Raw genomic sequence first — 105,229 nt, forward strand, 5'->3', positions numbered from 1 at the left:
TCTTTGATGTATGCGACCTTTTTCCTAGATAGCTATGATCAGTCAAATCCTGCATCGGTATAATCTTTATGAAACCACAAATAAACACGTCCCTTGTCAGTTCTAGCTTGCTCTTGCACTTGATCGATCTGAATTCTAAAGTAGGACGAAAGAAACGAGCGTGGGTTTGGTATACGCTTTCTTGGCATGACCGAGCTAGCTAGACGGCTGGAGAGCTACTGTAGTACTAGTCCAGCAGCCTAGATATCCGGCTTTTTGTATAAATTTGATTAAAGTTGATCCAGTTTAACTTAGAACAAATTTAATACTATATGTAAATAAAAATAGACGGAGTATTTGGCAATTAAGATAGGATATAGAACGAGGACAAGCGCGCGGCAAGTGTATGTAAATCAATCAATGCGGTGCTTCCCACGAAGCTTCGTGCTTTCAGTTGGTTCTCACATTTTCTTTTAATTTTGCCGAGAAATTTTTCCTCCCGATGCGTCAGCATGTCTTCCACGAGCTGCATGCCTGTATATGTTCTCTTGATCCAATCACGCGCCGAACTGATTACATAGAATCGATTTGGTGAGCCTTCTTGCTGATGCATTTATCGTTCCTTATTGTGCCCCCAGCTAGGCTGCAATGCTGCATCGAACCCGGTAGAGATCTGGGGATTCTCAAGGAAATTTCAGCAAACAAATCTATATAGTAGCATCGTTTATTACATTTCATTGCTCTTGATAATAATTTCATGATAACAAGGCAGTATTTTCGGATATAAATCCAGTGTAACTAAACTTATATAACAAATCATACAAATTGTTGGGTTAGTTACTCCTGTGTTTCTTCGAAAAATAGTTACTCCTCCTGTTCGTTCTCACTGAGTGCAGTTGGATAGTCCACAAGTACTTCTTGGCAGACAATTAGTCCAATACTATGTGCCACAAAATTGATACCAATACCATTGGATACGTATTTAAAACCACTTTCTTGTTATGATTACATAACTATTAATAAATTATTATAAAAAAGTGACCAGTTTCGTAAAGTTTGAATCTTAAAATTCATGAGGTGTTATAAATAGAAAATGGAGAAAGAGAGCATACGACAGTTAATGCTTCGGTTAAGCGGTCCGACAGACCGCAGACAAGAGATATCTTTTTAAAAAATAACTGAAGTCAGACAGTTAATGCTCTCTCTATTTAGTTTAATGGCTAGGTTAAAAAGAAACTCTATTTCCTCAATGGCGATGTCGTTGATCTCGAGCTGGATATGAATGTACGCGTTTGCAATCGTCGCCATCATTTGGCTCGCCTTGTCTCGTCTGTGTTCGGTGTCAGGCACGAGCGCGAGTCCGCGAGATTTTCTTTGTTTGATTTTCATGGTGATTCAGAAAAGTCGGCCTGCGTGCCTGCGCTAGTCCTCCTAGGCCTTGCCTGCCGGTCAAAAGCAAAAGCAGGCGCTGCTCAGGCACAGGGCAGAGTGACAGTACTATGCGTTTCAGCTTTGCGTCTGGTTCTCACCTCCACCCCCACCCGGCTGGAGGCTCGTCCAAACGGGCTTCGGTCTACTACACGCCTACGAGTACGAGTGTGCCTACTCCGTATCGAATAAAAGTGAGATCCGTATGGTCTAGAAGGGCTGGACTTTACCTCCATGGCATTAAATTATTTTAAAATATTAAATAAAATATGTTTACAAGTTTTTTCACTAGGTGCTAATTCCTGAGATGAATTTAATAAGTCTAATTAATCCATATTTTTCAACCGTGGTGCTACAGTAACCATTCACTAATTATATATTACATAGATTCGTCTCGCGAATTAACCTAGAAATTCTACAATTAGTTTTATAATTAGATTTTATTTAATACTTCTAAATAATAAATTTTTTTGATATGACAGAATTAAAGTTTAATTGTTTGAAACCAAACATCCCTGAACAGTGAGCGATCCCGTATAGGTAGCAGCTCTATACGCATCAGTTAAAAAAAAATCACAGAAGCACCAATTCAGCGGTAAAATCAGGCCAGCAGTCCCTACTAGTGAACACAAATACATACCTATGCACACTGCCTACCAGTACAAATCAACACAAGTAAATTACACTGCTTCAGATCAGGGGGGTGTAGCCGTTCTTCAGGCTTCGTCTGTTGTCTTGCTGCAAAATCAGGCTAGGCCAGCAGGATAAGACGCCTATTTGCATCGTGCAGGCCCAGATTGCTTTAGCTTCCTGAGCCTGTCGCCGTCCAGTAACCCGATTGGGCCTGAGTTTCGAACTGGGCTCAGTTTGGTGCGGCAAGTTTTCGCTGGGCCGCATGAACTGTAAGTGGGCCTTGATGGTTCCTCTGGCCACCTCATCGCTGGCTGGAGGCCCACTTGACCGGCGCGACTCGGCCCGTCTGTGCTGCTTGCTAGACGGCTAGACCTGGATAAGATGACTATCGAAGTCGTGGCAAGGCATTACGATGACAGGATAGCCATCCTCCAGGATAAGATGAGGCGTGAGGTCGAGACCAAAGGCTACATCACCTACGAGGCCACTGATGATGAAGCAGAGGATGACATTGTCAGTGCAATGGCATTGCAGCAGGGTCCTCGAGGAGGAGGCAGAAGGCACCGCGCTGGAGTCATGAAGCAGCGGTGCTAAAGGGGTCAAGAAAGCGAACTAAAAGCCTGTAATAAGGGTTCAAAACAGCAATAAAAACCAGGCCATGATTTTTTTTCTTTGAAGATTCTCATAACAGATGGTAGAGGAGGGTAATGAAAAATCATTGTAGTTAAAATTTAGATTTGAGGTGCATTTGTAAGATATTGAGAAATCAGCATTCTACTGATGCAAAATAATCTATCATGTCTTTCAAATGCCAGAGCTGCAGTTATTACAATAGAACTTTTCAAACGCCCGGGCGGTTCTGCAGTTCATGCGTTTTCCCAGCTTTGTTCTTGATCAAATGCCAGAGACTCGCCGAGTCGCCACGCGCGAGAGTTTTTTTGTCTCTAGACGATCGAAAAGCAGCTCTGTCTCCCTGCTTTGCCTAGCGTTTGGGCATCCAATTTGGGCACCAATAACATGTGTTTGATTTGTTAGCCACTGCATCTGCCTTCTCTCCTGAGACGTTGCAACTCAGTTGTCTGAAGCCTGAACTCTGTTCGTGAACGCATGTCACTTTCTGAATAATAAAGTCACGTTGCAGGATTACAGCTTACTTTGACGCGCTGCGGCCAGCATGGGCATAGCATAGTTCATGTGTTTGATTGATAAATGCTAGCTACTAACGAGTGGTGTAAATTTTCTGTCATGCACTTGAAAGGCGTTTTCCGAACAACACTACCATTTGTTGTTTATATATAGCATAGTTCATGCACTTGAAAGGCGTTCTCCGAACAACACTACCATTTGTTGTTTATATATAGCCCCTGAGAATAGATACAGACTGATGAAATTGCAAGTCTAGCCACTGGAGTACACCTTGAGTCCTTGTTGAGGTACAGGCACAACAGTGGCACAAGTACTAAGGTTGATCATGGGTGACATGCAACCAGTGCCAAACCATAAACAAGAATAACAGAAATTGATAAACAAGAATACCAAAAAATGAGCCTATCATAGCATGCTTGCAACAAATTAGGCACAAGCACCACGCTAACATCAGCACACCTACAAATATAGGTTACTTAAGGATGCATGTAATAAAACTAAACACTTATTAGGAAGTGTTGCCATAAAACCAACTGAACTACTAGTCTAAGAAGGTGTTTCGATCCAAGTGCTAATGTCCAGAAGTGCTAAACTTTAGCACTAACTCCTCCAAATAGGAGTGCTAATTGAGTGGGCTAAACATTAGCCAAGACTCAAAAACTTTAGCATGGCATGGAGTATAAGTGCTAATACTCCCTCTGTTTCTATAGAAAACTATAGCAACAACTATAATACCCAACATATGCACTATCAGCATACATTTCATAGTGGATTCAATAAAATAAATTTGGTACTGTAAATATTATTATTTTTCTCTATAAATTTGGTTAACTTTGATTTAGGACAAACCTAATACGACATGTAAATAAAAATAGAGCGAGTAGGTGCTAAAGTTTAGCATCCAACTTTAGCTCATTCAAACGGGCCTAAATTTTACGGCAAGTTGAGAACCTATTAATGCCTTGTTGCCGTAAAGATTTAACCAAAAAGTAAGCACTCTAAAATCTTTTTCTTCTGGTACTCAGTGAACTCCAATTATTTTCTTGCTCTCTTTTAAATTATGCCATAATGTTTTCGGGTTACACTGAATTTTTTTGGGACTAAACAGGACAATGGCGCACCAAGATCATGCAAGTACAATAATAAAAATCTGCATAAGAAGGGAAAAATAGATAATGATTCCAGGTTTAATATTTTGAATCTTGGCACCTGAAATCGTCCCAACATTATGTACAATTAACAATTAACATCAGAGTAGCTCCTCACTTCAATTAATAATCAATGTAACTAGTTATCACATCAGAACGATCTACAAGAATCTACCACTACAAGGGGCTCGCTCTGAACTCTGAACATTTGGCTGTTTTCTATTATAATTATGGCATTGTGTTTTCTCATTATATCGGAAATTCTGAACGAAGCTAAGCAAAACAATTCCCGCCATGATCATGTAAGTGGGTATGCACAGCAGAGCACCACTGATTGCAGGAACGAACAATCGAACATTAGTACAGTTCGTCCACTAGCATTTTCCTTTCTGTGAAGCTAACATGACAGTACGCAGTAGGAGTTTGTTTGGCGTGTGGTATGACTGTATTAATTTCAAGGCGTCCTGAAGGGTACAGCTGAATATTTTTTCAGAAGAACAGTTCGTGTAACTAGGCAGAAACGTTTCAGCAACGGCAGCAGACAGCACTCTATCTGAGTCTGATGGATTCAGGAGGTTGACAGCAACGTACCGGGCGTGCTTGACAGAATGGCAAGTCGAGGCGTCGAGTGCCATGTCGGCTCAGAAGTCGGAACGCCCGGCGTCGAAGGACTCCAGCCTCCGCAGCGGCTTGTCGGTGCGGCTGCGGCGGACGGCCTCGGGGAGGTGCGGCGGCGGCCGTCCCACCGCTGGGCTCCGTTGCAGCTGAACCATCGTTGCGTCCCCAGCGCGGGCGACGCATCGATTCCGAGCGCCTCGCCGTCGTGAGCGCCATCCGAGGGTGTCCCAGTCAACTGGAGCAGAGGTCGGGGCTTGGCGATGAGGGAAACAAGCTGGGCGGCGGGGACGGACGCGCTCGGTCGCAGGGATGTGCGGCGACGGGATCAGCGGCGAGCCGGCGGTGGCGGCACGGCCTCTTCGGCTGCCATGCCGCCGTCCTGAGGATTTTACAATTTGTCCCTAAAATTTGCAAAAGAACCCCTATTTTGGATCGCAATTAATAATCGCAATCCGATAGTTTTACAAATACCCCCTTGTCTCGGATCGTGAATATTAATCGCAATTTGATATTTTGCAAAAACACCCTTTTTTGGGATCAATATTTTGCAAAATACGCCACTGTTGTTTTTGACAAATAACCACGTGGCTTCTTGCTCTTCCGACGATCCCTGCCGACGCCGACGGCCGCCGGCCCGCCGCAGCTGGGTAGGCTTCCGCACTGAAGTCCTCAACCACTCCACGGAAGCACGCAGAGGATGCGCTACGCTGCTTCGCATGCCCGGGAGGGAAGGGCGCGGCGGCTAACGTCCGCCATGGCACGCCAGCGCTTCGTCGCCGGCCGATCCCCCGACCGGATCCGCGTGGGTTTCGGCGGCTCTGAACCTCGCCGCGCTGTTGTTTTTGGGGGGCCACCATGGCGATTCTCGTGGGCCGGATGAGCCGCGCACTTTCCTCTTTCCTGGGCTGGGAGTTCGTGGTCGTCGGCAAGGTTCCCTACGGCTGCAGCTTTGGCTTTCGACCAGGTTATGCTGAACGAGAATTTCGCCAGCACCAACAAGCATACGAGATATGGATTATGATCTTAATTTTTGGCTGAACATCGCACATTTCAGTAGTTGAGCATTCTGGAACTGATAATTCTAGGTCAGATTTGGGAACAGATGAAATGGCAACTAAGTCATCCAATGTGCTGTGCTGATTGCTGAACTGCTTACAAGCTCAGTCACTGAATGCAACCGCGCCGCAAATGAACTGTACAAGCTCATTCGTTTTTTCGCATCAACTGAACCATAACATGCAACGGATTCTACTACCAAACACTGAGACATCTTTTTGTTTGTTATGAATTCATTTCTGAATATTTTTTTCTGAAAGAATAATTCATTTCTGAATATTACTGACATTGTTTCTGAATATAAGTCAAGCACAAAAAAGGCAGCCGAAAGGACGATCTTGCATGAAGAACAGGTGAAAGAGAAATTCATCACTTTAATATACTTGTCAGGTACTTCGGAGGATCAGCCAGCAATTGAGCAAACCACGAATCCTACAGAACTGATGAGTGATGAGAGACCTCTTCGTCCAACCAGTGGTGCCTGGTGGTGATGGCCAGCGCGGCATCGTGCATGGCAGCGAAGAGCCCACCGTTGAGTAAGCCCTCCACACTAGGGAGAGCTTGGAGCCTTGGACGGCGAGCAGGTTGACGGCCGTCCGCAGGTGGCTGCAGCACCACTCCACGTAATTGAAAGGTTTTTTTTTCCTGAAGATTCACGTAATTGATCATGTACCTAAGTTGATCATGGCTAACATGCAACCAGTGCCAAACCATAAAACAAGAATAACAGAAGTTGAGCTTCTCAAAGCATGCTTGCAACAAATGTACATTACTTAAGGATGCATGTACTTTAAAACTAAACACTCATTAGAAATTTTGGTGTTGCAATATCACCAGCTGAACTACTAGTCCAAATTCTACAAGTCGAGAACATAATGCCTTGCTGCCGTAAAGATTTAACCAAAAATCTACGCTCCTCTGAAATCAAATTTTTTTTTACTCTCTGAACTCGAATAATTTCGTCGTTCTCCACTAAATTATGCCATAATGTTTTCGCGTTACATTGGAACTAAACAGGACAATGGCGCACCATGATCACGCAAGCACAATTAAAAAAATCTGCATAAGAAGGGAAAAATAGATAACGATTCCAGGTTTAATATTTTGAATCTTGGCACCTGAAATCATGGGAACATTTTGTACAATTAACAATTAACATGAGAGTAGCTCCTCACTTCAATTAATCAATGTAACTAGTTATCACATCAGAACGATCTACAAGAATCTACCACTACATGGGGCTCGCTCTGAACTCTGAAGATTTGGCTGTCTTCTATTATAGTTATGGCATTACGTTTTTCATCAACAAGGCAGAGTATCTCGCGCGATGACCTCCGCTTCTCAGCAACATTATCCGATTCACAATGACGGCCGGGGAGATTCGCCTGGGCGCGCTGAGGCCGAACGCCAGGCCGGCGGCGCCGTGGAGGCCGCGCGATCTCGCGGCGAGAGGGCACCATCATATCCACGACCTGGAGCTGCGACTCGTTCTCACCAAGCTCCCCGATATGATGCCAGAGCGTGCGCGCCGAGAACGGGTGGCGCGGCCGCATGCCCACATCGGCGGCGGCAAGGTGCTGCGTCAACGGCGGAGCCGTACAGGAGGTCGAAAGCTCGACGCGCAGGTCGCCGTCGGCGCTGCCCTCGAATCCTCGTCGGTCTTTCTTCTTCTCGTTCTCGTCTGCCTCCAGTTGGTTGTGGCGCCGCAGCGCCGCGGCCGCCGCGAGGCTGCATCCAGCCATCCAGGTGAAGCCGGAGGAAGCGAAACTCTCGTAGAAGGCATTTCCGGCGGCGCGTGCGGGAGATTCGTGGCGGCTGGGTTGGCGGACGGGGCGCCGGCGGTGCTGCGAGGCCGTCAGGTCGCCGGCTTCGATATGTTATCGATTAGCCCCTAATTCAATAAAATATCAGATTTACGAAAACCCTCTAATTTGAATCGCGATCCGATATTTTGCATATAGGCCCTTGTCTGCCTTCTTATCGTCGAAGCCACGCCGGGGCTCCCACGTACGCGGCGTCGCCCAACGGACGGCTCCTTGCCGTGGTCCTGGAGGATGCCCGCAGGCACCAGCGATCTCTCCGCCCTCCAAGCTTGATCCAGTACGCCAATGGTGGCCGCGTCTTCGTCCTAGATCTGCGGCACGCGCCTCGTGGCCTCCAGGCGACCCGCCGTGGCGGACCGGGCACCTGGGAAGGCCACCGAGCCGCCGCCCTCAACCACGGCGCCGCCGAGGCCCTGCAAAAGCTCCTCCGGATCCGGAGGGTGTTCATCGGATCACCTCGGCAGTTAAGAACTTAAGATCGCACCAGTCGGATGCTGCGTGCTGCTAATTGCTACGATTGCCGTTACATGTACTTTGTGATAGCCTCGTTTGATCGATTTGGTGCTGCACACTTATCTTTGCTCTTCTGAATATTGGTTCTGGGCTTCTGGCAGATTGGATAAGTTGGCGCTGAACAAGAATCTACATCTACAGCTCTATGCGTGGCTGACTTGAACATGATTTGAGCAACTTAAGACGGTGGCTGCTATTTTGTGACGCTTCAAGTAGTTTGCTGCATCGTGGAAGCTGGAAGGAAATCATCTCTGGAATAGGTCGAAGCTCTCTGTGTTTGGAGTCCACTGAATCTAGTTCGCATGGCTCGTACGGAACGCGGGAACTGAGTGGTTTATCTTTCTTCTGCTTTGATCGAGTTGGCCGTTTGCCATGTCTTGTACTGCAGTACTAGTTTGTACGTGAAGAAATGTACCAACGCCTAATTTACCAGTACCTGCATACGTACTACGGTGTTTTTCTTTTTTTTGAAAAAAAATCTGCTTGGCTCCTCGGAATTAAACTTTAGTCCTGTCACATCAGATGTAAAAATATTAAAGATAATTTAATTATAAAACTAATTGCATAAATAAGGCTAATTCGCGAGACAAAACCACTAAGTCTAATTAATTCATGATTTGACCATGTTATGCTACAGTATACTAATGATGGATTAATTAGACTTAATAGATTCATCTCGTGTGTTAGCACCAGCTTATGCAATTATTTTTATAATTAATTTATGTTTAATCCTTTTATTTAGTATTGACGCGGAAATTAATGCTGGATTAACACCCCAAAACCGTATACCTACTACAGTGTAGTATTCCATGGGGGGCAGCAGAAGCAGGCTAGCTCTTCCAATGCTTGCAGTTGCAGAACCAATCATGACATCACTGCTACATGTCGCTCCTGCTGCAGGAGCCCAGCAGCACCGTGGCACCATAGATCTGCAGGCCTACGTACAACAGGTGCAATCGCAGCAGCTTCCTCCTCCCGCTCACAGCAGCATCCTGATCAGTGCTCCGCGGCTCCCCATCAACCCCATCACCTTTGCGCGGTAGGCCGGATCCTTGGCATCCAAGCTCGCCTGACTACATGCACTGTTTGCACAATCAAACCTCTTGTCAGTCCCTAAGTACGCACGAGCAATGGCCGGTGGGCACTGCACCCACGTTGTCAGTGCAAGCAATCAAAGCTTGTCTCCCCTTCCCACGTCCTGACATCATCGTCCACATCATGTTTCCGTTGTTCGGTCCCAAGTCGTCTAGACCCAAAGTGCCTCTCCGCGTGGTTAGTTCCTCCTTGTCTCCTTGATGGGAAGAGAACGGAGAGTGAGCCGTCAACGGATCACACTTTGCACCCGCGTCTTTTTAGGGTATTTAGTTTCCTGAAGCTTATTTTAAATCCAATCACATCAAATATTTCAAGCTAATTATAAAACTAACTGTATAAGCTTAGAGCTTATTCATAAATCAAATCTATTAAATCTAATTAATTCATGATTAGCTTAGGTGTACTGTAGCATCATATGAGCTAATCATAGATTAATTAGGTTTAATAGATTCCTCTCGTAAATAAGTCTAGAGATTATAAAATTTATTTTATCGTTAGTCTATACTTAATAATTCTAATTAGCATCAAATATCCGATGTGAGGAGTTTAAAATAAGCTCTATGAACCAAACACCCCCTCGTGTAAAAGAAAATTACTTGAGTTTACTCGCTGCATAGTTCTTCCTCTGATCACAATTCGCAAGTCGTAATATTTCTAACAACGAGACAAGCAGGCTTCGAATTCTCAAAATAAAAGAAGAAGGGACACCACAAGCCATATAGTCTTGCCTCCAAGCGTGCTGCGGGGAGAGAGCCAGCGGGGCACTTCCTGCTCCCACTGCTCATCGTCTACTGCCCCCTCGCCGGACGGCATGCGCGTTCTCTCCATCAATCAGTCCACTCAGCAGCAACCTGCTCCAGAGAACCGCAGCACAGGCGCGCAAGGCGCCACGGCAAATTGACCATGCGCGATCTCCTGCCCCCTCGCCGGACGGCATGGGCTTCCCAAAATTCTCTTTTTTCTGGAGTCGGGATTGGTGAGTTTCAGGGTTCGTTTCAACTCCGGAGCCTGCGCGCACGTCTGTCGACTGTTGCTCCGTGCAGCGCAGGAAGCGCGACTCTCCGCGGCGCCAATGCAAGAACCAAGAAGACAGAAGGCCTGGTCCTTTTCTTGCATGACACGATGATACCTGAAGAACCAGCCCCTAACCTGCTAGAGCTCTATAGTGCAGCCGTGCAGGCGCTCGCGAGCGACACGGACAGGACAAACAATGCACCTGCTCCATCTCGCGCCCCCTCGCCGGACGTACGGTACGGCACGGGCTTTCCCATAAATCTCTTGCTTGGGTTGGGATGTTGACTGTTGAGTAGTTCCTCTCCTCCAAGACCCTGTTCGTTTCCTACCCTCTAAACTTTAGACACATCACATCAAAGAGAATCTTGCTATTTAGAAATATTAAATAAAATCTGTTTATAAAACCTTTTGCACAGTTGGATGCTAATTCGCAAGACAAATTTAATGAGCCTAATTAATCCATAATTTGCTACAGTGATGCTACAATAATCATCCGCTAATCATGAGCTAATATACCTCATTAGATTCGTCTCGCGAATTAGCACTGGAGTTCTGCAATTAGTTTTGTAATTAGACTTTATTTAATACTTTTAAATAACAAGATTCTCTTTGATGTGACCCCTCTAAACTTTAGGTCCCAGGAAACGAACACACCCCAAGCCGTCGATGAAGTCAAGGCCTGGTCCCTTCACTCTTTCTTCTCTTGCTTGACTTGCGATCGGCGGGCCGCGGGCAGGACTTGAACTTGAATCTCCGACGCAGGACTAGAGCTAGACAAATTGTGAGTTTGTTTGGAGGGGGAAGAAAGATCCAATACCAACCACTGCAAAATTGACCACTCCGGCATTGCCACCGTAGCCGACAGCTGCGTGTAACCATGGCCTCGCAGGTTCTGCAGTGCTGCTGCTCCCATCCCATCACGTGGACGCGTCCAACAGCTCAACAGGCTACGCCTGCAGCCCTACACTAGACTGTGTAGTGCTGCAAATAAACCGTGTCCGACATGGAGTGAAAGAACCACAAGCTTCCTGTTTGAAGTTTGAACCTTCGGCTCCAAGCTTTGACCTCTGACCTCTAGTGTATCTGATCGCTGCTTGATTAGAAATGTGCAGACCGAAATCTTTTGCTTGCGCTGTTAAAGACCAGAGACCATCTGGCCCAGCTTTACATAGAAAGCATAATAATGTGCTGGGATTACCAGTTTACTGGCAGAGGAGTTTCAGAAAACTCGCACAAAAAGAAGGACCTTCTAACAAGGAGCAACATGCTCGTAAGTTTTCCAGAAAGACACACTCTAGTAACTCCCTCTATTACAGAAACAAAAACGATAGAAGAAGGCCTAAAGGACAACTTTTTGAGATGGCATTCCACCCGCTGGGACAGTAAAAGATCATCCGTCTCCATCATCAGGTCGCAAGCAGGATAGGCGGAGCTTCATTCGTTGGACCACCTCGGACGCCTGGAGCCGATCCTCCCCCCTGCTCAGCACCCCCATCGCTGCATAAACGAAACAGCACGATATACACTCACCTCAGGAGGGGAAATCACAATGTCATTAAAAAACAAAGTCATTTCTAGTAAGCTAAAGACACCAAGCAACACAGGCAAAGAAAAACATGAGGATTCGTCTGGGTTTTGGCCCTGCCGGATCCAGAAAATCGTCCTGGAAGTTAGACACCCCGCTAGGTATCGCATTCCAGCCAAACACATCTCTACCAAGACTCCAAAGAAAAATCGCCACAGAGCAGCCAAAAATGATATGGTCTGTTGTTTCATCTCTCCCACACATCTTACATGCTATCGAACCAGGCCAATTTCTTTTGATCAGTTGCTCGGCTGATTGGATCCTGTCATTGCATACCTGCCAAAGGAAAATTCTGATTTTGAGAGGAAGTTTGGCCTCCCAGATTTCCATCATCCATCTATTTTTTACTCCTGGAAACAAGAGCTCTCTATATAGAGAAGCCGTGGAAAATTGACCATTGCTTTCCAGCGCCCATCTGATCGTATCAGGTTCATGTGTGAGAATTGTTCCTTCCAGCAATTACTCCTCTGTACCCTCCCTGCACTTGGGTCGGTGATGAATGGGCTCGGCGTGCGTGAAGTGAAGCCGTGCAGGTCCACGCTCTTTATATACCCGTGCAGCGGCGCGTCCGTTCGAGACAAGGGGAAGGAAGACGAAGATAGTGGGCACGAGCACAGTCCATGGCGGCCGCCAACACCACCACCGAGCTCACCATGAAGCTCCTCATCAACGCCAGGGAGCGGCGGGTGCTGTACGCGGAGGCCAGCCTCGTCGTCGCCTTCCTCTACTCCCTCCTCGTCTCGCCCGACAACTCGATCACGCTCGACGACATGACCTGGCACGGCTGCACCGACAGCATCTACGACAGCCTCGAGGAGCTCGACGACCTCGCGGCCGCCGCGGCCACCCGCGGCGGGGCGCCGTCGCCTGGTGGGCGGCCGCCGCCGCCGCCGCCGCCAGCAGCAGCCCCGGCGCTTCTTCGTGTGCAGTGACAGGCGCGGCGCCCGCTGCGGTGAGTACGTGGCGGGCAGAAGCGGCGCGACGTGCCCGTCCTGCGGGGGGCGGATGGACGCGGAGGCGCCGCGCGGCGCGTCTATAGTTGGGCAAACGGGCCAGGCCCGCTGGGCCGGCACTGGCACGGCACTAGAAAGCACGGCCCTAGAACGGCCCGGCACGTGGCCCATCGTGCCAGTGCCGTGCTAGTGACTGGCCCAGTGCAGAGTATGGAGATTCTTGAGGCGTCGCTGCACTCGAGTTGCGTCCTCACCAATGGCTTCCTCCGAGGGGACGGGAAGGCCCCTGCGCTCGAACTCGAGCCGAGCTCGCTCTCGTTGGACCTTGGATTGCTTGGGAATGCGCACGAGTGTACGCGCATGCACTAGATGCATACTAGCGCGTGGGCGTGGCCATCTTTTGCTGAGGACGCTTCTGCCTGTCCACTGTTTAGGTATAGTAGCATGTGCCACGGTAGCACCTGTTCATGGCTGCCTGCCGACTACTGAGTCGCTTTAAGCCACGCTCCTTTAACTGGAATAATATGTCGCATGATTTGTTCGGTCCATGAACGCTTGCCCTCTGATCTCGACGAGTACGGAGGCGCTACTCAGATGTAGATCGGGTGCCGTCCTCGTCGCCGGAGACGCGCGGCCTCTTCCTCTTGGGCAGAAACGCATCCGTCAGCACGGTCTTGGAGCGCAACGCCGCATTGAGAATCCCAAGAGCCTGCAAAAAGTTTTTTTTAAAAAAAACACAAGACAACGGATCAAGCCGATGATTAGCACAACGAAGTGAAGCTAGCACGCGAGCGCGGATCAATCTTCACCTCTTCTTGTCCGATGCTGACGGTCCTCTCCTCGAGCGCGTCGAGATCCTTGACGCCGAGCCTCTTCAGCAGCGCAAGGGTCGAGGCGCTGGACATGGTGGGCGTCACGGTGAGGTCGTCCGTGACGGTGTACGGCGTCGCCAGGTCCTTGACGAACCCTCCGCTACCCTTGGATAAGCGCGCGGCGCGGCAGGCGTCGCAGAGGTTGAGGTAGAGCGGCAGCGCACGGTTCGGACCTGGTCGCGACAGCTTGATGCTGGTGGTGCTGGGCGCCGGCGGTTGGGGTGGTTCCGGCATGCCGGCGAAAGGGAACCCGGCGGTAGCAGCGGAGAACAGAGGCGCCGTCGGATTGTCCTCGAACAAGGGTGGTACAGCGGGAGCGAAGGGGGAGGACAGCGCCGGCTCGCTGAGAGATAACTCGGCGGCAGCGGAGGGGGCGTGGGAATGGCGCGGCGGCGCGGCGGGGTCCACCATGAGCAGCAGCGCGTCCCGCGCGGCCGCGCTCTGCACGCACGCGGCGGCGTCCATCCTCTCGGCGCTGGCGATGCTGCCGAGCTCGCCGCCCCGGCCGACGAGCAGCCTGTCGGCGGCGCCCAGCGGCATGGCGAGGACGCCGAAGATGAAGTCGACGACGTCCTTGCCGGCCTCCGCGAAGAGGACGCGCTCGGCTCCCGCGTCCACGACCAGCTTCATGGTTGGTGGCGGCGCGGACGCCGCCGGCGTGGCTGCGGTGCCGCTGCTCATGTGTGTGGCTGATCGACTCTGGGCGCGTGCTCCCGGAGATCGATCGCGGTAGCGGTTATATGTAGACGTGGCGTGACAGTCTGGTGGATGGAACCGACCGATCGAGTCCGGCCAGCCGAACACATGACGAGACGAGAGTTCACAAAGGAAACCACCGGATACGTTTGAAAGCGTGGTCTTTGGTCTTCGCGGTCTCTTGATTTCTACTCCCCTTTCCTATCACCTTTTTCTTTCCTTTTGTTTTGACAAATTCCCACTTTTTTTCCCCTTTGGGATTCAACTGCAGAGTCGATAGAATCCCTAAAACTGGCCTGAAAGCCCACCAATTGAAAAGTCCGCCCATTGGCCCATGAGGCCATGATTGCATTGCAGGCTTTCTTTTCTTTTGTTTCTTTAATTTTCAGTTACTGATCGTGTAAACCTAATTTCAAATTCAGGTGTATCAAAAGTTGAAAAAAAATCTAGCATCTGTTAAATATAAGTTATTTGGACTCATTTTTTTTCGAAATCTTGATCCAACAGAATATGGAACGTAATACCCGAAAAAAAAAAGAATATATGTGGCTAAAGATTAGACAACTTAATAGCTCAATCCATAATGGCTATTTATCTCCAGTCTCTACGACTTGGAGGCCCCACTCAGATTTGGTGGTGACAGCGTCGTCGTCGTTCTTGTCGCCGGCAGTGCGCGCCCTCTTGTTCGTCGTCTTTGCCAGGAAGACATCAGTCAGAACGGTCTTGGACTGCAAGGACACCTTGAGGATCTCCAAACACTGCAAAATTAAGGCCGTACGCACGAATTTAGCAGACATGTGCACATGCGATTAATCGGGTAAGCTAGCTAGCATAACGTCACCTCTTTGCGGCCGACGGTGACCGTCCTCTCCTCGATCGCGTCGAGGTCCTTGACGCCGAGCCTGCCGAGCAGCGCCACGGTGGACACATTGGACGCGGGCGAGACGGTGAGGTCGTCCATGACGGTGTAGCTCGCCACGCCCTGGACGAACCCCCTGCTCTCCTGGGGCGACCCCAGCGCGTAGCAGGCGTGGCAGCGGAACAGCCACGCCGGCAGCAGGGCGACGCCGCTCTCGGGCACCGGCGCCTGTGTTGGAGGGTATGGCGGATAGTAGTAGGTTGGGCCGGCAGGAGGAGGCATGGGCATCCCCGGCGGCGGCCCCCACATGCAGCAGTAGCTCGGGGCCGCGGTGCTAATAGATGTGGCGAAGGCGGCGCTAGTGGTGGTGGTGGCGGGGAGGAGCCGGGTGGAGGGACCCGACGGCAAGCTGTCGTTGACGAGCAGCGCGTCCCGGGCCTCGGGGCCCTGCATGTACGCAGCGTCCATCTTCTCCACGCTGGCGTAGACGTTCGCGACGCTGCCGAGAGCGCCGGCGGCGGCGCCCTCGGCGCGGAGCAGGCTCGCGGCGGCGCCGAGCGGCATGGCGAGGAGGCCGAAGATGAAGTCGACGACGTCCTTGCCGGCCTCCGCGAAGAGGACGCGCTGGGACGCCCTGTCGACGAGCAGCTTCATGGTGGAGGTCCCGGAGGACGGCATGGCGGCGGCGGCGGCGCTCATATCGAGACGGACGGGCGATGGAAGGGACTCCTGGATGCTAGTTGCTAGGGTACACGCGGTACGCCCTTCTCTGGGAGGTCGACCGGTAGTTTTTAGGGCTTTATATCATTACGATTATCGTACTTTAGAGATATGCCATTAAACGTGTCATCATAATTTCATAATTTTGGAGATATACTATTACGTACCTTTTTAGTGTGTTCATAAAAAAGTTAGACCAAAATACCCTCATTTCCTTCCTCGTATATCATATCCTATTTTATTTCTCCCCCTATTCTCTCTCCATCACCGCTGTCATGTCCGCAGCCCGGCTCGGCAGCCTCGCCGGCTGCGCGTGCGACGCCTGCCTCCTCTCGGCCTACCGCGCTGGCACGGTGCTCCGCCCCGGCCTCGCGCGCTGCTACAGTCCGGCTTGGCCGTCCGTCCTCGGTCTTGCTCTCACTCCATTCGTCGCGCTTCTGCGGCGGCGCGGTGGCCGCCAGCGGCGCCGCGACGTCTCGTCGGGGAGGTCGTCTCCCTCTCTCCCTCGGTCGTTGCTCGTTGCCTGTTGGTCCCTCTCTCCCTCGGTCCACTCACCCGGTAGACCCCCACACCAGGCCGCTGCCGGCCGCCACCATCGACGCGCCCCCAGGCAGCTCGGCGTTGAGGCAGGAGAGTAAAGGGAAAGATGGACGAGTCCTTCACAGTGTGAGCGGCCTCTGTGCTAGTGGGCGGCGGTTGGCAGCTGAACCGTGGCGAGACGTGGCGCATCAGCATGCCTACCGGCACGACGGCGGCCGTGCACATCCGGCTGCGCATGGGGTGCCCATGCAGCCGGCCGCTGGAGCTGCAGCACGGGGGACTGTGGCGGTGTGCTGCGCTGCACGGGATACGGCCGAACGCCCAACACGTTGGCAAAATTCGCGCTGAACCAGTTCAATTTTGCCATTCAAAGGAGGAGACGAGCGAGGAGGTGGTGAGCATGGCAGAGGAATAGCCGGATGCCATGGAAGAGCGGAGAGAGGGGATTAGAGAAAAAAAGAAGATTGGAGATATTTTCATCTATAAATTTATAAAAGGATAAGTATCTCCGAACTACGATAACCGTAATGGTATAAATTTAATTAATTCTAATTTTTATAGATGGAGAGACGGCTGGTTGTTGCCTTGTTGGAGGAGACGAGTCAGCGTATGTTCAAGGAACCTCCAGAGTGTTCGTGTCCTACTCCGACTCACCGTGTTGCATTGCACTCCTCATCATGATCAAATTGAAAGGAATTTTTTTAATACATATGGGTTTCCCGTTGTAAGATATTTTTCCGATAAATCCATGTGGTTTTCCTTCACCCGTGCGCAATGTACATGCTATCTTTGCGGCTCGTCTATAGAATTATGGTTTTCTTCCGACGATATTGCATGGTTCGTTGGCAGTTGACCAGTCTGTGATATAGCCAGTTCAGAAAAGAAAAGAATCATTACAATATACTCCTTTCATCCTGAAATACAAGACACTTTAATTTGTTCTAAATCAAATTAGTCTAAGTTTGATCAATTTTTCATAGAAAAGAGTAATAAAATTTTAAATGCCAAATGTGAATAATTAGATTTATTATTATAAAATATATTTTTATAATTTACTTATTTGATGTGTTAGATGTTAAAATTCTTCTCTATAAACTTGATCAAACTTAAAACAGTTTAACTTAGGATAAAATAAAATATCTTATATTTCAGAACAGAGTGGATACTTTACAGACACAACAATATGCCATGATATTAACCTCTATATGAACAAAATTACCTGAAATGAAATGACTGATCTTCCTAGCTCCCGGATCTCATGACAAAGCCAAGCAATGATGATCTGTAGCTATCTCTTGAATTTCGGCACAATCCATTGTGTGTATACATTACAACTTCCTCCACATATATTGTTAGGCTAAATACATTGATGTTGTCTAATATGAGTCATGTCCATTGCCACGTAACATTAAATAATTAATTGACAAATAACTTCTGTAGTAAGTTACTTTTAAGTTGTCTCGTAGTGATTGTTGAGCTCGGTGAGTCCAGTGGGCTAGAAGATATATAGCTTAACCATCTTGTAAAAGATGGTTAGGCAGTCCCTAGTAGAAGCCATATATGAGCTCTCCCCCTCCGTTCTAAATTATTAGTCTCGTTAGTTTTATCCAACTCTTTTTATTTCTATCAAGTTTATAAAAAAAATATACAAATATTTGGAACACTAAACTAGTTACACTTCATAGGTTATGAAATATATTTTTACAGTGCATTTATTTAATGTTGTAGATGTTAATATATTTTTTATAAATTTGATAAAGGTTAGATAAGTTTGATCTATGACAAGCTTAAAAACGACTTGGAATTTTCCAAGGAAGTTAATAGAATCCAACATATCCGCTAAATGGCATTAAAGAAAAAATGAGTTATTTTTCTTTCTCAGTAGTAAAGAAACGGGCGTGTGTGTGTGGTGGGGCGCTAAATCCTGTTCAATGATGTACGTGTTAAACAAACTTCAAAAACCCAATGATAAAAATATCACTCCTTTCAGGCCATCAGTAATCTAAATCAAATACTAGTTCACAGCCGACTTATAGCTCATAAAATAAACTATCTATTCAATAGCCAACTCTTTTCCCGCCGCTCATCATTGCGCGCTCTCTTCTCTTGTTGTTGTTGACTAGTACCAGCGTTCTTGTCGCCGGATGTCCGCGCCCCCTTCTTCTTCTTGGCCAGGAAAACGTCGGTCAGCACAGTCTTGGACTTGTTCAACGACGCCTTCAGAATCTCCAAACCCTGCAATTGCCTGCGTGCACGCGTTTAGATTCCACTTGCATGGTAGAAATTTACAAAGAAATTTAAAGTTCGATATACTTCCACTGGATTTGCAAGGTAATAATTTTTTTTGAAAGTGTTTAGCCAAGCTGCATAGATTACCTCTTGGTAGCCAATCTTGACGGTCCTCTTCTCGAGCGTGCCGAGGTCCTCGACGCCGAGCCTGCGGAGCAGACCGATGCTCGAGATGTTGGACATGGGCTCGACGGCGAGCTCGTCCGTGACGGTGTACGTCACCAGGCCCCGCAAGAACCCTTTGCTCTCCTGCGCCCGCGCGGCGAGGCAGTCCTGGCGGTGCTAGCTGCAAGCGCCGGCGACGACGCTGAAAGGCGGGAGCGCCAGCCCCTTCAGCGCCAGGCACGGCGACGACGATGCCTTGCTGGGACCGGGCGGCGGCGCCGGCGCTGGAGGCGGGGCCGGGGGCTGAACTAGGGAGGGGAAGCCCCCTGCGGCGGCCACGAGGGCCGGGTGCGCCGGCGCGGGGTTGAGCAGCGCGTCCCGCGTCTCCGGGCTCTGCATGTACCCGGGGTCCATCCGCTGCACGCTGGCGTGGAGGTTGGCGAGCGCGCCGAGCGGGCTGTCCTTCTCCTTGGCGGTCAGCTTGCCCGCCTCGGCGAGGACCACGACCCCGGCGTCCTTGGCGATGAGCAGCTTGATGGTCGGGGTCGCCGCCGACGGCGCGGCCACCAAGATCAGATGTAGCACGACGACGACAGCTTCCCTCAAGACCTCGATGACGACGACGATTACTTCTTCACAATGAAGACGTCTGTGAGCACCGTCGTGGACTGCAGCGGCGCCTTGAGAATCTTCAAGCCCTGCAAGCACACGAATCACACCGGCTATTACGATGTGCTACTTCATTTCAAAACCCATAAAAGTTCGAGTTCGACGGAAACACATTATGAGCATCTGTGTTGTTACCTCTGCATAGCCCAGCTGCACTGTCTTCTCCTGGAGCGTGCCGATGTCGGTGACGCCGAAGGTGTTGAGCAGGGTGATGCCGGAAATGGTGGACATGGGCGCCACCTTCAGGTCGTCCATCACCGTGTACGTCACCACGCCCTGCACGAACCCCTTGCCTGCATGACCCGACAGGGCTGCCGCCGCCGTCGCCTCTCCACCAGAAGCACGGCTCGAATCCCCGGCAACGACGACCATCTTCAAGGTCATCGTGCCGCGGCAGCTGCTATGCTGACAACGCGTGCCGCTCACCTTATACATGTATGTCATGCACTCAGTATAGTTGTTATTGTAGGAGCACCGGTAAAATTCAGTAGAGGACTCCACTGCCTCTGGCAGCTGCAGCAGCTTGCCGCCTTCGGCACAAGCTCCGGCCGGCGCGAGCAGCGCGCCCTTCGAGCCGGCGGAGCGGACGTAGGGCTCGTCCAGCGTCTCGACGCTGCCGTAGAGGTTGCCGATGGAGCCGACCATGGCGTCCTGGTTCAGGATCTTGACGACCGTGGCGACGGGCAGGGTGAGGAGGGAGAAGAGGAAGTCGGCGACGTCCTTGCCGGCCTCCGCGTACAGCACGCGCCCGGCCTTGGTGTCCACCAGCAGCTTCATGCTGAGCGCAGAAGCAGAGGGGGTTGGGGCCATGTTGTTCTGGTGCCACTACTACTGTCACTTGTTTTTTGAACTATGGAGTGTGCTGCTGATTCGTGATGGTGACCTTATATAGTGAACTTTCAATGATCAAGAATTCAAGACCGTATTTTCATCGAGTCCCGAAATCCCGATGCAGGAAAGGAGGGGAGGCGTGCATCGCCGCTCAAGAACCCATGCTTGGCATGCCGTTCCAATGCAGAATGCAGCTGGCCGGCCGGCCGGAGGTCGAATCGGTTTGCGCACTGCTCTCGATGTGCTTCGCCCGATGCGTCCAGGTCAGTTGAAGTAACATCACTAGACTTTATGATCGCCGATCTCCCAACTACTCGAGTCTGGAGTATTACTTTAAGTTTGAACGGACCGCTCCTTGCACTAGGAATTTTGAAATTTTTGGCTACTTCCAATTAGAGAATTTCATTCTGATTAATCATAGTGCCATGCCAATATTTGCAATGATATAGCAAAAGATAATACAATTGGAAAGGATACAAAGTTGAATTATTGCCGGGCCCAATCTTGGTTTAACAAGCTGTGTTCTACATGTTCTTGAGGTACCCGGGTGGTTTCTAATTCAGTAATTTGGAGTAGAAATCCTCCAGAAGCAATGAAAATCGTTTCCACGTCCGCCAGGCTTTGCTTGTTAAAATTTAAAAAAAAAGATAGTGGGAATTCAACGACGCAGAGCGTCCTTTCAAAAAAGAGAGGAAAAACCGACGCAGATCTAAACCTGACGTTTAACTGAACAGGTCGAACTCGTGTCACACATCACTGGGAACAGTAGCAATGGCAATCTAGGATAGATAAGCACAGGCACCTGTAACAAGTTGCATGCCATACATGCATGGCGGTACTAACTACTACACTCTAATGGCAGCATGTAATCCATCCAACGGTGGATCGAATACACAAGTCATCAAGATTCAAGCCTTCCCTTTCTTCTTCTTCGACGGGGTCGCGTCCGATTATTTCTTCTCCTTCTTTGACGGGGTAGCAGCCTTCGGTTCCTTCTTGTTATCCGAAGGCGCAGCAGCGGCAGCGGCCTCCGTGTTCTTCTTCTTCTGCAGAGGTGCGGCGGCTGCCTCCCGTACCTTCTTCCCGAGGAAGATGTCCGTCAGCACGGTCTTGGACTGCAGCGACGCTCTCAGAATCTCCAAACCCTGCACAACAAAATTACCATATGAATAACCTAACATGGAAATTAGTTGAAATAATCCACAGAATTTTATTACAAAAATCGATCGCGAAATTAAACTTACCTCGTCGTACCCCACTCGAACTGACTTCTCCTGGAGCGAGCTGATGTCCGTGATGCCCAGGGCGTTGAGGGCGGCGATGCTGGAGATGGTGGACATGGGCGCGACCTGGAGGTCGTCCGTGACCGTGTACATCACGACCTCCTTAACGAACCCCGTGCCGGCAACATCGGAGAGCGAAGCCGCCCCCGCCGCCTCTGCCCCGCCACCACCGGGCGCGCCGCCGGAGCAGCCCACGAGCTCGATGGGCACGTTCATCGCGCCACGACAGTGGCGGCACGGCGTGCTCCTCAACGCGGCCACGTAACTGTAGCAGTCGCCCGTGCCGCCCTTGCTACACTGGTAGACTTCCACGGCGGCCGCGGCCGGCGCGGCGGCTTGCAGCTGGAGGAGTCTCCCGCTCTCGTACCCGCCGGCCGGCGCGAGCAGCGCGGCCCTGGCGTCGGCGGAGCGGACGTAGGCCGCGTCCAGCCGCTCGACGCTGCCGTAGAGGCTGGCGACGCAGCCGGCCATGGCGTCCTTGCGCAGGAGCTTGACGACCGTAGCGACGGGCAGGGTGAGGAGGGCGAAGAGGAAGTCGACGACGTCCTTGCCGGCCTCGGCGTACAGCACGCGCCCGCCCTTGACGTCGACCAGCAGCTTCATGCTCGGGCAGGTCAGAGCCATCCTACCATGAGCGGCAGTACTGGTAAGTTGGTGGTGTGACCGTGCTATATATATCGAAATCTGAATGTTTCGAAGGGGAGGAGGAGGAGGAGGTTGGGCGGGCCATGGCCAGCCTCGAGCTCGAGTTAATGCGATCAAGCGCCTCGGTACAGGCAACAGGCAAGCATTGGGACTGCAACCGCACGCGAAGGCAGGTTCCGATCATGGAGCGTTCAGTCGTTCACACAGGCATTTTCTCTGCTCTGCTGCCTCTCTGCGCGCGCCTCTGCCCTCTGCCGCCGGCCGGCCCAGAAACTTTCTAGGCCGTAGCGGGCCGGGCCGTGGTGCCGACGAACAGCCTGTCACATTCGGCAGCAGGCTGCAGCTCGGCTCTGCCCACTAAGGCGGCCTAGCTAGCCCGCAACCAGCGGTGGAGGATGTATCGTAATGTGTGGTCTTCAAGTTCTACATTTTGGTAAACTGGGGTATGAATTTCTATCTTGTAATTGCCTAATTGGCAGTCAAGATAGAGATAAAAGAAAGTAATGCATGCCCGTCTGAGCGTTTGTTTGTGCCTAATAACAGGTACATAAGTTAAGCAACCATTTTTTCGATTAAAATAAATCAGTGTTTCACATATGACATATAGCGCTTTTTCCTAAAGACATGTCCTCGCAACTTATAAGATTCAGCTGAGGGCATCCAAACACATGATTGCATTTTCAAACTCGCCCATTGCAAACTTCTAACACGCAATTTATAGCAGTGGCGCAGCTAGCAGTCAATCCAAGGGAGACCGAGTATATCGTACCTATTGCTTAGTATTAGCATCTGCTTTAAATAAAAATTATACAAACTATGAAATAGATGTTTTTTAGGAAGCAACTCTTGAGGTTTAAACTTTAGAAGCAAGGAAAAAAATAAAGAAGCAGATTTGAACTACGGTAAGTAAGCAAATAAAACTGATAGATAACTAACTGATACTGGTATGACTGCGCTCGTATGCAGCAGTACTAGTATCCAAACTAGCAAATGAACTACTCCATGAAAGTCAAAATGCATAGGAGAATATGCATGCATGTAGCCATGCACATGCGCAAGAGTAGTGCACATGTAATAAATATAGACTTCCATCCTTTATGCATGATCTGCTGCAGATGCATATGTCAAACACAAATTGTTGGTCTACAAATGTTTTATAGCCGGAGCCCACTGTAGCCCTAAAAAGGCTCCGCCAGTGAACACGAGTAGGATCCGAAGAAACAGACCACAATTCAACAACCAAGCAACCAGATCACATCAGCCCTTAAAGCCTTCGGTCGGTGACCAGCTCAACTATAGCGCACATCACGGGCAAGGCCAAAATGCCACAAAACAACTTGGAACCGCCTAACTTGCTAAGCAAACCACACTTCGGCGACTTCTTCTTCCCAATGAAGACGTCGGTGAGCACCGTCTTGGACTGCAGCGACGCCTTTAACATCTCCAAACCCTGCACAGGTAAAACATTTTTTTTACAAATTCTCTAGCAACTTTCAACGGATCATTATTCTTACATTGGCTTTATTTGTGCTACTAACCTCAGCGTAGCCGAACTGCACGGTCTTCTCCTGGAGTGCGCCGATGTCCTTGACGCCCAACGCGCTCAGCAGAGCGATGGCAGAGACGGTTGACATCGGCGCGATCTTGAGGTCGTCCATGACCGTGAACATGGCGGCAGGTGCTGGCGGCGGCGCAGCTGCAGCTGCTGCCTCGTGACCACCGTGCCCGCCGCTCGAAGCCATGCCAGCAAGCTTCTTGGTGGCGGCGCCGATTTACAGGTTGAGGATGGAGAATTCAGCTCGAGATCGATAGTAAATACTTGGGGTCTGTTTAGATTGCAATTTTTTGCAACCGGAGATACTGCAGCGCTTTCGTTTGTATTTGACAAATTTTATCTAATTATGGACTAACTTGGCTAAAAAGATTCGTCTCGTGATGTACAATTAAACTGTACAATTAGTTATTTTTTTACATACATTTACTGCTCCATGCATGTGTCCCAAAATTGATGTGATGGAGAGAGAGCGTAAAAAGTTGGAATTTGAATGGGAGCTAAACGAGGCCCGGGTTAATTCCCAACGCAGAGTAGGCGTGCGTTTAGGGCTCAAGAACCGAGACATGCGTATGCCAGTCCCAACGCGCAGAATTCAGCTGGAGATCCAATAACTTCGCGCGCTGCTTAGGGCGGTCTCAACGAGATTTTGGATAGAGTTTTATGATATTAAATTATATGTTATATTATTAATTTATTAATTTTGTTAATATAGCGAGAAAATGTAGGAGTTTAATGTAATATGAGAGGAGTTTTATCACTATAAAACTCATCTAACATATTTAACTAGTTTCCAGTCTTAGTAACTGTGCCGTAAAACTGTGCACTGATAATAGCCTTAATGTACTGCTACGGGGTGTTTGGTTACAGGACTAAAGTTTAGTCTTTGTCACATCAAATCTTCGAGTGCTAATTAGAAGAACTGAATAAGACGTAATTATAAACTAATTATATAGATGGAAGCTAATTCGTGAGACAAATCTATTAAGCCTAATGAATTCATCATTAATATATGTTTACTGTAGCACCATATTATCAAATCATAAACTAACTATACTTAGTAGATTCGTCTAGTAAATTAGTCTCCGTCTGTACAATTAGTTTTGGAATCAGTCTATATAAATATTTATAGTTAGTAAATACAATTAGTATTAGAATCAGTCTATATAAATATTTATAGTTAGTAACTACATATGACAGGAAAAAGTACCAAACGCCCGGATCGTAACTACTCCTGCTAATATTCGACTTGCATTGAATAATAGCCAACGAACGAGCTTGTTATTTAGCCACCTGCTAGTGGTCATTTTTTTTTTGCAACTACTTCCACATTTTTCCTCTTTTTTTTAAGGATATTCTTTCCCTTTTTTCTTTTTTTAATGATCAACTTTTTTAATTACAGAATTTGTTGATTCAAGATTTTCGCAAGAAATGTTGATTTAACGTTTTCTCAATGATTCAACTTTTTTAAACAATTTATTGGCTCAACTTTTTAGTAATTCAACTTTGTGTTTATGGGCCTTGTTGATCAACAAACTTTATACTCGTGGCTATTAACTAGCTAAAACTGTCGAAGGAGGCCTTATTAGCTCCAACAAAACAAAGTTGTGGCAGCACGCTGAACCATTCGGTGCAGCCATACAGTCAACCAACACAAGAAGGAAAGATCGTACCCTTTCAAAAAAAATGAAACAAAGGTTGTATATGATCTTGTACCGGCGGCAACCAAACACGGTCAAAACTCAAACGAACCGTTCCATCCAAGATCATTCCAATCAAGTGAACACCACCCCATTCACGTTCTGCTTGGTTCGAGGCTTCAAGCATCCAAGCACAGCCCAAGTAACGCACACGAAACCATTAGCATATGCCAAGTTCAACGATTTCTGAAACAGATGTACATCTACTTCAGGCGTGCTTTGGGAGCCCCTAAACTAAAAGGTTTCCCTGACGAACAAATACGGATTCCGAGACCCCAATCCAGCAGCTCCTGCACCACCACTACTCCCTTTCGCGCCGAGGAAGACGTCGGTGAGCACCGTCTGCGACTGCAACGACGCCTTCAGCAACGCCAAACCCTGCCCATGGATCGAAAGTCAAAACGCATGCATGGAAACGTCAGAATGCAACGGATCAGTTACACACTAATCTCAATGCAATCCAATAATTATACATGACCTCAATCAAGATAATTACCTCTTGGTAGCCGATCTCCACTGTCTTGGCCTGGAGCCCGGTGATGTCGGTGACGCCGAGGGCGGCGAGGGCGGTGACGGCGCAGATGGTGGACATGGGCGCCACTGAGAGATCGTCCATCACGGTGTACGTCACCATGTCCCGCACGTACCCCGCGCTGCTCCCCTCGCCCGCCGCCGCCGCCGGGGGCTTCGCGTCACCGTCGGGCTCCACGAGCTGCACCTCCGTCGTCATCTCGACCTTGCACACGGGGCACGGCGTGCCGCTGACCCTGGTGGCGTAGTCGTAGCAGCGAGGGGAGCAAGGGCAGCCCTTGCACCTGAAGAGGCGCCCGTTCGGCGCCGGCGCCGGAGCCGCCGCGGTGACCACCAGCTGCAGGACGGCGGGCTCGAGCAGAGCTTTGGTGGCCTCGCGGCGGCAGACGTGGCTGGCGTCGAGCGCCTCCACGCTGCGGTGGAGGTTGCCGACGGAGCCGACCATGGCGCCCGCGGCCGGGAGGAGCTTGGCCACCGCGCTGGTGGGGGCGGCAGGGCCGTCGAGCTGTGGGACGACCGAGCCGGCCCCGGCGCCTGCGGTGAGGAGCTGCGCGACCGCGCCGAGGGGGAGCGTGAGGAGGGAGAAGAGGAAGTCGACGACGTCCTTGCCGGTCTCCGCGTACAGCACGCGCCCGGCCTTGGTGTCTACGAGCAGCTTCATCTTCATGGTCAGAGGAGCGGCGGGTCTCTCTGCCATCTCAAGAGTCTTGGAAAGTCCGAGAAGACGAGCAGTTTGTGGGGGGAGCTCGAGCGTGAGGCAGACGGTGAGAGGGAGACGAAGCTAGTGGTCGAATTGCATCGGTTGCAGTAGCATGAGCCATGAGCACCAGATTTAATGGCCTCCTGGGAGACGAAAAGATCGCCGTGCTTGCATCGATGGCCGCGCGAACGCGACCGTGTCGCTTCCACCCCCTGGGCCGCATGAGTACAGGAAGCATGTGAGTGTGCACCTGAAACAAGAACAAAAATATGATGCAGTTCAACCATGCGACGCAGTCATCCTATGGGTTCGTATTCACAGGAATATGCAGCGCAACAACACAAGAGGCTTTGGCAATAGAAAATTCTAAATTTTAGTGTCGTATAAATAAGTTATCTTGGACAAACATAGATGCCGTTGAACAAATAGAATCATGACAGAGACATGTAAAGTTGTGAAAATGATAATTGCTAAGCACAAGGATAGGGATGTGTATGTTATCCTTTTAATCGTACAGATCTTTACTAGATGGCATAACATATTAATATTATTGCAGACATTACCATCAGAGAATATGACACTGATACCCAACAAGACAAAAGTTTTGCATGCTGACTGTGCATTTAAACTTTTTGCCATCAACTTTTTTCTTGTTCCAAACCAAAAAAATTCATAGTTTAAACAGAATCGGGAGACAGCAATTTGAAGAAAGATTCATAACTCACAGGTGGCCTGCAGTTATCTTTCAAAAAATAGTTGGCCTGCAGTTGTAAGCAACTTCAAAGGATGTAGAAACTATTAACTGAAAATTGACAAGTACGAGAAATCAACTGCCTGCCATAAATTGTTTCGTCATGAATTCAGTTACTCTTCAAGCACTGCTACACGAGACAAACTCACAAGTCCATATATTTTTGCCACATAGCATAGCACACGAAAAGGCAAAGGACGTTGTTCCATGCATGCAAATTAACAGGGGCTCAAGTGGCAGTTCTTCATCTTACCACAGGGATTCATAGAATATTGTCTCCAGCACAGCTCTGACAAAACCATTTCCTGCAGTAGTTTAACTTCTAAGTTGTAACTATTAACTACCCTTCTGATTAAAGTTGTGGTGGTGATTTGTACATGAGATTCCCCAAAAAAACTGCCCATTCATAAATAACTAAGCGGCAACTTCCTTCTTGCAACGAACTTTTTTCTTCGGGAGAAAGACATCAGTCAGTACGGTCTTGGACTTCAGGGAAGCCAGGAGTATCTCCAGTGCCTGCATTCGAACAAAGTAATCATCAAATGCACTAACAGTTGATCAAAACAGCTAGTGCCAATTTTCTTTTCTGCTGCGGAGGTAATAAGTACGCCACCTCTTCACTGCCAATGGTTACAGTCCTTTGTTGCAGCGTGCTCAGGTCCTTTACGCCACACCGTGCAAGCAGGTTGATGCTTGATACGCTGGATGCTGGGGTTATTGAGAGAGCATCAGAGATGGTGTAGGTGGTAGTCCCAACAACAAACCCCTTGCTGCTAGTCCCAAACGCAAACCCATTGTTTCTGACATGTGGCATTTCCTCATTCATGTGATGGAAGCAAGATGGGCATGTGCTGCCTTTGATAACTGAAAAGTATCCACAAGTAATACGTGTACCAGTGTGGCTGTCTGTTTTCCCTAAACAAGTGAAGACACTGCTATTCACATTTAGTGGTGCATCCAGTAGCTGTTGCAAAGGACAGAGTATGTCAGGGGCAACGGTAGGGCTGAGATAGGGCTCCTTGCTCTTGCTTGAGCATACATACTTGGCGTCCAGTTCCTGCATGCTGTCAAGCACATTACCAATGCTACCAACCATGTGCTCCTTGGTAAGCAGGTTGACGACGGTGCCCATAGGGAGGCATAGGAGGCAGGAGAGGAGCTCGATGACATCATTGCCAGCTTCAGCGAAGCAGACTTTCTGAGCCTTGGTGTCAATCAAGAGCTTGATCACTAATCCATCAATAGCCATGAAATTCCTTCTTTGTCGAGAGTCTTACAATTTCTCAGGGTTCACCTGTCACCAGATAAAGAAAGTTACACATGCTTCCAGATTAACTGCCATTAAATAGTTCAGATGTGCAAATCAATAACGCTGAGGAAAATGCATACCAATTTCTCAGGAGAAAAATTCATTTTTCAAGATGTTTGAATCAGATAGACGAACATTATTTTGCAGGTTGTACCAGAAAGAGATCAACATGTGGGCTTATAAGTTACAAGAGGGAATTAGCTCAAAAGTATATACAACTTTGGCCGCAGAGAGAAAAGAGCAATCCATGTCTATAATGGTAAATAGTAACAGGGCAGAATGTTAAACTTTCGCTAAAAGGAATCCAGGTTCGGCCTTAGTAATCTGCTTTTCAGAATGTACCATTTCGGAAGAGCAGAAAAGGATGAAGGATTAGGCATGATATCAGGAGTCCGTTCTTCCAGGTAAACGGGCAGTATATTGCTTAGTAAAACATTAGGGACATAGTAAGAGACAGAGATCAGTGCGAACAATTGTAAACCACAACTCTAATGCAAATTATGCAAATGGCTTCTGTTTGAGAGCTGGAATTCTTGAACTCTATATAATGGTACACCAGAAAGGATGACCAACGATCAGGTTCCCAAGTTAAAACACTCCTCATTACAGATTAACTCTACCCAATTCTCCACATTCATGACAAATTCCATTACAAAACAACTATGCTTGGTTGAAAAATATTTCTTTGCTCCTTTTCATTGCATCAGTCAATTTTCTGCATATAGAGCACCAGAACAGAATTTCCATGACGTGCCAAATTTACGCAAAGAGATGTAGTATTGTTCTACTATGAAACATAAGGCTGAGTCGAGTACCACTAAAACCCCCCACAGAGCCCTAGCGGCCTAGCCCGAATCCAAACCGAACCCACTCAATCCCAACCCCCCCCCCCCCTGCCAAACCCCCAAACCCTAACGACCCTAACTGATACAATCAGAGCATAAATAATAGGAGAATCATCATCTGGATATAGGGCGACAGATCAGCGACAACTACATTCTCACAGCAAGGGGGAACGGTTCCGGTTCGTCGAAAAAGGGGGAACGGTTCCAATCAGACAGGACAGATTCATCTCGAGTAGAGAAATGGAAAGATAAACAAAGCTGAGTCAAAGAGGGGGAGGGGCATGGTGGTGGAGGAGGAATCACTTACGATGTCGCCGTCAATGCCCGCCGCCGGAGCCCGCCGCCGAGGAGGATGAGCACGAAATATTTTTTTTCTCGTTTTCAGTTTCGTCCCTGCTACAGATTACAGAACAGGCGTGTTCCAGGCGAATGGGGCTGAAGCTGAACTGGAGCCGTTGGGCAATTGGGCTACGGTAGGCTTGAAAATGGGCTATGGTTTAATTTCTTTTAGCCAATGGGCTATGAATTTGATTTTTTTGGCTTCGGGGTAGGTGGGCTGCCAATTGGCCCCTCATAAGGGAACAAGTCCTCGGCCTACAGCAGGAGTGGAACATGAGCTTGCTACCTTCTTCTCCACCGGCCGGCGGCGGCGGCGGCCGCCTGTACACGGCGTCCTTCCACCGAACCCCGGAGACGTCCGGGAACGGCCCCGCCGGCATGAGGACGGATTCGTCGCCGCGGACGACGGAGCCGTCGAGGAGCCGGACGACGCCAAACAAGTCCCCGACGACGTGCGGCGCGGCGTCGCTGGACATAGTTGGACGATCGCCGACGACGTTGGAGCGACTGGTGGCTACGAACGTCGCAACGCTGCCAGCACACTCACGATTGCAGCGCTGGATTCTTGGATGATCGACGAAGATCCAAAGCGCCCATGGTCCACGTCATCTCACACTCGCACCGGACATGCATCGGCCATGGCGTGTGCGATGTGGTTGCGAGGTCGCGTCAGTTCCGTGCTTAGGTGCTTAAATGCGGATAAGCCAGGTGAGATGTGACGGCATGAGAGTGGCTTGAAGCAAGTTGTGAGATGGTAAATTTTGTTCAAGCCAAAAAAAGAGGAAGCTGGAGGTACTCATGGGAGGGAAGATTAGACACTTGGATGCCACGTGGCGGTCAAGATGGACACCATTTCAAGGGGATGCACTACAACAATTTAAATTAAGAATTATTAGATTCGATGGTGTAAAGCGAGAACATATCAGTAGTCCAGCGACCAACAACAGAGTATTCCTAGAAAATGGGCTTTTCTTTTCTTTGGGAGATATTTTCCTTTTTGAAATTTTTACATGTCTAAACATTTTACCAAAATAATTTTTTTAACATTTTGTTTTGAGGTAGGTCCTTTCTGAAACTTGTTAACGACCCATGTGAGACTTCGGCTTGGTATGCACATCAGCACACGTGAGGGCTATAAAGGCTAGAGATGCCGTGCTTGTCAAGGCCCATTTCGTTTGCGCTACAAGCAAAGTAGAAAGCAACAACATGATCACATAATTCACTCAAATAGTTATAGCTACCTGATCTTTTTAAAAGTATATCAACCTAATGAAAACATGGAAAAATAGTCCAAAAAAGATAGTATGGGTTCACCAGGCCCTGTCACAAGCATATAACCTACCTGTTTCAAAACATAAGATATGTTTTTATCGCTCACAGTCTCCTTTGCCTATAAGATCATCCATGGTTTCATACCCTGAAAAATGCAGTTATTTCTTTTAGTAATAGAATGACGTGTCCATCGACCACGAGTGTCAATAATGAGTCGTTCAAATGTAGAGAGTGTGCGCGTGCCGCGCGCGTTTGTGTACGCGTATCCTTTTGCAATGTTTGTCACAGAGGAAATTAGACGAGAAAAAAAGGATAAATATGAACGGCAAACAAAGACTAATACATTTTGTTTTTTGAAACACAGTACAACACGGACGCTCACGTATACGTACGGACACTCATCCCTATAAATACGCGCACGCAACCTTACCTTAGCCTTATGAGCACCTCCGAGAGACTGACAAATTCTTGATATTAACAAAGTTACTATAGATACCTCTACCACTGAAACTGAAAGAATAAAGAATAGTACCATCACTCGTGCCGAGTCTAGAATTCGGAGGCACGTGCTCACGAAATCTTACCGGCTGAACGCTCGTACACATAAAAAGACTAACACATTTGCGGAGTACAGAACAACGAAGACATGAATACTAGAAGGATGCATTTGAAGGTGAATGGCAGACAAAGACTAACACCATGTCACCAGCCCAAGACTCAGTTCACGTCATTCAGTAATTTGTGCACGAACCGCTTCAAGATTCCCATCAATTCCTCCGTCGCCTCGCTCCGCTGTCCAACAGAGAAGCCATGCCGCTCCCCCACGAATTCGGCGAGCTCAACGGCCTTCCCCATCTCCTTCAGCCTCGCGGCGTAGCGCAGCACGTGGCCCCACAGCACGTCGCGGCCGGGCGCCACGACGAGCGCCGGCGGCAGCGGCAGCGGCTCCAGGCTCACGCCGCCCGGCGCGAACGGGTTCGCCAGCGGATGGTCCCTGGTGGCCCCCGCCGGCAGCGCCATGCGCCAGAGCTGGTCGGACATCTCCACCGTCAGGGACGCGCCGGCCGGGGGATCGGACTCCGTCGTCGTGCGTTCGTTGCTGCCGAAGAACGCGGAGAAGAGGATGTATCCGGCGATGCGCACCGGGCCGAGCAGGATCTGCCCGGCGGCGATCCGGACCACGGCGTGGTGGGCCAGGTTCGCGCCGGCCGACACGCCGGACACGAACGTCCGGGAGAAGTCGGCCGATTCGGCAAGCCACGGCTCGGCGCTAGCGCCCGGTGCGGCAGCCTGCGCACGCAACCAGGAGAAGAACGTCGCGCCGTCCTCGATGGCCGCGGGGAGGCGATGCTCGGGGGCGAGGCGATACTGGACGGAGAGCACCACGGCGGGGAGCTCGGCGGCGAAGCGCTGGCAGCAGGAGTGGAACATGGGCTGGTCGTAGGCGCCGATGCAGTAGCCGCCTCCGTGGAAGTACACGAGCATGGGGAACTTGCCCTCGTTGCCGGCGGCCGCGTGTGGCCTGTACACGCGAACCTTGAGGCCTCGAGCCGCGTCGTACACGGCGTCCTTCCACTGGACGCCCGGGGCGTCCGGGAACGGCCCCACCGGCATGATGGTCGATTCGTCGCCGCGGACGACGGAGCCGTCGTCGAATAGCCGGATGACGCCGAAGAAGTCCTCCACGACGCGCTGCGCTTCGGCGCCGGACATGGTGATGGTGAAGGTGATCGTCTGTTGACGATGCAGACTGCTTGCAGCTTCCGCGAACTGACGATTTTGCACAGCTGGACCTGGGCTCTATAGAGTATACGTATACGGCTATACCAATTGGTTTTTCTAAATGGAAAACTCAAGTCACTGAAGCTGAGTCTAGTGGTGGGGGCAGATATCTCCCCGCCACGTCAGCTCTCACCCTCACTCTCACCGTACTTTCAACCCACCCCTCCAATGCACGGGCTATAGTGCCAGCTCTCACTTCTTTCTTCTCCATGTCACCTTTTCTTTTTCAGATTTAATTATTTCAACCTCCGCGTGGACCAATAGAAACGCGTCACGTCACTCCCGCTTCACCCCTCTCGCCCGACGCCAGCGCGCCACCTCGCTCCCGCCCGCCTCCCGCCCCCGCGCGCCTGCCAACACGGGCGAGAGCGGGGCGATAGCGCCCGCTCCCGCCTGGCGGGATCCATCTCGCCCTCTCTCCCACCCGCCCGCCTCCCGCCTGCGCCGCGCCGATACGGGGACAGTACCACCCCCCATTGGCACCAGCCTGAGTGAGGCACGCGATGCACGGAAGGTTATTGTCTCTGGCTACGCGCTCACGTCACACTCAAACTGACCGCGGCTTGTCACCATTTTTAAATGTGGTTGTACCGTGAGAGGTTCCACACTTTCAGCCCCTTTGGTTTTGGAGGTTAAAGTTTAACCTAGATTCTTGTCATTCATAAGTATTAAATAAAATTTATTTATAAAACTTTTTTCACAGGTGGTTGCTAATTCGCGAGATGAATTTAATGAGTTTAATTAATCTATGATTTGCTACATTGATACTACAGTAACTGTCCGCTAATCATGGATTAATATACCTCATTAGATTCGTCTTCCAAATTAGCCCAGAGCTTTTGCAATTAGTTTTGTAGTTAGATTTTATTTAATACTTCTAAATAATAATATTTTTTGATGTGATTGGTCGTTCTCTAAAACCAAACACCCTATTTGTTTCACACCCACACGCCCACAGCAGCCAAGATTCTTTCATTCTTGAACACAATTAAAATATAAATATGCACGCATACTTAAAATTTATTAAAATTTATAAATGCACGCGCACAACCTTATCTCTAGGTGCACAACCAAGAGATCGAAATCACCGCAAACATCCCAATATCAACTATCATGATATTTTCTTCTCATTTTCATAAGAACATTCCATCACACATCATCTTTAACCCAAATCTGTGATCGTCGACGTGCCAACTGTCAACTAGGGGAACACAACAACGATAACAACAACATGATTTGTGAATAACGAGTAAAACCAAACAAGAACGGTAGAGCGACCAACACTAACTTAACCATCATCACCAGTTCACTTCATCTGGCCAACAAAACGCTTCAAGATTCGGATCAGCTCCTCGTTCGCCTCACCCCACCGCAGGACGGAGAAGCCATGCTGCTCCCCCTTGAACGCGGCGAGCTCCACGGCCTTCCCCATCTCCTTCAGCCTCGCCGCGTAGAGCAGCACGCGGTCGCGGAGCACGTCGACCTCGGGCGCCTCGACGAGCACCGGCGGCAGCGCCACTGGCTCCAGGTCGGGGCTGTCCGGTCCGAATACGTTGGCCAGTGGGTGGTCCCTGGTAGCCCCCTCCGGCAGAGCCATGCGCCACAACTGATCGGCCATCTCGACCGTCAGGGACACGCCGTCCGGGGGATCCGACTCCGCCGCCGTGCGCTCGACGCCGCCGAAGAACGCGGACAGGAGGGCGCACCCGGCGAGGCGCACCGGGGCGAGCGCGACTTGGCCCGAGCCGGCCCGGACCGCGAGGTGGTGGGCCAGGTTGGCGCCGGCCGAGACGCCGGACAGGAACGTCCAGGCGAAGTCGGCCGACTCCGCGAGCCACGGCTCGGCGCCCGCGCCGAGCGCCGCCTGCGCTCGCAGCCAGGCGAGGAACGCCGCGCCGTCCTCGATCGCCGCCGGGAGGCGGTGCTCGGGGGCGAGGCGGTACTGGACGGAGAGGACGACGGCGGGGAGGTCGGCGGCGAGGCGCCGGCGGAGGTAGTCGGCTCCCCCGAGCTGGTCGTAGGAGCCGACGCAGTAGCCGCCGCCGTGGAAGTGCACCAGCACCGGGAGCTTATTATTAATACTACCCCCTTCGCCGGCGGCCACGGACGACGGCGACGGCCTGTACAAGCGGACCTTGAGGCCGCGCGCCGCGTCGTACACGGCGTCCTTCCACTGGACGCCGGGGACGTCCAGGAACGGCGGCTCCGCCCGCATGAGCACGGCCTGGTCGGCGCGCACGACGGAGCCGTCGCTGAGGAGCCGGATGACGCCGAAGAAGTCCTCCACGACGTGCGGCGCCGTGTCGCCCGGCATGGTTGGTGGTGGTCACGACTCACGACCGGGGTGGTTGGCTCGGATTGGATCTAAGCGGATTTTTGGAAGGGGGGAGGAGGAAGAGTGAGATGAAATTCAAGGTCCTTTGCTGCTGGCCTGCAGCCTTGCCTCATCGTCGCTGGGATTCGTGTCGTTGAGAGTGTCGAATGGGCTGGTATTGTTCGGATGACGAGTATCTCTTTCCTTCTATCTTTTTTAAACTTTAGAGCCGGTAGATTAGTAGCCAATTTATCTATTAGACGTTAGATCCTAGCAGAGGGAAAAAAAATTCTAGAATGGTCCACCAGACAGAAAGAAATCAGCCTAGACAGGCGTCAAATCCTATGGTAGGAAATGCCTGGGCACTACCGAAAAAAAAATCTAGAATACTTTAGAAGAGAAAAAAAAATAGAGATCAGATAGCTGCAGACCAGCAACCAAAAAGAATCTAGAATATTCCAGCAGAGGACAACCAAAGATGTCAGAGAAGTATATTAAAAGTGAAAGAAAAGATACCCAAAGATGGACGGCACCTATCTGGAATGATCTCGCCGTAACAGGAGGTTAGATACATTAGAAAAAAAACTTCATCACGTCACACATATAAAGGAAGGTAAAGAGCTCCAAAACGACTGCGCCCGCAAGCCGCTCCGCTGCACACGGCGACTGCGCCTCCGCCTTGATCCGCTGGAGTCTTCAACGCTTTGATCTCGCGCAATACTGGTTCGCGCGGATCCCCCAGCCGCCGGCGCCCATCAGCGACTAGGGTTTTTCCGTCAGCTACTCAGCTAAGTTTGCGACTCCTTTGCCTGGATAGCAGAAGAAGCTGGGCCTTATCGGGCCGAAAATACACCGCCAGATACAAAGCCTGCTCACTCGTGGTGGCTCAGACACACTGATAAAAAACATAGATAGAAATACGTGTCATCTGGCTAACTGATAAAAAATTCAATCTATCTAACCTCATTTCCCTTACTAATTTAATTACCTAATATACCATAAATATCTCTATGCTTGACGAGTTTTTAGCATAAAAATTATGAATTTCATTTTGATTACATACACACTAGCCATATTAATAAGATAAAATATTAATAAGATACAATATTATCAGCTCACGGGTCCTACGGACGCGCCAAATTTCTAGTGTTTTTTATGGCCCAAAAAGGTGACGACGGCGAAAGTGCGTGAGCGAGGCTGGATTGGTTAATGGGCCATGAGGAGATTAGGTTGGGATTGTATGCAATTGTGGGCCAGAGGACAGGCTTGCGATTCTGGGCTTCTGGCCCATTCTATTGGATGTTTGCATTGGAGGGAACCGGGGATACAAAGTTGTTTTTTATTCGAAATTTGAAAACTAGGGATACACAAACTTTGCACCACGATTTATTCGACTACAGACGAACTCCAGACGTTATACCTGTCGTCGTGGAGAATCAGAGCACGAACAAGACGATCAAAACCCCCAAAAGGAGACGGACTTATCAGACCAGCAATCCCCAACATTTGTACTAGTACTAGTTGCACCCGGCGCAGTCGCCATTGTGGACAAAGCTCTTCATGACTCGGATCAGCTCGCTGGCGCCCTCGCCCCACGGCTGGCGGGAAAAGAACGCGTGCTCCTGCCCCTCGAGGACGGCGAGCTCCACGGGCTTCCCCATCCCCTCCAGCCTCGCCGCGTAGCGCAGCACGCGCTCGTGGAGGATGTCGCACCCGGCCGACACGACGAGCACCGGCGGGAACGCCACCGGCTCCAGGCACGGGCTGTCCGGGCCGAACGGGCTCGCCGCCGGGTGGTCCCTGGTCGCGCCGGCCGGGAGCGACAGGCGCCACAGCGCGTCGGACATCTCGGGCGTGAACAGCGCGCCCGCCGGGGGCTCCGCCTCCGCCGCGGTGCGCTCGGCGCCGCCGAAGAACGGCGTCAGCAGGACGTGCCCCGCGACGCGCAGCGGGTGGAGGGCGAGCTGGCCCGACCCGCGCCTCACCGCGACGTGGTGGGACATGTTCGCGCCGGAGGACTCGCCGGCGACGAACACCTTGGTGAAGTCGGCCGATTCAGCGAGCCATGGATGATGGGCGCCCGCGCCGAGCGCGGCCTGTCCGCGCAGCCAGGACAGGGCAGCCGCGGCGTCGTCGATGGCGGCGGGGAGGCGGTGCTCGGGGCCGAGGCGGTAGTCGGCGGAGAGGACGACGGCGGGCAGCTCCGACGCGAGGCGGAGGCAGCCGGAGTGGAAGTTGGGCTGCTCGAACGTCCCGAGGCAGAAGCCGCCGCTGTGGAAGTACACGAGCACCGGCAGCTTCCCGGCGTCCCCGGCCGCCGCCGACCTGTACACGCGCAGCTTGAGGCCGTGCGCGGCGTCGTACACGACGTCCTCCCACTTGACGCCAGGGACGTCGGGGAAGCGCTCCGGCGGCCGGAGGACGGCGGGGTCCGACCGGACGATGGTGCCGTCGCTGAGGATCTGGATGACGCCGCGGTAGTCCTCGACGACGCGTGGTGCCGTGTCGCCGTCGCCGAACATGGTGCTCGACGGCACGAAGCGTCACTTCGCTGGTTTTCGCGAACGTCTCTGCACTGATTATTGCTGCTTCACTGAAAGGATCATGTTGCCATTTAGGAGCATATATACACATGAAACGATATAGTAGTAGGGAGTTATAGTTTGCAGTCGCCTTCACCTTGTCAAAAGCTGAAGCCACTTCGTGTACTCCAAGTCAGGGGAGCAGCTGTGATGATAGGTTTGTGCCGTCAATGTTGGCGACTCTTCTAAAAAAATGTTGGCGATTCTGTGATAATACTGTGTGCTAGTATTTAATTTGGTGCTTGTGGAAACTTTGGGAGAAAGGAATTGAACTGATGTGCCAAACTTACAAACAAGACGAAGGTGCACACGTCCACCACCACATAGTGCGACATGCATTTTCAGAGTTTCTTGTTTATATATTTTCAGAGTAATTCTCAGATGAAGGTTGCCGCAGTATATTATATAATTTTAAATCGACCCATATATGTTTTTTTATCTATAGTACGCGCATGTTTATGTTTATACTTAGTGATGCGCATGTGGATGATCTTGTTAGTCGAACGGTGTCAAACTACAAATGATCCAAAAATGATTAAGTTTAGGAAATTAGGTTTCTTATGGTAAAATCTACCCTTCTGGGTTTCAATCTCTCTAACTCGTCAAAGATTCTCATATTTTCAGTTATTTATTTGATCAGTAATAGTTGTGGTGACTTCGCCGATTCAATACTGTCGAGCTAAAAAGAATAAAAAGAGAGAGATTATGATACTCCAATAGAGCCGTGCTTGAAGAACTTTGAGGCGGATGTTTATCGGGCTAAAAGAACTTGGAAGAAGAATTGCTCATCTTTATTGTTTTTTCTTTTCTTTTTTCGTGCAGCAAGTAATTTTCTCGGCACCTGAAAAGCGGCAGAGATTCCCTTCCTCCAGTGGCGGAACATGAATTATACGAAAGAAGGGGCCAGTTAGTGCTAACTCAGCTAATTTACCGTGTATAGCTGTGCTAATATACTATATCTTAAAGAAATTTTCCTGGCCAGGGGGGGTGGGGGGGGGGTCACCACCCCGTTTGGCCTCTACAGAGGTCCGCCAGTGCCTTCCTCAATTAACAGAAATGCATTCGCAAATGTCAAGTAGTACCAGACTCGATCTCTATTCTCTCAACAACAGTAGATAAAGTAATAACTCAAGAATTCAAATTAGGTAGAAGAAGAATTGACATGCAAAAGTCCTTCCACCCGCAGCCACGTGAGGTGAACCACTTCAGACATACTCATACATGATTCAGTTGTACAGACGATTTACATTTTCCATCCAAAAGCGAACCAAGGAACCAAATCGCTCGCATGTCACACATCTGCAATGCCCTTTGTATATATCACCACTTCAGCAAAAGCTAGCCTCAAATGTAGATGGCTATCACTTCCAGTCAACTGGAAGCAGCTATGGCCTACCTGTAGCCTACACAGCCTACAAGGTTCTAACCCACACAGCATTATCGAAGGTCAATGACACGAAAAGCTAAAGCAGATTTCAACTTTATGTGGGAGCATTCCTTGTAGGTTCCAAAGTCATGAGGATGGAAACTCCTCTTGGCGCAATCTCCAATTGCACGCATACCACCTGGATCCGTGAGCTGAAATATTTTCTCGCGGTCTTTTTTGCTGTTCAAATAAAACATATAACTAAGACCACATGACCATCTCATGCAAACAGGGTTTCAGTTCAACGGGGGCACCACAAATTGATTGTCATGCATGACTACAAGTGCTAGTGAGCAGCAGAGCAAAATTACAAAATCTGTGCAAATTTGCCTGGACTGATGAGCTAGGAAACAACATAGCAACCAGAGAAGCTCCACGATGTATGTACTAAATTCTAGTAATTAAGAAAGTGTCAAGATCAGAACAACGCATTCCATCAATTTGTTAACTGGGTTACTGACTTTGCATGATCTGAACAAGCACGACGAGATGAGTACTTAATATTAACTCCATGAAAGGAATCACAAATACTTACAAGGAAATACTACACGATAAAGGGATGCCAAAGATGAAACATTGATAGTATACCTTTGTTTTGAAGGTGCCAGAACTATTGCAAATGCTTCGTGCAGCTCCTTCTGTATGTTAATAACACCAGACATGATCAAATATTAGCATTTAATTCTCAAAAGATTTCCTAAGCAGAAATTGCGACAAAGAAACTAAAGTTCAATTAAGCAAGCAAATTATCTGTGTATATGTTGTATCTAATAGTATTCTATATAGGTAGACCAAAACAAGCAGTCAAACTAGGATTCCCTGATACTAGATTCAAACAAAAGCATAGAGTAAGCATTAAGTAACATGAACCAAATACCTTTTAGCCATTGATATAAACAATTGGACCAGTGTACTGCAAACATTAATTTTGAATTACTTCCAAGCATAGACAGCGACTCAAGAATAACAAAATACAAGATCATTTTGTACATGGCCGCATGTACTTCAGTGATATTTTCCTTGTTTGAATAAAAAAAGACAAATGATATCATGAACTGATAAGAACGACACAAACCTATATATCCATTTATCAACCATAGCACCAACTAATTGGCAAAAGCAATGTAGGATACAGTTGCATTACCTGATACGAATAATGATTATGGAGATCAACAGAAGACATAAAACAGTCCTGTGTTGGATGTGTCTGAAAAAAGAGAGAAAAATATGGTAAGCAAGCGCATATATCCCAAATACGTGCATGGCCGATGGGCATGAAACAAACATATCTCTGTGGTGGCCAAGTTGCATTAAGTTGAGCTTACATGAATCCAACCAAGCTGGTAAGGTGAGCCAATGCTCTGAACAACTCCCGGTATTTCTTCTTCACATGTAGCTTCGCACTGCAGAAACAAAAACAAAATTTAAGTTGTTTATTAACAAAGTGCTGCATTTTGGGCACTGTACTGCAATAAAATGATTAGCCAGAACTAAGGGAAATGCAAGAATAGACTATAAACACTAACCGTATCACTTGTAGATTTCTGTTTTGGAATTATCAAGGCTGTCACCTTAAAATACTCACCTACCTACATAACAATAGAAGGTAATGTCAGTGGTCCAACCAAATCACTGTCCAAGCCTCCATAGGAAAAAAAGAAAAGAAACATACATCTGGGTCCATGAGCAGTGCACCAAAAATAAGCCCACATGTTTCTAGAGTTTTTATGGTATTTGCCTCAGCAGCCTTTAGGAAACATGCTGTCAACTCCTCTGGCTGACATGAAACCATTGGTCAAAACTCAAAATAAAAGTATACTAGTTACAACTGAAGAGCACGTAACACACATACTTTAGCTAAACTATAGCTCACGAACAATGCCATGACTTTATAAAGGTAAAATTTGCAGTTTGAACTTACAACATCCACGCGCCGATAATGGTCAATATCTGAGATAGCACACTCTGGCTTTGAATCGGCAACTCTTGAGGAAAATATTGGTCGATCCACATGTCCTTGTGGCAGCATTGGTGGGTAAGAAGGCTGTTGGGTACTCAGTTGGTACAATTCTTCTTCTACTGGCACAGACAACCGTATTTCATTGTCAGTTTTGGAGCCATATAGCAATGCTTTACTGTCGCCATTCAGGCCATCTTGGTTCAAGATAGCTGGTAGTAAACTGCATAGAATTGGAGTAATGGTGAGTGGAGAGTCAATTAGGGCAGTTTTAAACTAAAACATTTAATTGAATGGATAATCACTTTTGCAGATAGTAAGTACAGATCTATGATCCATCCAAGTATTACCTAGAGATATCACTTTGTGTTATTTCATCACTAGTTGGATACTGGACCTGCAAAAGGTAGTACGTGAATCCATGAGCCACTAGTTATATGGGATTAAATTCTCAAGAAAACATATTAGTAATATCATACCTTCATTGCAAAAACAGATCCAACTCCCTGCCTAGAAAGTCCATCAGGCCCTAGTATGGAGTGCCTGGATAGTGTATCTTCTTTTGGATAAGGTAGACCAACATTTCTGTTAAATTTACACAAATGAATAAACAAAAGTCACAATTTAGCAATCAAGAAAAGATGTATTACTGAACAAGGCACCCAATTGATTTGAATGGATGACAAAAAGATAACAAGGTTCTTCATCACTAGAATGTTGCACTGCAAATGGAAGTAAATGCTGAACAGAATAGTAGCAGTATGAATGGTTTTGCGAAAGGTAACAAGATTAATCTTTGACTTTTGAAATTATGAAAAATGCTTGATTTTTTAAATTTCAATATCCATAAAGAACAATTTTAACTATTAACACCCGTGATTCATCATCAATTATTAACGCTCAATTTTAACTAAATGAAACTCAACATATCAAAGGCATGCATATGACAGAAGATACACATACTGTTTGCAGATCTGCCTGACAGGTTTGACACTCGGTGATGATGCCATTTGATGTCTCATAACGTCCTGCAGTGACCCAGTTGCATCACCAAACAATAGTTAAATAGAAAAACAAAAGGTGAAGTATAATGACAGGAACTAGAGAATTTTAAGAACAGAACTCTTCCACCAAGTTGATGCTGAATGTATTTACGAGCTACAAAATGCAGTGCAATGCCATTTATACCTGTGGTGCATTTGAGTCTGCCGAATGCTTGTCAATCCTGCAACTCGCAGCATAGGTTCCATTTAAACAATGAGGTTCTGTAATATCACCCACATCAAGCTCTGCAATCCTCTGCTGCACGACTGGCTTCAGCAACTCTAGCTCACCAATGACATCCGATAGTTTCTACAACAAAACCAACGGCAATATGATGCACAAAAAACTCAGAAATGTCTCAAACTTCAGCAGGAGATGATCTTTATTTCCAATTGTTTTTCCATAACCACTAGCTTTAAGGCTTGTGTTTTGTTTCTTTTTGATCATGTCAAATGTAAGAAAGGTACTAGTAGATTTTAGCAGTTAAGTACAAAATTACTTGCTCTCTTGCGCATTTTTAAAATGTAGTGCAGTTGTAAGCCAGAACTACATACCTTCTTGAAGAAGTCCTTTTCTCCTGACTTGAACGTGCGGTAGTCACGATGTTTTGGAATAGTCTCGAACAAAAGCCTGCAGCGAATCAGAAGTCATATGTAGCTTAACATTTACACTGATTTAGAAATAAGAAGCTAGGCATAGCAATGCACAATGTCGCTAAGCAACGCACCTCGAGTATCTCAGGAGAAGAACATACAGCTGGATGTGGTTCTTCTCCTCCCTATATACGTTAGCCTGCGCATAGCATGGAAAATTGTTTAACACAACTTGTGATCAGATCAATTGTCGTGTACCAGTCGCGTTAAGTCTACCAGATAAAACAATCACCAAATCGCGATATCGCATTGCCGAATCATGTCTCGCGTTATAAAGTATCAGTGGTTTTATGTGCAGGGAATGGTTGAAAGATAAGTCTTCTTATCAGAGAATTATAGTTAACGTGAGAAATTTGGGGCGCTGGTTAGGGTTTAACGGAGGGGGGGCGGACCTGGGTGAGGAGGCTGTCGGCGATGCGGAAGTAGTTGGGGAGCCTGATGCTGTGGTCGACGGCGATGGCCGGCGCCAATGCCTCGATGTCGAAAGCTCCCCCGCGCTGCTGAGACGGCCCCATGGCGCGCTGTTCTGCTCCCTCCCTCGACGGAGCTTTCTGCGGCGCGGACCGCGAGTCCGCGACGAGGAGGAGGGGGTCCGCAGCGCTGAATTCGCGGGAACCGGGGACGAAAGGATATCGGCGAGACGGCGACGTTGAGGGGGCGGCGCCTCGGCGGCTGTTGGATTGGATCTACGGCGCCGATGCTCTCGGAGGAGGGAAGAGAGGCGGCGGGGCCAAGTGCCACGTAATAAAAATGTTCGCCCAACTGCCGGCTACGTTCGTGGTCCAACGACCTGGTTGGCAGGTGGATCGATTTTGATTTGATTGATTTATAGTTGTGTGGAATCAAATCGAACCCCGTGCGAAGCATCGGACTACAATAAATACGGATTCAGCTACGGTCGAATTGAACCTCCGACTCCGAGAGGGCCGTGTTGCTGTGTCCAACGTGCACTAACGCCCTCTTCGGATCCGGCAGCGCTAAATTTCGGCTCCATCGTATCGAATATTTAGTTGCTGATTAAAATTATTAAATATAGATTAATGACAAAACTAATTGCATAATTTCTAAACTAATTCGCGAGATAAATCTATTAAATCTAATTAATTCATAATTAGCCCATGTGATGCTATATTAAACATGTGCTAATCATGAATTAATTAGGCTTAATAGATTAGTCTCACGAATTAGCCCTATACTTCTGTAACTAGTTTTATAAGTAGCTCATATTTAGTCCTCCTAATTAGCATCGAAATATATAATGTGATATGGCTAAACTTTAGCTCTTTGGATCCAAACACCCTCTAAATTAAATTTGCCAACGCCTCGAGCATGTAGTATCTTCGCCACGAGAACATATTCTGTGTTACCCACTTTTTAGGTGTTATACTGCATTACCAAATACGGTAATATCTAAATCAATATATTTAAAATCGTAACAAAAATATAGATTGGTAGAAGGCATAATCATCCGCATGCATATAAAATTTGAGCTTAAACAAAAATTTATGCAACAAGAAATTGAAAAGAGAAATCAGCACCTAAATAGTTGCTGGTGGAACTGTTCATGTCTGTTCCACAACCCGCAACTATTCAAGTGATGATTTCTTTTCTTTTTCTCCTTGCACAATCTTTTGTTTAAGCTCAAATTTTACATGTACATTGATGATTGTGTCCTCTATCAATCCATATTTTTGTTACGATTTTACATGCACCGATTTAGGTGCCACCGTGCTCGGTAAAATGATAACACCTAATCCACTTGTAATACGAGATATGTTCTCTCTTCGCCACGCTTGGCAGGGCTCTGACCCATTAAACGAATACCTCTGATTTTGGTTCTAATGGTGAATCAGATTGATTGTACTTTAGTGATCATATGAAGAACAAAAATGGATGATACGCAAATCCTAGAAACTAGAAAGTGCCGATCTCATGCCAATTCAATTTCTAGAAGAGCAAATGTGAGTGGCCTCGTGTTGAGTAGTGCCAGGCCTTAACAGTAATATACAAGAAAAATTGGGTGATGTCACAAGTCTTGTTCAGGTGGACCCACTGCGCACAACTGGCACCCAGGTGGAGCCAGACGTTCAGAGCATGCGCAATGCGCAAGCAGTGGCAGGCTGGCAGCAGAAAACACCCCGCCGTCGCCGTCGCACGCCGCGCCGCCCAATTTGCTGCGAAACCATCTCGTCTCTCGCCTCGCACCACCCTCCCGTCCTCCGGGCTCCGGCCTATATAAATCCATCCCCTCCCCTCCAACCCCTTCCTGAAGCCAATCAACTCGCCTCCACGCAAAACCACCCATGGCTTCCGCACCGGCGCAGCGGGAGCCGTGCGATGCCGCGCTCCCGCGCCCGTGGTTCGCGCTTGCCTCCATCCCAGTCGTCTACGGCGCCAACGACGAGGGGGCCGAGGCGATCGCCCCCGGCACCGCCGACCTCCTGCTCGAGCTCCACGACCCGCCGCGCCCCTCCTACCTGGCGCTGCCCGAGCGCCTCGTCCCCAACGCCAGGCGGCGCGAGCGCAACGACTTCCCCCGCATCGTGGCCGTCGGCTCGGACCGCCTCATCTTCATGGCCACCCAGGGCCGGCGCGACCACGGCTACTTCCTCTGCGATGTCAAGGCCCGCACCGCCGCCCGCCTTCCCGTCGTCCCCTTCGAGATGGGCCTGAAGCTCTTGCTCCGCCGCAACATAGGCCTCGTCGCCGACCCTCGCTGCCCCGGGCACTACATGATCGCCCAGCTCCACGCTAACGTGATGAAGAGGCGCCACGACGCCCTCCTCTGCTACTCCACCGCCACCGGCCAGTGGGCCGTCAAGCCGCTCGCCTCCGCCACGGACCACGAGAGCTGGGGCGCGGACGGCGTCTTTGCCCACGACGGTCTCCTCTGGTGGGTCGACATAGGCTACGGCATGCTCGTGTGCAACCCGTTCGACGACCTCCCGCACCTGCGCTTTGTCCGGCTCCCGATCGGCTGCGAGATTCACGGCCCCGGCGACCGCCCCCGCCTCATCAGCACCAGCCTCATGGACCAGCGCCGCTGCGTCAGGATCAGCCAGGGCATGCTGCGCTACGTCGAGATCCGTGGGCTCTCCTACGACAGCGCCGCCGTCAACGCCGCCCCAACCGTCTCGATGTGGACGCTCGTCAACCCGGCGGGCCCGCATCCCTGGAGGTTCGAGTACGAGGCTTACTTCTCCGACATCTGGGCCCACGACAGCTACGTCGCCGCCGGCCTGCCGCAGGGCAAGGTGCCTAATCTCGCACTCGTCGACCCCAACAACCACGGCGTCGTCTACTTCTTCCAGGGCTCTACGATGTTCAGTTTGGACGTGCGCGCGAGGCGGGTCCTTGCCTGCGAGGAATGCTTGGTGGACCGTCTAGGTCAGAACCTCGAGTTCCAGTACTCCCGCTTCGTCGAAGCCTGGGATTGGGAGCTGTGCGGCAACGATCCTGCTTCATCAGACGGTATGCGCATCAACCAATTGTTCTAATTAACTGATCCAATTGGCATGCCTTCATCAGACGGTACGCGCATCAATCAATTGTTATAATTAACTGATCCAATTGGCATGCCTCTGGTTATGGGTTAGTTGATCAATGGAATGCAGTTTACAGTGTGCATGTATGGCTGTGAATTTGAAACTTGATGGTGTGATGGTGTCTAGTTAGCTGCATGCCCATGTGCCTTCATTCACTGATCAGTGAATCCATCATGCTTTGCTTTACTCTCTGTTTATGATAATTAGCTCGATTGCTCACTGATCCCATCACAAAAGGGATCTCAGCTCCTCATGTCATGTTTGATTGGTTGCCTTTGGCTTAGCATTTTTGTTAAATATATTCAGTAGATGTCATTTGGAATTTGCAGGTATAAGTCCTGAGCCAAATCGTCATTCTGGGATAGCATCACTCTGCTATTAGCTACAGTAATTTTAACTGCACCGCGTGTATAGAATAGAATTAGTCTGAAGACGACAGTCAACAGCATATCCCAAGAATGTCTGAAGTTGCATTGCTGTTGTTTTGCAACAGTGTTCATCTTGCCCAGATTCGATTAGTACCTCTGATTCCATTGGGTCGGATAGTTGTGAGCATCTCACCAGCGGCATTATTGTTAATAGCGATACTGTTACGGGTTCTCCGAATGCAGGTGGGAGTGGGAAGAAAGGGCATGATGAATTGGTATCTTTGCTAAGCCAGATGGAGATAAAGAACCAGAACTCCAGCTCTGAAGAGGACCGGGAGGTGCAACAACAAAAGCTTCTCCGCGATGATCCAGTATCACACGGTATGGCCCGCATAACCAGTCGATCGAATGCAGTGGTCTGCTGATCTTTATTCTTGGTGCTGTGCTGTCTGTGTAGCCGCATGCTCATGTGCATCGATGCTGTTAATTGAGGCTCTGTTGTTGGGCCTCTGCGTGTGGTAACTTGATGTGCTCACCAAACACAAAAGAAATATATATTTAATTGTTCACTGCCTTATCCTGCCATCTCTAGATATTGGAAGTTGGCCACTTTATCGAGAGAAGGAAAAAAACTTGATTGGCCTTTGTTACAACTTGATCTTGTACCCATTTCTGCTTATGCTGTCAATATCTTGAGATGTTTTGTCCTCTGCAGCATTTCTCTGGCTATGCTCTAAATTTTCTCCTCTAATAAGTGAGTGATGTTATTACTTGCATGAATGGCACATTGGGCCTAGAAACCTATTTTGCTCTTCTTAATTATTACATTATCTTGCATGAATGACACATTGGACCTACGAAGTCCTTTCCGTTCTTCTTAATCAATGCTATGTGCTCTACAACTTCAATGCTGTCTGTCTAGAACAAACTGTGAATCCAAACTGTTGCACGTAGGCTACTTTCGGATAATGAGTCAAACGTTCTATGGAGAACATATAGAATAAGCTATTTCTGTTTTGCACCATCAGTTTCTTTCGATTTAACATTTGCGCTTTCAATTTTTCAAATGGGAGCATCACACCATGCATTGCTTGCTGTGAGCTTGTGATAATGACCCACTGATGAATTGCATTGGTGCCTTTTTCCGGATGCAGGGACGGTGCTACAGCCGCCGAGAGGGCGTTGGGTGATACTCAACTCCACAGCCAGCGTCAGCAGTGTCCAAGAATGCATCTCATTCCACTGGGAGGCTCCACCGCGCGTCTCAACATTGAGCATCGACGCCGCTCTCGTCCCAGAAGCCCAAGAACATCCGGAAGTGACCGCGCGGATCAGCGCAGCGGACCCCTCGGGCTGGTTGCTTCTCGAGGCCACCCATGGCTGTGAGATCACTCTCATTCTCTGCGATGCCAGGAAAAGCTCGGCCGCTCGACTTCCTGATGCTGGGCCTGGGCGTCCTACCCCCAACGCCCGCAGCCTGGGGCTGATCCCGGAAGCTCGCGGCGGAGGCCACTGCATGGTGGCCCACCTCGAGCCCCTCTGCAGCACCAGGCACGCCACTCTCGTCTGCTACACCACAAGAACTGGAGTGTGGGAGGAGATGAACCTCACCTGCGCCGTGCCGCTCCCGGAGCTCTGGACAAGCGACGGTGTGATTCCACACGCCGGGAAGCTCTGGTGGTTTGACCTCGTGAATGGCAACATCCTGTCCTGCGACCCGTTGTCGCAGCAGCCGCGCCTGCGTCGTGTCCGCGTGCCCGGATTCGCCGCCCCCACCGCAACGCCGACGTCCGGTGAGGTGGCGAAGCACAGGTGCTTGGCGCTAAGTGGTGGGAAAATTCGGCTTGTCAGAGTCGTTGGTCCGCCGGACTCCCCTACCATCATCGCGTCCACGCTTGACTCTGCCGCGGGCACCTTCGTGGATGACTACCGTGTGCCGTTCCTGGAGATCAGCGCTGACCCCAACTGTACCTGGGCAGAACTCTTGAGGAAGACCCGTCCAGATGCCATTGCTGCCATCCACCCCAAGGACAGTAGGATCGTATGCTTCTTCGAGAACTTCAACGGGACGGCTTGCATATACGGCGTCGATTTGGAGAACAAATGTGCCATCGAGAGCCAGGCAGTGGAAGTGGCGCCGGCCCTCCACTCTCCCCTCGCCGTGCTCGCCTGGGAGCCGCCACCTGCGCTTCCTGGAGGCGTCAGGTCTTCTCCTTCAGGTACGTAATAATTCTCACTTTAAGCTGCGACGATGTCTGATGCAAATTCTAGTGCTGCATGCGTACTGTTTTGCCGTGCATGCTGTCCGGCTTGTTACCATGCATGAATCGATGATCAATAGCACTGGTCATTTGTGATCGATTTTGGCTAATTTGCACGGCTTGTGATTGTATCTCATTATTTCACCATCAGACCACTTGGCTTGCTTGCTTACTTATTTTTGAATCGGTCACCAGTGCTGATCAATTGTTTTTGGTCATCTTGGAAGGTTGCAACAACGGCAAGCCGTGGAGCCGTGTTGGCAGGGGGCTCCGAGGAGTGCTCAACTTCAAGTCATCGTTGAGCGGCGGGCTACAGTGAGGGCTCCTTTTTTAGAGCGAGACGGGGAGCGAGAGGTTCTTACTTAGTTCTGGTAGAAATTTTGACTCAGGATGCTGCTGACAAGTTTTGGTAGGAAAGCTGCTTAGTTTTTAAGAGAGGGAGAGCTGCTTAGTTCTGGTAGGAATGGAGAGAGCTGCTTAGTTCTGGTAGGAAAGGAGGTCAAAAATTTTGACTCTGGAGCTGAGGTTGTTTGTGTATGAGTACATACGTACATACATACCATGAGGCATTGATGTGCAAATGTTCAAAAAAAACAAATATAAACCCTTTTTTTTCTGAAAGACAGTTATAAACTTTGTGCCCTGAGCCCTGACGATTTATTCCACTACAAAATCAGATCTAAAGTCTAGCCATTGCCATATTCGAGAGAACTAAAGCACGAACAAGATTACAAGACGATCACAAGGCTTGCAAATTGAAACAAAAGAAAAATACTAGACGACCAAAAAGCAAAGATTACACGGATTTTTTGGACACATGGTGGTCAACTCTCAGCAGTCAATTGTTCGGTGGACTGGTGGGTGTTCGTGTCTGTGGTTCATGAAGACCCGGTGTATGAAGGTGAAACTGTTGGGGGTTAACGGCCGGCGAGCGAGCCTGCTTGGGCGGTGGAGTTGCCGGGCGGCAGCGGCGGTGTCGCGAGGCCCGGGTGCGCGTGGCCGTTTGGGCGGTGGCGGGTACAGGCGCGCGGCGCGCGGCGCGCGGCAAGAGGCTGCACGGCACAGCGCGGTGGTCGCTACGGCGGGAAGGCACTGGCGCGGCAGCAGCGGATTGACGGTCACGGGGCGAGTCAGGCAAGGACGGACGGCGTAGGCGGCAGCGGCCTGGGGGCCCCGTGCCGGCGAGCGAATGGGTAACCCGTGCCTGGTGGGTAAGTCAAAGAACAGGTACCCTTAATATTTACCCTGACAGTTATTAGCCACACATAATTTCGGGTAACGCTGCAAAGGGACAAATCGCACTACAGCTTATTGCATCATGTACAGCCAAGCTTAATAGTAAAGGTTACTACTGAGCTGCCTTAGAGACACTTCACACTTTAGTCCATCCCCAGCTATCCACAACTAACAGGGCGTCATGACGGCATAAACTAGAGGAAGTGGCTGCAATAATACACGCAGAATAGCAATATCACCATGTTGACTTGGCATAAACAAAAAAAGGGAGCTCTATCAAGCTGCCTGCTTGCCACGAAACCAGCTCAATGATGAGGGAAAACAAATGAATCTTCGAATTGTAAAAGGAGCAATAGACATTTGTGCATCCCTGTCACATCTATTTATATTCACCCCCTATACATGGAGAATAACATCCAGGACCTCGTGTACTCGCCATTCATCGAGCAGCTCCTTAAACACTGGTTGACCTATTCATTCAGCAACTTAACCTTCATAATACAGCATAAAAAAGTGGTTGACATCATCGACCGGGACAGGTGGCGCAGCAAGAGAGATGAAGCCAGCATCTCAATCCAACGGAAGAATCTGCAGGTTATTGGGCTGCTGGCATAGAACGCAGGAGTCATGTGGAATAAAATTTCATGTGGGGATTTATCTGCAATACTGCCTGTGCTTAGACAAATATGCAACTCCCCAAGGATTTAAATTTGCAGGCCAGGAATTCTATCAGATGGAGACTGGCAGCCTAATATATTTGTGCAAATCATGTATGTCTTTACGCGATGCAGTTACAGAACAGAGTTGTATATAATGCAGGGACAGGAAGATCAGTTCTATGCCACAAGGGAGAAGTCAGAAGAGGAAGGAGGGCATGGCTAGGAAGGATAGGGTGCCACGAGGGTATGTACCAATTCTGATCGGGCAGGGGAAGGAGAGGGAGAAGATCCTCGTGCACATGGAGCACCTGAAGCAACCCTACTTCCTCGAGCTTCTTGATCTGGCGGTGCAGGAATTCGGGTACGAGCAGCAGGGGATCCTTCATATCCCCTGCACGGCCCAAGCCTTCCGGTCGATCATCGGTGCCATCCCAAAGTCAAAGTCATGACACTTGCTGCTCATCTCCATTTTTTCCTCTTCATTTCTCTGTAAACTTGTTAGGTTAGTCGACACAAGGAGCAAGATTAGTTCCTCTGTCGTGATTGCAGGGAGGTTTATCTCTACTGTCATATTGTAAATCTGCGCCATGTCGTATGATCCAAGCACTGCAATAAGTTGCTATTATGAGATTTTGCCGAGATTATGACTGTCGCGACCTCAACAATGTGCCAATATCTGAAACCACGGCTTCAGTACCTGCAGATTTATACTGTAGTCAAAGAAGATAAGCTTCGTCCAGGTTCAATTAAGCAGCACAATCACGGATAAACAACTCCTAGCATCAAAAGGAAAAATTTCGACGGCGAGTCGGCGGCGGCGAGGAGAAATTTCGACGGGGCCCGCGAATCTTGGGTTCGATGGACCACTTGCTTTTGGCCCCGTTTAGCCCGGCGAGATGGGCTGTGCCATTGTGGCGTTGGGTTTCAAATAAGAGAGAAATGATGTGTAACGGGCTCAAAATAATCATCGTGCAACAAGCTTACAAGCATCAGTTTCTCGTCCAACCGGTCCAGCAGGCCGCACGTCCAGTGGGCTGAACCCGTCGGCCGCGGGCGAAATCGCAGGTGGGCCCATCGATCCTCGACGAAGCGGCGTCAGCCAATGGTCTCGCACCGTCACCCAGCACGCGGATCGCCACCACCAGAAGCGCGACGCCCACCGTCCATCTCCATCCAACGGCCCAAACGCCTCCCCCGCCCGCGCCTCCCAAAATTTTCGCGATCCCGCCTTCCCCACCCTCTCGCCGCTACAAATAGCACAAGCAAAACCCAATCCTCCCACCGCAAATCGAATTCCAACTTCCGATCCCCAAATCCTCCAGCCTCCTCGCCGCGCCGCCGCCGCTCCCTCCGCTCCCTTCCGATGGCCCGCACGAAGCAGACGGCGCGCAAGTCGACGGGCGGCAAGGCGCCGCGGAAGCAGCTGGCGACGAAGGCGGCGCGCAAGTCGGCGCCGGCGACGGGCGGTGTGAAGAAGCCGCACCGCTTCCGCCCGGGCACGGTGGCGCTGCGCGAGATCCGCAAGTACCAGAAGAGCACGGAACTGCTGATCCGGAAGCTGCCCTTCCAGCGGCTGGTGCGGGAGATCGCGCAGGACTTCAAGACGGACCTGCGGTTCCAGTCCTCGGCCGTGGCGGCGCTGCAGGAGGCCGCGGAGGCCTACCTGGTGGGGCTCTTCGAGGACACCAACCTCTGCGCCATCCACGCCAAGCGCGTCACCATCATGCCCAAGGACATCCAGCTCGCGCGCCGCATCAGGGGCGAGAGGGCCTAGAGCGCCTCTGCTGCTCGTCCGTCGTCGTGGTGCTCGTTTATCTGCGGTGGAAGGACTAGATGGATGGGACATTCGTTCGTTGCTGTGCTGTCTTGTAGTATTTTCCTGAATGTGTTGGCCTCACTACAATGGAAAATGATGGGTGGTTTCTGAATGGCTTTGTTCTCGCAAGAATTGCTGTGTGATGTGATCGATGCTGCTAGCTGCTTAATCTGTTCTTAGTACTAAGCATCTGACTGTTATGTTTAACGAGCTGGAAGGAATCAGCTCGCTGTTGAACAGAGGAGCTGGATCAACCTTCCTTCAAGCAGTTCAGGATGATAGTAATGTTCTAGATGCGTTGGCCTCACTGCAATGGAATACAATGAGTGGTTTCTGAATGGCTTTGTTTTTGGCAAAAATAGCTGTGATGTGAATTGTGATTGATGCTGCTCAATCTGTTCTTACAAGTAAGCACCTGACTGTAATGCATAAACGAGCTGGAACTGGAAGGAGTCAACTCGCTGATGCTGTTTACAGCGTATGATTTTAAACATCCAAAGTAACCAACATCTGGCTTGTTTGGCTAGTGGGTTTTGCTGCGGTACACCGAAGTGACCGTGGATCGTTGATCTAATACCATATTACCTCCTAGGAGGTAATAGTTTTAATACTAAAAATAGAGGATTAGAACTAACTTGCATGCATGATTGGCTGAGATCTTAAAATTCTATTTTTTTTCCCACGTGATGCTCAGCCATTAAACTGAGACAACAACTTTTTATCCCCTCCATGCACGTAACATAGCACATTGCATGTAACATTTTTTTTTTGCCATGACGTGCCATTTGCCGCCAATCAGATTTCTATTTTTTTCCAGATGATGTGCCGGCCATTAAATTGAGACAAGAAATATTTTTTTTATCCCCTCCATGCACGTCACATACCCCATAACAGATTGCATGTAACATTTTTTTTTACTATCTCGTCACATGACATTTTCCAATCATATCTTGTTTTATGGATTTGTTATGGGTTTGCCAAGTACAGGATTTTGTAGTGTTTTTCTATCTTCCGAGTGGATCTTTCTTCAAAGTTAAAAAAAAATGCGAGGATGATCCGAGTGGAGTTTTCGCCAAGTCTGATCCAATTGCATTAGATCTAGCCCAAGCAGAATTACGTGATGCACACCAATTTTAATTGTAACATGACTAGCCTTTTCTAATCAGTGAACGGTAATCTCATTCGATCGTCCATTATAAAGTAGTGCACCATAACGTGCATTGACGTTAATGGTAACATGATTAGTCTAGATAATGAATCCATGCTATCCAAGTTATCAGATCGCGTGCGGTGCACCGTAACATGCACGTTTTAACCATGTAGGAGATTTTAAAATATGATCACTATACATACATCATAGGATATGTGCCTGTAACAATCCTTTGGCGCATGTTACAGTGGTGGTCTGACGTAAGAATAAAACATCAGGTGACAGAAGTAGAGTCCATCTCAGATCTCACGAAAAGCTAGCTGAGAGAATAGGAACAGAGAGCCAACTCAGGAAAAAAAACCAAAGAGAAAAAACACTGTATGGAAAGCCACCGAAAGAAGCGCTCTTCTGTTAGCTAGTATGCGCCATTTAGGGAGGGAATAAGCAGATTTTCCCTTAATTATTTTTCCTCCCATAAAAATCAAGGGCTAAGATTTACTTTAACATTCTTACCTCTTAAGAGGTAAGAGAAGGTGAGATGGAGTACCGTAGCACAGCCCTTGGCTAGTGCTTCCCTTTTCAATAGAAGCAATCAAACAGAAGAGCCCTGCTGCATAATTCAGGGCCTCTATCCTGAACTGCACTTACCACCAGCACTAGCAAGGGTTCTCTGTGCATTATATCACAGGGGCAGGATGCATGGCATGAAATTCACACACACCCCTGTTACTGTACAGAGACTAGTAGTAAGTACTTCGGTAAACAGAAACATGGGCTTATACTAGCAAACCAATTCTCTGATCAAGAATACCGGCAAGACTGCAACCGTTTACGCTTGAAGAGTGGTAAAATGACACGATGTCTTGAACGATCATTGCTGTCTCACTAAGATGGTTTCATTCAACCTCGGCAACGGTGGCATGTCGTTGCCAAGGTCAGGGCAGGTATTGACATTTGGTGGGCCTCGGGGTAAAGTTGAAACGAAATTTCTTGATCCACTAGTTTAGTCAGCACCAAAGGTTGCTATTAGGAGGTCACACGTGTGACTAGCAGTCAAACTGTCACACAGTCATATTTTTCAAAACCGTATATCCAAATCAAAATCCTTCTGCACACTGTGTTCCTTGCGACGAAATCTTCAAAATAAGATCACACTTGGATGATTTTTTTAAAAAATATTTTTTTGAACGCGAAATAATTTCTTTTTGAAGCTGGAACAATTGTTCCAATAATATAAAAAATATTCCGCTTTGTACGATGATTTGACTGTAAGTCACACATGTGACTGCTAATATCTCTGGCACCACATGGACTTTTTACAATATTAGATTAGAAAGTAAAAGAAGCACCAAGCCACCAACACTGGCTTCGGACCACTAGCATGCAATTTTTTCCACCACCATGGGCCACAATGGACATAGGTGGGACTGGGACACGGTGAAATTTGAGCATTTTAAAGGAAAGTTTGAGCTTTGTTCCAGAAGATCCGTGCAAGCCTGACATCGAGGAATGTAAAATTTTTTTTTAACCGGAGTGAGACAGTAGAAAATGATTTGTAGGTGGATTTATGCAAAACAATTATTTATGAAAAAACCAGCAGCATCCAGCTAGTTAATTTTGTCATGATCCACTACCACTAGTAAAGGTCGCTGACGCATTCGAAACCGTTGTCATCTGTTGCGTTGACGAGTGTGGTCTTCCCAAGATGGCCTCCAGCAACCTCGGCAGCGGTGGCATGCCGCGGTCCATCACGCCCTCGAGTATCTGTACCACCTCCCCCATCGCCGGCCGGTCAGCCTCGTCGTCCTGGATGCACCAGCACGCCACCTTGCAGGCCCTCTCGACCTCCTCGAGGTTCGCGTCACCGCGCAGCCTCTCGTCCAGCAGCGTCCCCACGTCCCCCTCGATCAGCTCCCTCGCCGCTTTCATCGGAAAATACACGAGGCGGTGGCCGCCGTCCGAGGCCGTGCTGCGGCACTCCTCGCCGGCGCCGGAGGTGTTCCTCCTCCCCGACACGAGCTCCAGCAGCACCATACCGTAGCTGTACACGTCAACCTTGGGCGTGATGGCCGCCCCGCCGATCCACTCCGGCGCGAGGTACCCCTTGGTGCCCCTCATCGTGGTCAGCACGCGGCTGAAGCCCCGCCCCACGAACTTGGCCATCCCGAAGTCGGCGAGCTTCGGGAGGAGCGACGCGTCGAGGAGGATGTTCTCCGGCTTGACGTCGCAGTGGATGATCCGGTCCCGGCAGCCGTCGTGGAGGTAGGAGAGGCCCCTGGCGACTCCGACGGCGATCTGGTACCGGGCGGCCCAGTCCAAGAACACGCCGCCGGTGCCGCCGGTGCTCTGGAACAGGTGGATGTCGAGGGACCGGTTCGGCATGTGCTCGTAGACGAGGAACCGGTTCTCGCCTTCGCAGCAGAAGCCGACCAGTTTCACCAGGTTGATGTGCTGGATGATGCCGATCGAGCTCATTTCAGCTCTGAATTGCTTCTCTCCCTGGAGGCTGCTGTCGAGCCTCTTCGCCGCGATGGCGGTCGAATCGCGGAGTTGCCCCATGAAGACAGAGCCAAAGCCACCTTGCCCGAGCTTTTCGGAGAAGTTATCGGTTGCAGAACGCAGTTCTCTGTACGAGAAGGCCACAAGCCGGGCGCCATCACCCCCTTGGATGTTGTTCTTGGCTTTCTTCCTCCTGGTCATCAAAACTATGAACAGCACAAGCAGAATCAAAGCAACAGTGCATGCGCCGGTGACGACGCCGATGATGATGACTCGGTTCTTGCTTCCTGACGTCTGAAATTCTCTTGCAGCCAGACGGAGATAAAGAATTTCTTCATCAGAAACAGTGTTAGTAGCGTTGCTTTGAGATTGTTTTGCGTTGATCAATCTGTCAAGCCAAACAAGGCATCCCTGGCTGGCATAGGAATACGCGGTGCAAGAGCAGTTCTTCAGGCAAGCCGTTGAGCATTCAGCCGAACTCCTAACGTTCTGCAAGCCACGCCCTCTGTCAGGCAACCCAATGCCAGGCATGGAGAAGAACCCATCAGTTGAAGATGCCGCACTACTAGTGCTGTTACCGGGAGTACAATCCAGTGTTGCATCCCTGACACACCCTCCTGTCCGATCACCCTGCTCCCAATCCATCGGCGACCTCACCGAGAAGCCCTTCATGCAGCTGCAGGGCTGCAGCCCGGCGTAGCTGCAGACGGTGAAAGGCCCGCAGGCGGCGTACACATCGCACGGCGCCTTGGGGCCGGCGTAGAGCGTCAGCCAGTCCTGCGACGCGTCGATCCAGACCTGGTGCTTGTTCTGGCCGGTGACGTCGACGATGTTGCGCGTCACCGTCGCCTCGGCGGTCACGTTGAACTGGAGGTACTCTTCTCGCGCGTCGTCGACGAACGCGAGGTGGAAGCTGGGCACGTTCCCGGCCAGCTCCGGGATGTTGCGGAAGTACCTCCCGTTCCAGGCGCCGGTGGCCCAGTAGGCGACGGGCGAGTCGCAGAGCTTGACCACGAGCTGGGGAGCGTCTGGGTCGACCTCGAAGCAGTAGGGTCCAGGGGACGGGGTGGCGGCGCTCTTCCTGGAGACGAGGCGGCGGTTCACGCCGGTGGCCTTGTCGCGGCCGAGCTTCGCGCCGGGGAGCAGCGTGTCGGTCGGGTGGTCGAAGCTCTGCCACAGCGTGCGGGGCGCCGAGGAGTTGGAGGCGTCGAGGAGGACGAGGTTCCCGCTGTTGAGGAGCACCGCGACGGTGGTGCTGGTGGCGTTCTTGGCCGTGTCGTGGGCGGATCTAGCAGACCAGGTTACCGACCTGGTGGCTTGGTTCACGACGACGAGGTCGCCGCCCCCGGACACGGTGAGCTCTGGCGAGGCGGCGTCGGCGTCGGCGTCTACGACCGGGTTCGCGCCGTTGGCCACCCACACCGTGGTCAGCCTGGGGACCGCGGTGAACCATACGCCGAGGTACCACTTGTCGGGCGGCGCGGTGGCGCCGGGCGATGAATCGGCGCTCCCGTCGGGAGCTCTGAAGAAGCCGAGCGTGAACTTGCTGTTGTTGGAGAGGATCCTGCCGCCGCCGCCGCCGGCGAGTGCCCGGCCGGGCGAGATGGTGTCCGTCGCGGCGGCGGAGCGGCACGCGCCGAGGAGGGCGAGGAGGCCGACGACGAGGGTGCGCAGGGTAGCAGAAGCAGACATGGCTGGTTGGTGAAGCGGGAGACGAGGCAACTGCCGTGCCGTGAGGAAGCGTGCAGAACAGCGGAGCTGGTGCTTTTAACATGCGTGGTTCCGGGCAGCCACGTGGCGCCGCCGCGCCCGAGACGGCACGGTGGTCGCCCGGACGGCGGCGGGTGGCAGTGGACCCGGCCGCTGACAGGAAACTGCGCAGACCTCTCGACGCGCAGATGGTGACGGCACTGGTTCGACGTCGACGAAGGGTTTGTGTCTTTTCACCGCGGTCTGCCGCCACCTTTCTTCAAGACGCCCGTGGAAATCGAAGCCATTTCACCACGCCCGCCCTGTCCCTGTCCCGTCAGCCCGGGCACGCGGCCAAGAAAAAAAAAAGGTGCAGCGAGGAAGAAAAATCTCTAGGGTCTTCTAGAATCTGCATCGGTCGGGTGCACGTCGGATCGGATCGAGCTGACCAGAACGTGCCGTCCGTCTCTGTGTGCCGTCTGCACCAGCATGCGTGCCGGGCGCGTCCTCTCGCTACCAGCTGCACATCAGGGCCGGGCCTGCAGCCTGCTGGACAGCTGGAGCCACTGGGCCGCCGCTCGCGCAGAATCGATCTTGCTGGGCCTTTAACGGGCCTCTGAAGATGGGCCGCGCCCATGAGCAGCGCGTGGTGGAGCAGTTTGCGCAGCACGTGCCGTCCAGCGCCCATACGAACAAGAGACAGCACGACATGCGACGCGAGCGCAGCAACTAAACCATTGATTGGTTCCTCCAATGGCAATGAGCAAGTGAGCGACTCCACGAGACCACGCCACCAACCACTCAACGATCAAGCCATCAAAATGTTCACAGGAGCATAACTATATATAGAGATCTCTTGTCCGAGTGACTCAACCCATCATCACGGTCGCAGCTCGGAGAGCAGCCAGTGACAGCACCATCAGTGCAGGCAAAGCAGAGAGAACGAGCCAGCTTCAGATGGCGTTCAAGAAGCCAGCCATCGCCACCATCTCCTCCCTCCTCGTCCTGCTTCTCATCGCGTCCGGCGCCGCCGCGGCGAGGCCGACGCGCCAGCTGACCTCCGACGACAGCGACGACGACATTGGTGCCGGTGCTGGTGCTGCTTCAGCTGCTCCAGCTGCCGCACCGGCCGTGGCGCCCGTGGCTGCTGACGCGCCGGTCGCTGCCAATGCCATCCCGGCTGCGGCGGCGGGAGCGGCCGATGCGGCGGGGACAGGTGGCGCTGCGGCAGCTCCGATCGCCGCCAGCACGATCCCGGTGGGCGCGGGCGCACCGGGGGTGAACCCCGCGGGCGGCGCTGGCGATCACGGGATGGTCTTCTTCATGCACGACATCCTGGGCGGCACGAACCCGTCGGCGCGCATCGTGGCCGGCATCGTCGACAACGCGGCCGTCACGGGGCAGCTCCCCTTCGCGCGCCCCAACGGCGCCGTGCTGCCGCTCAACAGCGGCGTCAACGTGAACTCCGGCGCGGCGGGTGCCATCGACAACAACAACATCCCCTTCCTCACGGGCCTCGGCGGCGCCACCAACGCCGCCAAGTCCATCAGCAACAACGGCAACGGCAACGGCAACGGCGTGCCGGTCTTCGCCGGCGGCAGCCTCCCGCAGGGCACCACGCTGCAGAAGCTCCTCTTCGGGACCATGACCGTGGTGGACGACGAGCTGACGGAGGCGCCGGGGCTGGGGTCCGCGGCGGTGGGCCGGGCGCAGGGCTTCTACATCGCCAGCTCGCAGGAGGGCGTCAGCCAGACGGTGGCGGTCACGGCCATGTTCAAGGAGGGCGGGTTCGAGGACACCATCAGCTTCCTCGGCGTGCACCGCACCGCGGACTCGGAGTCGCACCTCGCCATCGTCGGCGGCACCGGGAAGTACGTCGGCGCCAAGGGCTTCGCCAAGGTGGCCGTGGTGAGGCCCGGAGGCGTGGCGGCGTCCGGCGCGCTGCTCGAGACCGACGGCGTCGAGACCGTGCTCCAGTTCACCGTGTTCCTTGTGTAAGTGTGTGTGCTAGAGATCGAGCTACTAGCAGCAAGTCAGGGAGGTTGGTTGTTGTCTTTTCAAAAAAAAAAACGGGGGGAGGTTGTTGTGAAAGCGAGTTGTTTGATCGATGCTGCAACAAGTAGCATGCTGCATGCAAAATCGTATGATTGTGTTCCAAGTGTTCATGCGTAATTAGTGTTATTGATGTATACGTAAAATATACTGCTTCTGAAAATATGCAAGGCCACCACCTGTATTTTGATTCTTTTCAACATACAGAATTAGTTTCTACACAGCTGCTGAATTAAGACCTGATGGGTCTCTCTCCGAGAGGCTTTCATCTATAGTTAAGTTCCAAAGTCCAAATGTAAAAATGTTTACATAAGTTTCACCATTCATGTGCTCATGTACATGATAAGAACGAACGAATAGCTGATGCCATGTCAATGTACACTACAGTGTAACCTCCACCTCCCTTGAAGTGAGTATACAACATCCATGGACAGTTGGACACAATGAAACAACATTATGTACATTCAATAACTCAAAAGTATATACAGATTTTTGGTAAAACCAGCACGCGGAAAGTTGGGAGTATGCGTCCCACAAATGGTGGGTGCACGTGGTTATTTTGGACTGCTTGATTTAGATATGTCCGCTCGCAGCTCTTCTTCAAGCTCGTCGAAGTCCCAACCACTTATGTCTTCATGATCTTTGTTAACTTTGCCAAATTCTAATTCTAACTTCGCAAGTTCTGAATCTGGGTCCAGCATCTGCTCAGGTTTCACTGGAGATTTTGGAGACTCCACAGGCACATCTTTAGGTGAGGAAGGTGCCGGAACAGGTGAATGGCTCGGTCCAGATTTGTCCTTGGTTGAACGATTCGATTCAGATTTGTCCTTGGTTGGGTCCTTTGCCCTGCGGACTTCAATGTCCAGTGTCGGCCTTTCTACCGACTCAAATGCTTCTCTCAGTTTCTCTATCTCAGAAAATAAGTTCCTGATCTCTTCATCATCTTGCCTGAAAAAAAGAGGAAATATGACTTGTCCAACTGCAGGAAATAAGAAGTAAAAAAAAAACCACAGATGAGAATAGTCAGCAATACCTAGAATTAGCCCCTTGCTCAGAATAAAACATCTTCTTCATGCGATCCACAATGCTAAAGGCAATCACAATCTGAAAATTTAGGAATTGTTAGCGTGCTAGCTATCCATTCTCTGTAAATTGTTGAACATTCTCTGTAAATTGTTGAACAGGCTAAAACACATATCTGTTCACACTTATACTGTAATACCTTGACTTTGCTCAAATATAAAGACAGCTAGGATGTTTGTTTGAGTAGGTTATGACCTTAGAAGCAACAAATTAAAGAGACCAATATCGATGGTGGGTACTAAAAGAGAACCTTCTTTTCGGTTTCCAAATATTCCTCCTCTAGGGATTTCTGTGGACTTGTCTTTTCAGAAATTTCATCATCCGCTCCATGTTCTATTGACTCCTCCCTACAAGATTTGGTCCAAAACACAAGTGCAATACCATTAGTTCTATTATTCTTGTAAGAAAAGGAAGAGTACATGAAAGACATTACAAAGAAAAATTGAATAACCTTGAATTTAAGACTGCCAAATTATCCACATATGTGCGGATCCGATCAATTGATGGACTAAGAACGTCCTGCCCAAGACAAAAAGTTGCATATGAGAACTGAATCAAATATACTCCAAAACTATAATGTCTTAACTAGAAACTCAAACAAGGGTCTTGAACAGCATATATTCAACCACTGACCTTGAAATTAGAAAGGTGACGTTTGGTCAACTTCAGGAAATTGGTTGTGCATCTCTCCAGCTCATCACTGAACAAAAAGTAAAGCTGAATCAAGTAAACTTATTTTTTGGTCACAATATGCAGCACAACAGAAATGGATTATGCAATTTCTAATTGTAGCTTTACAACAGGTTGAAAAGAGTAACAGGACAAAAGGGAGGCAAGTTGTTAAAGGCATGTACGGTCACAATCACTACATACATGGTTTTATTTTCCTTCTGTTCATTGTATGAGGACTGAAGTTGCCATGTATCCTCAAGGAAATTTACCCAAGTCTTGACTACACCAGCTTCCACGTTACATGAGTCAATAGATTTTGAAAGTTCATTCTCCTGAATTGATGCAGAAAACAAACATCAAACTAGCAATATTTTGGAAACAATAGTAAGCATCAATCTCATCAAATACAAAAGGATCAAAACTGAAACTGGATAATCAGGAAAGTATAGGCACCTTTGCTTGTAAACTAAAGACCATCTGGTTGTTTGCCTCATGAAATTGGTCCCTCTCTTCCCTTGTCTGCTTGAGGCGGCCAACAGCAGCATTCAGTGAAATGTTAACCTGTTTGTAATGAAACATTGGAAACAATATCAAGATCAAAATTAGCGTTTGCCTTTTACAAAATAGTAAGAGCAGGAGAAGCCAACAAGAAAGTAAAACTTTTCACAAAGGTCTCAGGATAATGTACCTTCTTCAACTGAGCCTCAAGTTCATCCCTTTGCTTCTCCAATTCAGAAATCTCAGCAGTCAAATCCTATATGAAACACAATGGCAAAAAGGATTTGTTGGTGGGACCAATAGATCACAACAAAGCAGAACTTACATGTGCATTCATTTTTATGAAGTATTGCGCAAACACTAGTGAGCCAAAAGGTACAGTTAGTTATACATGTGCATGCGGAACAGCTTTCCTTGCAGTTATCAGATGCAATGGAAAGAAGCTGACAAAAGCTTACAAAGCTGCATAGCTACAATTATATGCTACACAGAAATTGCAACCAGAGTTCTACTACGTTATGTGTCGCATGGCCTATTATAGTATATAAGAGTTACAAACAGATTCTACATATGAGATTGAATTGTTACCTTTTCAACTATGACCACTTCATTATCCTTTTTAGCACGAAAGTTAAGGGCCTCTTCTTTCTGGCGTCTGAAGTAGTAAAAATGAAAGGTCATCACAAAGCTTTCAGTACAAATTTATTTGTAGCAAAATGTACCAAACAAATGAAGCAAAATCATAAGCCAACAATAGTGGCAAGTGATCAGCATGACATGTATTCATGGTGTGGTCACTAGTGAGCAGATTTCACATAGACTAGGAGTTGCATATTGATAATATTGTTGATGAATAACAGAAAGCTAGCTAATCTGTAAATAAAAAGACAGCAAGTCTGACATAATACTGTGAGCTGGAGTGTAAATTGAATTGGTACGCCAAAGACAGAGTATCATGTCATAATACAGAGAATGCAGATTGTACTGTAACAGCGAATACAAGTAAAATCTGATGTGTTCATAGACATGTTCTTTTAGCAAGTGTTAATGTGGGTGTTCATTTCTCAAATGATAATCTCCTGAAATAGTCCATACATACTAGGAAATCATACATGTCAGCCGAATAAGATTTCATCCACCAGAAACATAAATTTCAAGGGATAGCAGGGTCCTTATAAATTTGTAGAAGATTCAAGATTCTAACAAGAATCAACAAATAATTTTAAAAGATTCCTATAGAAAAGTTAAGGAAGTTAAACCTGTGATCCAAAATACGCTTCTCTGCCTTGGAGGATGAATTAGCAAGGGAAGTAGCCAGTACCTTTAATTTCTCAACCTGCAACATTTCCATTATGTTACTAACTTACTATAGCAAACCACCTTTTTTCACCAAATGTCTATATATAAGCAGAGTTCATCCAGAATGACTATCAAGTTATAACTCGCAAGTCCAAACTAATGAGGCAGAGGCAAAGGGTAATATGAAAGGTAGTCACAATTACAGTGCAACATTGATAATTTGCATGGTTACCATGCTGCAACAAGCATGGGCCACGCAGCAGATGACAGACTGTTCAATGGAAAGTAAATGTAATAAAGAACAAACATGTGAGAGCTCAGAGTCCCATAACTCAACAATTCACTTTCTTTAAAGGATAAAGTTCAGACATGAAGATTCAAGAACAAAATAAAGAGCAGCAAAGTATGCATGAATATAATAGTTAGAGCTAAAGAGATTCCTAAACTATCATTGAATACAAACATAAACCTGCTTTTGTTCAAGTGTCCATGCAACTCTGGTGCTTGGTCAATGTGAAACTGAATATAAGCATAATATAAACTATAAAGGTGGACCTAATCCAAAAATGAAATTCATAAAATCACAAATAAACATGCCTTTTGGGAATGGATTTCTAGGGAGTCCCCGGTATTAATCGATTTCTTCTTCAATAGAAGTTCCTCCATTCTAGAGCAGAACCGGACTTCGGTGAGTGCTTCTTTAAAATACTGGGCAAGGTGGAAGATAGAGTTAGCTTGTTTCAAACTAAAGCATTACGGAGCCAAAAGAAGGTTACTTACAAAAAATGCAACAGGTCAAAACAAATTGGCTGGCTTTGTATCGACAACATTTAGTTTCAGGAAGAAGTCATCTGCTAACGTAATTGTCTGCCTAATATTTTCTTAATGAGCCTGGATCATAAGAAACTTAAATGAAATAATTAAGCACTTAATCAAAGTTTATGTGTGCTAATGACACAGTTTCCGCTAATTGCTAGATCTCAAGTGCCTTTGTGAACATGTAACCAAGCATTGACAAATTACACTGCAGAAAAAAGTAAAACAAAGTAATTACTTAATTTGAATATATGTCACAGAGTAAACACCTCAACATTTCCAGTCTTTTCTGCAACTTTATCAGGATCATCAACTGACTGAACTCGTGATGCCTCCTTTTCATCTAGTTTATTCCACAATTCTACAGCTTCAGCATCTATCCTGAAGTGAAATACACATATTAGAGTAACAACAAAAGGACTAATGATAGCCCAAAGACAGAGATAAAAGCACCATGTTACTCTTTCAGGCTTTCTATATGTTGGCGGTGCAGAAACAATAATGGAACATAGAACTTGAAGTCACAAAACAAAGATGCCTGAGGACACGTAGGCTAGAAATTGCATGGGATAACACCATGATTGGCTAAATACCCCTATTGGCATTTGGTGTTGAACAATTAAATGCAATCTCATATTACATGAGAAATGTAGACGGTATTGATAACCAGCATGAAACAATCAGAGTTCATGAGAAGAAGAATAGATAAGTGATCACCTCACAATGTCAGCATTCCTCTTTAGACCTGAAATGGCACTTTGCGTAAACTGTAGTAGTTCTTCACGTTTCACCTACATGTATACAGATACAGAATATTATTTGACAAGAAATTTATGCAAATTTTGGTTCAAAATGTGAAATAAAATACCCCACTCTTTCTCCATAAAGCAATATAGCCCTAATCAAGTGCTTCCTCGTGAAGGAAATAAGTAGGGTAGGATAAATAATTATGCCTTTTCAGCAGTAAGCAAAAAATGTGGCACAAAACAGAAAAAGAAACTGAATTCACGAATAGAAATATATATGAACTGCAATTACAGTGTTGTATACTACCAAAAGACATAACAACTAGTGTATAGTCTGAACGATTTGCGGCATGTATTACATGATAATTTTAGCCTTATATTTTTTTGTTATTTACTTGGTATAAGAACACCAAACAACTGGAAGACGCACCAGGACTTCGTCATGGTAATTTGAGAATGACTTTGCCAAGTCTTGTATACTGCTCACTATAGCATTACTAACTTCCTTTCCTCCTGTAAGACATATTCTGTAGCAAATGATTGTAAGTTAAAATGGAGTGCATGCTCATGGAGGAAAAAAAAAATACAGTGACTAATGTTCAACGAACGGTAGACAGAATCAAGCCACAGCTGAACCAATGATTTTGGTTCTTCCAGATACATGGATAAGTTGCGACTAATCTGAATTTTCTACAACTAAATTTATAGGCTGAAATATTATTTTCTAAGAGAAGATAACACATTCAGTAAGAGTATGAACTATGAAAAGGAAAAGATCGTACAACAGTGTCACAAACTCATAAAATCAATTTTTAACATTAAAGGTAAAGTACAATTTTTCACATCAAAGTAGTAAGTTTCTAGAGTCTTGTGCATCCTAAAGTCAAGTGCAAATGTTATTTCTTAGACCAGTCAACAATAGAGTGTAGATGCTCTTTCCCTATTCTATCCAGACCAAGTGCATTTTATTATATGTTTTATTATGGAAACTGAAGGATAAAATAGACATGTTTAAGTAGCTTAAGTACTGTTAAAGCAAATAGATGAAGTACTCAAGCAGAGTAATTTCTTAGTGTACTTAGATCCACTTGAAGTCTTGAACCAACAGTTGAGAAGAAAATTGCTTGGATTGTTGGAAAACATAGCAAAATTATTGGGACATGTTTTGGGCAAAGCTCACCCAAAAATTTCTAGAAGAAGGGAGACCTCTTCTTCCTTAGGAGCTTCAAGGATCTGGGCAAGGAAAAAAAATAGGGCATGCTTAACTTGTGACAGTGGTATAAGGTATAAGAAATAGCAGCGATATTTTACAGCAAGCACTTTCTGGTTGGGTGAAAACAAATTACAGGAGTAGATGGTATCTTGAGTTCTTGACAGCCAGGATAGCATCGTTAAGCTAACTCACCATGGACAGAGTAATACCCTCAAGCGCTTGGCTATAAAGGAATACATCTCGGAAGTTCATAGGAGACCCTCCAATATCAGCATCATAAAACAAAACCTGCAGATATGTTATCACAGATGAAAAAGCACACAAACATCAAGCCAATAAATGACGATAGAAAGCCAAATAATTGCCCCATATGATAAGAAAAAAAATGAAATATGATTGGCAGATGCGTACCCTTGCCAATGATGCTTTCGAGGAGTTTGGCTCAGTTGAATTCTGTCCGGGAGTACCACCTGAACCTCCAACTTCAGCCTCAACCTCCTGTAGGGCCCTGAGCCAGCGCCTTAGCACCTGAACTCTCTCGTCCCCACGCGATGAAACCGCCGCTTCTTCCAATCGCTTCACCGTTTGCTTCACACTTTTGTAGTTTTGAGTGCTCTGCAAATCCCACGAAAACATGAAGACATGTTACCAAGATCAAACCGTCATTAGTAAATCGGGAATTTGGCCAAACAGTCCAAACATATTGATGCAGGCATGAACCCTAAATGACCAAAGCACCTGGCTTTTTAACCCTTGCCCCCTTTTGGCAGCCATCCCCGTCCCAGTACATAGCAATGTGACAGAGATCACCTATCACTCTATTGCTACTTCGAATTGTAAGCTCCCCTATATCCATACAGATTTAGAGAGTAGAACATTAGCTCGAATCACACGCAACCTAGCAACGCCAGCCCAAAACAAAGCACCTATCACGCTTGATCCATTCCCAATTCGCACCTCCTCAACGCCAAAACAAAGCACGTTTCCAGGCCAATTGGAAAGGTTTCGGATAAGGGAGCGGGGAGCGGGGAGGGAGCCGCTCACCATGCGCTCGTTGATGATCTTCGCGCCCTCGGCGACGGCCTGGCCGGCGTGGTGGGCGACGGCGTCGGCGTAGCCCAGGACCGTGCGGGCCACGCCGCTGCGGCCGCCCGCCTCGACGGCCTTGCTGACCGCGCTCCGCAGCCACGACGACATCCCGGGATGGGATCACGACCGCGGCGGCGAGGGGGGCTGGTGGATGCGGCGGGTCGCGGCGTCCTCTACTCCTCTTCTGGGAGGGCGCTTCAGAGCTCAAACACCTCCTCAACAGTAGGTCCTGCGCTTTGCCCTTTTTTCTATTTCTTACCACCTTTTGTTTTGTTCCCTTTATATTTTTGTCTTTTTGAATAAAGCGGTGCTCCCTGTTTTATTTAAACGGAAGCAATGTAGTTCTGTTGTCTGTTTCAGAAGGACAGGGATAAATTGCTTGGGGCACCCCAGATGGTGGTCATGTGAGTGAGTGAGTGAGTGTGTCTTTAAGATTAATCTACTTCCTTAACAAACTTTACTAGTCAACTTATGTCATGCACCCGTCTCAAAAAGAAAAATGGCTTGGAGATTGCTGTCAAAAAGGAAAAAAAAAACATTATGGCTTCACAGGTCACATGCGCATCACTGACCTTAAGACAGTACCAGTATATATGTTTTTTCGTAATTTTTCTAACTTCAGAGTATATATGCAAAAAATTGGTTTGAAATGTCCTTCGTTGTTTTAATCTAATTTCTATACTTTCAGCCCAATATACTTTCAGCTCACAGGCGCATCGGAGATTTCTTCAGCAGGGCGTCCAGCCCAGTACGGCCCAAGTTTGTCTGCTCATTTTCCTGAACCAGGTGCGGTCAAAATCAAACTATGAACTCCTATCAAAAAAAAAAATAAACTATGAACACTTGCTGAACAGACTACTGCTGTAGTGTTATGCTACCGTTTTCTTTCAAATCTGTTCCACACCAGTGCCCGTTTACTATGACAGCAGTTGGCGTCTCCTCTCTAATCAGGAAACAAAGCAGCAGTCAATTAGTTCGGTATGCAGGATTAGAACTGGGGAGCAGCCTTTCCAAGCCGGTCGCTTTTGATAACGGTCTATCCTCGCGTTGAAGTCTCCGGCTGCCGTGGAAACCATTGCAGGTCTTTCTCTGACCCTTGTCGTGTTCTTCCTGCAAGCTATCCTAGGTCCCTAGCCTGGTACGCATGCCAACCGAGACGGCACTGAAGCTCCACAAGAAAAATCCCAATAGGCGCAGCGTCAGTCAAGCGATAGTAACATACTGCTGCTTGCTAAATGATTGAATTTAGCACGGCATTGTTCCATTCATTCAGAACACGACGCACCCATCGTCGTGTTTCTTCGGCTTTCCTGCTTGTAAGCTCCTGACAAGCGTACAGCGGTGTCATCGTTGAGAGCTCTCTGTTTGGACTTATAATTTTGCTTGAATCTTGCAGCTCGGTCTTCTCTCTGCTGCGTAGCTCTTCTCCAAGAGCGGTTTGGTTGTGTGAGTTCTTGTCCGTGAGATTGAGATTCTTCAGAGCTGATGAAGACTTGGATGCTCGCATGCAAGTGAAGCCTGTGAATTTTGCGCAGCAGTACGTCCACCGGATCAGATTCAGAAGACTTCTCAAGGTACTTCTTCTTTCGCCGTCACTTGTTCTTCTGTTTATGCAATTGAATTGACTTCACGAACACACTTTTGTGGTTCTGTTGAAATCGTCACAAGCTTTTCACCAGCTCTAGCTCCCCCTCCCCCTCTGTAGCTGTTCTCTGTGAACGATCAACCTTATGCGAACCTGTTGACTAAATACAATCTCCTTGATTTAATATGCAGTTACTCTTCAACCTCAAGCTTGCCATCGGACGTTAAATCCGGCATGGATAAGCTCCAGTTAGCTCTGATCCTCGTGGGGATCATCTCAGCCATCTGCTGCTTCAGCGCTGCTGCATACACTCCTGCAGACAACTACCTCATCAGCTGCGGCTCCTCGGTCGGCACGACGGTCGGCCAGAGGGTCTTCGTCGCCGACGACTCCGGCTCGGTCACCCTGACCTCTTCTCACAGCGCCGCGGTGAGAGCCCCGCCCGGCTCGACGCCCGGCTTCGACAACGCCGCGCTTTACCAGACCGCCAGGGTGTTCACGGCGCCGTCGTCCTACGCGTTCAGGATCAGCCGCCCCGGCCGGCACTTCGTCCGCCTCCACTTCTTCCCCTTCGCGAGCCAGAGCTACGACCTCGCCGCCGCGAGCTTCAAGGTGTCGACGCAGGACGCCGTCCTGATCGACAGCTACACGCCGGCGAAGAACGGCGCGTCTCAGCCGGTGCCCCACGAGTTCTTGCTGGACGTCGCCCGTGGCACGCTCATCGTCACGTTCGTGCCGCTGGCCGGAGGCCTCGCGTTCGTCAACGCCGTCGAGGTCGTCTCCGTCCCCGACAACCTCATGGCTGACTCGGCAAGGACGTCACGGGGCCAGCAGCTCATCCCTATCGCGCTGCCGCTGCAAATGGCGTACAGGGTCAACGTGGGCGGCCCGGCGGTCGCTGTCGACAACGACACGCTCTGGCGGGAGTGGACAAAGGACCAGAGCTACCTGGCCGCATCGGCCGGCATCGTCACCCGAGTGTTGGCCTACAACGGAAGCCTGAAATACCTCGCCGGCGAGGCGACGCCGGACGACGCGCCGAGCATCGTGTACGCCACGGCCAGGGAGCTGGTCATGTTGCACACGGTGGACCAGATGACGTGGCAGTTCGACGTCGACAAGCAGCCGTCGAGCTACCTGATCAGATTCCACTGGTGCGACGTCGTGAGCAGGGCACCTCACCTGCTCAGCATCGATGTGTATGTGGGTAGTCACACGGTGGTGACCGGTCTTGATCTGTCCACGATTGGGAATGGCACTCCGTATTACATGGATTTCATCTTGGATTCCAGCGATCCATCCGGCAAGATCACAATCTACGTTGGCTCGTCGTCGTCGATGAAGAAGAATAGCAGTGCATATCCAGGCCCCATCCTGAACGGGATTGAGATCATGAAGATGCACTTCAGCTCAGGCTCTGTCGTCGTCGTCGAGCAATCATCGGCCAGATCGAAGAAGCAGAATTTGGCCATTGTTTTGGGTTCAGTCTGTGGAGCTTTTGCCGTCGTGTCCATTGCCGTTGTGCTTGTCATTTTCCGCAGGAAGAAAGAGGGGAAGCTGCTGCCGTCACCGTCGCAGAGCCCGTCGTCGACGCCATGGATGCCGCTCCTCAACCGGTTCAGCTTGCGCAGCAGAGGACCGCGTGCCAGCGGAGCAGGATCGCCCAGCTTCACCGTTGACAAGGACATGCCAGGGGCGATCCCCGTTGGTGGCTCCTCGGCACCGAGCTACCGCTTCCCGTTCGCCATGCTGCAGGAAGCGACGGACAACTTCGACGAGAGCCTGGTCATCGGCGCCGGCGGCTTCGGGAAGGTGTACCGCGCCGTGCTCCCCGACGGCACCAAGGTGGCCGTGAAGCGCGCGAGCCCGGAGTCGCGGCAGGGCGCGCGGGAGTTCCGTACGGAGATCGAGCTGCTGTCAGGCCTGCGCCACCGCCACCTCGTGTCCCTCATCGGCTACTGCGACGACGGCGACGAGATGATCCTGCTGTACGAGTACATGGAGCACGGCTCGCTTCGGAGCCGCCTGTACGGCGGCGCGGCCACGGCGGGGCGGGCGCTCAGCTGGGCGCAGCGGCTGGAGGCGTGCGCGGGCGCGGCGAGGGGGCTGCTCTACCTGCACACTGCCCTGGCCAAGCCGGTGATCCACCGCGACGTCAAGTCATCCAACATCCTTCTCGACGGCGGCCTCGCCGCCAAGGTCGCCGACTTCGGCCTGTCCAAGGCCGGGCCGGAGCTGGACGAGACGCACGTCAGCACGGCGGTGAAGGGCAGCTTCGGCTACGTCGACCCGGACTATGCCCGCACGAGGAAGTTGACGGCCAAGTCCGACGTGTACTCGTTCGGCGTCGTGCTGCTGGAGGTGCTGTGCGCGCGGCCGGTGGTGGACCCGAGGCTCCCCAAGCCGATGGTGAACCTGGTAGAGTGGGCCTTGCACTGGCAGGGCAGGGGCGAGCTGGACAAGGTCGTCGATCGGCGCATCGCCGCGGCTGTGAGGCCCCAGGCCCTGACGAAGTACGGCGAGACGGCGGCCAAGTGCCTGGCGGAGCGCGGCGCGGACAGGCCAGCGATGGAAGACGTCGTGTGGAGCCTGCAGTTCGTGATGCGGCTGCAGGACGACAGCGGCCTGGACTTCTCCGACGTGAACAGCCTGAACTTTGTGCGTGAGCTCACGCCGCCTTTGGATCCTCGTCAGAGAACCTCGCACGAGAATGAAGCCGGCGGTGAGGGAGAAGGTGTGGCCGACGGCGAGTACACCGATGTGTCCATGCGAGGTGTCTTCTGGCAGATGGTCAATGTGGGCGGGAGGTGAGAGTGAAGCGCCGAGAATCGTCAGATTAAGAAACATGTTAATGTTCAGCATTTTCAGACTACAAAATGTGAATACTGGAAAGCCCTTTTTTTAGAACATTCCAGAATCAGAACTTGAATAAGCTTCAATTTTAATTTTGATGTTAATACTTGATGTATAAACATGTGGAGCACTCGGACAAGTACCAGCCGAGAAGCCCTTTATGGCCTGAAAATGCTACTCCGACCACCTCTGATAGAACATAGACAAGACGTGGGCCTGTTTGGCGCCGCTTGTAGGGCAGCTTCTGGACAAGTTTAAGCTGCTGGGTCGCCAAACGCTCCGCTTCCAACTCAGCTTCCACGAGCAGCGCTTGTGAACGGCCGTTCTATCCGCGCTTCCTCCCGCAGCCGGACCCGAGCAGCTTATCGCGCTTATCCTCCACCCGTGTCTTCCCCGCGCCGCCCCCGCCGGCCCCCCGCGCGACCCCCGCGCCGCCCCCGCGCCGGCCCCCGCGCGACCCCCGCGCCGCCCCCGAGCCGGCCCCCGCGCGCCGCCCCTGCGCCGGCCCCCCGCGCGACCCCCGCCCCCGGCCCCGGCGGAGCCCCGGCGCCTCCGTCTCCGCCCCCGCCCCCGGCGCCGCCCTGCGCCGGCCTCCGCCCGGCCTCCGCCCCCGCGCGGCCTCTGCCCCCGTGCCCCGCGCCGGCCTCCGCCCCCGCGCCGCCCCCGCGCCGGCCCCCGCGCGCCGCCCCTGCGCCGGCCCCCCGCGCGACCCCCGCCCCCGGCCCTGGCGGAGCCCCGGCGCCTCCGCCTCCGCCCCCCGCCCCCGCCCCCGCGCCCAGCGCCGCCCTGCGCCGGCCTCCGCCCCCGCGCCCGCCTCCGCCCCCCGCCCCCGGCCCCGCGCCCAGCGCCGCCCTGCGCCGGCCTCCGCCCCCGCGCGGCCCGCCTCCGCCCCCCGCGCCCGCCCCCGCGCCCGGCGCCGCCCTGCGCCGGCCTCCTCCCCCGCGCCCGGCGCCGGCCCCCGCGCCCGCCCCCGCCCCCGCGCCCGGCGCCGGCCCCCGCCCCCCCCCCCCCCCCCGCTCTTAATTGCATGATTAATTGTATTATTATCTTATTTAAGAGTAATTTATGATTAATTTTATGATATATTAATTGTTAATAATTTATGAACAAGTTTCAGCTGTGCCAAACAGGATCTGTGACCAGCTGCTTCTTTAACCAGCTGCTTCTCGGACCAGCTAGCCACCAGCTGGCTTCTGAATAAGTTTCAGCTGTGCCAAACAGGACCACGGTAAGACGCCTCACAATTTAGTAGTCACACGTAAACAATCTTCCAAGATTTGCACACTATTTTTTTCATAGCATAAAGGCAAGCAAAATGATTCATGTGCACTTTAAAGTTACAACTGACACCAAAAAGATTGCAATCAGATTCAATAATAAAGATGCTTGGGGTGGTTCATGAACAGAGGAAAAATCCCCAAAAACCAATTCAGGGGGATGCACTTCCTCTGGGCGAAAGGCGTTGATTGCCGTTTTCTTTGTAGTCCCCTGGGCTTGGGCTGCGACCATTGGCCACCGGACTGATGTCACGGCGCTCGTGATCTGCTGGGCTACGGCTCTCAGCTCTCCTTGGGCTCATGCTGTGATCTGAGCCCTTGCGTTCCCTTGGTGCAGGACTCCTGCTGGGGCTATGGCCTCTCCCCTTGGATGGTGAAGGGCTCCTCTGAGGGCTGCGGCTGTCGCGAGGGCTCCTCCTAGGGCTGCGGCTGTCGCGAGGGCTCATTGATCGCCTCTCATCACGGGTATCCCTCCTTGGAGATCGTGAGCGGCTATGTAAAGAAAAGAATTCAATGTCAGTGCTTGATGCTACAAATTATACCAACATGTGCGAAGGGGGAGAAACAACTGAAGCAGAAGTTAAATTAATCAAATTAAGTATATACTTATATGGAGGATATAAGAAACAGAGGCCAAATAAAACAAGAGATTTCATATCAAATCACTCCAAGTAGATAATTGGAACATTGACTAGTTTAGTAAAATGTACTCAAGTCCAAACCGTACTCATGCTCAAGAACTAGCTACAAGCGGAACAAGACCTTATGATGCTCAATCAGAAAACAAATGCATGACACCACTACGACACATTGAACATACATGTAAGTTTTAAAAAAGGTTTGAATGTTTGAGACGCAGTAAGCTCTTTGACCATCAGACTCCATGGAACATCATGACAAATAATAAACATGCCAAAAGTATGGAAGAAAAATGTCATAGTAACCAATTGGCCGAAGTAAGGATGATACACTTACCTGTAGCTCCTACTGCGGCTCCTGCTGTAACTCCTATCACGGCTCCTTCCACGACGAGGGGATGGGGATCTTGAGTAACTTCTTCCACGCCTATTTTCATAAAGGCAACTTACAATCAGATATGATACAGATGTAACAAAGAGAAATCTCACAGGAGGTACCTGAGATTCTTAGGGCTATTCCGACAGTCTCTTTCTATGTGGCCCCTATCTCCGCAGCGGTAGCACCTGTTTTTCCAGTCACCAGCTTTGCAGTCACGAGCCCAGTGCCCATCCATACCACAGTTAAAGCAGCGGCCAGAACCTGGAGGTGGTCCCCTGCCCATATATTCACGGGATCCTCCTGGGCCACGTGGAACCTAAACCACAATGAAAATTGTATTCAGTTGAAAGTCAATCGGCATCAGAAAATAGAAAAGGGATAAAATGTAAATTGCATAGCAAGACAGCTTTGGTAGATTACCCCTTTAGCAAACTCAACAATTATGCGGCTTCCATCGATATCCCGACCATCAAGGTTGTACCTTGCATCATCAGCATCCCGGGGATCGCTAAACTCCTGCAATATAATTCGGATACAAAAAGGTGGTCTCATATGTGAAATATGTCACGAGCAAGAATAACTCGTGAGCTCAGATAAATGACTAGAGCAAGAACACTTACAACAAATGCGAACTCATGCTTCATATCCACGTAACGCACTCTGCGGAAATGGTTTCCAGAAACAGTAACGCCGTCAAGAAGTGGGTAGATAAATGAATCACCGGTCAGAAGGAACTAAACATGAGTGATGATTGTGAATTTCAATTAAGACAGACGATATATTTTTTTTCAAAAGAATCGGCAAAGCCTGCTAGAAACTTTGGGAGAACAGCCAGCAATGCCACCAAGGACACCCTCCCACCATGGACACCGAAGTTGGGTAAGCCCCCAAAACCTTCAACAAGATCATCTGAGTTAAAACATGAAGGCCGTGTGGATGTCTAATGCTACCTGAAAGAATGCTGAGCTTAACAGCACACTGCAGCCTAGACATTTCATCTGAAGTACTCAAGAAACCATGTGTATGCCAACGTCAACAGGTAACAGAAAAATGAAGAGGCTGATGTGTTCTATATTTCCAAAAGAGGGAAGCAAAGAATAAACAGTATTTTATTACATTTCAATTGATGCTATCTGATCTGAAACCTAAAAGTTAATGCGCAATGAAAAATGGATAGAACCTCCAGATGAAAGTGGTTGCAATCGGCCATGATCTAGACCTTGTAACTTAGTATCTATTCATGTAGGATCATGTGCAAATAGGTGTCACTTCAATCAGGTGGGAAAGACATGTTTTGTGCTAATACCAAGTATATGGATACATCCATCCCACCCAGAACAAACAAAAAAATTTGCTTCAGGCATTATGAGTGGTTCTGTAAATTGGACGGAACTCAAAACATGTCGCAATACAGAGCATCAGCAGCCTCGATTTATCGAAACTCATAAAAAACTCTGCTGCACTCAAAGCACATGAAACAACTTAGATTTAGAACCAGCGTGCTAACCTCCCATATCTGCTGAAAATGTCTTCAAGGTCCTCTGTCCTCGTACGAGAGGAGAGACGACCCACGTACAGCCTTGTGCTCCCACCGTACCTGTCATCGTAGCGGGGCATCTTGACTGCAACACATAATCAAATACATCAGAATCCGTTCTAAGAACATCATAATGCAAAGAAGGGTTGACGCATTGTAATACAGCTAGCATCCATCAGCGCCAAAACATCCCAAGGCGTATTCCAAATCACGTTTTTGCAACGGCAAATACTACCACCATCTAATAGCAAAAAACGCTGAAACGGATAGGCCCTGAATCGAGCAGATTGTTCCATAGGTAACCTAGCATGGATTGCAGATCCCCTTGTGGTTATGCGCAATACCAACACCGAATCGAGACGACCTTCACACTCTATTCTTATACCACAAAACAATATCGACCCGAACAAGCTCAAAGTACGAATCGGAGGCCAAAAATAAACCAATCGCGAACCCAACGAGTACAGTCTAGCAGACCCCGCCGCACCCAATTCACAACGACACGAGGCGCGAACCAGCTAAAAATCGAACAAGCAGAAACCAACATACTACGGACTCAGGGACGAATTCGACGGGAACGAGATGGGATCGGGAACCGGGGGCGCACCTGCGAGCGAAGCCGACGAAACCCTAGCCCCACGCGCAGGGGACAAAGACCGCGTGCTCGGTTTTGGTGTCGGGACTCGGGCCGGCGTCGGCGGCAACTATTTTATATCGGCGCGGGTTGAGGGTTGGACGGCTCGGATTGCGCAGGCGGAGTCATGGATTGGGCTCTTGGTCTTCGATGAAGACTCGGTAAAGGACCGGAAGCCCATCAAGGCATCAAGATCTGATTTTAGTAGCTAGCATCGGCCCAGTTACTTATAAGGAAGGCCCAGAATAGTAGCTGAGTAGTAGTAAGTAAATAAATACTGGAGGCCCGTCGTAAAATGAGGCCTGTTTACCAGAGGGGTTCGTAAAAATGCACGGCGATCGGACGTGCCAGGTGTGCGGCTTTATTTGCGGCCTAACCGTGAACTGGTACGCGGCGAGCGAGCATCTCGCCTTTTGAATTTGGCAAGAGAATTGGAATCCGATGCATGATCTGATCAGCCTGATGAAGCTCCTGGAAGAATATTATTGCATGGGGGGAGCGGTACGTGTGCAGATTCGGCCGGCACACCTCGAAAGAGAGCCCGGCCGGAGGCGCAGGAAGCCGCGGCCGCGCCGGTATAAATTCGGGCGCGGGCGCGCCACCGAGGGCAGCAGCCAGCACCGGTTCGATCCATAGCATCCATCGTCTAGCGAAACCACCTCTCAGCGCTTGACAAATCATCTGAGCAGGACCTGACCACGCCGACGGCGGCCATGGGCGGCGGGCACGACATGCACGGGCACAATGGCGGCGTGAAGGGGTTCGTGTCCAACCTCGTCCACGGCGAGAAAGGCCACGGCGGCCACGGGTACGAGCACGGCTACGGGCACGGGTACCCTCCGCCGGCCGCCGGCGCGTACCCGCCGCCGCACGGCGGCTACCCGCCGGCCGCCTACCCCGCGCACTCGGCGCAGTACGGTACGTACACGCAGCGGCAAATTGTTCTAACGACTGATGATTTCTATGGATTTAGTTTCTACACCGTATTTTCAAACGTGAAACAAATAATTAACCGATCTGTGCGTGCGCGCGGCAGGGCACATGGGGTCGTACCACACCGGCCACGGCGGCTACGGCGGCGGCCACCACCACGGCGGCTACGGCGGCGGCAAGCACAAGGGCGGCGGCATGTTCGGCGGCGGCAAGTACAGGAAATGGAAGTAGAGCGCGCGGCGGCCGACGCCTAGCTCTACGCCGTACGCGTACGTGTCTGTGCCGTCGTAGCTAACCATGCACACTTCCATATATATAAATAAAGTGCAAGCAGGCAGGAGATGTACGTACAGTGCAGAGTCCTTATTATTACCGGTATACGAAATAAGGTCTGGTCTTGTAACGTGTGCTCGGGTCGTATGACATGTACCAGGCCTAGGCGACGAACTATGTATACATGTATCGTATGCCAGCCGTATGTACGCGCCGAGTGTATCCAGCTTGTATAACAACTCATGCCCCGTTGGCCGTTGCGAGACTTGCTGCTACACCTGGATTTGACTTCTCTGCTGTCTTGTCATTCTGAAGCCCTGAAACTTGCGAAGTGCCGGGAAGTGCGGTATTTTGGCAACCAAATCGGCCCACTGATTGAATTAGCCGGCCCGTCAGCAGCTTATCATTGGGCCAAAAATTCAATCTGCGTCGAACGCGGCGGAGCCAGAAACTGTCGCTGCAAAGTTTTCAGAATACTAGTACCTGAATTGTGGAAGCCACAACAGAAACGGATGGCCTTTTCTGCAGGGCTGCAGCAACACCCTGCCTGAACAAGTGCTTCCAGTCCACCAGCAGGCCCTCTTGCCGCGTGCGTAAGCGTGTAATCCTCGTCGAGCAAATACAGCACGTGCGCCACACGGCTGGAGCAAACCAGCCAACGTCGCCGGACAAGTTTCTCTTGTGGGGAACACGCGCAAACCCAGCGCCGTTCCGGCGCATGTTCATTTCAGGCATGGGTCCTTTGCCAAACAAATCCGAAGGTTCTGAATTCTGATTGCTATTTCTACTTCTGCGGTTGCAGACATGTACCGGATAAATCTGTAAAATCTGCAGCCTGGAATTTACAGTCACAGAGGACAGTAAGAGAACGTGCTGTACTTTGGCTATCTGCAGCTGCAGGTATACATGTTAAAGAGCAGAGCCTTTCACAAACGATCATTAACCAAACTAGAGGGCATGTTGGTGTTTAACCATTCCCCTCCAAAAAAAAATGTTGGTGTTTAACCATTTCTGTGCGCTTCAGTCTCCTCTCTTTTGGTTGGAACGCCTGAACGTCCATCAAATGTGTTGGTTGCAGGTTTCATTTTCCAGGCTGTATGCACTCTACAATTGGCCAAACAGCCCTCTTCTCGGGTCATAAGTCGACAGCAACCTTCTCTGTTGAAAAGTTCAGAAATAACAGAGTGGAATTAGGACACCCAACTTAAGGCAAATTCAGTTTCAGCGAATGCAGAGTTGGCAAAATAAGCAGCTAGCAGCCAGGAAATTCCACTTACGATGGGCTCAAACTGAAGTGCTGACAGGTTGGTCTCGAGATTTCTCAGCACCAGCAAGATCTGCAGGAGGTAGCTTTAGTTTAATCTAAGTAGGAGAGAACAGTGTGAATTGCAAGACGCGAGAAAGATATTAGCACTGAATACTCACCGTCTTGACCGTGATGTCATCCATGTCCTTGAGCTTCTGCAGATGGGCTTCAACTGGGATCGGCGTGTTCGGGTCGAATACGTCGCCGACGAACCTGTACACTTGCGCGAAATGCAGATCATCTGCAGAAGAAGATTCAGCTTATAGTTATCTTAGAATCAACTGTGCTGTTTCATCAGCTCATGTTTACTTCAGAGAATAAATTATTTGACATTGGAATGGAGTTGGTACCTGGCGACAATGGAAGCTCAATCTGTTCATCTTCATCCTGCACAGAATCAATCGCTGATCCTCCGCTTGTGCTGCTGCCAGCCCAAACCATGCTCGTACTGCCGAAGCTTGGAGCCCCAATGAACTGGCTGCCACCTGAACCAGTAGTAACAGGTTATTTTTCATGAAAACATGGCTGCAAGTCTGTAATTAGAAAACAGTAAAGTTCGTTGACTAACGAAATTACCGGGAAGTGTTGCAGGTGGTGCAATCTGGCTCTGTGCGTCACTGTTCAGCCACGCTGGAATCCCTGAAGCTGAAACGCCTGCCCAGTCCAAGCATCGCATCTCTGAAGAAAAACATCCTGAAACATTGTCAGATCAACATTCAGAAGGCCACTGCCTGAATCGTGCAGTTCCAATGCAGACTTGACAGTTGACAGAGGCACTTGCCACTGCTGCCGTCTGCAGGGAGATCTCCGGGGCTGTTCCAGCCGATGCAGCCGTGAGCAACGGCGTCGGACGGACCTGGCACGGCGACCGGCGCGCTGTGGGGCTCCCCGTGCAGCAACGGCACGGCGGCCGCGCTGCTCCCGGCCGCCGAGTTCTGCTGCTCCATCATGGTGAACCGGCGGCGCGGGTGCGCCGGCGGCAGCCCGGCGGCCAGGCCGAGCTTCTGGACCTTGAGGAAGTACTTCTGCGCGTGGCTCCGTATCTGCACGCACGGCACACATCGTCACGGCGTTGCCACCGCCGATTCAGCCTCCTCGTAGAAGGAGTACTCGTTGGATCCCCCCAAAATGCAAGTAACCACACACACACACTGACACACCCATTCAATCAGGGATTCCTGAAATCAGGATCTGTCTGTTGTTACCTGTATGGTGGTCTTGGTGCGGACGTGCTCCTCGATCTTCTTCCAGTCGCGGCCGAACCTGCATAGAAAGAAAGAAAGACAGGATCATGGACATCAGCTCCATTTCCTGCTTGTCACCGAAAGAAGCAGAGATTCAGGCACTATTCAGAGCACAAGCTGCTCTGAATGCTCTAGTCCTCAGTCCTCACTCACATGAGCAGCGCGTCGAGGAACCGGCCGTGCTCCTCGGCGCTCCATGGCTCCCGGGGCTTGGTCATGGTGTAGGGCTTCCTCGCCTTCTTCCCCGGCGCCTCGTTGCCCCTCTCCATCTCCCCTCTCGACGGACCGGACGCAATGGAATCCCCCAAAACCCAGGCCGATAGGTTCTCTCCTTGGACTATATATACACACACGCGCATGTCAAGGGGAGCAAGTGAGGAAGAAGGACCCATCTGGAGTTGTTTAATAATCCGCGCAGCCACGGCCAGCCGTCTCCTAGCAGGCCGACGCGGATGGCCGGTCGGCGGCCGGCGGCTTAGTTCAGGCACGAGCGGAATTGAAACCGGCGGCGCGGCGACGTCGAGTGGCTAGGATTTAGGCGGCCGGAACGCGATCGGGGCGCGTAGAGCGCGGGTGGCTGTTGGCGGCCGGCGCTTGCATGGAAGTGGCAAGGCTTCGTGGAGGGGAGTGGCTCTCGCCGCTGGGGGCAGGTGCCGGGTTGGTGCAAGCGCGGGCGGCTCCGCTCGTGTCCCGTCGGAGCGAGACCGGGACGCGCCATGTGCGCCGCGCGCGAGGGCGCTTTCCCGTTTCGGAAAGCCGGTAGGACTCCCTGGCTCGGCCACGCGCGTGGGCCCCCGGTTCGGCGGACCCGACTAGTCAAAGTTTGTGGGGCTCGGGTTGGCTGCTTGACCCTCCGACTGACACGTCGGATTATCCGTGATACCGGAAATTGTAGGTGCATGCAAAGACGTGACAAGAACTAAAGAAGGTCCTTCCGGAACCAATAAATTATGACACAAGGATGAAACAATTTTTTTTTGCTTGTGGCATATGTGTTGTACATCACTTTGAGTTGATATGCCGAGGTTACATAACAACGCTCAGTTCAAAAAATATACTACTTTAGATCGTGCACCTACGACCACAAATGATAAAAAAGAAGATTTTCGGCAGCACGCGGTTCCGTTTTGAAGTGACGTGTCAACGTCGCGTCGTTTGAGCTCTTGACGCGCGGCGTGACAAGTCTTTCAGGGCAGCAAGCACGGGCGGAACTACTGCGCTGCTGCACCGCACGTTTCGGCACCAGAACCGGGCGGGGGAATGCGCACGTGTTCGTTTCATTCCAAGAACCACGCGTACGCGTGGGTTTCAAGCGTGACGAGTTCATATCAGCAGCCAGCTTGATCGAGGAAGAAGGCGATCCGCGTACGCAAATGTGCTGCTGTTGCTGATGCTTTTATGTTGCTGTGCACAGTGCACGCAAAATCATACCTCCTTTTCGGTTTGGTATATCGAGCTCAATCATTTTGGATAAGAGGTGCGCACAGCGCACCTAGTTTGGTGGTGATGATATTTTTTTTGTTAATGACTTCTCTCCGACCGCCTGTAATTTCGTTCAATTTCATTCAACTGTACGCGCATACATTGATCTGCTGTTTACATGCGATCGGAGGAATTTTATTTCAATTTTTACTACCGACTTAGATCTCTTAACTCTTTCACGTGCATGGGTCCCATAGAACGTTATATCCCCCATCTTCTCCCTTCTCCTTCACCCGCCGGCCCTCTCCCCCCTCTCTCTCCCCCTGTGATGCAGCGGTGCAACCTGGCAGCGGTGCCGCGGGAGCGTGGCGTCACCAGCTTGGCTAATCTGCTCACCGCGTCGCCTCCCCCCAACCTTCCATCCTCTACACGTTGGGCTGGTAGCTTCGCGGCGGCGATCTCGATCTGCTCCCATGGCCGGGTGTCGAGGTGCGGTTGTGGCTACGCTCGTGCTCGGGTCTTGTGGGGCCATCCGCGGCGACACGACGCAGGCGTGAAGGCAGACGCGGGCTCGATGGATTTGGGCCGGCAATGAGGTGTAGCGTCGCGGCCGCGACGTCACGGGTAAGGCTGTGAATGGGAGCAGCGGGTTACTGGCGCGCCTCATGCGGCTTAGCGTCGAGGTACATCTCTCCCCCATCATTCTCTCTATCTCTCTAATTTTCCCCAATTTAATTTGGTCTCTGTTTTAGGGTTTGGGTTGGGAAAGGGTGTTGTCATTCCTGATTTTTGTTAAGGATTAAGCAATAATATGACTTTGATTAGGCATGATGTGGTATTTTTTCCTACTGATTTAGTTACTGTTTAGTGCTTGGAATTAGAGTAGGCTTTCACAAACCAATGATGCAACCAATCTATGCTTTTTTGAGTTTAATACATGATTTTTTTTGTGTTAGAGATGTACGCAGTTTTGGCAAAACTCATAAGCATTTTAATTGGCTTAGTTATATCTTTTTAGTCTGATATAGGCAAGTTATGTCTACATGGAAATGTGACATTAAAATATAGAGAAACGGATCTTGTTTTGTTAGTAAAACGTATGATATACAGTGATGCAAATGAATCATAAATCAGATATCCAATTTAGGAATTATAAGTTGATGAAGGCACCCCTCCTTCCTAGTGTGATGCCTGTGTGCTTGTTTGCATTGTAATTTTCGAAGTTGCTCAGTTGTTCTGTTTCTTTCAGCGTAGCCCTCAAGCTGTTGGTGCAGCACAGGATTTCTGGCTTTCCTGTGGTTGACGAAAATGAAGCTGTTAGTTTATCTTAAATCTTTTGCCCCAACTGTCTTCCAGAGTTAGAGTGTTCTTTTGATGTTATTCTATTGTTATTGAACCGCATAAACTTAGCTCAGTTTCCTCTGGTAACTTGAATTACACCAATAAGCTTGGTTCTTATTACATTGATATTTTTTATGTCAATTATATTTTCAATATTTGCATCTGTAGGTTGGGCTCGCGTTAGATTATGATCCATTAGCACTGGACTCAATGTCAGGTATTCATGATTTGCTCGAACTTTGAATCTTTTTCTTAGAAAGAATTCATATTACACCATCTGTTTAGAAAGTATTTTCCATGCTATTTCTACATGTCGTCTTTAGTATATTTCATACAACACTTTAATCGTATCCTTTCTCAATTACTTTATTGTATCATGCAATTTATCTTTATAGTTATAAAAATATAAAGATATAATCTGGCTGATACAAATAAAAATATAATCCCTGGTGTGGATAGTACATGGAAGGTATCTTTCATCTTTTGTATAGCCTGAGTATTGATTAAATTATTCATGTTGGCTAGCTATTACTACTATTTAAAAAAATATTATCCTTACACATGAGCTTTATTTGTCCTGTCCTTTTACCTCTCACCTATTGAGATAAAGTGCTCTGCTTTAATCTGGAGGCAGTTTTTATTCATGGGAATTTTATATGTTGAGAAAAACAGCTCGTCCTTAGAATAATATGCTTGCACCACATCAGACTTTGAACCATATTTTTGTACATCAGAAATACTCAATCAGTCGAGCTTAAATAATATATTTCTATAGCAGTTAAAATGAGGATAACATGCTCCAATGTTTGTACTACCGGATTATTTATCTCATTAGCTTTCACTACTTTTATGAATGAATTTGTGGCCATCTCTTCGCCATAGATTTTTTTTTTAACTCATAATCACTGGTCTACAAACATTCCGTGAGATACAGGGACTACTAAGCAAAACTAATGGCAAAGTCATTGGTGATGTTATGACTTCTTCGCCTCTTGCGGTGCGTGAAAATACTAATCTTGATGCTGCCACAAGGTTACTACTTGAAACCAAGTACCGGAGATTATAGCACAAGGAAACTAGTAAGTGGATCCATCCTTGCATTTCCTGTTCCTTTTGCTTTAGATCAATACCCTTAACAAAACATTTTGAGCATTCTTGTGTGTAACATATATAAACTTCCATTCCTGAAATTATGCCTTTAGGTTTGGGTTATCAATTTTTTCTGATGATCTGCCATCTTCTTCTACTGATTTTAGTTCCTGCTTTGTGCTTGGTGTTAGAGAGTAAGCTCATACAAACCAATGATGCAGCCAATCCTTTGCGTTTTGGTCTTTGGAAACGCTTCTGCCCATGTTCTAATTTGCTCATAGTTTTTCAAAATTTTGCTTAAGAGGTTTCAAAAAATTGCTTATTGTAACTTGTTAAGTTGATTACCAGCATATAAAATGCTAGGAATTAGGTTGTGTGGGTTTTGATTATTTTTGCCTGCTCATTTGTTTTAAGTTGCTTCTGAGTTCATTATAGTGTGCCTACAACTTGTAGCAAAAATGCTTATTGTTGTACGAGCGAAGTATAATCAAAATATATAGTTGATCAAAATGTTGTGTTCTCCATCATTGGAGTACCTTTTCAGTTTTCTGTGTGAAATACACCACTTGGACTGTTCTCTTCAGATATAACTTTTTTCCCTCCAATATCTGTGCTACAAGCTGTCTGATTATTCTTTTTTCTCACTATACTTTGCAGGCAATGAATGCAAATAATACATTATGTAATGAGAAGAAAAATATGATATGCTCATTCATCGGGAGGCTATTTGTTTTGCATGTGCAGTTTCTAAGATGCATGGGGCAAAATGTTGTAAATAAGTAGTGCTACATGTTCTAGGAGGTATATATTTGCTATGTTCTTGTCATGCAATCGTTCAACGTCCAGTCATCTTGAGATTATATAGTCCAAATAGTTAGGAGAGGTATAACCAAAAAATTGTTAGACTAATCATGCAGTCCTTGTGCTGACATTAGGAATACCAATCTTCTAGTCCCTGAACTTGCAGTTTTTCGATCATATGTTTTGTGATGAACCTTTTGCAATTTTGTTCTTGATAGAGTCCTGTTTTCAAACAGGAAAATTTGCACGCAAAAAGGCTACCATACTAGTATTTTCTGGCTTGTTTTTCTAACAGTAAAACAGCGGATGCTGCTCGGCACCAAGCTCTCCCTATGACCGGTCTTTTGCATCTGAAAAAAAAGAAATTAGTACTTTCCAGAAGAGAAAAGTGGACAGTAGCTAATAAATCTGCTTGTTAAAAAAGGTGGCAGTACGACCAGCCTAATTTACGGCCGGCTAGATCCTTTTTTTTCAAGGTGCTGTTTGGTTCGGCTAAAATAGTCCGTAATCAGTTTACGAGGATGTTATTCCGCGTCTAGTTCGGCTAGCTCGTAATCGATCGCCGCGGTATAGGATACCAGTCAGTGCAACATCGATACCGCTCCGCTTCATGCGCTCTCCCTCGTCCTTGCGAGTCGCGCAACTCCTGCTTCGCGGCAGGATCACACGCACGCACGCAAATGCGGCCGGCCAATCGCTGCATTGGGGCTTGCCTCATCCATTGGCGTTATCAAACCAGCAAAAAATATTACCAAATCCAACCAAACAAAATAAGCTTCCCATTCCATTGTAGGAGTAAGAGATAGCACCGGCAACTGATTACATTAACGTCACCATTACAGTTCTTGAACCAAACGCTACCCAGAAAAGATCACATTTAATCCTCCTGTGTCACAAATCACAACCGCTTTGTCCGACGTCATGGTGGTTTAGACTTTCAGCGCCTGGAGTTTTAACTACGGTAAAAAAAAATCAGTATCAGAAAAGAATCAAGCTTAACGCTTACATGGGACACACAAAAAAAAGGACAGATTACATATAAGCTGACAAACTGGTTTGTACATTTTTGCTACTTTACAAAGTAACAAGCACACCAAAGGCTATGCAAAACTAAGAAGAGAGAAGATAAAAAAGAAGCCGATAATTTCAAAACTGCATGTGTACATTTCTGCATGTGGAGAACAACTGGAGAAGAGGAGAAGGAAATTTATGTCTTTGTCTTGCGTGCATAAAGCGGCTGACTTTCAACGTCTTTCTTTCCCCTCTTGCTGACAAAGTGACCCAACTGTTTCTACTACGAGGAGTTCGTTACGGCCGTGGGATCCACCCCGCCAGGGTGGCTATTACATAGTACGCGCAGAGCACGCCGCGCCCGCGCTGCCTGCGGCGCGATGTCTTCCCTCCGGAAACAAAACCACCGAGTGAGTTGCAGGCTCGCAGCTGCTTTCCGCCTCCATCGCCTGCTCCAGGACGGGCGCCTCCTATTCTGTGTGATCCCCGCCCGCCAGATCTCGCTCGCTCGCTCGCGGAGTCGCCGTGCGTGGCCAACCGTTTCGTTCCTGGAAGTTGCCACCCTGGAGAAATGGACCCACGGCCGCAACGAACTTTCACCACGCGCCGATGTGGAAAATCGAATGACCCCCACGGTAGAATAGCAGGGGTCCACCGTACACGTCGTCAGTGAGAGATGCAGGCGGAGGCGGTGAACTATTGCAGCTTCTGTGCTAGACACATTTGTCACCGGTCCAGGCGGTGTATGAAACTCCTCGGCTTTTTCTTCGTCCAGAACGCCACGCGCGCGTGAGGCTCCAATGAGGCAACCCGACACACACACGCAGAGAGAGAGAGAGAGAGCTCTGCTTGGCGCCAGGGGCGGGGGCAATGGAGGAGTGGAGGCCGAGGGCGCTGCCGGTGCAGCGCATCCGGATGGGTGGGGGCATCCTGACGAGATCGACTTGGGGGACATCCAGCACCGGCACCAGGCCCCTGTAAGAGTCTGCCCAGCCGCCTGCCTCGATGCCGCCCTCCGCAGCGTCACGCTACGCTGCTGCCCACGCGCACCCCGGCCTCCAGAGCTCCAGGCCACGCCGCGCGTGGCTGACATGACGCCGCGACCACAACCACGTCTTCCGGCGCGCGGACTCGGCGCTGCAGGCGCGGTGCTCCGTGCACCGCGGCTGCGGCCGGCCCTGGCGAACGCTAACGCCGAGGCGAGCTTGGACGCCGAACGGTGGCCGACTCGTCGATGGCAGAGGGCGAGCTGCTCTCGGACGCCGCCAGGGACGAAACCAGAGACCCTGAGCGGGTCAGGACAAAAATGATATTCCCAAATACATCTTTCTCGATATTATCTTTATGATACAAGGTCACTAAATTATCCATCTAATTCGTATGCACAACAGGAAAGTTATAATGGATATAATATATAAAAATAACTAATAACGTTTTCTAATTATCTAAATTACCTAAATAACTAAATTACCTAACTAAATACCTAGAATTACTTAAAAATACCTAACTGAAGTAGCTAACTAAAAACTAAAGTACCTAACTAAATCGTGCGCGTCAACGCCCTCACTCCCTTTATGCACCGGCATGAAGGCCACAGTTCTGGTGTCCCTCCTAAACCAAAAGCTCCATTGAAGGATGAAAGAACCACCGTACAGGATTCAATCCGACGGGTGGATCTAAAAATCAGAGAAGAAACAAGCAAAAGAAGTCTTATGAAGCTGCATCGCGAACGCAAGCATCTGAGTCTGATTTTGAGTGAGATGGAGGCCACGGAGGGCCAGCAGTGAGACTGACACTTAGTTGCTGAGTTTCTTACGTGGCGCCGTTTGTTATTAGGTTCTCTTCACAGGTGTTATAATTGCATGCTACTCTTTTTGTGTGCCTGTTGCAACACGCATGTCCCTTCCTGAATACAAGTAAGCTTTTTCTGAATGCTTGTCAGTTGGTAATTTGATGGCGCCGCAGAATTGGCGAATTGCATGATTCTTTGCTGAAGTGTTACTACCGACTTGTGCCTTGTCAGATGTACTGAAATGTCTGTTTCTGAATGGAATTGTTTCCTGAATGATACTGTGTTTGCTGTTTCCAACCCTTTGGAAAAAGTCTGGATTCTTTCCTGAATGATACTGCTGTTTGTTGTTCCGTTGTGCCATTGCAACCGTTGATACTGTTGTTTACTGTGATCCCATTCTGAATACAAGTACCTTTCTGAATTCTGAATGAATGCTTGTCAGTTGGTAATTTGATGGCGCCGCAGAATTGCATGATACTTTGCGAAAATTTTACTACTGACTTGCGCCCTGTCACTTCTCAGAGCCTCAGAGGTACTGAAATGTCTGTTTCTCATAGAATTCTTTCTTGAATGATACTTGCTGCTTCCAACCCCTTGGAAAAAGTCTGGATTCTTTCCTGAATGATACTGTCGTTTGCTGTTCCGTTGCGCCATTGCACCGTTGATTCCCAGAAAAGAAAAAAATATACTAGCGTCCTCTTAATCAGAAACATTGTTTCTTTTTTGAAACGAAATCAGAAACGTTGAGTCCTAGTCTAAAAGGAACCTCGAATAAGTGTGACGATCCCTAGCAGTTTTGAGACTGGGCTTTGAATCTTTGTTTTGACTGCCAAATACAACTATGGATACTTCGTTGGGAGGTATAGTACTAGATTCGGCGTCCATCATCACAAGCCTGACGTGGCCCTATATCTATTTATCTGATTCTTTGACCACTGTATCTGGCAGATCTCATTATGAAAAAGTCAGATCCTGAATGCGTGTCACATTCTGGAAAAAATCATCGCATTGCAGGATCGCAGCTGAATTTGACGCCCTGAAATTTTCTGTTCGTTATGAAATTCATTTCTGAACAACCTGACATTGTTTGTTTATAGTCCCTGGAGGACTGGAAATCATACTGAAGTACTGAACATATACTGAACTAGCAAGTAGTAGTAACATGCACAACAAAAGATAGCTAAAAGGACGATTTTGCACTATGATCAGGTAAAGAAAACTGATAACGGCATTACGGCAGCACACTGCAATGCTCGATGTCAAGTATCCTAAATCTTGACAGGTACTTAGCACGATCATGACTATCCAGTATCCGTGAAACCAACGGCAATTGGCAAAACATTCAACAACCGCATAAATGAGCATCGAGTCCAGGGGAAAACATAAGGTACTCCACTACTGCATGTCTTCATGTGAGATTAAACTCTCATTCGCCTGACCCAACGCCAAGATTGGACTCTAATTTCGTTGCTGTCTAGTATTATGATGCCATCATATTTTTCTGGTTATATCTGAATTTCCTGATAGATCTATTAAATATACATGATAATTTCACCCCGCTGGTATAGTTCAAAATATCTGCATAAAGGGAGAAGAAAACAAGCACAAAGTTACCACTATGTTCAGTATTCTGAACATAGTGGAAATTATGTTACTGCAGTACTATATATCAATGCAATACCAACCAATAACTAGTACTGATCCGGTAAGAACATGTCACCTGGTATACTAACTAGTTAACCGGTCAGAATGAAAAACTTAAATCAATTCAAAGGGCAAGCATGCATCAACGAAATATCGACAGTAGACCCAGGCAACAGCAGAAATCATCTGCGAGCAGAGCTTCTCATCGTTCAACGTGAACAGACAAGAACACAGGACAGGCGTTCGATGGCAAATGCAAGTGAGCTCTTCGTCGACACCGCCTAACCCACCCACCAGTGGGCGGTGATGGCCAGAGCGGCGCCCACCTTCGCGACATTCAGGGCGTCCTCGACGCCGTCGCGCAGGGCGGTGAAGTGGTCACCGTCGAGTAAGCCGTCCACGCCAGGGAGAGCCGGTACGGCGGCAAGCAGGCTGTCGGCCGTCCGGAGGTGGCCGCAGCACCGTACCACTCCACGCCGTCGCACGCTCCCTCGGCGCAACCCCTGGCGCTCTGGAACAGGCTCAGAGCGAGCCGCACGGGGTGGTCGCCGCCGCCCGGGATGCGCTGGACGGAGGCAAGCGGCGCCGCGGACCGCGAAGAGCTCGATCGCCTCCATCGAGCACAAGGCGAGGGCGAGCCGGCGAGGTCGTCGGACGCGCCCGAGGTCGAGCCGGCCGCGCACGTCCCGCGCGTCGGCGACGTGCCCCGGCAACGCGAGGCGCGGACGCAGCGGCGTTCCACCTCGGCCGAACGCCGCTGGACCGGCACCATCCGTTGCACCGCCGTCTCTCTCTCTCTCTCTCGCGCGCGCGCGCGCGCGGTGGCTCTTCGACTGTTTGGTTCTTGGCATCGCGTGCTCTGAAATAGCCAGCCTGGCAGCCTGGCCAGGTGGACCCCACGGCCGCAAGGAACTTTTTCCTCGCGACGTACGTCATCAGATAAGTATACAATACGATTAGGGAACCGTCTCTCTTTTGTCCTCCTACCGTATTCGATCCGAGTCCGACTTTCCGAGGTGCGAGCCGTCTCTCATTTCTCCTCTTCGATCCGAGTCCGACTGTTCGAGGGTACGAGGGCCGAGCACGCACAGGGCGCCTATAAATAAATTCAGAGCACGTTCTCTTCTGATAGAAGAACGACAAACCGATCTTGATGGAGAAAGGAGCAGCAGGATCAGGGATGGCGAATCAGCCCGAGAACGACAAACCGATCTTGATGGAGAAAGGAGCAGCAGGATCAGTCATGGTGAATCAGCCGGCTCTGCTCCTCCGCAGCAGCGGAAGAAGGATTGGACGCCGGAGGAGCGGAACGCCGCGGCGGAGTTTATCAGGGCATTGATCGAGGACTATAACGTGTACGCGGCCATGACGGAGGATGATGTGGAGGAGGAGTACCGCCGGGCAGGGAAGCTCGACAAGTACGATCCCGAGAGGGAGTTGCAAAAGCGCGGCGCCAGAGTCGCCAAGGAGCACCCGCCGCCGGCCGGCTTCTACCCCAAGCTGGAACAGTACTTCAAGCTCGGTGACGATGCGGAGGACTAGGGCCGGGAGGAAATTTTCGATTAGCTTATTAGTTCGTTGTTATTGTCAGCAGTCGGTCAAATTAGCTTATTTAATGATCATTATTTTAATAATGTGTACTGCTATGTAATTTTAGGGTGTGGAATGTTTTTTTATTTGAGTTTTGATTGCTTTCATCTTCGCGATTTATTCACGGTGACATATGAGTCGAAATTGTTGCTTCTAAAGTTCTAATTAATAATAGGCTAACTTTAGGGTTTGAAGTAGTCATGAACAACAATTGGTCGGAGTAGTAAACATTCTAAAGGAGAAAATACAATGCGTGGTGTCTTCTTGGTCTGTGCAGCGGTGTCGGCGCCGCCGTATGACCAGAGCAGACTCAACCAACGAGTCCTGACGCGCGCGCACAGAAAAGCAGAGTTTGGCATGGCATGACTGTCGTGTGGAGGAAGGAAGAGAGAGGAGAGGGAATGGTGGCGGCCGAACTAGATCGGATCAAGTTTGGGTCGAGGTAGGTTCAGCTCGTTAGCGAAGATAGCCCATTCAAGAGCGCGTGAGAGAGAAGGGTCTGCAGCTACGATGCTAGTTGTCGCAGCTGACGTTGACGACAATAGAGTATCACCGGAAAATGCTGAAATCGAGGCACGACTTCGTTTCGAGCAAGATTTGATCGGGGGAGAAAGATTAGAGAATAGAAAACTTGATGGGCATCTTACGGTGTCGGAGAGGATAGAGGAAAGGGTGGATGATGAAGGAACGGCTCAGCCCGACTGGAAACAAAAGAACAAGACAAAGTGAGGGAAAAAGGACCTAGGAGCTTCTTCATCTCGCAGGAACATTTCTAGATAACTCAAACTCGCTAGGGAAGGCGATTGGCGATGAGTGGCGGTCGGATAGTTTCGACGAACAAATAAACTTCGGAAAGAAAACGCAAAAGACAAAAGCAAAAATATTTGCTGAAGTTTTTGATTTACCTTTTATTGATGGAAAAGTAACAAAAGACGAGATCAGGGCGGTGAGCTCCACAGCATGGTTCTACGGCTTAGGATGGGTTGGACTAGAAACAAGTTGAATCCAGCTCGAGATGAAAAGAAGAATAATTCATATATCAGGAATATATTTTCAAGCTTAAAACAAATTTTGAAAAGTCTAGATAAATATTTTAAACCATAAAAAAAATATATTCTGAGGATCCAAAAAATTCCAGTGAAAATGCTGGAAATTACTCGGGACATGAGAAGTCCAAATAAAATATCTTAAAGTCATGATAAAAATTTTATGGCCTTCAAATAAAAAAAATTAGAATAATTGCCAGAAAAATCTAGAAAATTCTCGGACATCCTAAAATTAAATACTTAGTTCCTTGCGATGAAATCTTCAAAACAAGATCACACTTGAATGTTTCTTGGATCATATTTTTGAAGGCAGAATATTATTTTCTAAGCTTAAACAATTATTCCAACAATATAAAAATATTTTTCCACCTTATGTGATGGTTTGACTGCCAGTCACACGTGTGACTCCTAATATTTCCACCCTATCTGGGGAGCTGTTAGGAGTCACATGTGTGGCTGGGAATTAAGGTATCACATAAGTAATAACAGGCTGGAGATGTGGCCTAAGAAGAAACCAATCAAGAAAAAAAAGTCATATCTTCCAAACGTGTATCCAAATCAAAATCCCACTGCACCATTGTGTTTCTTGCAACGAAATCTTCAAAACAAGATCCCACTTGAATAACTTTTTGGTGGAACAGTTTTTTGAACGCAGAATAATTTCTTTAAAAAGGCTGGAACAATTATTCCAACATAATAGAAAAAATATTCCACCTTCTGAAATAATTGTTCCAACAAAATAAAAAAATATTCCACTTTCTGAAACAATTGTTCCAAATAAATCTAAATTTTTTAAAATATAGTAACTATCAATTCCATAACCCAGTCTACGAAGAACCCTTCTACAAAATCGCTGAATCGCCGCCTTCACAGAACCATAATCAATGAACGAGTGTTCTGGACGGCGCTAACGAAATGGATGCGTAGCTAATGTGGGCCGTCCACTTGAAAACAACCCAAACGTCCGCGCGCGGGATGCTTCTGCGACGCCTCGTATCCAGGCCGCACGAGCATTTGGCGCTTGTCCGGCCAGCGGGCGGCGGAGTCGCACGCAGCGCGCCGTCCTCAAACGCGCAGCAGGCCAGCAGGAACGGAGAGGGAGACCACCGACCAGATGACGCATGCGTCAAGGCCCAGGCCTATACCACTCCGTTCAGACTTTGGGGTCCCCTTCGGCTTTTTGGGGCCCAAGACCAACGAGAGAGTTTGAGCCCGACTCGATCCGAGTCCGAGGGTGTTAGGGCTGAGCACGGCACGATCCTATATAAATCAGAGGCATAGCGCCTCCGGTGACACACAAAAAGAAACACCAGATCGATCTTGATTTTGTTGAGAAGTCCAAATCCCATGGAGAAAGAAACGCCAGCGGGATCAGGGATCGCGAGGGAGCCGGCGGGCCAGGCAGCCGGGGTAGAGAACCGTGCGCCAGGCAGCAGCTCTGCTCCTCCGCGGGGGAAGAAGCGCGCCACGCCGGAGGTGACGAGGCGCTTCACGCCGGAGGAGCACAAGGCGATTCTGGAGTTTACTTGGGCGGCGTTCCTGGACTACCAGGTGTACGCGGCCATGACGGAGGAGGAGGAGGAGGAGGAGTACCGCAGGGCGGGGAAGCTCGACAAGTACGATCCCGACACGGAGTTGTACAAGAGGTATGCCAGAGTTGCCAAGAAGCACCCGCCGCCGGACGGCTTCGACCCCAAGTTGGAAGAATACTTCAAGCTCATCGAAGACGAGGACTAGGTCAATCAGATCAGGACAAACCATAGATCAGAGTCACCGCCTATTCTGATGAGATCAGTGTTTCGTGGAGATCTGCTTATAATTTTTTTAGGGTTAACCTGCTTATAATTTTAATGTGGGAGTCGTGTCGTCCTAGTGTAATTGGACCTGCGTTTTGTTAGCTATTTCCTGCAGTTGGTCGAATCTCCATCAGCTATGTGATAATCTTTATTTTTTTTCCTCATATTGTCTACTACTATGTAATTGTATTCTTAGCGGTTACGAGCGAGAATTCTATTATCACGTGATCAAGGATCCAGCGCACCTCAAAACATTGGCTAGAAAACACCGGCAAGCAAAGAGTAGAGATTTATCTGAGACCAGACAATATAGCAATAACGGTAGAGCCGCCATATCTATAAGTTATGCGTCGGTTGATCTGTCATGCTCTGCTCGGTGGACTAACTGGGATCGAAACACTTATTCATCAACGTGATGATGCGTGTCTAATTGACTAATTGTCTCTCTCTTCCAGACCTTGAAATTTGCTGCACTGCACAGGTCTTACCGGTAGCAAGCAGGTTGCAGACATCCAGCAGCCTAGCTTCTTGTAGCAAGCAGAGCTTTCTTCCAGCCATCATCTAACTAGGAGATCAAAGCTCGGCAGCTGACCGCATTACCAGCAACAAGCTGATCTGAGACATCTCTATGGCTAATCCATACAGGTGAAAAAATAACAGTATTCTGGTGATCTGATTCCCATGCTCACCACAGCCAGAAACAAAAAAAAAAACAGTTCAATTTTGATCAAATGTCCGAATTCTGGACTAAGAAGCCCATTTACCTTTCTGTAAAATCCAACTCAAACAAAGATAAATAAAATCCTGGTGGGTGTTATATTGATCGATCTCTGAATATTAGCATGAAATTGATTTCAACCGGCAACTTATGCATGATGCATTAATGTAGTAGAAGTTAAGTTAGCACAACAAAGATTGCAAAAAAAATGGCGGCAGTACTGAAACTTTTGGATGGAAGTAAACGGACAAATGGAACAATTTCACCACGATCACTAAATTCCAGCACAATCTATTGTAACATCCTGAATCTTAGAATGATCACAGCAACTGCATCCAGTTAACATGACGAGAGAAAAAAAAGGAACGATGTTAATTCCTGCATCGTTCACTGATGTGACTAGCAATCCGATTCGAACAACTCACATAGATCAGATCAAGAAATAGCAGAAAAATCTACTGTGGATCATGGTTTCAGCAGCCGTCCCCAAGAACACGAAAGAACGCAGGAGACAATACATTGCACGATTGCGTGGAAAATGCAAGCGACCGATCAACTAGCAGTCAAGCAAACAGAGCACAACAGGCTGCAGACCTCGCAGCTGACGCCGCGCCGCTAATCCCGAAACAGCAAGCAGAGCGCGGTGTAGGAGTAGGCGGCGCTCACCCCCGCGAGATTCTCTGCGACCACGAGGTAACCGTGGGCGGCGTCGCGCTCGGCGTCGACGAAGCCGTCCACGCCGGGGAGCCCCAGGTGATCCAGCAGGTTGTAGGCCGTCAGCAGGCGGTCGCAGCACGACCCCACGGTGTCGTACGCGCCCTCGGCGTAGACCCTCGCCTCCTGGAGCATGCCCAGAGCGCTCCGCTCGAACGCGTGGTCCATGGGGATGTCGTCGACGGAGGGCAGCGGGGCCGTCGGGCCGGTCGCGGCGCGGCGCCGCGCGAGGAGCTCGGCTGCCGCCATCGTGGCCGCGGCGGAGGCGAAGCCGATGTTTGCGCTGAAGAGCTCGACGGCCACGAGCTCGGCCCGCGACCGCCCGCCCTGCGCGTCGGCGACGTCCATCAGCAGCTCGAGGTGCGCCGCCGCGCCGCAGAGCATCCCACGGGCATGGTCGCAGAGGCCTTCCGCCTCGAACGCCCGCTCCCGGACCCGGCCCGTCCATGGTGCCTCCGCCGCCATCTCTCTGCGGTCTCCGTGGCTGGCTCTGGCTGGCAGTTTGGTTTCTGGAAGGCGTCGAGCGGCGTGCTCTGAAATAGCCACCCTGGCGGTGGGTGGACTCCACGGTCATAACGAACTATTCACCTCGTGCCGGAGGTGAAATTGAAATGACCTGGGGTTCAAACGGTGGGGTCATTTTATCAGCGAGCGGAGGCAGACAATTTTAATTCTTTCACGTTTTCGGACGAAGACGCGGTAAAAATCTGCGCCTATAATGTGACACCTTACGCATAGGGGAGCCAGACTTAGTGCTTTGAGTGTAGGATGTGCTCTTGTGTGCTACTTAAGTACAAGATTTTAGGGTGTTTTCTGTAATTTTAGAAAAATATAGGGTTTAATGTGCAAAATGTGTGTGGGAGTGGATAATTTTGAAATATAGGAAGGGCTGTTCTGCAAAAGATGCTTTTACTTTTAACCCCCTGTAAAGAGTGAAAACAAATCAAGGAGTTGTTTGAAATGTAAAATTTAAATAGGTTTTAAAAGAAATTTGACTAGTTGTATGGTTTTTAAAATAACTTTGAAACCTCAACTCTTCTGAAGGTGAACCCTAAAGCAAAAGTGTAGAACTTTTTATTCTCTACACTTTTGGTTTTTGGAGCATTTTCATTTGAGCTCTAGTTTAAAAGTTACTCAAGCTTTACAGTGAGCCCCCTGAACTTTTGAACAATTGCAACCGGGTCCTCATCGTCCACCTCCAGCTTGCTCTGCTCTGCTCGTGAGCTCCTGTCGCCGCCGCTTAACTCCGGCGAGCTGCCCAGCCGCCACCTACCCCCGCGCCGCTCGCCAGTGCCACCTCCACCTCCAACGCACCTGCCCGGCCGCTTGCCAGGCCTTGGTGGCCGTTTTCCCGAGCCGCCACGCCATCCCCGAGCGCACCGCGGCTGCCACGACGTCGCCGGCGTCCAGCTCCTGCTCGCCGCCCTCCAAAGCTTTCCCAAGTGCATAATTAGCTCCGTGGCCTCCTACTCGAACTCCTTTACCACTTCTCCGTGCTCAATTCCACCCCGGCTTCCTCCTCCCGCGCATCGCCGCCGTCCGCCATTACGCCGCCGTTCGGCCTCGCCGTCGGCAGCCTCCTCTAGAGCCTCCCACGCTCGACCCCGACCTCCATTAGCACCACATCACCCTCCTGAAGCTCATAGCGCCGGCCGTTTCTCCCACCCGAGCGCCCTGCCCACGAGCACGCCGTCGTTTCTCCGCCGCCGCAGCTCAGCTTCATCGTCGTCCCGCTTCTCCAGTGCTTCCCCACCCCGGTCAAGCGCACGATCAGCACCACATCATCCTCACGAAGCTTCCCAGGCACTCCTCGACTACTTCCCGACCCTCCAGCCACCGGAACGCCGCCGCCAAGCTTCCAGCCGTCGCCGCCACCTCTGTCCACCGTCGCGCCGCCGCTACAGCTCCTCCCCGGCCCAACTCCGGTCACCCCTGAGTCCCTTGTAAGCCCCTGAGTATTTCCCCTCCCTTTCCCTTCACCGCCGACGAGCTATCTCGCCGGAATCGCTCGCCGTTGATCTGTCCCCGAGAGGAAAAACGGCCAGGGACCTGATTGCTCAGTTTCAAAACTTTCCAGGGGTCTCTTTGTGAAGAATCAGTGCCTTTTTCATTTTTTTCCCTTCCAGCCAGCTTTGAAAATTCATAGGAAATGGTAGAAAAATCCAAAAATGGTAAAACCAGTTCTGTTGGGTTCATAAAAATGAGATCTACAACTTTTGTTACTAAGGTGTAGTTTGAAATTAACTAGTTTTGAAGTTTTTTAAATGCTTTCAAAAAGGGATCTTTTGTGTATAACTTGTGTGATTTAAATTTAATTCCTGCAATTCTTGGCTACTAGTTAGTTCAAGTAGTATTTAGTTTTGTGTGAAATATCCAAGATCAGTATAATTTTGTAAAGTGAGTAATTTTCAAAATTGGTCAAAATAAGTTCAAACAAAGTAAGATTTAAGTATAATTAATGCTAAATATGTTTAAACCAATATTTAGGAATAACTTGCCTTAGTTTTGTGGTACTTGCTTAAGGACAAATATTAGTTGTTTGATGAATTTGTCAGTTTACTATTGATGTTAAGTGTGTATTGATTTGTTAAATTACAACTTTATCGTGAAGGAAAGATTTAACATGTTTGTTACTAAAAATCAATCCTTGCATATCATGTAGACTCGTCGACGCTTGAAGACGGAGACTACGAGTTGATCTTGGAACCCGAACCTAGGCTATCTGAAGACTCCATCCAAGCTACTAAAGAAGTAACTGAAGCCCCGAACCGACGTTCGGAAGTTTTTAACTCATCTGACCCTAGCTTCACTTCTGAAGGCAAGCCCCGGTGCACGTCCTAATATTTTAAGTTATTACAAATTCATTATTATATTATATATTTTTGCATTATATCTAGGAGTTGAGATGAAACCTAGTTGCATGATATCTTAGGAAACCAATGTATGGTACCCGAGTCCTTATCGCTTAGATGCTCTGCTAAATAGGACCGGTAAAAGTCCAGTGATTTCCTGTCACTCGCGCGATATAGGAGTTGCTTGTTTACAATTCTGCAACCACTATAAGGATGACGGACAGGGTCATGTGTTGTATCATGACCTAGAAGTTTACCCTGCCTGTTTTGATAAAAGCTTTAAGGTCGAAATGTGTGGTAGTGGTGGCTAAGCGTTTGAAAGTACTAGCCACATGCCGTGAAATATGGTAAGCGGTAAGCCTAGTAACCGATCGGCCCGGCAAGTGGACATACCTCCCACCACTTATATTTTGGTTTTTCTTGTTACTCGATTCGACGTGTGGGAATACATGTTGCAAGGGCAACCAGGAGTACGGGTTTGTAGTCGCGCTACAGCCGTACGTCCTGCACACATTGGGTGTGCGTATGGTCCTGCAGTCGCTTGTGGTGGCCCTGATCCACGACCCGGAATGAAAGGCCAACGGTTGCTTCGGAATCATCGTTGGATGTTCCAAGCGTGTATGTTAGGTTTACCTTGCAAGGTTGAAATTCGGTCCGGATCGTCCGCCTCTCACGAGGATTGAGACTGCTTATCCCTTTTGCCATATCGAGTAAAAAGTGTAATTAATAATGGAGGAATCTTGATGATTGATAATCTTTATCTTATTTGTTTAGTATAGGTGCTTATCTGGAATGGTTAATCAAGCTAGAATCGGAAAGCTAAAACTTGAAGTAGATTATACTCTCTGTTGCTTTTCCGCTGAAAATAAACCCAGAACCTTACCATACCTTCATGAGTCTAGTTATGGGCTAAAGTATACCCAAACCCGGGTAAGTCTTGCTGAGTATCATTATACTCAGCCTTGCTAGAACTGCTTTCAGGTATGCCGGTTGAGTACCAGGTCGATAGTGCGTCCTGCCCCTTTGCTGTTCCGCCTGGTTGGTCCGTGGAATGGGAATCGTCCCCGGCCAGCATTAACCCCTCGGAGTGACACCATCGACGGGGCTACGCATGGTGCTGCTGATGGCGACGTTGTTAGTCGCGTTGTCTTTTCGCTGTGACTTTGGTCAACGGGTGTTTACCCGTTGCTTTTAAACAACGCTGTGTTTATTTTGCTCCAGACAGGGCCGGAGAAAACTGGTTTGTAATAATGCTGCTTACTCTGTGATAAAGGCTTGCGCTGTTATGTACCTGGAGCTCATCTTGTATAAAGTATAACCTACTCTGATCCTATGTAACCGTGGTTGCATCGGGCGGTGACCCGACAGACCCATGGGTTGTTCCGTTTCAAGCGCATTTGAGATCATCTTGCCTTTGTAGCGATGATTAGTGCGCTTGAACCGGAATAATTCAGGCGGTTGTGCCACATATAAATCCTACATCCACACCGGCACAAAGCCACGAACCCTCACGCAACCCAAGCTAGCCAAGGGGAGAGAGGGGTACGAAAAAAAGGTACAAAAATACTAAGTATGTTACAACTCTTGTTCCGTATCCAAAAAGGAAAACATATACGATGTACACTACACGATTACAACGACTCGGAGTTGCTTCTTGGTTTCCCTGTGGTCCAGTGGTGCCCAGTTAGATCTGAGTCCATGAGTGCGAGGGCTGGGGAGGCTTCTATAAATTTAGACACAGGTTGTCTCTGATGATACGAATAGAGATCCAATGGAGGAAGCAACAGGAACGGCGATTGGGGGCGACGAGCGCCAGCCAGACATGGGGCAGAATGCTACGCCAAATAGACGTTCCCCTCCTCCCCGGGGGCGGAGGAAGAAGGATATGACGCCGGAAGGTTACATGGAAGTCTTGTCAGATACTAGCTTAGGAGTTCTAGCCGAGCACTGCTCGGGTAGTTTCATTCTCTATCGACTAGTTCTACTCGCATATGAGTAGTTACAACATATACGAGGCATAGAACATACCACGTCCCTTATTTAGAATATACTATGCTATGGGCGCGGTCCCGTAGCCCCGGTTCTGACAAAGACTACTATAATTTTTTAGAAAAACTACAGCTACACCCTCGAACAATCATTGAAGTCTGATTTGAACCTTCAACTACTAAACCGGCACAAAGCTGTTCCCCTCCTCCCCGGAGGCGAGGGAAGAAGGAAATGACGTTGCAGGATTACATGGAAGTCTCGTCAGATATTAGGTTAGGAGTCCTAGCCGAGCACTGCTCGGGTAGTTTCGTTCTCTATCGACTAGTTATACTCGCATCGGCGGCATGACGCCGGCCGCTTCAGCGGCGGCAACGACCGGAGGTCGGGACTCGGTTGCTTCACGAGCACGAGGGATTGGGAGCCACGGGCTCTGCGGCCGGTGACCTCGGCCCACCTCGAGGTCCTTGACCATGGTCGTAGGCGGTTCAGTTGGTTTGAAAACGCAATGCGGTTTGGTTTTTGAAGCAGGCAGATTAGTGCGGTGTGGTTTAATCGATGAGCATACTAGTAGTTGTTTTGGTGCGATCTTGGTTTGGATTTTACAGCATTAGCAGCTTGTAATCACGAAGAGCAAGCTCTTGGAACTCGAGCCCAGGGCGAGGGGCAAAGTGCTAACGAGCGGCAACCTTAGCCTTGCTAACGAGCCTGAGCTGCAACGTCCGGGAGGTCGAGGAGTGCAGCGGGAGCAGAGGGCACGGCCAGCCTCCCCAGCGGCGGTGGGCAGGTTTGCCGGACCACGGCGAGCGACGTCACCGCGAGGGGCATCGTCGCCTTTGTCGCCAGTCCCGTGAGGGTCGAGACTAACTATCGGACATGAACCTTCTCTTCTCAGAACAAATTTAAATGATTCCACATAAAGTGACAAAAAGCATTTGAAACGAACTTCTGAAGCAAACAAAAATTCAGAATTGGAGAATCTCGAATCCCATACAAACGACGCATCTGACTGATCAACTATGACCCAGCCTCACTAGTTCACCATTCATGACCATGAAAAGAGCACATGTTTGTAAAGAGCAGCAAGCGGAAGAGTTCTACCTATCAATTGTCGTTTGCCATTCTGAGCTGATCTAATTTTCCCTTCAAATGATCATATTGACGCTGGAGTCTCTTCAGGTGGCGCGCCCGGACCTCTTGCCTCATGTTGCACTGGACATTCCTGATTGACCTCTGCAGGGCTGCACTTTGATCTGCATGAAGGGGTGCTTGCGGTACCTCCTCAGGGTTCCTCACATTGATGAGAACTATATGGCTGCGATGAAAGCGAGCAAGTTCTCGAGAGAAAGCGCTCCCGTCTTCCTCGTCATCAACCCCTATCGTCCCACTCATAGCTGCATGCAGAAAACCAGCAACAGTGTCAATTAATTGGTGGGTCAGCAAGTAATTGGTATTCCATTTTTTAAAGGGAAAAAAGTAATAGTGATGCTAAGCCAAAGGCAATCAATCAAACATGAAACGAGGAGCTGAGATCCCTTTGTGACGGGATCAGCGAGCAATCAAGCTAATTACCATAAACAGAGGAAAGCAGAACATGATGGATTCACTGATTAGTGAATGAAGGCACATGGGCATGCAGCTAACCAGACACCATCACACAATCAAGTTTCAAATTCACAGCCATACATGCACACTGTAAACTGCATTCCATTGATAACTAACCAATAACCAGAGGCATGCTAATTGGATCAGTTAATTAGAACAATTGATCGATGTGCGTACCGTCTGATGAAGAAGGATCCTCGCCGGGAAACTTGGGTGGCAGCTCCCACTCCCAGGCTTGGACGAAGCGGGAGTACTGGAACTCGAGGTTCTGAACTTGGCAGTCCACCAAGCATTCCTGGCAGGCAAGGACCCGCCCCGCGCGCACGTGCAAGGCGAAGAGCACCTTGTCCTGGAAGAAGTAGACGACGTCGTGGTTGTTGGGGTCGACGAGGGCGAGCTTGGGCACCTTGCCCTGCGGCAGGCCGGCGGCGACGTAGCTGTCGTGGGCCCAGATGTCGGCGAAGGACGCCTCGCACTCGAACCTCCAGGGATGCGGGCCCTCCGGATCGACGAGCGTCCACATCGACACGGTGGGGTTGATCCAGGCGTCGTCGACGGCGGCGCGGTCGTAGGAGAGGCCCTGGATCTCGACGTAGCGCAGCATGCCCTGGCTTGGCCTGATGAGGCGGCGCTGGTCCATCAGCCTGGCGGTGGGGCGGGGGCGGTCGCCGAGGCCGTGCATCTCGCAGCCGGCCGGGAGCGGGACGAAGCGGAGCCTCGGGTAGTTGTCGAAGGGGTCGCAGGCTAGCAGGCCGTAGGCGACGTCGACCCACCAGAGGAGGCCGTCGTGGGCGAAGACGCCGTGCTCGTCCCACGGCTCGTGGTTCGGCGCGGAGGCGAGCGGCTTCAACGCCCAGCGGCCGGTGGCGGTGGAGTAGCAGAGGAGGGCGGCGTGGCGTCTGAAGCACGTGGAGGGCGTCGGATGCAGCCGGACGACCATGTGGTGGCCGGGGCAGCGCGGGTCGGCGACGAGGCCCATGGTGCGGCGGGGGAAGGGCTTGATGGGGAACTCGGGGGGCAAGGCGGGCAGGCGGGTGCCGGTGCGGGTGATGGTGTCGCAGAGCAAGTACTCGGCGATGTCGGCGTCGTCCCGGCCCTCGCCCTGGTGGGAGGCCCTGACAAGGAGGCGCGCGGGCGCGGAGCCGACGATGCAGAGTCCATGATTGTCGCGGCGCCTGGCGTCGGGGGCGAGGCGGTCAGGCAGCACCAGGTACGAGGCCCGCGGCGGGGCCTCGGAGTGGAGCATGAGGTCGGCGATGCCGGGGGCCATCGCCTCGGCCCCCGCGTCATCGGCGCCGTAGACGAGCGGGATCAGGGCCAGCGCCACCCACGGGTGCTGCTGGCGCGCCTCCCGCTCCGCCGCTTCCTCGCGGGCGCGCGACGACTCCGCCGCTTCGGACGCCATGGCTGGCGCGACGCGAGCGGCGAGGGCGAGGAGCAGCGCTGGTTGGGGTTGGGGGGTTTGGGAGTTGGACGCTGCTGGCCTGATTCGTGTGGCTTCGGGGAAACGGGAAGATGGGGGCCGTCATTTATATGCCGGCGCACCGGCTGGCAGGCCGCGGAGCAGAGGCCGAAGTCGGCGGCGGGCGGGCGGGCCGGCGTGTGCTCCACTGCTCTGGGACGTGTGGGATGCTCCGGGCCCACGTGCCGAGAGGTGACGCCACCAAAGAACACAGCTCACGTGAGATGGGGGAGAGGCTGACAACGAGTACCCGCTGTTCTACTTCCACCGTGGAGCAGTCTTTCAATTTTTCACCGCAGTTTAAGTGAATAGTTTGTTACGGCTATGGGGTCCATCCCTCCAACCTGTCGTTTCCGTAGCACGCCACCTGCGACGCCTCCGAACGCCCAGGGCAACCTTGAGACAGCCCAACGAAAAATGCCTCTCATAAGTCAGAACTAGCTTAGGACATGCGATTCTGAAATATCGATTTGCCGATTTGGCATGATGCTGAGATTGCAATGACCGGCGTGCCGATATCTTTCGTATTGAGAATTTGAGATGACGATGCTTTGGATATATTAAGCGCTCCATGCAACAAGTCTAGTGGAAGCCGATCATTTTGCAAAATCCTGACAGTTAATATATCTTAACATCAGTAACATGTCTTCATGTTAATCATCGTAAGATATGTTAGGAGAAAAATAAATTCTAAAATCTCTCATAATAAGCAAAACATCCACCCATCAATTTTAGTAGATAAGATCATCATTGACAATAATAGCATTGGATCAATTATATTTTCTAAAAAGTTACCCACCTCTATGTATCAGTATAAAAATAGACTATAGTAACTTTCTAAATATATATGTCTAAATTATCGAGCTCTGCCATTATAAAAAATAACCTAAACTAACCTTTAATCTTCATCTAAATTGCCTACCTATGCAATCATAAAAAAAAGTCAAGTTTAAACTCTCGGACTATCACAAAAGTCCGGTTTTCAAACTTTAACTACAAAATAGGATAACGAGGACCATCCAACTGTCAAAACCAGACAAGTTTGGCCATTTGGATGATTGCAAAGGTGGTTTGTATTTTTTTAAAAAAATAAAAAGTTCTAGTTAGATATAAAAAAATAAAAATAATTTATTTTAAATTAGAAAATAATATGTAACTAGTACAATTTTTTTCTAAAATGTATCACATCTATTATTGCTCTATTTAAATCTTATTTATTTAGAAATAATAGGCATAACTACAAGAAAATAAATAGTAGGAACATAAATAAAATTGGATTCGAATAACTCACAAGTATTATTTTTAAAGAATACTGACATATGTTTTGTGTATTTTGATTTAAAATAAATTACTTATAAATTTTGTAGTTTAAACTCAAATATTTTAAATTTCTACTAAATAAAATAAAACACATTTAAAACCACCCAAAAGGGCCAAATGTACCCGGTTTCAACGGTTCGATGACCTCCTTTATCCAGTTTAGTAGTTGAAGGTTCAAATCAGACTTCAATGATTGTTCGAGGGTGTAGCTGTAGTTTTTCTAGAAAATTCTAGTAGCCTTTGTCAGAACCGGGGCTAAGAGACTGCGCACATAGCATAGTATATTCTAAATAAGGGACGTGGTATGTTCTACGCCTTGTATCTGTTGTGACTACTCAAATGCGAGTAGAACTAGTCGATAGAGAACGAAACTACCCGAGCAGTGCTCGGCTAGGACTCCTAACCTAATATCTGACGAGACTTCCATGTAATC

The 105,229-nt window shown here is 49.4% G+C and overlaps 16 protein-coding genes across 18 annotated transcripts; 4 read left to right on the forward strand and 12 right to left on the reverse strand.

Moving 5' to 3' along the window:
- Positions 1-15,146: 15,146 nt before the first annotated feature.
- On the reverse strand, positions 15,147-16,117 carry LOC112892828. The gene is made up of 2 exons (XM_025959940.1): positions 15,401-16,117; positions 15,147-15,317 (listed from the first exon to the last, which is right to left on the reverse strand). The coding sequence occupies exons 1-2, from the start codon at positions 16,115-16,117 to the stop codon at positions 15,147-15,149; spliced, it is 888 nt and encodes a 295-aa protein (XP_025815725.1).
- A 5,405-nt stretch (positions 16,118-21,522) lies between these two features.
- Positions 21,523-22,479, reverse strand: LOC112892829. The gene is made up of 2 exons (XM_025959941.1): positions 21,817-22,479; positions 21,523-21,717 (listed from the first exon to the last, which is right to left on the reverse strand). The coding sequence occupies exons 1-2, from the start codon at positions 22,477-22,479 to the stop codon at positions 21,523-21,525; spliced, it is 858 nt and encodes a 285-aa protein (XP_025815726.1).
- A 3,313-nt stretch (positions 22,480-25,792) lies between these two features.
- LOC112894542 lies at positions 25,793-28,123 on the reverse strand. 2 transcript variants are annotated; one of them, XM_025962290.1, is made up of 3 exons: positions 27,988-28,123; positions 26,249-27,233; positions 25,793-26,130 (listed from the first exon to the last, which is right to left on the reverse strand). In XM_025962290.1, exons 2-3 carry the CDS (start codon positions 26,978-26,980, stop codon positions 25,987-25,989), a joined length of 876 nt encoding a protein of 291 aa, XP_025818075.1. In that variant the 5' UTR covers positions 26,981-27,233; positions 27,988-28,123; the 3' UTR covers positions 25,793-25,986. The 2 variants fall into 2 exon arrangements, with proteins under 2 accessions (XP_025818075.1, XP_025818074.1); XM_025962289.1 differs by lacking the exon at positions 27,988-28,123 and adding an exon at positions 27,709-27,749.
- LOC112894544 lies at positions 27,877-30,521 on the reverse strand. Its single transcript, XM_025962291.1, has 3 exons — positions 30,196-30,521; positions 28,348-29,028; positions 27,877-28,250 (listed from the first exon to the last, which is right to left on the reverse strand). The coding sequence occupies exons 2-3, from the start codon at positions 28,981-28,983 to the stop codon at positions 28,149-28,151; spliced, it is 738 nt and encodes a 245-aa protein (XP_025818076.1). The 5' UTR covers positions 28,984-29,028; positions 30,196-30,521; the 3' UTR covers positions 27,877-28,148.
- Positions 30,522-31,833: 1,312 nt separating this feature from the next.
- On the reverse strand, positions 31,834-33,317 carry LOC112894726 (probable carboxylesterase 15). The gene has a single exon (XM_025962528.1). The coding sequence runs from the start codon at positions 33,210-33,212 to the stop codon at positions 32,217-32,219; it is 996 nt and encodes a 331-aa protein (XP_025818313.1). The 5' UTR covers positions 33,213-33,317; the 3' UTR covers positions 31,834-32,216.
- A 1,060-nt stretch (positions 33,318-34,377) lies between these two features.
- On the reverse strand, positions 34,378-35,795 carry LOC112891835 (probable carboxylesterase 15). Its single transcript, XM_025958817.1, has one exon. The coding sequence runs from the start codon at positions 35,593-35,595 to the stop codon at positions 34,588-34,590; it is 1,008 nt and encodes a 335-aa protein (XP_025814602.1). The 5' UTR covers positions 35,596-35,795; the 3' UTR covers positions 34,378-34,587.
- Positions 35,796-36,920: 1,125 nt separating this feature from the next.
- LOC112894802 (probable carboxylesterase 15) lies at positions 36,921-38,179 on the reverse strand. Its single transcript, XM_025962615.1, has one exon. It carries the CDS (start codon positions 38,115-38,117, stop codon positions 37,113-37,115), a length of 1,005 nt encoding a protein of 334 aa, XP_025818400.1. The 5' UTR covers positions 38,118-38,179; the 3' UTR covers positions 36,921-37,112.
- A 1,381-nt stretch (positions 38,180-39,560) lies between these two features.
- LOC112892830 (AMSH-like ubiquitin thioesterase 3) lies at positions 39,561-43,772 on the reverse strand. The gene is made up of 14 exons (XM_025959942.1): positions 43,650-43,772; positions 43,332-43,396; positions 43,159-43,234; positions 42,749-42,913; positions 42,524-42,588; positions 42,040-42,145; positions 41,911-41,957; positions 41,525-41,783; positions 41,276-41,380; positions 41,130-41,192; positions 40,929-41,006; positions 40,748-40,810; positions 40,192-40,241; positions 39,561-39,783 (listed from the first exon to the last, which is right to left on the reverse strand). The coding sequence occupies exons 1-14, from the start codon at positions 43,770-43,772 to the stop codon at positions 39,615-39,617; spliced, it is 1,434 nt and encodes a 477-aa protein (XP_025815727.1). The 3' UTR covers positions 39,561-39,614.
- Positions 43,773-52,621: 8,849 nt separating this feature from the next.
- On the forward strand, positions 52,622-53,465 carry LOC112893986 (histone H3.2). The gene has a single exon (XM_025961537.1). It carries the CDS (start codon positions 52,690-52,692, stop codon positions 53,098-53,100), a length of 411 nt encoding a protein of 136 aa, XP_025817322.1. The 5' UTR covers positions 52,622-52,689; the 3' UTR covers positions 53,101-53,465.
- A 2,320-nt stretch (positions 53,466-55,785) lies between these two features.
- LOC112894196 (G-type lectin S-receptor-like serine/threonine-protein kinase At2g19130) lies at positions 55,786-58,508 on the reverse strand. Its single transcript, XM_025961825.1, has one exon. The coding sequence runs from the start codon at positions 58,481-58,483 to the stop codon at positions 55,913-55,915; it is 2,571 nt and encodes an 856-aa protein (XP_025817610.1). The 5' UTR covers positions 58,484-58,508; the 3' UTR covers positions 55,786-55,912.
- An 859-nt stretch (positions 58,509-59,367) lies between these two features.
- LOC112894883 (dirigent protein 10-like) lies at positions 59,368-60,722 on the forward strand. Its single transcript, XM_025962719.1, has one exon. It carries the CDS (start codon positions 59,438-59,440, stop codon positions 60,476-60,478), a length of 1,041 nt encoding a protein of 346 aa, XP_025818504.1. The 5' UTR covers positions 59,368-59,437; the 3' UTR covers positions 60,479-60,722.
- An 82-nt stretch (positions 60,723-60,804) lies between these two features.
- Positions 60,805-68,172, reverse strand: LOC112894882. The gene is made up of 18 exons (XM_025962718.1): positions 67,904-68,172; positions 67,271-67,474; positions 67,052-67,147; positions 66,827-66,879; positions 66,077-66,173; positions 65,618-65,691; positions 65,170-65,281; positions 64,682-64,792; positions 64,045-64,121; positions 63,374-63,440; positions 62,976-63,041; positions 62,741-62,848; positions 62,489-62,619; positions 62,249-62,315; positions 62,067-62,134; positions 61,866-61,962; positions 61,566-61,636; positions 60,805-61,480 (listed from the first exon to the last, which is right to left on the reverse strand). Exons 1-18 carry the CDS (start codon positions 68,054-68,056, stop codon positions 61,087-61,089), a joined length of 2,046 nt encoding a protein of 681 aa, XP_025818503.1. The 5' UTR covers positions 68,057-68,172; the 3' UTR covers positions 60,805-61,086.
- Positions 68,173-68,708: 536 nt separating this feature from the next.
- LOC112895660 (receptor-like protein kinase HERK 1) lies at positions 68,709-72,490 on the forward strand. Its single transcript, XM_025963641.1, has 4 exons — positions 68,709-68,734; positions 68,900-69,264; positions 69,345-69,522; positions 69,725-72,490. Exon 4 carries the CDS (start codon positions 69,768-69,770, stop codon positions 72,342-72,344), a length of 2,577 nt encoding a protein of 858 aa, XP_025819426.1. The 5' UTR covers positions 68,709-68,734; positions 68,900-69,264; positions 69,345-69,522; positions 69,725-69,767; the 3' UTR covers positions 72,345-72,490.
- Positions 72,491-73,647: 1,157 nt separating this feature from the next.
- Positions 73,648-76,929, reverse strand: LOC112894842 (serine/arginine-rich splicing factor RS2Z33-like). Its single transcript, XM_025962670.1, has 7 exons — positions 76,825-76,929; positions 76,188-76,302; positions 75,301-75,340; positions 75,101-75,196; positions 74,800-74,996; positions 74,639-74,728; positions 73,648-74,155 (listed from the first exon to the last, which is right to left on the reverse strand). The coding sequence occupies exons 2-7, from the start codon at positions 76,295-76,297 to the stop codon at positions 73,816-73,818; spliced, it is 873 nt and encodes a 290-aa protein (XP_025818455.1). The 5' UTR covers positions 76,298-76,302; positions 76,825-76,929; the 3' UTR covers positions 73,648-73,815.
- A 514-nt stretch (positions 76,930-77,443) lies between these two features.
- Positions 77,444-78,336, forward strand: LOC112895674 (cold and drought-regulated protein CORA-like). The gene is made up of 2 exons (XM_025963656.1): positions 77,444-77,769; positions 77,888-78,336. Exons 1-2 carry the CDS (start codon positions 77,565-77,567, stop codon positions 78,013-78,015), a joined length of 333 nt encoding a protein of 110 aa, XP_025819441.1. The 5' UTR covers positions 77,444-77,564; the 3' UTR covers positions 78,016-78,336.
- A 535-nt stretch (positions 78,337-78,871) lies between these two features.
- LOC112895673 (protein REVEILLE 8-like) lies at positions 78,872-80,986 on the reverse strand. 2 transcript variants are annotated; one of them, XM_025963654.1, is made up of 8 exons: positions 80,761-80,986; positions 80,569-80,626; positions 80,220-80,406; positions 79,940-80,041; positions 79,714-79,848; positions 79,483-79,604; positions 79,335-79,394; positions 78,872-79,215 (listed from the first exon to the last, which is right to left on the reverse strand). In XM_025963654.1, the coding sequence occupies exons 1-8, from the start codon at positions 80,964-80,966 to the stop codon at positions 79,162-79,164; spliced, it is 924 nt and encodes a 307-aa protein (XP_025819439.1). In that variant the 5' UTR covers positions 80,967-80,986; the 3' UTR covers positions 78,872-79,161. The 2 variants fall into 2 exon arrangements, with proteins under 2 accessions (XP_025819439.1, XP_025819438.1); XM_025963653.1 differs by having other exon boundaries at positions 80,145-80,406.
- Positions 80,987-105,229: the final 24,243 nt, after the last annotated feature.

The sequence above is a fragment of the Panicum hallii genome, chromosome 5, assembly GCF_002211085.1.
Source record: "Panicum hallii strain FIL2 chromosome 5, PHallii_v3.1, whole genome shotgun sequence".
Taxonomy (NCBI): domain Eukaryota; kingdom Viridiplantae; phylum Streptophyta; class Magnoliopsida; order Poales; family Poaceae; genus Panicum; species Panicum hallii.

Excerpts from the sequence above, each read along its gene's own strand:
- LOC112892828 (XM_025959940.1), bottom strand. The coding sequence starts at position 16,117 with ATGAGCGCCGCCGCCGCCGCCATGCCGTCCTCCGGGACCTCCACCATG. Across the intron at positions 15,318-15,400 it reads TCACCGTCGGCCGCAAAGAG|TGTTTGGAGATCCTCAAGGT; the intron begins GTGACGTTATGC and ends TTAATTTTGCAG.
- LOC112892829 (XM_025959941.1), bottom strand. The coding sequence starts at position 22,479 with ATGGCTCTGACCTGCCCGAGCATGAAGCTGCTGGTCGACGTCAAGGGC. Across the intron at positions 21,718-21,816 it reads TTCGAGTGGGGTACGACGAG|GGTTTGGAGATTCTGAGAGC; the intron begins GTAAGTTTAATT and ends TTTGTTGTGCAG.
- LOC112894542 (XM_025962290.1), bottom strand. The coding sequence starts at position 26,980 with ATGGCAGAGAGACCCGCCGCTCCTCTGACCATGAAGATGAAGCTGCTC. Across the intron at positions 26,131-26,248 it reads TGGAGATCGGCTACCAAGAG|GGTTTGGCGTTGCTGAAGGC; the intron begins GTAATTATCTTG and ends ATCCATGGGCAG.
- LOC112894544 (XM_025962291.1), bottom strand. The coding sequence starts at position 28,983 with ATGGCTATTGATGGATTAGTGATCAAGCTCTTGATTGACACCAAGGCT. Across the intron at positions 28,251-28,347 it reads TAACCATTGGCAGTGAAGAG|GCACTGGAGATACTCCTGGC; the intron begins GTGGCGTACTTA and ends GTTCGAATGCAG.
- LOC112894726 (XM_025962528.1), bottom strand. The coding sequence starts at position 33,212 with ATGTCCGGCGCCGAAGCGCAGCGCGTCGTGGAGGACTTCTTCGGCGTC.
- LOC112891835 (XM_025958817.1), bottom strand. The coding sequence starts at position 35,595 with ATGCCGGGCGACACGGCGCCGCACGTCGTGGAGGACTTCTTCGGCGTC.
- LOC112894802 (XM_025962615.1), bottom strand. The coding sequence starts at position 38,117 with ATGTTCGGCGACGGCGACACGGCACCACGCGTCGTCGAGGACTACCGC.
- LOC112892830 (XM_025959942.1), bottom strand. The coding sequence starts at position 43,772 with ATGGGGCCGTCTCAGCAGCGCGGGGGAGCTTTCGACATCGAGGCATTG. Across the intron at positions 43,235-43,331 it reads CTTCTCCTGAGATACTCGAG|GCTTTTGTTCGAGACTATTC; the intron begins GTGCGTTGCTTA and ends GATTCGCTGCAG. Across the intron at positions 41,007-41,129 it reads AGAAATCTACAAGTGATACG|TGCGAAGCTACATGTGAAGA; the intron begins GTTAGTGTTTAT and ends TTGTTTCTGCAG.
- LOC112893986 (XM_025961537.1), top strand. The coding sequence starts at position 52,690 with ATGGCCCGCACGAAGCAGACGGCGCGCAAGTCGACGGGCGGCAAGGCG.
- LOC112894196 (XM_025961825.1), bottom strand. The coding sequence starts at position 58,483 with ATGTCTGCTTCTGCTACCCTGCGCACCCTCGTCGTCGGCCTCCTCGCC.
- LOC112894883 (XM_025962719.1), top strand. The coding sequence starts at position 59,438 with ATGGCGTTCAAGAAGCCAGCCATCGCCACCATCTCCTCCCTCCTCGTC.
- LOC112894882 (XM_025962718.1), bottom strand. The coding sequence starts at position 68,056 with ATGTCGTCGTGGCTGCGGAGCGCGGTCAGCAAGGCCGTCGAGGCGGGC. Across the intron at positions 64,793-65,169 it reads AAAAGACTGGAAATGTTGAG|TATTTTAAAGAAGCACTCAC; the intron begins GTGTTTACTCTG and ends CACCTTGCCCAG. Across the intron at positions 62,620-62,740 it reads TCTTTAGTTTACAAGCAAAG|GAGAATGAACTTTCAAAATC; the intron begins GTGCCTATACTT and ends GCATCAATTCAG.
- LOC112895660 (XM_025963641.1), top strand. The coding sequence starts at position 69,768 with ATGGATAAGCTCCAGTTAGCTCTGATCCTCGTGGGGATCATCTCAGCC.
- LOC112894842 (XM_025962670.1), bottom strand. The coding sequence starts at position 76,297 with ATGCCCCGCTACGATGACAGGTACGGTGGGAGCACAAGGCTGTACGTG. Across the intron at positions 75,197-75,300 it reads AGCATGAGTTCGCATTTGTT|GAGTTTAGCGATCCCCGGGA; the intron begins GTAAGTGTTCTT and ends ATTATATTGCAG. Across the intron at positions 74,156-74,638 it reads AGCCGCAGTAGGAGCTACAG|CCGCTCACGATCTCCAAGGA; the intron begins GTAAGTGTATCA and ends TTCTTTACATAG.
- LOC112895674 (XM_025963656.1), top strand. The coding sequence starts at position 77,565 with ATGGGCGGCGGGCACGACATGCACGGGCACAATGGCGGCGTGAAGGGG. Across the intron at positions 77,770-77,887 it reads CGCGCACTCGGCGCAGTACG|GGCACATGGGGTCGTACCAC; the intron begins GTACGTACACGC and ends TGCGCGCGGCAG.
- LOC112895673 (XM_025963653.1), bottom strand. The coding sequence starts at position 80,966 with ATGCGCGTGTGTGTATATATAGTCCAAGGAGAGAACCTATCGGCCTGG. Across the intron at positions 80,407-80,568 it reads GCACCAAGACCACCATACAG|ATACGGAGCCACGCGCAGAA; the intron begins GTAACAACAGAC and ends CCGTGCGTGCAG. Across the intron at positions 79,605-79,713 it reads TGAGCTTCCATTGTCGCCAG|ATGATCTGCATTTCGCGCAA; the intron begins GTACCAACTCCA and ends CTTCTTCTGCAG.